General features: G+C 40.0%; 2 protein-coding genes and 1 pseudogene across 4 annotated transcripts; 2 read left to right on the plus strand and 1 right to left on the minus strand.

Annotated features, from left to right (window-relative positions):
* Positions 1–28729: 28729 nt before the first annotated feature.
* On the minus strand, positions 28730–80627 carry Cep126 (centrosomal protein 126). Of its 3 annotated transcripts, none has more exons than XM_052751861.1 (11): positions 80320–80627; positions 75714–75833; positions 65273–65418; positions 60305–60401; positions 51357–51555; positions 47938–50056; positions 41275–41387; positions 38286–38358; positions 33616–33822; positions 31264–31328; positions 28730–29223 (listed from the first exon to the last, which is right to left on the minus strand). In XM_052751861.1, exons 1-11 carry the CDS (start codon positions 80430–80432, stop codon positions 29161–29163), a joined length of 3315 nt encoding a protein of 1104 aa, XP_052607821.1. In that variant the 5' UTR covers positions 80433–80627; the 3' UTR covers positions 28730–29160. The 3 variants fall into 3 exon arrangements, with proteins under 3 accessions (XP_052607821.1, XP_052607812.1, XP_052607828.1); XM_052751852.1 differs by having other exon boundaries at positions 38274–38358; XM_052751868.1 differs by lacking the exons at positions 60305–60401; positions 65273–65418; positions 75714–75833; positions 80320–80627 and adding an exon at positions 52934–53047 and having other exon boundaries at positions 38274–38358.
* A 9706-nt stretch (positions 80628–90333) lies between these two features.
* Angptl5 (angiopoietin like 5) lies at positions 90334–107309 on the plus strand. Its single transcript, XM_052726806.1, is given in 9 exon segments — positions 90334–90379; positions 90382–90425; positions 92023–92167; positions 94929–95032; positions 95797–95890; positions 98697–98797; positions 100355–100475; positions 102565–102750; positions 106576–107309. Coding segments are annotated over 9 exon segments (1161 nt in total). The 3' UTR covers positions 106896–107309.
* A 26223-nt stretch (positions 107310–133532) lies between these two features.
* Positions 133533–140100, plus strand: LOC128102899 (prostaglandin E synthase 3-like; annotated as a pseudogene).
* Positions 140101–144179: the final 4079 nt, after the last annotated feature.

Genomic DNA, 144179 nt, shown 5'->3' on the forward strand with positions numbered 1-144179 from the left:
CTGAAGGCAGGAGCTGATTTGAAGGCCATAGAGGGATGCTGCTTACTGACTTGCTCTCCATGGCTTACGGAAGAGGCTGTTTTGAAACAGGGTCTTGTTTATGTAGCCCTGGCTGGCCTTGAAGTCACAATGTAGCTCAGGCTAGCATCAGACTTGGGACAATCCTCTTGTCTTGACCTCTCAGATTGCTGGAATTATAGGCATGAAGCACAATGCCAGGCTCCTTTTCTGCCCTTATATGGGTTTTTGGGTATGGCATGGTGTGAGATACATTTTGAAGGGCAGGTGATGCGGTCCTGAAATCCCATCACTTGGGAATTGAAGGCAAAAGGATCACTGAGATATCCAGGTTAGTGGGATCTATACAGGAAGTGAAGTCCAGCCAGGGCCACTTAGAGTGAGACCCCTTTTCAAACAGCAACAAAAGGCTGGGAGTGGTGGCCCATGCCTGTGATACCAGTGCTTAGAAGGTAAAGGCAGGAGGATTAGAAGTTCAAGGTTATGTTTGGGTGCTCAGAGAACTGGGGGCATGCTTGAGACCCCATGACACCTTGCCTTTAGACAAAAGCCAAAATAAATAACAGTTTATATGTTTAACTTACAAAATACATTTAACTTTTAATAAATTATATGTATATATATATATATATATATATATATTTTTTTTTTTTTTTGAGACTCACTGTGTAGCCCTGGCTAGCCTGAAACTTGCTCTGTAGACTAGGCTGACCTCAAACTCACAGAGATCTGCCTGTCAATGCCTCCTCCCAAGTTCTGGGATTAAAAGCATGCATCACTATGCCCAGCTAAATTGTGTATTTTTATAGTTAAAATTTTGTCATCATAGTGTTTGTATATTTATGTGTATCCACAGCATGCATATGGAGGTCAGAGGACGACTTTATGAAGTCAGTTCTCTCCTTCAGAGATTAAACTCAGGTGTCCAGGCTTGTTCAGCAGAGGCCTTTACCTCTGAGCCATCTCCTGGCCCAGACTTTTAAATTTTTCATATTAACTCTGTAAGTAATGCTTTAAGTATAAATTACTTTATAGGCCTCATAGTGAAATCACTGATTTTAGGGTTCAGCCTAAAAATCTGCCTGCCTCTCTACCTGACTGATTGTGATGGTGACCCAACAGTTTTTAAGTTGGTTTACTCATGAGAGCTGTGTGTGTGTGTGTGCGTGCATGCTTTCTGATAGAGCTTGGTGTCTGCCACAGCATGAGCTGAACATCCACATTCTTGTCCATTAGGTTTTATTTAGTGCAGCAGCAGCAGCCCGTTCGCGATGGAATGCATCTTCGGGTAAAGGTTGGGGCTGAACCTCACTGTTTTCAGTTTCTGGAAGAGAAATTTCCTGGGAGGAGTCAGGGCCCCTGGAAGAGGTAAACAAGCAGGGACTGGAACCTGTCTCTTCCATGACAGCAATGCTGGCTGGCTTTCACGTTAGTTTTACGTTTGGTAGGGCTGTCAAGCAAAGCAGCTCCTTCAACTTCCTACTGGGTATAACAGTGTATGGTGGCCTTTGTTTGGTTTCTATAAAAATTAGATTAAATTGCAGAACCCAGCTTTTGGTTTACATTTGTTTTACATAGTTTACAAAATGATATAAAGCAAGGTACCCAATTTCCTAATTATATAAATTTTCAGCACTTAAGAGGGGCCTGGGCCAGGGGTGTGTGGCTAAGGCAGGGCAAGGGCCTATACCATTGTCCTAGATGCAGAAGACAGCTTAAGACCCAAGCCGGGGGTCTAGCCTCAGCGAAACTGGCCAGTGGAAGTAAGGGTTTAATGGGAGAGAAAGTGACTTTTAAAAAACATTATTTATTTTGCGAGAGGGAGGAGGGAAGGGAGAGCTATCGAGCTTGTGATGAGTGAAAGTCAGAGGGCAACTTTAGGAAATCAGTTCTCTCCTTCACCATGTGGGAGTCAGGGTTGGCAGCAAGGGCCTTTGCCTGCCCAGGTGACTTTTCTTTTCTCCTTTGAGGCAGGGTCTCTTGTCTCCCAGGCTAGCCTGGGATTCAGTTGTGTAGTAGCTGAGGATGTTTGAGTTTCTGATCCTCCATCCACACCCTGAGTCCTGAGGTTATAGGAGCAAGCCTGCTTGCTAAGTTTTATATGGTCCTAGGGATTGGTCATTTGTACACGCTAGTTGAACTACCCGCTAAGTACTAAGCCACATCCCATCCCAGGCCATAATTTGTTTAGAGTTTTTTGTTTGTTTGTTTTGTTTTTTGAGACAGGATGTCATGTCTCTCAGGGTGGTCTTGAATTCACAATTAAACTCGGGATCTTCCTGCTCTACCTCTTAAGTGTTGGGGTTACAGGTATGGGTACCATACCCAGTGAGAAGGTGACTCTTCCTGCTCTACCTCTCAAGTGTTGGGGTTACAGGTATGGGTACCATACCCAGTGAGAAGGTGACTCTTCCTACTCTACCTCTCAAGTGTTGGGGTTACAGATATGGGTACCATACCCGTGAGAAGGTGACTCTTGGTCGTTACGCTTTCATCATGGATAAATTTATAAATCTGTAGTTAATCCAGGAATTCTTTGGGAGTGCCCAGGGGAAAGCATTCCAGCTAGCTTTGTCTTGCTGTCAATACTCAGCTAATACTCAAAGATCAGTACCTCGATCAGCTATCACTAGAGAAGCTTCCTCCTTCAGCAGATGGAACAAATACAGAGATCCATAGTCAGACGTTATGCAGACAGTGAGAGACCTTGGAACACTCAGCTCTAAGTGGGATGTCCCCATCAAATCCCTCCCCTCAGAGCTCAGGGAATGCTGCAGAAGAGGAGGCAGAAAGAGTGTAAGAGCCAGAGGGGATGGAGGACACCAAGGAAACAAGGTCATCTAAATCAATGGAATAGACTCACGTATGAACTCACAGAGACTGAGGCAGCATGCACAGGCCTGCACCAGTGAGGTCCTAGAGCTGAAAGGAGAAGTGGACACACTCCCCCATCCCTAACCCAGATGCAATTGATAACCACTTGCAAATGAAAATTTAGTTTCCTCCAAGTAGTCTGGAGAAACAGACTACTCTAAGAGAAGGCTGCATGCCCAGCAGTAGATGGTCAGTGGAATATGAACTCAATGACGTCTTCGGAGGTTCCTTGTATCATAATGTCCTGTCAGAGCTCTTCCTTTTTTAAAATAAAAAAAAATTAATCATATATATAATAAATTTTAAAAAAATTTAAATATTAAAAATATATTTTATATTATAAATTTAAAATATATCTGTGGTGGTATTATGTTCCCCAAAATATTGTGTACCTTAATAAACTTATCTGGGGTTAGAGAACAGACAGCCACTAGATACAGAGGCTAGAAAATGGTGGCACTCACGCCTTTAATCCTAGCATTCCAGAGACAGAAATCCCTCTGGATCTCTGTGAGTTCAAGGCCGCATTGGAAACAGCCAGGCACGGTGACTCACGCCTTTAATCCCAGAAAGCAGCCTTTAATCCCAGGGAGTGGTGGTAGAAAGCAGAAAGATATATAAGGCGTGAGGACCAGAAACTAGAAGCATTTGCCTAGTTAGGCATTTTGGCTGGTTAAGCATTCAGGCTTCTAGCAGCAGTTCAGCTGAGAGCCATTGGGATGAGGACACAGAGGCCTCCAGTCTGAGGAGAAGAGACCAGTTGAGGATCCGGCGAGGTGAGATAGCTGTGGCTTGTTCTGTCTCTCTGATCTTCCAGTGTTCACCCCAATAACTGGCCTCGGGTCTGATTTTATTAATAAGACTCTCTAAGATTCATGCTACATATATCCTTTCTGTTTACCCATAGGTCCTTTGCATATATGTCGTGGCTTTCAGTTGAGTGTTTTGTGGGATTCCTGAGTGTGTGAACAAGAGGGTCTCTGTTTCTGTGCCCACTCTTGGGCTTTATTCTTCTGTTTGTTTTGTCCAATTTCAATATATTAGTTTTTGTTTTATCTTATTATCTTATCTATCTTATATTATTACCACTCCATAGACACCTGTTTGTTTTTTACTGAGATACAGAAAGTGGGGGGAGGTGGGGAAGAACTGGGAGGAGCAGAGGGAGGGGAACCATAAGTTGGATATATTATGTGAGGAAATAAATCATTTTCAATAAAAGGAAAAAAAGAAAAAGAAAAAGAAACCTCAGCCAACTGACCGAGAACAGGGTGACTTGGGCTCTTGTTGGTTGTGATTTCAGAGCAAGTGGTTCCAAGGCTTGGAACTGTCGATGAGGCCTGTGGTGGAGTGAGCTATTTACCATCTCATCCAGGAAGCAGAAAATGGAGACCTGGGTTCCACAACCCACTTTGAGGGCAGGCCTCCCAGGGCCTATGTACTTCCTGTTGAACCCTGCTTCTTAAAGGGTCTCAACTACCCAACAGTGCCAACCCTGGGGACTGAGCATTTAAACACGTAGAGGACAGTCATTAGAGCCAGATCAATACCAATTAGCTGGTTTACAATGTCTGGTTTAGTGTTTTTTTGTTTGTTTTTTGGTTTTGTTTTTTGTTTTTGTTTGCTCTGACAAGGTCTCATGTAGCCCAGGCTTGCCTTGAATTCATTGTATAAGTGAGGATGACCTTCAATTCCTGATCCTCCTGCCTCCACCTCCTGAGTGCTGGGCTTACAAACACAAACCACCAAACCTGGTGCATGCTGTGCTGGCTAGACAAGCGCTGCACCAACTAAGCCAGACCCCCAGCGCTGGACCACAGTGTTGTGGGTTGAGCTGACTTTGGTTAGAGCCCCATCACGTCAGCACTGACAAGTACCCCTACCACCTTTTTCACCCTCTAAAACACCAGGTGTTGTTTTCTTACTTGGAACTGTGGCCACACTCTGGTGCTCAGGTGGCAGCTGTTCCCTAGGGCCTCTTGTATGGTGATATTTATCGAGCTTCCCAGTCACGGAGGTGCAGCTGCTTCAGGCCACAGGTGTCTTTTCCATTTGTGTTCAACGTCACGTCACTGCCGGGCAGGTTGGGAGAAGCCAACCAGACAAGTCTCTTTGCAGATCCCAGATAACAAATTCTTGAGATTTTTAAATGATTATATATATATTTCCAGAAAGGGAAGGGCCTTTGCTGATGTGTTTGAGAGACTGTTATGCTTTGAAATATTTGAAATGGTTTTGCCAAACAAGCCCATGTGGGTCCTAGAGGCAGTCACGCGTGTTTGCTCATCCTTTTGGCTATAGAATCAATAGCGTTTTCAGGTCTATGCATTTCCTAGCCCCTAGCTCACTGTCAATGTCACTTTAAATCCTTGTTGTGGCGAAGATGCTAAGGCATATAAAGCTGTACTTGGAGTTTTATTGCTGGTTTCCTTGTCTGTCGCTTCCCTGTCCCCTTCTGTCCACACAGATTTCTTAAGATTCTTGGGTGTATCTGGGCTCCTATGACCTAAATAAATCCATTGCCTCTAATTCAGCCAGCTAAGCAGGATGGTATGTTTTGAGGATTCATGAGTTGATGCATGGGGCACACTTAGACCAGTCTCAGCACACAGTAGGCACTCAAATGCTAGTCATTTTATTATTTGTACAGAAACTTCATGTGCTGGGCTGTGATTAGCTGCAGAGTGGTCTTCTAAAAGCTGAAAAGACAGAAAGGAACTGGCACATACATGATAGTGGGAGTAATCACTTAAACAAATATTTGGGGGCTTGGGTGTGGCTCATTGTTTGAGTACAGTATATGTTTAGCAGGCATGAGGCCATGATTTAAGTCCCCAGAACATTCTCCTGCTCTCAAAACAAATAAACATCAACAGCAGCCCAAACCATCTGATCATGCACTGTTGTGTTTCTGTTTATTTGTTGGTTTGTTTTTTGAGATAGGATCTTGCTATGTAGCCCAGACTGGCTTTGAACTCATGGCAATTCCCCTGCCTCAGTATCCTGAGTGATGGGATAATAGGAATGAACTTTCACAGCCAGCTGGCCCATATATTAGAATCCTGAAATTATGCCAGGACAGTAGTCCTCTGGCCTCTGCCTACCTCTTCACCCCATCTAGAGTCACACACTGTTTCGCTTGTTCTCTAAACTCTGATAACACTGACTCCTTTCATTTCCCGGCCCGAGAGCTCTGGGGTAGAGACTTTCCTTCTGTTTTGGCTCAGTGATGGAGTCTGAGCACTTAAGATGTCTGGCATAGAGGAGCAGCACATGGACTTGTGGGATGAATGCAGGATTAGTATTTGCTCTCTGGCTTGAGCCGCCACATGCCCTGTTTTCACTGTGCTGATGTCTGTTTCTGTCTCTGGCCTGAATATATCACTTCTGTAGAGACTCATTCCCTGATACCCTCCTTTGAACACACTGTCCTGCACATGCCCCTCTGCCATCAAGAACAGTAAAGTAGAACCTGGGGCTAGAGAGTGAGGTTTCCCAGTCCGCACTCTCTTCCTTGTGCCTGTGGGTTGGGATGTAAGCTGCTCTAGTGCCATGCCTGTTGGCTTGCTGCCATGCTTCCACAATGATGATCATGGACTCACCCTCTGAAACTGAGTCCCCAAAACCATTTTTTTTAAGTTGCCTTGATCATGGGGGTCTCTTCACAGTAATAGAAAAATAACTAAGAAACCATCCATAGGCTAATTTTTAAAATCTGGGACTTCCACCTCTCATCTACAACGCCTTCTTAGCATGGGACATTGGTGTGTAGCCAGCACTTGCTTTCATGTGGTCAACATTAACTGTCTCCCTCTTGTTTCTCCACCGCTTTTCCAGTTCTCCATGTGCTCTGCAGTTTGAGTCCAAAATACAGGAAATAGGGGAGCCTGGGCTGTGCAGCAGGACCACGTCTCAAAACCAAACCAAAACACCCCAAAAGCTAGCATAGCATGGCTCACACTTATCATCCTAGTACTCAGGAGACAGAGGCAGGAGACTGATGTGCATTCAGTCTGGGCTACAGGAGGAGATTGGCCTCAAATACAATAATACAACAACAAAAAGCTGGGTGTGGTGTCCCAAACCTGTAATTATGGCATTTGGGAGGCAGAGGCAAGAGGATTACCACAAGTTTAAGGCCAGCCTGATCTACATAGGGAATGCTAGGCCAACCAGAGCTACCCAGCAATAAGCTGTCTCCATAAATGTATCTATATGGCTGATGAGATAGCTTAGCAGGTTCCTGATGCCCTGATAACCATACATGTCCACACTCAGGCACACAAAACAAAAATGTAACTTAAAGAAATTAAGTAAGTACATAAAACAAAACAAAATACCCTAGATTCCTATTTTTCTTTGTGCAATTTCTATAAACGGTTTCTAGAATATTCCTAGTCTGTGCCCTTTCCTGTCAGGTGTTTCCCACTTGGAGGACGAGCTCCTAACTGAGCTCTCATTCTGCATTGATTTCATCGTCATCCCTCTGCTCAGAGCAGGTGTATACACTTGTTAAAAGATCTTGCCACTGTTTAAAATCCCCCACAGGATCAGAGAAGTAAGCTATCTGAAATAGGACACATGATTAGAATAGATTGATCACTGAAGATGTAAAATGGTTGGGAGCGCCACATCAGTGATCACTGTCATCAGACCTTAAACCACAAAGCCACACCAGATCTTGTTGCTCCCTTGTTTTACACTGTCCAGTGAATACTAGATGCTAGTGTCTAAAAGAAAGTTGAGTGGCTTAGTGGTTTGAATGGATACTCCCCCTAGAGGATAAATGGAAGAAAACAGCACAAAAGAGAGCTAACACCTTCAGTCACCAGGGAAATGCCAATTAAAACAAAATTGCATCATTACTCTGCTTACCACCTGTCCAGCCTTCTATCATTTCTCACCTGGACTACAAATCTACATTGTATCTCTTCTTTTTGTTTTCTTTTGGGAAATATTTTGTTATACAGTGTGTGTGTGTGTGTGTGTGTGTGTGTGTGTGTGTGTGTGTGTGTGTGTGTGTATGTGCGCACACTTACATGTGGAGGTCAGAGGACAACTGTGGGAATTGGTTTCCCTTGTGCTGAATGGGTCCTAGGGATCGAACTCAGGTCAGGCTTGGTGGCAAGTGCCGTCATCAGCTGAGCAATACTCTCACTACCACCACCACCACCACTATTAGGGCCCAGGCTTACCTTGAATTCTCAGCAATCCCCCTGCCTCAGCCTCCTGAGTGCTGGCATTTCTCTCCTACTTTTGTTTTATTATAATCAGTTCTCCTTATTACAGGTACATGACTTTGTTTAAAGGAGCTTGTCACATCTCTGCTCAAAGTGTCTTACTGGACCATAGATTTTTTTTTTTCTGGAGCTGAGGACAGAGCCCAAGGCCCTTGCCCTTGCAAGGCAAGTGCTCTACCACTGAGCTAAATCCCCAACCCTGGACCATAGATTTAAATGTAAGTGGTAGGCAGTTCAATTGCAAAAAGATTGCTTTTTTGAACAAATGGAATGATTAAATGTGAATAAATATAGATAATTTTTAATCATACTGTGTCATACACAAAACCAAAATGTACTAGACTTAGATGCAAAATCTAAAATCATGAAACTTTTGTAAAAAAAAATGGGAGAAAAATCTTCATTGAGTTAGCAAAGTTTCTTGGGTAAGGCCCCACTCTGTGAACTATATGAAGAGAAAAGTTGCTCATGTGGACGCAATGAAAAGCTAACACTGTTTTCTTCAGAAGACACTATCCAATGACTGATACTGAATGACCTTGGTGGGCAGTTTTCTTCCCAACTGCTCCAAACTGAAAGCACTATCAGTGTGTGTGTGTATGCACGGGTGTTAGTGTGGAGGCCACGGGTTGAGCTGCGTTTCTTCCTCAACTATGCTCCACTGTGCGTGTATATTAAGGCAGGGTCTCTCATCTGACCCAGGTGAGTCTGGGCATCCAGCTTGTTCTGGAAACCCCATTTCTGCCTTCAGTTCTGGGATTAGAGGCGGATCATCGCAGCTACTTGGCGTGTGTGTGCCTCTTCACCTCCTGCTTCCTCTTCATCTGGCTGGTGACCCTGCCCCTCTCATTCCCAGCCTTCTCTCAGTTTTGCTCTCCTGCCTAACTTCTTCTTGCCTAGCTATTGGCCAGCCAGCTCTTTATTAACAATGACAGCAACACATCTTCACAGTGTACAAAAGGATTATTCCACAGTATTTCCCCCTTTTTGTCTAATTAAAAAAGGTTTTAACTTTAACATAGTAAAATTATATACAACAAAAACAGTTATCAAGTAAGAATTACAGTTACAATGTAATTTTGGGGCATCCATCTTTGGCCTATAGGCCTAGTATATCTGGCAGACATTTCTGAGAAGCAAGGAACTTTGAAGGACTGTCCTACCTTGTCTTGGTAAAGTTTGGCAGTTGCTTTTTTTTGTATCCTACTGGTCCAGTTTGGATAGAGTACTGTCAGCAGTTGAAGCAAGGGCAGTTTTTGCCCAAATGACTAGCTTTTGCCACAAAGAAAGTAAACCCCACAGGGAGGTTCTTTGATGCCCATCATCTTCTCTGAGTAGATGGGTGCTGTCAGGAGCAGACATGTCTCACTGTCATGAAAAGCCTCAGGTTATTAAACATCTTAAATGCCGTATTATGTAGGTCTTTGAAGTGTTTGAAGACCATCTATCTTTCCAAATATATGTTTAACCTTGAAAATGTACCTAATACGACTATAAATTTATCATAGATGGCTATTAATCTGTATTTTTAATTATAAGTTACATTTTAAAATGAGCTGCATAGGGGTGGGGAGGGGTGAGGGAGGGCAAGAAATGGGGGGTGAGAACATGGGAAATGGGAGGGTTGAGCTGGAATGGAGATGGATGAAGACTTTATGGGAGTGGGAAGAGGCAGGTGCCAGGGAGGCTCTCAGGAATCCACAGGGATGACCCCACCTTGGACTGCTGGCAGTGATCTAAGGGGTACCTGGACTGGTCTACTCTGGTGACTGGTCTAGTGAATACCCTAACTGTCATCATAGAGCCTTTATCCAGTGACTGATGGAGGCGGATGCAGGGATCTGCAGCCGAGTGCCAGACTAAGCTCTGGGAATCCAGTTGATGGCAGAGAGGAGGGATTCTGTGGGCAGGGGACATTGAGATCACGATGGGAAGACGTGTAGAGACAACCAGCCATACTAGTGGAGACCCATGAACTGTGGACTAGTGGCTGTGGAGCCCCCATGGGACTGGATTAGGCCCTCTGGATACGGGAGACAGTTGTTTAGCCTGAACTGTTTGGGGGACACCTGGGCAAGGTGGGGGGATTGGGATCTGTCCCTGGTGCATGGGCAGGCTTTTGGGAGCCTGGTGTCTTTGGTGTGGCAGCTTGTGCAACCTTGGTGCAGCAGGGAGGGGCTTGGACCTGCCTTGGCTCCATGTGCTGGGCTCTGCTGACTCCCCAGGGGAGATCTTGATTTTGAGGATGTGGGGATGGGGAGTGGCTTGGGAGGGAGGGCTGGGGGGTGGGAGGAGGGAGGAGGTGGGATCTGTGGGTGGTATGTAGGGTGAGTAGAAAATTTCTTAATTTAAAAAAAAATGAGATGCATAAACACAATACCCCTAAACAAGAGTAGAAACATATAACAAAATTAACTTCAAGTGTGTATCACTAAACCAAAATCCATACCAATGAAAAATATTTTGAGATTAATAGTTGTTTTTTTGATTAAAATAGATTCCATAATAAAGCCTTTTATTTCATCATTTCTATATTAGATCCCCATTTTTTCCTTTAGAAAGATCTTTGAATTTAACTCCTTTGTTTAGTCTTTTCCTTGACTATGACCAATTATAGTTTATAACCAACCCCCATCCCAAATGATGACAAATACCTATAACCCATCTTTTGGGAATATGGGCATTGTTTTTTCTAGAGTGCTTCCTGTTGTCTGGGAGTGCTGACATCTTTGGGGGACCCTGAAAAAATTCAGGATAATGGTTAAGTCCTGGCTGGAGTAGTCTGTGAGGCTGGACCATCTCAGCCAGCAGCCTCGAAGCTGTTCTGGATGGAGAACTCTGAGGAAATTGTAGCAGAAGCATTTTAAGATGCTGGATCACCTGGGCCATTTGTTTTCATTGGTGTTTGGACCCTTGTTCTGAAAATATATAAACTTTTAAAGGAAATATACATATCTGCATTAATATAAGTATAGACTGTGTGTTGTACTAAAGCCAGTCAAAAATGAGTTTTTCATTTTATGTTTGAGCAGGTAAAATATACATAATGTATCTTGTAGTTTTTTTAGGTTTATTTGTTTGTCTGTAGCCAGGATTTTCAGAGGGGTCTTCCTCGATCAAAACTTAATCTTTATCAACCTTAAATCAATTCACAGCCTTCCATTTCCTGTGGGAACAAAAGCACAACCTCTTCCCCAAAGCAACATATCTTTTGACTTCCATTGTGAAGTCATGACATTTTAAAAATATACATTGGTTTAATGCAGCAACTTTACAATCCAGTGTCTCTCAGCAGCTATTGTTTATTCATCAGCATTCAAAAACTTCAAAGACAACACAATAACATACAGGATCCAGACTCCTGTGTATTTCCCATCTTTACATGACTTCTCTCTTTTATATTACTTTCTTTCTTTCTTTCTTTCTTTTTTTTTTTTGGAGACAGGGTTTCTCTGTGTAGCTTTGCGCCTTTCCTGGGACTCACTTGGTAGTCCAGGCTGGCCTCGAACTCACAGAGATCCGCCTGGCTCTGCCTTCCGAGTGCTGGGATTAAAGGTGTGTGCCACCACTGCCCGGCTTACTTTATTTCTTATTAAAGGACTTTTTTAAACTACTTTTTTTCTATGACTGTCTATATCCTTTCTCCTTTCCTTCTCAAGCCTATTTACATCTTTAAACACACTGTAACCTGTTTAGAGGTTTCTTTTGTCTGGGTCTGTCTTTATTGAGCATCTGTAGTGTTCTTTGATTGCATGAGACGAATCTTGAATTGCTATGTCAGCTGCTGGCATGGTCAGCTTAGTGCATAGTGCTAGTGCATGGTGGCTGGTGGTTGGCTCCATCCTGCACATAGCTGCTGGGAGATGAATCTCTGTATTGGGGCTGGCATGAGACTGTGAGACTAGGAAGCCATGTTAGGCTCCATTTTTGTATATTTGGAAACTTTTCTTAAGCTTTCTCAGGTTTTATGTGGATATACATGGCCAGATTTGTGGCACCATTTGTAGGTAGGTGTAGCTGGAAGTTTCTCCAGTCCCACCCGGCTCTGAGGTCTGGATGAATCTCTCTCATCCTTGGTCCCACAGCCCATAAAATAATTACTCAGAGGCTTAATATTAATTACAAACTGTATGGCCTATAGCTCAAGCTTCTTGCTAGTTAGCTCTTATAATTTAACTCAACCCATTTCTATTAATCTATGTATCACCATGTGTTCTGTGGCTTTACCTGTGTCCCATTACATGTTGCTGTTTGGATGGTGGGCTGCTGTCTTCCGACTCCACCCTTCTCTCTTTATCTCTACTTGGATTTCCTGCCTTCCTCTAAGCTGTATTGTCATAGGCCAAAGCTGCTTTATTTATTAGCCAATGGGAGCAACACATATATTCACAGCATACAGAAAGACATCCCACAGCAGGTGGGGTTTTTCTTTGTGACTGCCAGCTCCCCAATAAACAACATGGAGACTTATTATTAATTATAAATACTCAGCTGATAGCTTAGGCTTGTTATTAGCTAGCTCTTACAACTTAAATTAACCCATATTTCTTATCTACACTCTACCATGTGGTGATACCTTTTTTCAGGATGCATGTTCATCTCCTGCTTCCTCTGCATTTGACTGGTGACTCCGCCCCTCTTCTTCCCAGTCATTCTCTCAGTTTGGATCTCCTGCCAACCCTCTTCTTGCCTAGCTATTGGTCAGTCAGCTCTTTATTAACAATGACAGCAACACATCTTCACAGTGTACAGAAGGACTATTCCACAGCAGCCCACTGAGACATCTTAGCCCTCCTCCTGGCTCACTTATTTGGCTAGGCTGGCTTCTAGTCAATGCAGGACTTCCTGTCTCTGCTTTCCCAGTGTTGGGTACTGGGGATTCAAATTCAGGTTCTCCTGTTTGTAAGACAAGCACCCTATGAACTGAGTGTACTAGCTAGTTTTATGTCAGCTTGACACAAGCTAGAGTCATCTGAGAGAAGGGATCCTCAATAAAGAAAATGCCTCCATAAGATTGGGCTGTATGCAAGCCTGTGGGGCAATTTCTTAATTAGTGATTCATGGGGAAGGGACCAGCCCATTGTGGGTGGGGTCATCCTGGGCTAGTAGTCCTGATTCTATAAAAAAAACAGGCTGAGCAAGCCATGGAGGTCAAGCCAGTAAGCAGCACCCCTCCATGGCCTCTGCCTCTGCCTCTGCTACTGCCTCCAGGTTCCTGTATTGTTTGGGTTCCTGTCCTGCTTCCTCAGATGATGAGCAGAGATATGGAAGTGTAAGGCAAATAAACCCTTTTCTCCTCTTGAATGAAAAAAAGAAATAAAAAGGAAAGGACATGGCTACTCCTAGGTATGGTAGAAGAAAAAAATTTATTATAGATATGTGGGAGAACATAGCCAGAGGCAGGGACATCTGGTAGTGTCCAGGGCAGATAAGGACTCTGAGCCAAGTAAGGAGGCAGGGGTGAGGTGGGGTGGGTGGGAGTTTGGGAGTGGTGCGTTGACTACACCAGACACAGCAGCCAGGAGGCCCAAATCAAGTAGACATATAGCTAAAACGGTTGGATCATATAGGGAAAGGCAGCTGGGGGAAGAGCAATCCAGCCTCTGGGCTGGAGAGTTCAGAGTAGGGGGTGGGGTATGCTAGCCAGGAGGGTCCTGTTAACAGATAGGGACTGAGGGGTGCAGGGGGAACCTGGTGGCCATTGTCCACTGTGATATGTTGGATAGGCACCTCACCTGTTTGTCCCTGGTTTGAAACCTAAGACTCCCCAAGTTGTTTTGATCATGGTGTTTCATTATAGCAATAGAAACCCAAATAAGACACTGTGCTCTCTCCCCAGCTCTCCCGAGGACTTTTTATTTAAGTTCTATCCCACTCAACATTTTCATCAATGAACTTGTATGAAATTGAAGAAGATTTGCCTATGGAACAATACAAAAAGCAGTTTGCTCTTTGATTGTAGAATGTTCCCCAGGGGTCCATGTGCTAAAGATTTATTCACTAGCTTGGTGCTTCTGGGAGGAGGGAGGACCTTTAGGAAGTGGTGAAGTGGGAAGCCTTCCAGTTAGTTACTGGGAGCATGTTCCAACTCCCCTGTTCCTTTCTTTCAGACCCTGGCCACGAGATGCATGGCTTTGTTGTGTGCTGCTCATCTGCCACCAGAGGCTTCATGCCACGTGTGTCTGCAGACACGACCCGATACCTCCAAACTGTGAGCCACAGTGAACGGCATCTAACACAGGGAAGCAGTGAACCAGAGCAGTTCAGGAGCAAATACTGGGGAAATTATTCATTTATAGACAGACCCTCATGTAGCACAAGCTGGCTTCAAACTCATTATGTAGCTGAGGGTGGCCTTGAATTTATGGTCCTCCTGCCTCCCCCTCTCTAGTGCTGGCATTACTGCCTTGTGCCATCATATCCAATTCTGTTTGGTGTTGGGGACTGAGCATAAGGTCTGTGTTTACTAGCCAAGTCTTCTGCTAACCAAGCCCCAGGCCAGGAAAGTGCTTTAAATGCTGAATGTTGGGGCTGGAGAGACAGCTCTGTGACTAAGAGCATTGCTGCTCTTGCAGAGGACCCAGATTCATTTAGTTCCCAGCACCCACATGATGGCTCACAACTACCTGTTACTCCAGTTCCAGGGGATCTAACAGCCATTTCTGGCCTCTATGGGTAGTAGGCATCCACGTGGTATATACACACATATGCAGACAAAACACTCATACACATAAAAGTAAAATAATTTAAATGTTGATTGTTTTCCACAGTAATTCATCCTTGTGAGACCTCGAGTGCAGAACAGACTCTTGAAGGAGTGAACACATTCAAGACTTTTATGTTAACTCAACAAGAATTAATACAAGAACTTCACAGCTCCCAAACTAGCTCACCTCCATTCTTGCACAGTTTGCTCCTCAGGCACGAATTCCCTGGCCACCACCACCACCATTACACTGCAGAGCACAGGAACACCAAAATCAAAAGAACAGGAACTGAACTTTCAGAAGCCAGTGTGAACTCTAAATTAAAAGATCGAGAAGTAGATATTACTGTCATCATTAGGAAGTGAAACTAACAATGCAAAACCCAGAGAGACCAGCCGTCTCTGCTGTCAGAGTGTCCCTCTGCTGTGGAGGGTCTTTTCTTCTTTATGCCTGCTGTGAGCAAGTATTTCCTCACCCCCAACAAACACCTTTCTTTAATGGCTGATTCTGTTGGCTGCTGTCTGTGGTGTCTGAGATTTCTCTGCTGCCATCTCTTGTACTCCAGACTCTTCCGGCCTTTTAATTCTTTAACTGGAAGAGAACAATCTCAAGCAAGATCCCTGGACTGTGTCATTTCAGAGGCTCTTCTTGGGTTTCTTCTGAAGATGGTATCAATTTGGGATCTTGTCTTGGGATTTCTTTTGAGGACCACTGACTCATGGAGATGCTACTCATATGATAAGCTGCAGAGATGCATACCATCACCAAATGGCTGTCTTATGCTCTGGATCACTGTCATCACTTAAGTTTTATTGTGGCTCCTTAGAGAGACTCTCCTCTGAGGCATGCTGACTGCTGCCTCTCTATCAGTTCAAAGCAGTCAAGACCTCAGGGCAGTTAGGGTGACCTCTGAGAGGGCAGAAGGAAAGACTAGGAGTTCAACAGACTCCCTGGTAGACAGACAGGGAAGAGGCCTTGGCTAAGTAAATGACAAATTTCCAAACACACAAAAACCAAAACCATTACAAGTAATGATCTGAATCTGAACTTACTTTTTATTTCGCTTGAATAAAGTGCTTAAGTTAAAAATCCAGAGTTGAATAGACACAGTTCTTTTCCCGGTTGATCCAATGGGAAATTGTTAGGTTCTGGGCAAGTCTTGAAGTGACTGCAGATACACAGGTCTGCTTTCAACTCCAGGCACCCTTCCAAATTCATTAAGATCTGAACCGATGCCGGCATCACAGAGAACGCCGCGCTTCTCTGCTTGGCATTCCATGAGCCATCTCAGATAAGTAAAGCTAGATATGAATGTGAGGTTGAGGGCGTATTTTCAGCCTTCCAAATGAAGTAAAGAAAAAACAGTGTGGGAGCGATAGAGCAGTTACAGTGTGCACACCCTAGGGCTAGTGAGTCCCACAAAGAGGAAAGTGTTTGTCGCACAAGCCTGAGCTCATTTGCTGGAGCTCACGTAAAGGTGGAAGGAGAGAATGAACTCAACAAATTGTCCTCTGACCTCCACAATGGTGTTGAGGAAAATGTAGGCCAACACACACACACACCATACACACACTACATACACAGAGACACACACACAGACATACACACTACATACTACATACACAGACACACACATACAGACATACACACATACACACACTTTATACACATACAGACACACAGACCCATACACACAGACAGACACACACATACATATACACACACTATATATACAGAGACACACAGATACACATATCCATATTCTAAATAAACAGAAAGGGGTAACAAAACCCCCCAGAAATAGACTGTATAATGCTCTATTAACTTTGAATTTTCTCAATGCCAATGAGAAAGGAACAATAGTTGCAGAGAGACATTGGATAATAGAAAAAACTACAGAATTAAATCAGCCTATATACTTTAAGGATGTACTGACCTCAGAATGGAAACCAGGATATGTGTTACATTGGGGGCGAGGTTTTGCTTTTGTTTCTACAGGAGAAGATAAGCTGTGGACACCATCAAAATTGATAAAGGTTCGATTTGAACAAGAAAGACCTCTTAATTAGAAGAGGTGATAGTTCATCAACCAACATGATCATCCAATTTAAACTAACTTATACCAGTAACACATGCCTTTTCATTTAATCAGATAAAACTTGCTGAAAGAGAACCCCCCCCCCCCCCCAAAATTAGTCTTGGGGAAAGGTTTTTGTTTTTGTCTTTTAGGAGAGTGAAGGCTAAGGAATCTGAAGAACACAGGACAAATGAGACAACTGAAGAAAAAGGACAAATCATCTAAAAAAATGTCCCAAGAAAAAGAGTAAAATGGCCTATTTGTATATCATCTATATAATTTCATAAGTCTTCCTAAATGTTGTTTCTGCTTTTCTCTAAAGACATTTAACACCAATGGTCTTCTAATAGTCCCAGTTCAATCAAAATTTAAAGCTGGCTTTGGAGTTGGAGAATGGCTCTCTCCTTCTTTAAACCCAAGCATGTTGTTGAAAGGAAAATGCAAACTCCCTGTATCATGCCAGAAGAAAGAGCCATCTTCTGGTATGGGACAGGAGAAAAAACAAAAACCAAAAAACAAAAAATTTTAAGGAACTATTCTATTGCTACTAATCTCAATTCTTTGATTTTATTCTGACTCTTTAAACTTTTCTTAAAGTATGAATTTTATATCAAAATTTATAAGATTAATATATATATTTTAAACTTTGTTAAGATATAAATGATCATATAGAGTACTAACTAATTCTAGAAAAAAGGCTTCAATTACCTGCCTATGCATGTCTTTGTGTTTGAGTCTCTATCAGTTTTCCTCAGGAAATCATGGCCAGGCCTAACATCAACTGAAGTCTCCAGGAAGAAGATGGGGCACCACAGCAACAATTCCACGTGGACAATAATAATACCACTAAGCTGACAAATATCATCTACAGATCAGCTTTGGACTACAAACTGCTCAGAGCAATTTTGAGATGGCTACCTGAGATGATCCAGTTTCCCAGACTACTTGAATAAGGACTTGAAATAAGCCCTGAACTTTGGCATTATGCACAGACTGGACAACAAAGGATATAGCTACCTTTCCTAGAATTTGACAATTAACCCAAAATTTTTCTTTTAGAATAAAGATACCTTCGCCCATATCCGGCAGGAAGCAATTTTAAGAACATGACGCCTACATTCCCAAAGAGGTGGTGTGGGGCAGATAGTTTTGGTCTTTTAATGGGTTTTGGGTCTAGGATAATTTTCACTGTTTAGGAGGGTTGGTTACAAGTTGAAGGTAAAGGGCTAGGAAAAGGGCTAAGCAAAGGAGATTAGATTTAAGGTTCTTGCTTTTTAAAAACAATTATATATATATATATATATATATATATATATATATATGATAGAATAGAGGGCAGATTATTGAATCTACTCTGAAAAGTAAAGAGAAGATATAGATACAATATAGATAAAAAGATAGATTATTGAATCTACTTTTAAAAGACAATTACTAGTTTTAAATACTTTACATTGGATTGGATTTTTGTATGTTGTATACAAATTATATATATTGAGATTGATATTGTTAGAAAATGCTATATGTATATTTCTGATCTTGTTCAAGATATTGTACTTATATTGTTCATTTAACAATGTAATGCAATTTGCTGATCCTTGGATGTTATTATTACCAACTATTAGGATATAAAGAAATGAAAGTTAGTAGTTAGACATTACAATCCAACTTGTAGTCATATTAGGTATATTTTCAAGATCGAGCAGATATATTTTAGATAGTCAGGTCATCTTCAAACCCTTCAGAGATCTACAGAATATAACATTTAAAATGTTTTAATAACTTAGAAATTTTTTCTTTTTTTATGACTATGAGACATGTTGGCTCCTGGCAGTACTAATCTACTTCAGAGAAAATATGGGCATTGAAGAAACTGCATATGGAGTTAACTTTCATTGTGGCAGAAGTTAGCCACTGGACAACAAAGTATCCTTGAATTGACTGCTGACAAACAGGACAAAATGGACAGACAGGACACGAAACAAAGGACTACGTATTCTTGCCAAGACAAGTGTGGTCGTGGCTTTAACAAAAAGGTGTCTTCTGAGGCCAGGACAATATGGCACCATCCCTGAAGTGGCCTTTGCAAGCTGGAAAAGGTACAGAGCTCCTTTCTTCGAAGGCAGCTGAACTGGCAGTGGACCGGTGGCTTCTGGTGTGCAGTGGAACAGCAGCTGAAACAATTATTTTCGAAAGAGTAACTAAGCTGACGGAGTCTAACCTCTCAATGGTAGACTGGCATTTAATAAAAGAGATGAAGCCACCCACAAGTGGAGAAGAATGGGATGCCGAGATGAAGCCACACACAAGCCAAGAAGAATGGATAGCTGAATTCAAAAACCATCAACAATTTCCAGAATTTAAAATCCTGAATCATGACATGACACTAGTGGAATTCAGGTGTTTCTGGTACATGGACTGCTCTCACCAAATGTGAGGTCGAACTGTTGGCCTTGTGTACATCCTACTTCACAAATGAGTCTGTCAGATATGCTAAGCCCATAGGCTGATGCCCCAGTGCTGCAGAGAAACCTCGGGTGACTGTCCAGGCAGCTGGCTGTTTCTGTCAACTCACAACGTTTTTGGAAGCCGCTTGCGTGCACTTCCTGTTTTTATTTTTTTAGGTAATATTATTTCCTTCTTAGAGGTCTCTGAGGGAGTTGAAGATTAGATAGTTATAGTTATAGTAAGATTAGATAGTTATAGTTTCCCTTGTTAAGAATTTCAGAAAAGAAACTCACTAAAGAGGGGTAAGTGTATAAATTTGAAAGACATTATAAGATAGTTCTGGTAATATAAGTTAGGATAGAAAGTGAATCAGGTACATTTTGGACTTACCAAAATAGGATAGATAATGAAATTATTTACTCTGAGTTTGTCAAATGCAAATGGACTAGATATTGTTTAGGTATTTATTACTTGTATATATTGTATATAGTTATTATACTTATTGTATATTGTTTTTCTTATATTAGTTATAGCTTTTTTCCTTTTTTCTTTTTATTAGAATAGAACGGAGAAATATGGTGATATTTTATTTGTGCTGAAGTGTGATTTTATTTGTATGTTAATAAATAAAGTTGCCTGGGGATCAGAGCTAAGAGCAAGCCATTTAGCAGAAGTCTGGTGGTGGCGGCACACACCCTTAATCAGATCACATGGCAGGCAGAGTCTCTGCGTGTTCAAGGACACAGCCAAGCGGTGACCCGAACCTTTAATCTCAGTACGAACCATAGAGACCTGGAGGTCTGTATAGACAGTGATGTGGAAGTCATGTGGTTGGGTTTAGAACCAATGAGAAGGCAGAACAGAAAGGCAATAAAAAGACAGGACACAGGAAGAAGTTCTCTCTCAGGGGAAGGACGGCAGCGAGTGGTAAGATAAGGTGGTCTTAGCTCTTGGCTACTGCTCCATCTCTGGGCTTTTAACTCTTTATTTGGCTCTGTGTTTCTTATTTAGTAAGACCATTTAGAATTACATCTACATATATACACACACACATAGAGACACACACTAAAACACAGACACACACACATATACAAACGTACATATACTGCATACATACACATACTACATATGCAGAGACACACACATACATACACACATACATACATACTACATACACAGACAGACAGACAGACAGACAGACAGACACACACACACACACACGAGTGTTTCCAGGAAGAGCATCTTTAGGCTTTGTATCTACAAAAGTTTGTTTTGCTTTGTTTTTGAGAACTGAATGAAAAACTTCCCGAAATGTTTAGAATGGTAAAATAGTATATGCTTAGAGATATGAACTATTATTAATGACCATCTTCATTGTCATCACTGGCACCTGGCACCTGTCATTCCTTATGTGGGCCTCTTCCATGGCTAATCCAGGCCAGCAGCTGGGGTGGAGGTATGGAGACACCATGGCACTTTGAAATGGGAATGTTCCGGTCCAGATCCAGGATAAAGACAATGTCAGATCTACAGAGGACATGAAAATCCTCTTTATTTGTTTAATCAAATATTTTTATTTTTATTTATGTGTATACATGTGTGTCTGTGTGTGAACCTGTGGAGGCAGGAGATGGCACAGACCCTTGGATCTGGAGGTATATGCAGTCCTGAGCCACTCTCCATGGGGGCTGAAAACTGGCTAGAAACTGACCTGAGCTGTCCCTGGAACATGCATGACAGAAGGAGAGAACTGACTCCTGCAAATTGTCTTCTGACCTGTGTGCTGTGGTGGGCTTTCTGTCTCTTACCCCCTCTTCCCCTTTGTTCCCACACACAAGTGGATATATGTAATAAAAATTCTTCTCAAACTGCCTCATGCATCACCTTCTGATTGCCCTTTGTTGACATGAAAGAGTAGTCAGGTTACCTGAAGACTGAGGCCCAAGGACTTTGTGTTGGATCACAATATATAAGCAAATAATGACCTCAGATAGTCATGAAACTGCCGTCCCAGTAAGAGTGGCACAAAGAGAACCCTAGACTGATAAAATCTTTGCAAGTCTGCAACTATATAAGGATGAAGAAATTGGCTTATAAACTGGGGATAGAGAATATATGGCTTAGATCCTGGCCTCCAGCTCTGTTTCAAAATGACTAATTTGGGGCATCTCTTTCATCTGGAAAGACTCAGAAAATGCATGTCAAATAATTTTGTTCAGGATTCAAGGCTCATGTAGAGTTGGAAGCTGAGTGTCTTTGTAGGGAGTGCAGCTAAGGCTATTAGTAGGATTCAGCAGTCCACTAAGACGGCGCTGTGGGTAAAACACTTGAAAGTAAAAGTCTAACAACCAGAGTTCAATTCCTGCACCCAGGGAAGAAGGCAGATGCAGTGGTGTGCATCTATAATCCCAGCACTCCTAGAGTGAGAGGGCAGGTGGAGAGGGTCAGTCAGCTGGGAGCTCCTGGGCTAGCTTGCCTGTGGGGAAGTAGCAGAAGCAACTGGAGGGACCCTGTCTCAGTGGGTAGAAGGTGAGAACCAACTCCTCAAAGTCATCCTTTGACTTTCCCATGAACACCACCATATATGTACACTTGCGTTTTCTCCCCACTCCTCTGTCTGTCTGTCTGTCTGACACACAAAATTTTAAAAATTTAAAAAAAATATTAAAATCTACCGGGGGAAAAAAGAATTCCTTAGTAAAAGTATAGGGTTCAAGTTTCCAAGCACGAGCAAGTACTAGTAAGAGGCATACATGCAACCAGCTTATTTTCCTTTCCTTCCTTCCTCCCTCTCTCCCTCCTTCTTTCCTTTCTTCTTTCATCACTTTCTTCCCTCCCTCTTTTTAATAATTTATGAACATTTATTTATTGAATGTGTGTGCGTGTGTGCCTATGCATGCAGGTGAGTGTGTGAATACCTGCTTGCAGATGCCGAAGCAGAGCATTGGGTCTTCCTCTAGCTCTCTTCATTTTATTACCTTGGGACAGGCTCTCACACTGAACCAAAAACTCACTGCTCTGGCTAGGCTGGCTCACTGGGCTGGCCAATGAGCTCTGAGGATCCACCGGTGCGCCACCCCCCACCCCAACCCCAGTGCTGGGGTTATAGACATGCATAGTCATTTTTGCATGAGTGTTGGGAACTAGAGCTCATCTTCACACTTGCGAAGCAAATGCTCTTACCCACTGAGCCACTTCCTCACACCTGCCCCCTCCTCCCCCATCAGGTTGTGAGCTCCTGAGCTAGCTTCTGACTCCTTAGGTTCTCAAAGCTAAGCTTGGGCTCTGGATGCTTCTGCCTCCAGTGAGGCCTACTACTACATCTATGTGGTTTTTATTTTCTTACAACACTATAAATAAGAAAACGTCAAGATAGAATGCAAACTACTCTCAAGTATTTTCCTTAGGTTGGTAATACAAGCTTTATTAGGGAAACATTGATTGAGGGAATTTTGGATTGAGTTATTTTGATTGAGAAATAACTAGGTATTTCTCTTAAAAATTGCAGAAGATTTAAGATGCTAATAGACATTAAATGAATATTTAAGAAGAAAAAAAATTCAGGTGTTTCATTTGGTAGTTTTGGTACCTATGCTGTAAGAGGAAGTTACAAGAGGTTGAAGAACTGGCTCAGAGTTAAGAACATGTCCCTAGCAATGGCCACATCAGGTGGCTCACAACCACCTGTCACAGCACCAGAGGTTCTGACACTCTCATCCTTCTGGGGATACCTGTACTCATGTGCACAGACACACAACCACTCACATAATTAAGAAAGAAAACCAACTTTACAAAAAGTAAACATCCAAGATGATTTAAAATTGCTCTGACAGACTGTGTCGGAGAAGGTTCTGTGAAGGGCAAAGACTGGGAGGTCTTCCAAGAGGATTAACTTCTTGCTCCATCTGACTTACAACGTTGATTCAAAAATGATTTTAGAAGTAACATCTTCAATAAAATCTGTAATTTCTAGCTGATTCACTGTGGAAATGGACTGGAAAGGACCAAGGCGGCTTTACCCTTGGAAATGAGACTTTGGGCTGGCACTTTGCTTGGGCCTAGGTGCTGGGGGATGTCTTTCTGTGTGCTATGAATATGTGTTGCTCTGATTGGTTGATAAATAAAGCTGCATTGGTCTATGACAAGGCAGCTTAGAGGCAGGCAGGAAATCCAAGCAGATATACGGAAAGAAGAAAGGAGAGGAGAGAAGGGACTCCAGTCACAGCTGAAGGAGAAGCAAGATGTCAGCAGACCGGTAAGGTAAGATAAAAGAGCTAGCTAGCAAGAAGCCTGCCATAGGCCATACAGTTTGTAAATAACATTAAGCCTCTGAGGGATTATTTTATAAGCTACTGCGGGACCGAGGGGCCGGGCAGGACTGGAGAAACTTTCTGGTTACACCTAGGCCTGTTTTGGCTTCCTGGCTGGGCACAACTTCCCTCAACTTGGTGAGAACCTACTTCAAAGCCTTGCTTCAGGTAGTATGCCTGTTTGCAAAGCAATCTGAACAAATAACAGATAGTTTGCATTACGGGAGATCAACTTAGATTTTCCAAGGATTATCATATCTGCTTATCTGCTTGCTAAGACTGTGACTTCAATGGTTTCTTAAAAAAATAAATAAAAAACCCGGGTGCCTGAGCTGACCTACTCTGGTGATCGGATGGCTGAATACCCTAACTGTCATCATAGAACCCTCATCTAGTGACTGATGGAACTAGATGCAGAGATCCACGATGGGGTCCCAGGTGGAGCTCCAGGAGTCTAATCGATGAGAGAGAGGAGGGATTCTATGAGCAAGAGATATCGAGACCATGACTGGAAAGAGTACAGAGACAGCTAGTCAAACTAGTGGAAACACACGAACTGTGGACCAATAGCTGAGGAGCCTCCATGGAACTGGACTAGGCCCTCTGGATAAGTGAGACAGTTGTTTAGCTTGAACTGTTTAGAGAACCCCCAGGCAGTGGGACTGGGACCTGTCCCTAGTGCATGAGCCGGCTTTTTGGAACCTAGTGCCTATGGTGAGAAACTTTGCACAGCCTTGGTGCAGGGAGGAGGGGCTTATACCTGTTTCAACTGAATGTGCCATGCTCTGCTGACTCCCCATGGGAGACCTTGCCTTGGAGGAGGTGGGAATGGGGGGGGTGGGATGGGGGGAGCTGGGGAGTGGGAGGAGGGAGGACAGGGGAATCTGTGACTGATAGGTAGGATGAATGGAAAATTTCTTAATTAAAAAAAAAAGAAATCCCTTTTATTTATTTTTTTTCTCAAGCCTAAGAGAAATATCCTTACTTCACTGTTGAATAAATAGATATTTTTGATAGCTTTAAATTCTAACCTATAGTCTTAAAAAAGCTATTGTTTCTGGTGTTTCTGTGGTTGTTTTGACACAGTCTTGCAGTCCACAGTCTAGGCTGGCCTCTGATTTACTGTGTAGTTCAGGATCCTCCCACTCCAGCATCCAAGTATTGGAATTATAGGTAAGTGCCACCATGCCTGGTTTAATATCTAGCCTTTAAAATTGTATGTTTGTTTAAAAAAACCTCATTATTATTAGCAATTCGTATGTCAAATAGAATGGTGTTTAGCCTCCTGGTTCTTCTGCCTCTACCTCCTGAGTGCTGGAACTACATGTCTGAGCCAGCTTGCCCTGCTCACTCATGTATTGATGATATTTATTTATTTATGATAATTATTTTCGTTTTTCTTCCACTTCTTTCTTTTCTAGTTTCATTTTTTTCTTTGGCCCTACAGATCTCATTGCTGCGGCTTCTCTCTTCTTCATCTTCTTTTTAATTACATCTTTTGTGGTTCTAATTTTTTTGAACAACAGATATATTGAAATGTAATTCAAATACTACAACACTTGTCCATGTAAGTTACATACCTCAATGACTTTTAAAGCATTCACAGACTCTAAATCCTAACGTTTATTGGAGAATGTTTGCATAAACAACTAGAAAGACCATCTCTATTTGCACACATTTCCTGCTTCATGCTCATAGCCCCAGCAATTGCCATCCACTTTCAGATGAAATGTCTTCATGTAATATGTAATAGATGGCCTTTCAGGTCTGACTCCTTTCACTTTCCACAATAATTTAATGATTCATCCACTTTGTTATCAGGTTATTCTTTTTATTTCTATATTCCAGTGTGTAGACAAACCAGATTAAATTTTGTTTACATTTATTTTGTGTGCATATATGTGGAGATCAGAGGACAACCTGTGGATATCAGTTCACTCCTTCCATCATGTGGGTCCTAGGCATGGGATTCAGATTGTCAGGCCTGGGGGCAAGTGCCACTCAGCCATCCTGCTGGCCCATATCTTATTTATGTACTCATTGATTTATAAACTTATGAATTATGTGTTAGCTATGATGATTTAAACCCCATGAATATCTGTATCAACTTTTTCTGTAGATACGTGTTCAATTTTCTTGAGTGTCTACTTTTATTGTTTTAGTTAATATTGTATTGCACTTTATTCTGTTTGAATGTCTGTGTGGGCATGTGTATTATATTGTCAGGTTCAGCAGCAAGAGACCTTACCCACTTAGCAATCCTAAGGCCCTTTTTTTCCTTGTTTGTTTTGAGACAGGATCTCTCGCTGTAGCCCTGGCTATCCTGGAACCCCATCTACAGACCAGGCTGGCCTTGAACTCATAGAGATCTGCCTGCCTTTGCCTCCAGAGTGCTGGGATTAAAGGCATGTGCCACCATCGTCCGGCCTGATGTCCTTCTTTTTAGTTTTTTGAGACAAGATCTCATGTAGCTCAGGCTGGCCTTGTACTCACTGCATAGCTGAATTTGGGTGAATGACCTTCCTGATCCCTAGGCTCCTAAGCACATTCCACCATGACCAGCCATACACGCACAGCACTGTTGGATTGTTGCAGTCTTACTTTGTTTTATTTTGGGACAGGGGCTCACTATATAGCCTTGGCTGTCCTGGAACTACCTCTGTAGACCAGGTTGGCCTCAAACTCTGCCTCCCAAGTGCTAGGATTAAAGGCATGCAACACCACACCCTGCTTTGTTGCAGTTTTATTCAAAACAAAACAAAACAAAAAACAAAACAAAACAAAACAACAAACTTCCAATTGTTCCTAATTTCCGATCAGAATTTTTCTGGTTTTTTTTGTTGTTTTGTTTTTGTTTGTTTTTTTGAGACAGGCTCTAACAAAGAGACTTTAAGCACAATTAAACGAGAAACAAGGATGTCTACTTTCTTCACTCTTATAAATACAGAATGAGTTTTTATTTACGTTTTGGTTTTAGTTGGATCAAACCCATATGCATGCTATTTAAGTATTATTCACAGCTCCAGAATGAATTTGCAATCGCTCTTAGTGTCTGGAAGTTCTCCTCAGTACACTTGATTGAGAGATTTATGAAGTGAGGGCGCAAAGCCAGAAGGAAAGCTAAGGGGAGCTGGAGGGGGGAAGAGAAGGTATGGGAAGTGTGGGGGCCAATATGCTCATGTATACGCTCATGTGAAAATGTCCTCTATAACAATGTACCAGAGTGCCATGTACAATGAATGCACACAAGGAAAAAAGTTAAAAAGATGAAAACTTTTTGTATTCAACCATAAAACCAAACTAAATCCAATTGAACCAAATCTACCAGTGTTGTCTGATAGGAATGTTTATTTTTCTGTCACCCCTAGAGGGCAGTACATTACATTAATACTCAGACAACAGTTTAACAGGGCTTGCCTGACTTACAACTCATGATGGGCACCACATTGCTATATTTACATCTGTTAGACTGTCAATGTATTTTACTTGAGAACTCAGTAGTCGCACATTGCCTTAGGGACATACTGGTGAAGCAGGTTGTTCTATTACTCAGTGAGACGGCTGTGCCACCACAAGGCAGTTACCCGTGGTGGTTCAGCCTGGTTGTCTTTTTTCCACGTGGGTCCCAGAGTAAAACTCAAGTTGCCAGATTTGTGGCAAGTGCCTTTATCTAGTTGGCTCCTTTAACCTATTAGGAGTTAATTTTGTACTGAATTTTTATTCAGGTATAGTATTCTCAGAGACATATTTAGGAGGATTGTAACTCTTAGAAAACTTCAGTTGAGAAGACTGTCCAGTCTCAGGCAATGTTCACAGGAGCATTGTGGAAGAGTCGCCCTAGGGCTGCAGTGTCTGGTCCACGCCTTAGGTTCTCCCCTGTGCCTGCCTGCCTTTGTGCTCATATCGGACTTTTGATTACTAAAGCTCTGTAGTATATTTTGAAGTCACGCTTTATAATTTTTGCTAATTGCTAATGGTTTTTTTTGCTATTTTTACTTTTAGAAGAGTTTCAAACAAATTTTTGAGTTTATTTTTTGTTCTAGGTAGAATGTCATGGGTATTTTGATAGGGGCTGCACTGAACTGTTCAATTCCTGAACACAAGATACCTTTCAAGACAGTTGTGTTCCCTTCCATTGCGTTCATTAATGCCTTTTCATTTTCAACGCAATCTTTTACCTCTTTAGTTGAATGTATCCCTAGCTATTTTATTTATTTTTGATGCCTATTATAATGGGATGTTGCTTCATTTCTGTTTCAGATAAGTTACTAACACCACTAATTTTTTTATATTGTTTGTATCTTACAGTTTTGTTGAGCTTACTATTAGTTCTTTATTTTTTTGGTGGTGCTTGGGTTTCTCTATGTAAGAAAACATCATTAGAAGCTAGATGTGACGGTGCTTGTCTGTAATCCCAGTCAATCTAGTTGGTCTCTCATGACCTTTTAGAACCCTGCACTTTTCCTTCAGGTCATCTCATCCAGTCTTACAGCTGTCTACACTAGGGGCTCACTGACCTTGTCACTGCACTCCAGCCAGTGTGTCCAAGGGAATAATTAGCCAGGTCACCATGGGGATAGCTAATAGGAAAATCAAAATGTAGTAAGTGTTTTTTAAAATACCTACCTTTTGGCTCTCCTATACTCCACCTCAGGATTTCCACCTTCTCATAGCCAACCTGACCACAGTCACCAATGGAATCATCCTTGATTTCTCCTTTCCACTCTGTACTTCATAACCAATGTATCAGAAAATAAGAATTCAAAATATATTCATTATTGCCTGCTTATTACCACTGCCTTTATTAAATAATTCCCAAACGTGAACTCGCTGATTCTTGCCGAAACTTTTCCCTGGGCCCTTCTTAAGCCCATGCTCCTTTCTCTCCACTACAGCATACCAGACACTGGAACAAACTTGGCCCTTACTTTGAATTTTTAAAATGTTGTCAGTTTTATTGGAGACTAATGACCCTTGAGTAAAATGATATTACTAATTACTGAGCGTGCAAGCTAGTAACTCAACCTCCTGGTAACATAAAAAGGCAGAGATCCTGCAAAGTCTTAAACAAATAGCTTTATTATTTATGGGGGATGTTATTAATCATAATCCTCTTGTATACTTGTACAAAAATTTATTAGAATTAGGAATTTCAGAAAACAAAGCTTCACTATCATACCTAATACATAATTTGAATAATAAAATAGCCTCTTTTATTTTTAAATAGAGAAAATTTTTATCCATTAGCATGCTTACTGAAAACAATGAAATATTTCATTCATTAAAAATGTATCAAGAAAATACATAATAAAGTATAATTTGTAGCATAAATATAAGCTAGTAAATTCATCTCCATTACCTACATTATGATTTGCTTTTATAAACATAAAAGTCTAGTATTTTAAATTATTAATAAATGTAGAATACAGAATTTATTTACAGGAGTCTCAAAAATAATGAATCCACTAAGTGGTGACTGTCACAGTTGATCAGTATTTTCTCTGTACTCTGGATCCAGCATCAGGAGAGAGCCTGGCCCTTGGCTGGCTGTTCTGTAAGAGAGTTCAGAGGGTTCTCTTATTGTCAGATCTGCAGATGTTAACAGGTAATTCTCCTTGCAGATTATGGCTTTTTTTTTTTTTTCGAGACAGGGTTTCTCTGTGTAGCTTTGCGCCTTTCCTGGTACTCGCTTTGGAGACCAGGCTGGCCTCGAACTCACAGAGATCCGCCTGCCTCTGCCTCCCGAGTGCTGGGATTAAAGGCGTGCGCCACCACCGCCCGGCGATTATGGCTTTTAAGAAGACTAAATTCAAATAAAAATTCTTAAATGGTTCATATATCAATTTCAACAATGTTATGCCCTGCTCTCTGTAGGGCATTGTATGAACAGTAATAATTCACACTTTCACAGTTTACTATTGGTAACTTGCTTCAAAGAAACGTCCTTAGAGCACGTGTATGGTTGTGGTTGTGGGTGGGCAGGTGTACTTGTCTTATGTGTACTTGGAGGCCAGAGGTTGATGTTAGGCATCTTTTTCTCTTCCCCAACTTACTTTATCATTACTTTTCAGAGACAGGGTCTCTTCACTGAATCTGAAAAGCAATCCTTTGGCTGACTGGCTGGCCAGTGGAGCCCTGAGACTTGCCTGTTTCCACGCCTAAGGGCTGGGCCACAGACTGTCCATCCTGTCTTCACGTGGACTGGGATCTGAACTCAGGGCCTCAGGCTTGTGAGCAACCACTTTACTCACAGAGTCAGCTCTCCAGATCCTGAAGAGCAGCTTTCTAACCCGGGGTGGTGGGATATCCGTATAATCTCAGCACTTGCGAGTGAGAGGCAGGAGGACCAAGAGTTCAAGGCTAACTACATGATGCCGTCTCAAAAAAAAAAAAACAACACAATGCAGAGGAACTGTTATCTGTGTGTAAATGGTCAAGTATAATTCATTCTTTCTCTCTTCCTTCCTTCCTTCCTTCCTTCCTTCCTTCCTTCCTTCCTTTCTTCCTTCCTTCTTTTTTAAACAAAGCACATGTAAGGCCCTAGGAATGTGTAACATATATTTTAGGCCAAAGATAAAGTTGTTTCTTAAAAATTCATTAAATTTATTTTATTTTACGCTGGGTGGTGGTAGTGCATGCCTTTAATCCTAGCACTTGGGAGAGGCAGAAGCTCATATCTCTTTGAACCCTGTCTCAAAAAATCCACTAAGTCAGCATTTGAACCTAATGTAGCTGGATGGTTACCCATCATCAGTGGATTAACACCCACATGATAAAACTGTTTTCATAACTCACTGAAATTATGCTTGGATAAATGCTAATGACTTAAGTATCTGGGTCAGAGATTTGATTTTCTAGGTCATTAATTGACATTTCTCCAAAGATTCTGAAGTTCTTTGAGGAAAAAAACGTACTTAAAATTTGAATTAAACAATATCTCATAATGCATGAATCAAAGTAAAGATACTTAAAATTTTCAAATTTTGAATCTACTACATTCTTATTAGGAAGAAAAATTATCATTGGAAATATTACCAAATTAGGCAATTACAAAACAACGTAGAGAAACAAGTGCTTGCCAACAAGGATGCTCCAAAGCTGTGTGCCTAGGGGTGCAGAGTGAGTGGACGGGCAGTGCAGCCTCCTTCTCTCTCCACTGCCTCTCCTGTCAGACACAGGTCAGGGCAAGCACACTGCAAACACTGCTTCACAGAACAAACAGTACTGAGAGATGCGGACGCTGTCCTGTCAGGATTTCAGAACTGAAGGCACCCAGTCTTTATCCTCTCCCTCAAATCTCCAAAGGTTCTTACACTAAAAAAGATTTATGTATTTTATTCTGTGTGAATGAGTGTTTTGCCTGCACACATGTATGTGCAGCATGTGTGACTGGTTCCCGTGAGGTCAGAAGAGTACATCCGGTCCCCAGGAACTAGAGTGCTGATGATTGTGAACTACCAGCCTGGTCCTTTGCAAAAACAAGGGCTCTGTTCTTAACTGCTGAGCTACCTCTCCAGCTGCCCCCCTAAAGGTTTTGACCTCTAGAAATGCCTACATAAAACAAGCAAAGGAGGAACTTAGCCAACACTTACCAGAAGTGGTATTAACTGTAAAGTATTTTTGATGGATGGGTTTTTGCAAATGGCTTCTTGTACATCTGAAAAATCATACCATGACACAAAAAATAATTAGTTACTTATATAACAAAGAGAATCATTAAAGAATTAATAACAAAATTCTGTTGTGTCAAAATATTCAAAATTGAATATGAGACTCTTTTCCTACTGACCCCAGAAATAGTCCTTATATGTAAATAGGTCCAAAAATGAAAGCAAATTGATTAGGAACAATTATATAAATCTGAAGCTGGTAAGAGGGAATTCCTAGTATCTTGATTTTATAAAACAATCTTCATTCAAATGTCATATTTTCCTTTTGTTTTATTCTTTTTCTTTTGGTGGTTGTGGTAGAATGACAATAATCAGAAGGCAGAGGCAGGCAGATCTCTGAGTTTGAGGCTAGCCTGGTCTACATAGTGAGTTCCAGGCCAGCCAGACAGGCTTCCCCCACTTCCTGTGCTGGGGCTTGAACTCAGGACCCCTTTTACACAAGAGAATTTCTTTCTTTCCTTTTTTTATGTGCACTCGTGTTGTCTGTGTGTGTGTGTGTGTGTGTGTGTGTGTGTGTGTGTGTGTGTGAGGGTGTCGGATATCTTGGAACTGGGGTTACAGACAGTTGTGAGTTGCCATATGGGTGCTGGGACTTGAACCTGGGTCCTCTGGAAGAGCAGCTCTTCACTCTCTGTGTTGGTAGTCTCACTAGATTGGAGAACTTGGCAGCCGTGATCCCACGGCCTCAGGTCCAGGGCTTTGTCGTTTTAGCTCTAGTTTGCTATTTCTCACCTCTGTACTTTTTCTGATTTATATTCTAGGTCATTAACTCTCTCTTCAGATGTCATCATCTGTTGTTTATAAATAATGGGCTGAATTTTAAATTTATTCCTATCTTCCATTCATAGGTCTTGTAATTTTCCAAATATGCTAAGTCATTGTATATTGCATGTTTCCTTACTGGATTTTGAAAGATATTTCTGATTATTTAAAAATATATAAATACAGTTATTTTATAGTTTTTTGTGTCGGTAATTTTATTATATAATATCTTCTTGGGTTCTATTTAGTATGTATTGTGCTTTCTTTTGATTTTTTAATGGATTTTTTTCTTTATGGATTAGTTTTTTATGATTTTTGACAATTCATTTCCCTCAGATCTCATTTATGATAATTCTTTGAAGATTGGAATATAAACCCCATCTCCAAAAGGGATATTAATATACATTTTCTTAATTATTTTGTGGGTATTAGCAGTTTGAGATCATTTTCAATTATGTTCTTTGCTCCAGGCTTTAGAGACCATGCAGGTAGTATGAACATGGGGTGTAACTACAGTGAGGTGCGCCCTAGGCTACGTTTCTATAGCAACAGAGATGTTTCCCCCCTTCCCTCAGCTGCTCAATACTGAAGTTGAAGAAGTGTAAGCTTTGTTTTTTTTTTTTTTTTTTTTTTTTAAAACCTCCCCACTTTTTGTGGTGGAAAGCATAGATCTTTTGATGGTCTACCGTAATGGTGGAGCATCTTTTGTGACACTACTGTGTACTGTTCCCCTTTAATTATCCCACGAATCAAATATCTTCAGCTTCAGAGTTTGCTGTGGCTCTACTCTGATTTCTTTTTGCTGTGGCTCTACTCTGATTTTCCTAGTTAAAAACTATTTTCACTTTTTTTCTTAAAGACAGGATCTTATGTCCCCATCTGGTCTGGGGCTCGACAGGCCACCCAGGCTGGCCCTCAGCCTGCACTGCTGCTCCTGCTGCAGGCACTCATGCGTTGCTATTACAGGCATTGCTTCATGCCCGCATGCACTTAGCTTTGAGCACTCTCTGTGTGTGTATCCAAAGTTGAGGTTTTAAAAATACTTGATAAAGTTATTTTCATGATGGTCAGTATAGATACCTAGTCTATTTATTGTTAAAACACAAGTAATATGTTCATATATTTCTTTTTCTTTTTACATTCTTTTGGTTTTTTTGAGACAGGGTTTCTCTGTGTAGCTCTGGCTGTTCTGAAACTCACTCTGTAGACCAGGCTGGCCTGGAACTCACAGAGATCTGCCTCCTGAGTGCTGGGATTAGAGGCGTGCACCACCACGTCCAGCTTATGTTCATATATTTCTAAAACACAATAGTATATAAATTGGCATCATTAAAAATGATATCTGCATTAATCTGAAATATTAACAATATTCTCAATTTTTAAATGATTTATTAAGGTGATAACCTAGACATATTTTGTATTTTTACTTCAAAGTTTTAAATGAAATAAAGATTTAACGTAAGCTTAAGAACATGTGTTCCTTTCTTACAGAAGCTGCGCTCCCACACTTACAGTACAGCCTCTCATTGAGATGATGGAGGGACTGCAAGACCTTCTGCTCTTCAGCCGACATGGCACAGACGCTGGGTGGCTGGGTCTTACTCAAGGATAGATGTGGTTTCTGTGGCTGCCTGCTGTTTATGGCAGTCAGAGTTTCATCCTCAGGCATTGAAGAATTCACAAGGTTTTCTGCCACCAAGCACTCAGAAGTACCTGAAACTGCAGAAGCGACATTGACTCTTTGGTCACGTTTGTCCTTGGGGTCAGCCCTAATATTGACTTACTGAAATTATGTCTGTGTGTACTCAAGTCACAAACACAAGTCAGCAAACATTCTGTTACTGTATATTGTATTGTTTCATTTACTTTTTTCTTTTTACATTCTTTGGGTTTTTTTGAGACAGGGTTTCTCTGTGTAGCCCTGGCTGCCCTGGAACTCACTCTGTAGACCAGGCTGGCCTTGAACTCAGAGATCTGCCTGCCTCTGCTTCCCAAGTGCTGAGATTAAAGGCCTGCACCACCACATCCTGGCTATTTAAAATTTTCTTAAGTTTTTTTGGGGGGGTTAAAAATTATTTTTAGATTAAAACATAATTATATCATTTTCCTCCTTCTCTTTCTTTCCCCAGTCCATCCCATACTCCCCTACCCCCCATTCAGGGCCTCTTTTTGTTTTTGTTTTGTTTTTGGGTGGGTTTTCAAGACAAGGTTTCTCTGTGTAGCCCTGGCTGTCCTGGAACTTGCTCTGTAGACCAGGCTAGCCTCGAATTCAGAGATTTGCCTGCCTCTGACTCCCGAGTTCTTTTTTTTATTGTTTTACACACACACACACACACACACACACACACACACACACACACACACATACACACACACCACCTGGTAATTAATTTAGTGTTGCATATATATATATATATATATATATATATATATATATATATTTATTTCAGGGCTGACCACTTGGTTCTGGATAGCCAATTAGGGGCTCATCCCCAGGGAAGACTAATTTTTCCCCCTCAGCATTTCTTAGTTACCTGTTTTTTGTTTAGGGGGTGGGACCCCGTGAGATTTTCTTCCTTCCAAGTTACAGCTAATGGTGAGTCTCCATATGAGTGCTGGTAATTGAACCTGGGTCCTCTGAAAGAGCAGCCAGGATTCCTAATCCCTGAGCCATCTCTCCAGCTCAGCGTGCATTTTAATTTTCAGGATTCTCTAAATCTGGCATTTTCCCACCCCCAGTTAAGAAAATATTGGCACACACCTTTAATCCCAGCACTTGGGAGTCAAAGGCAGGCAGATCTCTATGAGTTTGAGGCCATCTTGGTCTACATTGTGAGTTCCAGGATGCCAGAGCTACATAGAAACACTTCAGGAGATAGTTTGCTATAGAAAGATGTTTAATTAGTACATTATTATTCAAAAACAGTAACAACAAACTGGGAATGAACTGAATATGCCTTCGTAAGGAGAGTTCAGGTCTAAGTCACACAAGTACTATAGATGGAGAAACAATACCAATTTTAATCAATATCTACCTATGAATCCAGCCCTACAGAAGGTGCCAGAAGGTAAACTCCAACCTAACGTGGTTAACTATATCCAAGAAAACAGAGGAAATAACCCCAAGCCAGAAAAGTATAAAGAAGGTACACACACACACACACACACACACACACACACACACACACACACACACCAAACAAAAAACAAAAAAACAAACAAAAACATGCATACCACCAACACCAACAAAATAACAGGAGTCAACAATCATTTGGTCATCGATATCTCTCAATATCAATAGTCTCAACTCTCTAATGAAAAGACACAGGCTAACAGAATGCATGCGAAGACAGGATACATCCTTCTGTTACTTCCAAGATGTTGGAAGCACATGTTAACATCAAGGACAGACTTCTGTAAGGCAAAGGACAACATAATTTGGACAAAGCATCAGCCTACAGAATGAGAAAAGATTTCTACCAACTACACATCTGATAGAGGGCTAATATCCAAAATATATAGAGAACCAAAAAAAAAACCCTAAGATATCAAGAAAACAAATAGCTCAATGAAAAAATGGGGTACAGATTTAAACAGAGAATTCTCAAAATAAGAAACTCAAATGGCTGAGAAACACTTAAAGAGATGTCCAGCATCCTTAGTCATCAGGTAAATACAAATCAAAACTACTTTGAGATTTTTTTCTTACACCTGTCAAATGGCTAAGATCAATAATTTAAGTGACAGCCTCATGCTGGTGAGGATGTGGAATAAAGGGAACATTCATACATTGCTGGTTGGAATGCAAAGTTGTATAGCACAATGGAAATCAATGTGGTGGTTCCTCAGGAAGCTGGCAATCTTTCCACCTCAAGATTCAGCTATACCATTCTTGGGCACATACCCAAAGGATGTTTCATCCTCCTTCAGAGACACTTGGCTCAACTATTTTCATTGCTATTAAATTCATAAGAGCCAGAACATGGAAACAACCTAGATGTCCCATAACAGATGAATGGATAAAGAAAATGTGGTATATTTACACAATGGAATATTACTCATCCATTAAAAAATTAAATGATGAAAGCTGCAGGTAAATGGAGGAACTAGAAAAATATCATCTTGAATGAGGTAACCCAGATCCAGAAAGAAAAATATAGTATATATTTGCTTATATGTAGATATTAGATGTTTAGTCAATGATAACCAAACTATAACCACAGATGTTAGGCATAGAGTAAGGAACTGACTGGGGGCAGGGGTAGATCTCCCTAAGAAGGGGAAATAGAATAGATAGCTATAGATAGATGGGGGTGGACTGGAATGGGAGAATCAAGTGGAGAGAGGGAGGGAGTAGGGAGGTGATGGAAGGAATATTTAGGGAGACAGCAAAAATTAAGGGCCATTTGAGGGGTAGTATGGAAATCTAGTACAGTAGTAGCTTTTTAAAATATAAATATATATAAAGGTGATCTAAATGAAATCACCAAACACTGGGGCAGACAGAGCCCCAACTGGGTATCTTTTGTTGCCAATACCATCTTGGTATTGTTAGGGTCTGCAAGAAGTTCCATAAAAGACCACCAGTCATGTATGCAATCAATAAGAGCATTTATTAAAGATTGCCAACATATTGGGGTGGCAAAAGGCGACCCCGAGAAAAGCTCACAGGCTCCTTTTAAGCAGGGTGAGGGGAATTTCAGGATGAGAGATTAGTCTGGGGGCTGATTGGTGGGTTTCAACAAAAAGTTCACAGGATGGGTAGGAGGCTCTAGTGGTTAGGCACTTTCCAGCAGCAGGGCAGGGAGAGCTTTCTTTAGCTGTGGGACACCAGCTGACTGGTTGCCCCTGAGTAGTGGTCTTTCCAAGAACTGCTTGCTCAGCTCCAGCTAGTTCCAGTAAACTGAAACTAAGGCCTGGTCCCTGGCAGGGCTGTTAGAAATCAATCTGTGATGGCTCTGCTCTGGCTTCCCAGCCCTCTCAGCACTGGGTTTTATCTAAATTGAGATGTTGTCCAAAGGTCCCTTGGGAACCCCCAAACAATCCAGGCTATTGGCAAGACTATTGGTTGCTCTCTACAAACTGATACAAGGCCTCATTGATGAAGACAAAACCCACAGGACTCACTGGACGTGGAGAAATTCAAGCGGTGCCTACCTGGAGTTCTCACCTAGTGCTAGTGTCTTTGGTACAGGAAGGTGCTATGCAGACCACCAGAGGAGAAATGTGAACACCAACCCAGCTACAAACCCTTTGATCTACAATACTGTCCTGCATGCAAGAAATGCTAGTGCAATGGTGGCACAAAGCTTGTTGGAGTAACCAAGCAATATCTGATCTGACTTAAGCTAATTGCCCACTGCTTGGGTGACCAAGAACCTGAGACTAGATTACCCAGGGACCCACAGTAAAACCTAATACTACTGTTCTAAAACAAGACAAAACTGTAGCAATGGGATGACTCCCAATGACATTTTGCTATAGTCACAGATCTGTGTCTTGCTCAACCATCACAGAAGCTTCCTCCTGCAGCAGATGGGAACTCACTCTAGAGACCAGGCTGGCTTCAAACTCAGAAATCTGCCTCCCTCTACCTCCAGAGTGCTGGGATTAAAGGTGTGTGCCACTACAGTCTGGTGGAAACAAACTACTCTTAAGGGTAGGCTAGCTGTAGATGGCTAACAACAAATAAACTCAATGATACCTTTGGAGATTCCTTGTCTTACAATATTGTGGCAGGACTTCTGATATTTTCAAAATTATCTTATTATTTTTAATAGATATAGATATATCTCTATATATCTCATTTTAACCTACAGGTCTTTTGCCTATACATTATGGCTTCCAGTGTTTTTTGGGGTTCCTGAGTTTGCAAATGAGAAGGTCTCTATTTGTTGTGCCTTCTCTTGGGCTTTTCCCTTCTGTTTGTTTTGACCTATTCCAATGTGTTAGTTTTTGTTTTATCTTACTATATTGTATTTTGTTACATTTTATTTTATTATTATCCCTTAGACTCTGTTCATTTTCTAATGAGAGACAGAAAGTAGATAGATTCAGATGGGAGAGGAAGTGGGGAGGAACTGGGAGGAGGAGAGGGAGAGGAACTGTAATTAGGATATACTATGTGAAATAAAAATCCATTTACAATAAAAGAAAAAAAAGAAACTTACAGTAAAACGTACCTTCTTCAGTCTTGGGATCTCTTGTAGCTTGTATTGGCTCACTTGCACTTAGTGGGACACTTTGTCCAAAATGCTATAAAAATAGGTTAAATGAGAACATAATTCCACATTTAAAATTCATGATATGGTCACGGTCTTTTCTTTTTTTTAAAGATTTTATTATGTATACAGTGTTCTGTCTGCACATATCCCTGCAGGCCAGAAGAGGGCACCAGATCTCATTACAGATGGTTGTGAGCCACCATGTGGTTGCTGGGAATTGAACTCAGGACCTTTGGAAGAGCAAGCAGTGTTCTTAACCTCTGAGCCATCTCTCCAGCCCTGGTCATGGTCTTTAAAGAACCTTTAACTGTTGCCTGCATTTTTAGTTGTCACTCTTTGTATAACTTGCCTGTCTCTTCTGTTTTGGAGCAGAAATCAAGACCTACTGGAATAAAGCCTTTCATGGGTGGATAAATATTTAAAAATGTCTTATGTCTAATACAAAATTTCAGGTTGCGGTGTTCTCTTGGATAGCAAGAAGAGCAAAGTATGCTGGGTGGCAAGCAACTGTTTGGAATAAAGAACTGTTAAAAATCCCGTCACACTTTACACTTAGACGGCTTTGCAAGCACGAGTCACTACTAGCCCCATTCTGAGTGTGGCTGGTGTTGGGGACAGGAAGTCTCTACAAGCCCCAAGCAGAAGCAGCAGGGATCGGAAGGTGTCATCAGAAAGAGTGCCATTCCACACTACCTGACGGGAACCACCTCCTCTCCCGAACCACCTCCTCTTCCAAGCAGAAGCAGCAGGGATCGGAAGGTGTCATCAGAAAGAGTGCCATTCCACACTACCTGACGGGAACCACCTCCTCTCCTGAACACAGCCTGGTAGAGCTACAGCCTGGTGGGGACTCACACTTAGCACTATCAGCTGCTCTGAAGAGTAACTGACTCGGGCCCTGCCCTGCAAAACACTCCCCACCAATGGCACACTGCCTCCCCGAGCCTTGCTCGAGTCCATTTTACACTTGACACATCTTGGACTGAAAATCTGCTGTAAAACGTCAAGTGTGACTTTTCACTTTTCATCTATCTGTTTTATATTCTTTGCACATAGAGTTGGGCATAAGATGGCATGATAAAACACATTTCCTAAGACATGGTGACAAGGGTCACTACTGTAGCAACTGAATGCTTCATCAGCCCCAAGAATAAAGAACAAAACCAAACAAAATAATATAACAATTTTCAATTTTAAAATTTGATTTTGATCCAGAACACACATGTCGTCTAAGAGTAGCAAGATCTTGTGAGGTGTCTAAGGAGATGTGCAAGTGAAAGACCTGTGAAAGATGAAGCAAAGCTTTCTAGAATGGAGGAAAAGAAAACTTGAAAGACAGTAGTAAAAAGGGAAAAAGCAAGAAGGAATCTCAGAGCACCCAGAACAGTAAAAACAACCGAGAGTCTCTAAGCACGGGCATAGGAAATCTGTTCATTCTTTGTGGTTGTAACAACATGTTACTTCTAAATTTGAGATTATCTTTTTCTTTTCTTTTTTGGTGGGGGGCAGGGTCTCACTATGTAGCTCTGGCTAGCCTGGAACTCATAGAGATCCACTTACCTCTGCCTCCCAAGTGCTGGGATTAAAGGTGTGCAATACACCTCGCAAATCTGATATAGCTTAATACAAGTTTAATAAAAGATAATGAATTCCCTTCATAGATTTTGACATGATTGGTGGGAATAATATGGAAATTCAAAGAGGAACTTACTAGTTATTACTACATTTGTAATCTGGACGATAATTTCATGTTTATTACTAAGCTTTAATAATATACTGATAATGAGACCATAACTTTACAAACATAAACTAAATGGCTTACTTTGCTGGTAAGATTAGATCATGGTTATTATCTATATTAATAACCTTATACTTATAAAAATTAATGCTTCTTGGGATGTGGGTGTGGCTCAGTGTTTACTTTGCATGTAAGAAGCTCTGGGTTTGATTTCCAGAGTTGGGAAGAAGTGTGTGAAATACTTCCTATATGAATGGTTAGACTCTCAACTTCTCCCTCAAAATGTACATTCTTTACAGGGCATCCTAATCCAGTTCTATAAGTGATACTTACAGTGGAAACTCCAAGTAAATGCTTTTTACTTACTCATCTCACTTTGTCAATATTCTAAAATCAATCCCTCTAAAGTGTCATATTAGACTATACTTATTCAGCCCTCATATAATCTCCACATCATTTAAAATTGTTACTGTCCTTTGGCTTTTACTCAAGATCTCTATTGCAAAAGCCATATTAGGTTTTGGTGGACTGTTCTTAAAGACAAAACCATTATATAATTCCAAGTCTCTTATAAAAAGTCCCTAGATGAAAAATGTCTTTTTAAAAAATACTGTACAATACACAACATTAACAACATCCATCCTGTCTTCACTCCCCTTCTTTCATCCTGCCCATTTATTGCAGATTTAAATAACTTTGGGGAATTTTGTTACAAATGACCTTTCTACAGAATTAGCTATAAATAATAAGTTAAAAAATACTTTTTCCAACTTAGAAAAAAAATCCCACATTACATATGTGGGTGTTTTGCCTAAATGTATGTGTGTGTACCACTTGTATGCCTGGTGCCCTTATAGGCCAGAAGGCGGCTCTGGATCTCCTGAGACTGGAGTTACAGATGGTTGTGAACCACTATGTGGGCACTTGGAATTGAACCCGGGTCTTCTGGAAGAGCAGTCAGTGCTCTTAACATCTCTCTAGCTCCAGCAATAATTGCTTAAAGATAGTTGAAAGCCTTCACTAGTCACATGGACTCATTCAAATATAGCAAACAAGTACAATAAGCTACTAGTAAAAGATTCCAGCACTGTATCATGGATGGCTTTGGCTATATTCACACTGATGTTGAGGTACAGCTTATAACAAAAGCATTTGTCTTTCAGACAGCTTTCTACTACTAAAAGAGGGTGTTGCTAAGACAATACTTACCATCATTGGCTCAGTGTATTTCATTCCTACAGATCCAGAGATTTTTCTTTTCTGCTCTAGTAAGTTTCTCCACTTATTTTCAACAACTTGCTTTCTTCTTGTAACAGTAGAATCTTAACAAATGTCAATATAAACAATTGTGAAAGTTGAGTAGGTAAAATGTATCCATTCAAAATTTCAAGCTACTGTCAAACAGTTCAGAAAGTTCTATATATTTCCTCTATTTGGCCAGCAGACCTCTATTAAGTTCTATACATGGTACATTTTCAAGGATGCATTCAACACAGTTTCTGCTATGGAACAGAATATGGGGAATACCAAGAAGACACACAAGACATATTACTGGTGTACAGGAAGAGCATAGTAGGATTCCAATTTACATTATCAAAAAATTAGAAATGGCACCATTATTTGTTAGAGGGGTAATATACTCTATAGTAAATTCAACTATCCTGAAAGAAATCTCCAGGACAAGAGGCTGGCAATGGTACCACCATTCATCTGCACTCTGCGTCTTTTCGCAGTATCCTAGTGTGCCCAGGGAAGTGGATTTATGCTAGTATCTGAGCAAGTTCTCAGATGTGATGTTCTAGCATTTAGGGTAAGCTCTGCATACATGGGTGCTCCTCACATAACCTTCCTATGCCTTTTGTATGGCCACTTAACTAAGACCTCATTCTAACAATGTCAGTCCCCAAAGATGATACAAATAATTGAAGAACAGGTGAGTAAGAGCAAGGCAGAGTGGACACACCCTCATTCCTGTATAGTCTCCTCACCAGTCACGGCACTGCACTGCCACAGTGTCCACTTCAGACTTAGTTTCATAAACTTAGAAATTACAAAAAAATTAGAAGAGTAAATCCTACCTTAAAGGTATGTTTTTCTGTGAAATGTGAGGTAATGATATCATACCAAAGTCCTCATAATTGGTAAGATGGTTGAAAACTATGCATTGAAACATAATCACATTAGAGCAAAAGCATGTTATATAGGTCAAAATCAAATATTTACAATTATTTGAAATATATTGTGATGTTTATGTATGTAAATATACATATGTAATTTGTTGGTCTAGAATTGCTGGGTCATAGAATCTAAATATGCTCTAAATTTTTGTAGATGAGAATTTTTAGTTCATACAAAACTTTACTGATCAATGGTAATGTGTTTAATTTTAGCTACTCTGATGTATGTAGTTGTATCTAAAAGTACATTTGCATGATTATTGTCCATTCGATGGCTTTTATTTATGAAAAGCTTATTCTAGTATTTTGCTTTGTGATTTTGTATGTATATGTGCCTGTTCATATATAGGAGGGTGCAAATGTGTGTGGTAGTGTGCACACACATGTGTACATGTGTGTAGAGGTCAGAGGACACCTCCATAAGGATTAAAAGCATATGATATCACACTCATTGCATTAAACATTTTAAAATTAGATTTACTTAGTTTATTTTCTAGTGAGTGACTGTAGGGAAAAGGGGTCAGCTAAAGAAACCACCCTGACCCTGCAGCCCAGAACCAGTGAAAGAAACACAGCCTGGATCTGGAACCCGAGCCAGTGAAAGAAACACTTTATCCCTGAACCCAGAACCAAAGAAACATGCCTTGACTCTGAAACCAGCGCCAAAGAAACACTCTTTGTCCCTAGAATCAGAGCCAGTGAAAGAAATATACCTTGGCCGTAGAATTAGAGCCAAAAAAAACCCAAAAAAGGCCAGTGAAAGTAACACAGTTTGGCCCTGAAATCAGAGTCATCTCTGCCCCTGAACAATGAAACTAATCAATCCCTGGGCAGGAAACTAACCAATCCATGAATAGAAAATCTTCTCCCTGAAGAAACCCCGCCCCTAAGAAACCCTATATAAACCACCCTGCCTGTTCAGCAGTTGTTCTTTCCCACCCCGATAGAGGCAGCCACTCTGCTGGACTCCTCCTTCCCAAATAAAACTCTTTCTCAAGCCGGGCGGTGGTGGCGCACGCCTTTAATCCCAGCACTTGGGAGGCAGAGGCAGGCGGATCTTTGTGAGTTCGAGGCCAGCCTGGTCTAGAGAGCGAGATCCAGGAAAGGCGCAAAGCTGCACAGAGAAACCCTGTCTCGAAAAACCAAAAAAAAAAAAAAAAACTCTTTCTCAAAAGAGTCTTGGGTGTGAAGATCTTCATTTGCTGGTGCAGAGAAGAACCTTAAGACGTCCCTGAGGGGACTGAGCAGAAAAAACCTTGGAGAGACGTTCCCTTAGGGGACTGAGCAAGGCGGAGTTGAAGAGAAGAACCTTGCTAAGATGTCCCTTAGGGGACTGAGCAAGGTGGAGCAGAAAAAGTAACAACTTTTCACCAGAGCAAGAGGCGATTGCTACATTTCTGCAGGGGTTTCTCCTTTAGCAGAGTGAAGCAAAAGAAGCAACATCTTGGCCTGGAGAAGAAGCAGAGCTGTGCCAGGAAGCCCCCTTAAGTGGGGGCTGAGCAAAGCTCAGCTGTAGCGGCTCTTCAGGAGAGGAGCAGGATTGCTATATCCTGTAAGGAGACTATGCCCCACAACACCAGGTATAGCCTGACTCCCGAGCAGTCAGGATACCTTTCCCTCCAGAGCAGAGCTGTCCCAATGCAGCTCCAGCCACCAGAGCTGTCCTAGCAGCTCAAAGTATAGCCTGACTCCCTGAGCAGTCAGGATACCTTTCTCCCTCAGAGTTGTAACACTTACATGTACCACTTGTGTACTTGGAGGTCAGAAGAAGACACTGAATCCCCTGCGACTTGAGTTCCAGGTGGTTGTGAACGACTATGTGGGTGCTGGGTCCTTTATAAGGTCCTCTATTTTTATTACCATGAGTTCTGGGGACTGAACTCAGGTCTCATGTTTGCAAGTCAAGCTCCTTAGTGAATGTGCTATCTTCCTAGCCCCGTGAGGATCCTTTTGATTGTTACCTGTAGTCTGCAGTTGTTCGATTAAACATCAATATTCTGTGACATTATTTTGTTCATGCAGTTTTTTTTTTTTTTTGAGGGAGACACTCTAGATAATCATGGTGGGATTTGATTCAATCTCTGTGGATACTGGTGTTAGCCCTTTTTGCAGTCTATTAGCCTGTTCTTTATAACTTGTCCTACAAATATTAGATTTGCCTAGCTGAGTCCCATATTAATTTAAATCAATGCTTTGCAATAGACCTCTTTACTCGGTACTGCATCTCTGGCTTAGCCCTCAGGGTATAATTGATGACTCATTCTGCCTATGAGTCTTGATTAGTACAGAGCATTACAAATATCTTTTCCCCTTCAGTGGTGTGTCATTTTAACCTGTTAATTTTCTTGTATGGAAAAAACTCCCATTTTGTTGTATAAGTACCATTCTTAATAGTTTATATTTTACATAGAGTATAAGAAATCTGATTATTCTAAAATGATATTACTTCTAGAGCTTTTTTATTTTTCATATTTAAATCACAATTTATATGGAACTGATTTTTGTATATGAGTGAAGGAAAGGTCACTTTTACTGATGATATATAGTTACCCAACTATGCATTGTTACCTTTGTTTAAAATCAAGCAATTAATTATGTGGGCCTGTATTCTATTATCATTCTGTAGATGCCACACTGTGCTAAGTGTTGTAGATTTAGATAGACTATGTAGAAATGAAAGTTCCAAGACAGGGTTTCTTTGTGTACCCCTGGTTGTCCAGGCTGGCCTTGGATTCACAGAGATCCACCTGCCTCTGCCTCCTGAGTACTGGGATTAAAGGTATGTGCCACCACTGTCTGCTTTAGAAATGAAGTTTTCAACTTTGTTCTTGAGATTGTCTCAGCTATTCTTGGTCTATACATTTAATAATTTAAATATTAGATAGAGTCTGGCAATATTCATAGAGTCTGTTGGAACTTCATGGCCTCAACATGTACACACCTTCTTCTCCACCCAGGTCTTCTTTCATTCACTTCATGGTGTTTTTAGTCTTCTCTATAGCCTATTAAAATCTTTACATTCAATTTTTCTCATAGGCTTATGTTTTTAATGTTACTTAAAAGATGTCATTATTAAAATATCTAGGTCTGTCCCTTTGAAATTCTAAAAGGTTTCCATTATTGTTCTAACTTTGTTTCCACTGCCTATTCCCACTCAGTTCCGGATTTAGTATGGAGTCCTGTCCCGTCCTTGGAGGAAAGCATGCTGTGTTTATCAGCAGCAGGCAACACCACCTTCTCTGGCAATGTCTCTTCCCATCAAGTTTCTTTGGGTTGACATCCCTTTCCCCAGAGGTTTAATTTGACCTTTATTTGAACCCCTTCTAAGTGGGCTTATTCATTATACATTTTTGTTCATTTTCAGATGAGGATAAGCATAATTATTTCACCGTAAAGAATTAGTCTGTGTTTTAGAATATGGTCTCATATAACATGTGTTTCAAGGTATATTATTTCTCTTGCTTTATAACTTCCATTCAAAATCATTTACTTATTTTTCTCAAGATTTTTCTTCCCTTAGTTTCTCTTCATTCTTTAAAAACCTCAGTTCTCTAACCTTCTTAAAACTTAGATTTTTGTAGAGAAGTAGTCAAGAGATTTAGGCTACATTCTTTGCATTCAATTGTCCATCTGCTTATATAGTTTGTATCCATCCAATTCATGAAAAGTCTCGGGGCTGGAGAGATAGCTCATTTATTAAGAGCCTTTGTTGTCACTACAGAGGACGTGAGTTTGCTGGCACTTATGGTAGGTGACTAAAAAGAATCTGATACCCTCTTTTGGCCTCCATAGGTACCCCCACACATGTGGCATAGATATACATAGACCAACTGACAAATAAATAAAAAATAATTAAAAAATTAAGTCAGGTGTGGTTTTATATACCTTTAAATCCTGGCACTCATGAGGCAGAAGCAGGTAGATCTGTGTGAGTTCAAGGACAGCATGGTCTACTTACTGAGCTCCAGGCCAGTCAGTGCTACAGTGAGATTCTGCCTCCAAAACAAAACAAGACAAAACAAAACAAATCTCCCAAGTCTCAAAAAAAACGATGGAGAGTCGGGTTGTCAAGTGTCAGGCCCTGTTGGGAGTGGGAGCACAGTGACGTAGTACACAGAAAATCCCTGCTCTTTAAAAGTGCATGGTCTAATAATCAAAGAGAACACTGAGTATGAATTTGAAAACTCTCTAAGCACATTATTACTTGTTATTACTGTACTGCTCCCCTCCCTCTATCAACAGTCCTTGCTCTTTTTCAGTAGGGAACGGATTGCCACTGGCAGGAAGTTTTATGGCTTCTAGTCCATTTCCTTAAAGGAGGGAAGTGGCTTCACAAGCAGTGAATGACAGGGCCAATGGTATTCAGCGGAGAAGGGAATCTCAAAACTGTTCAAAACAATGGTGTCTACTCTTTTCCTACATGAAAACATAAACACAAGGCTGGCAGAAGCAGAACTGCAGTGTCCTGGAAAGGATGGAGGGCTGCGCACATATTTAAACACTTCTCTCTGTAAACGGCAGGCATTTTGCCCTATTTATGAGCGTGTGTGTGCACCTATGTGGAGTCTGGAGGTCACCTAAAAGGGGTCAGTTCTCTCCAGCCACCATGCGAGTTTCAGGATTGAATTCAGGTTGTCAAGTTTGGCTGAAAGCATCTTTACCTGGCACCTTGACAGCATATAAGAAATTCATGTAAGAATTTTAAAATAAGCCAGATATGGTGACACGTGCCTTTAATGCCAGCACTTGGGAATCAGAGGCAGGAGGACATCAATGGACGTGAGGCTAGTTGGTCTACATAGTGAGTTCTAGGCCAGCCAGAGCTATACTCTATGTCAAACAAAACAAAACAAAACAAACAACTAAGTCGTGACATTTATCTATTTAAATAAACAAGGCTTTTCCCCATGGTGCTCATGTGACAACAGCAATGACGGAACCACACGGGATAAGGATCAGATGTTACTCATTGTCTTCTCTTTTTAAACATCAGGGAGGCGATAGAAAAAACAGAGCTAGCAACAGTTTCCAACTTTTACCGAGTGCAGGTTAGGTAATTCTCTATGGTGGTATTTCATTTGTACTGAAATGTGATTTTAATTGTATGTTAATAAATAAAGTTGCCCGGGGGTCAGAGCTATTAGAGCCATAGCAAGAACATGGCGGTGGTGGCGCACGCCTTTAATCCCAGCACTTGGTAGACAGAGCTAGGTAGATCTCTGTGTGTAAAAAGATACAGCCAGCATTGGAGACACACGCCTTTAATCTCAATCCCAACCATAGAAGACCTGGAAGTCTCTACAGACAGGCAGTGACGAGGAGGTCATGTGTTTGGGTTTACAACCAATGAGAAGGCAGAACAGAAAGACTATAAAGACAAACACACAGGAAGTAGCTCCCTTTCGGAGAGCTCTCTTGGCTGAAGCAGGAAGGGTAAGGCTCTTAGCTCTGACCTCTTGGCTTTCTTCTCTGAATCGGCTCTGTGTTTCTTATTTAATAAGACGGTTGGTTACATCTACAATTCTCTGAAGAACTTCAGCTACTAGAGCAAGTTATAGAATTGAGAGCTAAGTTATCTTCATAAGGCTAAACTATAACTCACTACCTATATAGTATACATTACCATACACAATATGTCACATGACTCTGAAAAGTTGTATATTTTCCCACAAGAAGGTATAAATTCTATCCTCACCAGAAGCCTTCTCATTTTGGCACCCATTGTTCCTTCTTCTCCATGGGAGAATCGATTCTTCTTCGGTATTCCTATGAGTGAACAACTGGTAGCTCTCTTCACAAACAGGACTTCTTTGGGTACAGTATACCGTCCCTTCTTGCTGGAAACCTGTGTGAATGCCATTTGAATAGTTTACTTTTGCTGAGGTTTGGCTCTCTGAAGCGTAAGGAGATGGTAGAGCTGGGGTCACAGCGAGTAGGTCAGAACAAGCATCAGAAAGATTACTTTCTTGAGTCCACTGGTTCAAATGGTACTCTGTTGGAAGCACACATGAATTTAAACAGTTCTGTAGCATGACATTTTGAGAATGTTCAGGTACGGCTAACTGACATGGAGACACTTGCATATTTTTACCACTTTTAATATTTGTCGGTGGTTTAGGTGGAGGATGAGGTATAATTAGTTTACCCTGAGTTTGGGCCAGTGTGTTGGCTTTTCTTGAAGACGGTGGCTGGCTGACAGTGGCTTTTCTGTTCACATGAACAAGGCCTGTCTGGACCTTTGCAGACCCTGTTCTTCTCATTACCTTCGCTCCCCTTGGAGGCTTAGACTTCTGAGTCTTGGCATCAGCAGCATGTGCAGGGGCTTTGTTCTCTTCTCTTCCAAAGGCTGACCATGCTTGCTTAGCAAGGCTATAGCCTGAAGGTACAGAAGATTTCAAAGGCACACAGTCCATTTCATATCCTCCTAAATCAGTCCCATTTTCAGAGCCACAGTCAGCTTTGGCCTTCCCTCCACCAGCAGAAGGTGCAGTACAATCAGGGACGTTTGTGAGGTTGCAGGTGCCACTGCTGGTGTGACAGTGCTGTAGCCACTGTGGAGCCACTCCTGCCCTGTCCCTCACTGGGTGGCTGTCACCTGCACACTTCTCTGTGGCATTACTTTCATCTAGCCACCGCAGCTTTTTAACAGTCTTTGGGGCTCCTGCACCTTTCCCTCTCTGTTTTGTTAACTCAATACTATCTCTAATGGCTTCTGCCTTCTGATGTCTAAACTTAAAACTCTGATTTATAACTAGTGCCTTGAGAGAATCATGATCGTATCTGGATTCTTTCTTTAATATACTCTTGAGCAGCCTCACCCCATTTTGTTCCTGGATGCTGTGCTTCTTGCTGTGCTGGGTAGGCAAGTCACAGTCAGGAGTGATGTTACACAGTGGTGCTGATGGCCCATTGGCTTTTTGTTTTCTATCTTTTGGGTTAGAATTTTGAGGTGCACAGGTGGCCTGAAAATTGTCTGAAAATACAGACAACTTTTCTTTATTACAGCTAAAATAGTTTATCTTTTCACATCTCACATCTGTCATTTCCTCTGCCTTATCAGAACACTGCACGGGATGGATTTCTTTCATGCATGTGCTGTGCTCTGACGAAGGCCCACCCGACGGTGGGTTAGGTGACAAAACTGGTACACACGGAGCAGGAATGGGAGGAGCACTCCTGCCGTCCGGAGTTAACCCAGAGAGCCTCTCTTGGATGGAAGATGAAGCTGCTTCCTGCGTTAGAGATTCTGGAGTAGTCCAGGCTCTATTGACTTGAAATGTTGGGCTCTCGGCCCCCGGCAGCCTCTGCCTGTGGAGTGCTCCATCAGCGGGATCACTCGTCCTCACAGTATTGCTTTCAGAGGTATTTTCTCCTTTTCTATCTAGAGCAACGACGGAAGGACTACAGACAAAGAGCACGGAGTCAGTAGCAGCTCTTGTGGCTCTGTCCACAGTTCTGCTCAAAGTAGGTGGATTCTGTTCTTTATTATTCAAACATTCCCATGAGGGTAGAACGTTAGATTTACTTAAGATATCTGAAAAAGATGTGACAGGCTGAGTACTTCGTGTGTCTAAGTTTGTAAGCCAACTGTTTATATGCTGAGTTTTAGAGAAAGACAGTTTATCTTCATCAAAGCAGTTTAAACGAGCTGATTGAAGATTTGCTGACTTGAGGGGAACAGAGTTCTGCTGGGTCGACGTGGAAGGAGCCATACTAAGTGTTATGTATATTTCTTCATGCTCTCCAGCCTCAAGGCTGTCTATACTTGAGAGAGTTTCAGAATTGGTTATCTGATTAACTTCATCACAAAATTTCTGAGGGGAAAAAAAAAGAACAGTGTTTTACACTGTGGACTCACACTAGTGTTACTGACACATAAAATAATGTGACTATAAACAGTATAGGTATAAGCTACACCCCTGCAGCAGACCTCATGGTAAAGAGAAAGTCAGGAAACCCTAAAAAATGTACTTCCTTTCCTTTCAACTCCCAAAGTAACTGCTCAATTGTTCTAGCTACCATGACAGCTTAGAAATAATTGCTATTCCATTTAGGGTATGGCGTTTCTTCAAGGTTTCATAATACTAAATTAATTCTGAAAAATACTTGTTTATAAATTATATTCTCTTCCTGAAACCTTCATTGGACTGAAAAGAGACTGTTGACAGATGTGTGATGCAGCAGCCATCAGTTACCATTAGCACCATGTGGAGACTGTGCATGATCCTGGGGAGGCTACCTGTGGTCCAATAGGTAATTCTACACACACACCCATACAGGCAGTACCAAGTGAACTCAGTGGGTTTAAAAACGAAGCACATCAAGTTGGGAAGAAAAAGTGGTGGTCAGGAATAGGGGAGGAAATAGAAAGATTAGAGCAAAATACATCATACGCATGCATGAAATTCTCAAAAATTAAGAGACTTTTAAAAAAGAAAATAAAGTTCTGTGAACTTAATGTGAACTGTCAATTGATAGGAATTATATCATTTTTATAAAGGTCTAGAGAAAGGTTTTCAACTATGGTTGTATGTAAGAGACAAAAAGTTTCATAAAAATAAATATGAAAGCCAGGGAGGATCAGAAGTTCAAGGATAGTCTTGGCTACATACTAAGTTTGAGGCCAGCCTGGGCTAAATTAGATCCTGAGTCCAAACAAAATACTGACAAAAATCTATGTCTGGACCCCGCTGGTTCATTTCCACATGAGATCCATGCAGCAGTCTTGTACTGATCTTACGGTTTCTATGGAAGCATGTGGATACAGGTTCAAGAACCAGTGGCTTTAGGGCTTGGAGAGATGGTTCAGTAGCATCTATATGCATCCTAAATTTAGGTTGCTTTTTAAAATATAACCTCTAATAATAATAGTTATATTATTTTATACTTTCAAACAGCTTTTATATTTGTCAGAAAATAACATTCATACAGCCTAAATTTTTTAAAATAAATGCAAAAAGAAGATCAGGAAGAAAAATTAGCATCTGTGACGAAGTTATACTGACTCATACACAGTATTTTTATGGCCTCCTTTTAGCTGTGTGGAGAACACTGGGAAGTAGGACAGAATTTTACTACAAATTAAAACACCAGTAATAGAGTTATAGTTCATACTTGCAAACTGCTTAAATGTTGATTCTCTAGGAGTTTCTGAGTCTCCTCCAGTTTGAGCTGGAACACGTTTTTGTTAGTAGCTAGGTTTGCTATGTTGTTTTCCTTCATTTCTTTATCGCAGTTAATTCTGCTTACAAGATATTTTTGATGTTCGTGATCATTTTTTGACACTGCTGAAGGCAAGGCAGAATCTATAGCTCTGTGAACCAGATAGGAAAAGATTTAGTACAGTAATAAGTTAATTTAGCTGAAATCAACGTATTTCTATAAGCATATAAATGACACAACTGTATACTATGTGCACATGTGTCCAGATAATTACATATAAGGATATTGGAGAAATCTACAGATATATTAGAAGAGAACTTTAAGGCAATGAGTAATAGAATAAAAATGACTGTGAGACCAGAGTGCCAATAAAGAATGAATAAGGGAGGCTTATTCATTCATGATTGTGATGACTATATTCCATTCTTTTATCACTTGGGCAGGAGTAGAAATCCTGTGAATTTGTTGTCAGTTTTCATTTCTCTAGATATATTTTTATATAGATAATAATATTTATTAGCTTTTGTTCTTAGCTGATGTCTTGGCCAGTGGATATTCCTATATCCCTAAGAGAGTTGGCCAAGGTTCACGCAGACAGAAATTAAGACTGTGCTGTGTCAGGGTAGGTATGAATGCCCTCCCTGCATAACTAGCTATGGGAGTGTGGCTCTTACTCAGCAAGAATATAAACCTTTGTTTTCAGTTTGGTTCAGGAATATAATCAGAAATGTAAGCACATTTTTAAAAAAGATTTGTTTATTTAATGTACATTGGGTTTTTTCTGCACATATCTTTGTATGAGTGTGTCAGATCCCCTGGAACTGGAGTCACAGATAGCTGTGAACTGCCATGTGGGTGACGGGAACTGGACCTGGTCCTTTGGAAGAGCAGCCAGTGCTTTTAAACCCTAAACCATCTCTCTAGCCCCATTTAAGCATATTTTTTTATGCCACAAAAAGACTGTCTTCAATGTAGTCTACTTTTAGTGTTTCCAATCAGAACAGTATCTTTTTAAAAATTTTTTACAATGTTGTATTGTCTGGAAACTCAGGACATCTCTTCTATTAGATTTTTGTGCTGTCTGGAAGCTGTTAGCTTGTTATATTTCAACAGATCCAATTCCTTCAAGGATAAGTGGGTGATGAAGGATACAGCTGACTGAGGGGCATTTACTACCAACTCAGTTAAATTATTTCCAATTAGATCAGGATAAAGAAACATTTTAGAAGGTGGCATATTGCCACATGTGACATATAACTATCTCCAATACCCATATATGTCTTTATTTAGACAGACAGAATCATCAAGGTTGGTGATTACTACATTCCTAATTATTCCTTTGTCATCACCAGGAGAGCATGGCTAGTGAGAAGGTATTTAGTACACATTCCTGAACAGTGAGGGTATGTTTCTGTCTATTTTTGTTTTTATACTTTTCTACTCTTACATAGTCCTTCCCCTTTAAGTTACCCTTCCCAAACAAAATAGAACTAAATCTACAAAATGTCTAATAAACTCAATTGATTTACCTTTAAAGTTGTCGTCTCTCAACTTTTTCTTCTCTATTCCTTTCTTCTCTACTCCACTTTCTTCTCTCCTCTTCTCTACTTTCTTCCCCCAGTGAGGAGGATTGAAGGGATGGATAGGAATAAAAGGAGATGGGGAGGTAGAAATCGAGATAGAGTGAAGCATGGGAGGAAAGGAAGAAGAAATCACAAAAGAAGAGGAAGAAGGAGACACTGGAGAGGGGAAAGCTAGATAAGTTGGAGGCAAACATGGAGAAGAGGATGAATGCAAAGAAGAGGGCAAAAGAGGGACAGATGGAACAGGTAGGGGAGGGGAGGTAGAAGAAGAAGGTGAAGGAGAAGAAAGTGTGGATGAAGAGGAAGAAGCTGCTACCAACGGTGAAGAGGGTGTGGAAGCAGAAGGTGATGAAGGCAAAGTAGAGCACGGAGAATGACATGGGGGCGGGTGGGAGAGAAACAAGGCAGGCAGATGGTCTACGAGGGCCTGAGGCTGATCTGACAGTGTTGTGGCTTGGGGAACATATTTCTGAAATGACTGACAAGCATCAAACCTAGCAGAATGCTCAGGCACAGGAGTGATACAAGAGAGGGGTGGGGCTGGTTGAGTTGGATGTCTGGATAAACTGGAAGGTTTCAAAACAGGGAGAGCTTCCAAGGGGGTTGGGGAAACAACCAGTCGAGCTGGAAGGGAACGACGGATAAGGGCAGGCATTAGAGTTGCTGGGGTAGAATGCTGTGCTGCAAGTATATGTTTGGGTCTGAAAGTTTTATAAAACAATCTGTTCTGTGAGTCAGGATCAGGAATGATCGGAGAACTTTGGGATGGATGAGGTGGAAGGACAGGTGGCCCAGATGGAATAGGGGCTGGTAGACTAGGGAAATTGCCAGAAAAGCTAGAAGTAACTGGGGCTGGAGGATGAGGGAGATATCTGATAGGGTAAGACAGTAATGGGGCTGGTAAAAAGGTCTTTGGAAGAGTAGAGGGGACAGATGGAAGAACACAGGTCTGGGGGGTGGGAGAAACAACAGGGTAGCTAGGAAGAATCTGGGGATGATGGGATAGCAATGGGGCCCGTGAAGCAGACAGCTGACCAGGTAAGTAGGGATCAGGATTGGAGATAGCTGGACAGGCAGGAATGGATCTGCATAGGTGGGAAAGTATTTGGACAGGCAAGTAGAAAGAACCTCATTAAGATTTAAAAAGTCTATTACTGGGCTGCCTGTAGGTTTTTGATTGATTTTGATTTTATCCTTTGGGGTCCATGTTTGATCTTCCTTTGGTCAACCAGATTCCCCTCACACTGACTGACTGAAACATGTACACAGATGATTCAAATTCATCTTTCTTCTCTTTTCAAAAGTCTGATGCACAGATATAGGCAGGAAAATCTAGTTTAAACCACTAGTGTGAATAGCGAATGCCGACATCTTGGGGTAGTGGGTGGTTCAGAATTGACTATCTCATCACAAAGACATGGATATTGGAGATAGATATCTCACAAAACTGCTCTGTCAGAGAGTTTAACCAGGAGAGACTATGTCCTCTCCTGCTCTACATCCACCAGAAATGTCAGATCAGCTTTGTGATAAGAACTTGACTGCGATGGAAAGTTGATTATTTTTGATATTATAAAAGTTAATACCTTATTAAGATTTTTATATCTCATTACTTCCTGAAGTGGTTTCTATATTCCTAAAAACCTATTGGCCAATTTTTAATGAGGCTTAAGAATTAGCCTCCACTTTTCTAAATAAATTTTCATTTTAGATTATAACATTAGCATCTTAAAATATTTTTATTTACCATTAGCATTTTCTATGTCAGAGCCACCTCTTGGGCTGAGGCTGTGGCTAATGGTAGAGCCTGCACAGAGGCCTACTCAGTCCCCAGCACAAGTACTCCTGCTATACTCTGTTTCTCTGGAATTGTTTTATGGTATCATTTTATTTCTTAACCTACTTTAGGTTTATATTCCACTGAAATGTATCTGTAACACGACAATAGCTTATTAATCCTCGAATAAACACTTGCATGAAAATTTGTTTTGATAAAACCAATGAATGATCATTAATAATCTAAAATTTCATATTTATATGGCATTTATAGTTTGTAGAATACTTAACATATAATATTTAACACTTAGTTATTTGGGGAGAGAAGTCCAATTTTTTATTAGTTAATCATGGTATCTTCTCTCATAGATTATACATATTTGCTTTTCAAATAAAGACTTATGTTATATATATATGTATACATACATACACATAGCTATCACAAAGTCACAGTCAAAAGTATATTATGAAAACTAGGTATTTTGATACAGAATGCAGGTTATTTCTCACAATGACAATACATAATATTTGTTATTTTAGTACAGATTTACTAAAATGATAACAAATATTTTCCTTCAGAAGAACTGAAGTTATTCTGACAGTTTAACCCTTCAAAGATTTTAAACAACTGCACATTGCTGAAAAATCACCATGCTTTCATTTATTGTACAAAAGAGGTGTTTTTAAAATGGAAAATATCTGATCAGCACAAAGTAATAGTTGATACACAGAAAAAGAAACTGGACAGTGAAGGGTCTCTGTACAAAAACGCTAAGTAGTTTAGAAGTTTTAAAGCCGAAGCTCCCTCGGAGCCCTGCCTGCCTTGGTCAGTATGTACCATCTTTTGTCCAGACAAGCTTTCCTAGAATACTCTAATGTCATACAGCCTTCATGTCTCCAACTTGAGGTTTTTAACACATATTTCTAGCTTGTTTCACTTCATGTGTTGCTTTGCTTATGATTAACTACTTAACTCATTCACTGTAAAAGTAGAAATTTGACCACTGTCTTTAATGGCTTTAGTTTTCCTACTATCTTTTTCTACTTCTCTGATTCCTCCTTTTAGGGCTCACTTCTGAGGCCAGCCTTTTGGAAGTTTTGACTTTGGCCACCCTTTTCTTACTTTACCAGAACTCCTATGGAATCTCGTGTAAGCTGACTGTGATGTTCTCCATATCCGTGTGTCTTTAACAGTTAACGCTGTCCTCTCATCTTTCTTACTGGACTAATTCAGCACGGGGTACCTTTCTAAGTTGCTTCCTTAGGAAGTGGCTCATCTACTGTGATCGCATCGACAGTGGTGCTGTCATTTGCAGGAGGGAGGAACTCAGCAAAGACTAGCTTTCAACTGCTCTGTGGCCTGCCCCAAAAAATGCTCATATCCAAGGGTACTGTCTTGTTACCACATTGCATTCTGACTGTTCGCTTCACTCAAGACCACCACTGACAGACACCAGTCATTGTTCTGTTTTGATCTGTGATGACTGTCACATCTGTATTCATGGCCGAGAACCGAGAAACTGGTTCCTGAATACCCTGCACTCCAAACTTATAACTTACCCTAGCTTCCTTTCAACGACTCTCTCCCTAAACCTGCTGATTCTTCCTTCACAGTCATATTTTTTTCTATTGTGGCAAAATGCTCAACATGAGATCTGCCTTCTTATCCTCATCCTTAAGTTTTGATAAATGGTTTCACTGTCTCACCATCTACTCTCTGACCAAATCCTGTCTCTGAAACCACCCCCGACTCTTCCTCTTCTTCTCTTTTCCTCCTTGGCAGTTGTGAAGAACTCATCAGTTTGTTAACCGGAGGACCAGTTTATCTGATTTTTCCACATTTAGTCTGCCCCTATTCATTTGGCAAAACTTCCAAAACATATTATTGGAAGCTTGCTTCAATTTTTTCATTAACTTTTTCTAGAACATATTACTTAACAGACTCTTCCTGGTTTAATTCTTGGCTTCCTTTGTAACTGTCCTACCGACAACTCTCTTCTCAGTGTACATGTAAGGCAAATTAAACTAATTAAATTGCAGGAAGTGCTTGCCTCTGATGAATATTCTCCTCATTTTTATAGCTTTAGGCCAACTTCTACCCTTAAGAGTGTTTACTCATATCTATGGTGTTTTCCCCTTATTTCTGGAATTCTTCCAACATGTATAGCACTATAGGAAATACATGTATGTGTAAGACCTAGCTATTATACTGAACAAAACTGCAATCTGGTTTGGGAAACAAAAATACTAAGAAAAAAAATCGAGTAACAATAAAATCACAACTTTCATATCTCTTTCTAGTCTTCTTATCTCAACTTTGTTAAAAAAATTTTTAATATTTATAACTGTACTCCCATCTTCTGATTAAAAAAGCTCACATAGAAAATTTAAATATCACCAAATTCTCTTTTAAAATGATATTGTAAAAAACTTGCAAATAAATAAAAGCATTACACATAAAAATTAACCAGACCCAAAGTCTATACAACTTAACAAACTTACATCCAGTTAGAATTTACATTTGAAATGGAAGTTGTGAAGCTTCACATTAAATTTTACATTTTTAGTATTAAATATATTTTATGCACGTATCCACCACCAAACCACAATAATCCATGACAGCATTAGCACTAGAAAAACAATTAGGCTGGGTGGTGGTGGCACATGCCTTTAATCCCAGTCTTGGGAGGCAGAGGCAGGCGGATCCCTGTGAGTTTGAGGCCAGCCTGGGCTACAGAGTGAGTTCCAGGACAGGCTCCAAAGCTACACAGAGAAACCCGGTCTCAAAAAACAAAACAAAACAAAATAAAACAAAACACCCCCAAAAAATTCCCCCCAAAACCCAAAAATAAAAAAAGAAAAACAATTAGTTTTATATCCTCTTTCATGATTCATGGCCATTCCCTGAATTCATTCCTTTCTCATCATCTTAATTATATTTAGCTTTACTAGTTTTCTTTTCTTGTATACTGTACCCACATGTACATTTGTTGACATATGGACATATATTATTGGCTAGATTCCACATACAAGAGAGAACATGTGGTTTATTTCTTTCTGAGATGGTGTGACCTCACTTAATATTGTACACATCCATCCATTTTCCTGCACAGTTTTAATTTCATTTTTCTTTAGAGCTTAGTGTTCCAATATGTATATATACACCAGATTTTCATTATCCATTCATCTGTTGATGGACAGCGGAGCTGATTCCAATTCTTTGTTATTGTGAACAAAGCAATAATAAACAAGGGGTCCAAACATCTCTGTGGTAGAGTATAGAGTTCTCCGGGTATATTCTCAGAAGTGAAATAGCTGGGTTATATAGTAGTTTTATTTTTATTTTTTTGAGAAATCTCCAAACTTTTACTTACCAAATTCTCACATTTACCTTTTGTATTTTAATTTTCTTTATATTATCATACCAAACTCATAATCTATTCTTTTCATGAAATAGTTTTCTTTCCTCCCTTTCTTCCTCTCTCCATTATTCACTGTCTCTTCCCATTATCCACAATTGTCTATAATGATTGTAATGGTATGTTTAAAAAAATGACCTTGCTTGTTTAAAATTCTCTTATAAGCCAGGTGGTGGTGGCACATGCCTTTAATTCCAGCACTGGGGAGACAGAGCCAGGCGATCTCTGTGAGTTCGAGTGGGCTACAGACTGAGATTCAGACAGGCACCAAAACTACACAAAGAAACTCTCTCAAAGCCCCCCCCCAAAAAAAAAATTCTCTTACAAATCTCAGGAGTAAGTTTGTTTTCATTTCTTCTTTTAAAATTATATTTATTCATATGTGTTTCTGTGGGTGTATACATCTATGCCACAGCATGCATGTAGGAGTCAGAGGACAGAGTGCATTAGTTGGTTCTCTCCTTTGACTATGTGGGTCCTGGGGATCAAATTTAGATCATCAGCTTGGTGGCCATCTCGATTGCCCCAAAGTTTATATTTTTTAACATACAGATGCATCTCTCTTTCTAATCTCATATCTAGTTAAGCTTAGTATTTGTATTCTCCGATTCACCCATGCTATTTTGGATGGGTCTCATGTAGCTGAAGCAGGCCCTCAACTCTTGATCTTCTTGATTCCACATCATGAGTTCTGGGATTCCGGGCATGCATCTCCATTTCTGTCTCAAATTATGGGGTCTCTCTTTGTCTCTTGCCTGTCTCTGCCTCTTTTTCCTCTCTCACCTTCTCTCTGTAGAACGAGGGTCAAACCCAGGGTCTGGTGCATGCTCAGTAAGCATGCTACCACTGAACTCTAGCCCCAGCTGACTCTACTCCCTTTACCCCGACTACATCATCAGCACTATCGCTTGCGGACTGTGCGTGTGCTCATCACTCTGTCTGCGGTGCCATTCACCACTTGTCCTGGTAACTCATATGCTCTTCAGAGCTGCTTTAATGAAGTTCTTTAAACCAAGAGTCCAGTTCTTTCCCAGACTCTAAGGAATACTGAAAGGATGAAATGATTTGTTTTTAGGTCTAATCAAGAGAATCACTAACCAGAGGAATTCTAAGAACAGAATAATAGTCTGTATAGGTAAAATCTGAATTATTAATAACTTCCTAAAGGTGAATGTTCTGATTATTACTACTCATCTGATGTAATTCTATGCAACTGTTTTGTGGTGCTGGGGACCAATCCCAGGCCTCACACATGTGAGCTAAGCACTCTTCCACTGAGCTACAACCCAGTCCTGGTGTTTTCCAAAGCATCATTTCATCTTTCTCTATGGTTATACATGAGGATTATACATATGTAGACATGAAATCTTATGGAAGAGCATCAGTGCTCTTAACCACTGAGCCACCTCTCCAGCCCCTGGGGACTGTATTTTTAACAGCCTACTCCATATTGCTTTCCAATGCTTTATCTAGTTCTCTGCATATAGTTACATCAAAAAATATTTGGAAAAAATGGAAAAGACAGACATTGTAGTTTTTATTGAGACCAACAACAAAAAAACTTTGATTGAGGAAAAATCCACTCAAACAACAAAATTACTTTTTAAAACCAAATTTGTATCAATACAATTCAAACAATTTTATCTATTCAGTAAAGACAACAATAAACATCAATATATTAAAATAGATTTTATATTTTTCATAGAAAATTATTCACTATTGGCAATATTTGTATTGTTAGTAATGTAAGTGTAACAGTGTAAGACAGCAAATTACAGTGGACTTAATTCTTAATTAATTTGTAAAAAGAACAAATTCTAAAACAGAGATAAGAAGTAACCAATGAGCCAGGTGGTGGCAGCACACATCTTAATCCCAGCACTTGGGAGGCAGAGAGGCAGGTGGATCTCTATGAGTTTGAGGCCAGCCTGGTCTACAGGGTGAGTTCCAGGACAGCCAGAGCTACACAGAGGAACCATATCTTAAACCTCCCCTACCCCCCCAAAAAGAGAAGTAACCAATGAAAAAGACTACAAATTCAGCAAGCAGAAAGTCATTTAGTTATTATAAATTAAGTGATAACAGTATAATCATATTAATACAGTAATAATAAATTGCTTACCGCCAAGTTGTTGCTGGTCTGTGGGAAAGAGGAATGTTTACTTCTGATTTTAAGTTAGATTCTTGAATTTGTTTAAGGGCCTCTTCTAATGGGGGAACTGGATTGTGAAAAAGTAAAGGAACAGAAAAAAAACCATAAACAATAAAGAATCATTTTATCACCAATGGTTTATTGATATATAATTTAGTTGGCCAATAATATATTTCAAGGTTCTTATATAATATATTTACAATAGAATAAAAATTTAAACTTTGATTTGTAAGTCCTAAAAAAGAAATTGTTATTTTGATAGCTTCATCATCAATTTTATGATAATATTTGAAAAAAGGAAATTTGAAAAATGTGTAGGCTTTTCTTATATATAATCTCTTCTATATCTGATCTCATTGTCTCAAAATTTTATGACAAAAATTTTTACATATTCCTCTGAATAAAATGAAAAAAAAAATCAACTAACTTTGGGCATTTCCTGCTACAGTGCTTATTTTAAGTGCTAATGCCCATCTAGCCACCACACAGGTGCTATTTGAATTTTACAACTAAGGAAGCTAAGGTCTGTGAAGAAGGCAAGCGATGTCCTCATGACCATATGCTACATAGACACTAACCCCACACTGCTCTCTAGACCTTTCATCCATTCTTGGTTTCTGTACACACCCATTTTCAAAGTCTTCCAGTATGTACTTCCAATGTACAATGGTACTCAACATATTCCTTTCCCTTACTTCTAATGTTCCTTTACTGTTGTACAGGTAGAAACACAGCTGTTGAGCTAGCCCGTACCCCTGCACTCTGGGGAGATGACCGTACCCCTCACCATGGGTGAGGGAGGATTTACCCTGATGACTTGGGCATAAGGGAGCTGGCTCTGCCCACCACTCGCCTGAGGGAGGAAGCCCCAGTTGCCTGGACTGACCAGCTCAACAACTCAGACCCACAGCCAGGCCTGGGGTTGGCCCACTCTAACATTTACTCCATGTGGGACCTACTGGAGCTCATGAAGGGATTGGTCCTGTAGAACAATACTCTCAGGATCTCCATGACTTGTGGCAGCTGCAGGATATCCCAGAGGAGTTTCAGTGAGGATCCAGTGATAATGTTATACCAGAAACCAGAGGCCTTGAACAAAACCAATGACTCATTGCAATGATCATTTGCAAGTAAAGCTGATTGGACAAAAGGGTCTACTGTGTGACACACTAAGGCTCCCAATGCCACCAGGACAAATGAGGAGGTGTTGGAAAGGTGGGGAAGATGGGGAAGCAAAGAAGTTTTTTATTGTTTTGTTGTTTTTTGTTTGCTTACTTGTTTTGCTTTGATTTTTTAAAAATAATTTTCTTTTGGTGGGGGATGCTGCAGGGATGGAGTGAGTATATAACTGGAATGGAAGTTGAGCGGAATTGGGGTGCATGATGAAAAATTCCCAAGGATTCGTTAAAGAAATATGTTAAATTAAAAAAAAAAAGAACTCATACTGGAGAGAAACCCTATGAATACAAGCAATGTGATAAAACTTTTGCATGTCACATATCAGCAAAGTCATGAAAGAATTCACATTGGAGAGTAACCTATGCATGTAATAAGTATTATAAAGTCTGCCCATCACCTTAATCTTTATAACCCTGAAAGAATTTATCCAAGAGTAAATCCTGCAGTATGTAATTAATTTGTTAGAGCCTTTGTATATCACAGTGGAATTTGAGGATATTAAAGAACTCATACTGAAGGGAAATCTATGACTATCTGGGATTTGTTCAGATCTTTAGCCAACAAACTTACATTTAATTACACAAAATTATTTATTGTGGAGAAAAAAATCTCACAAGCGTCAATAACAATTCTAGATAATGTAAGGGCAATGAGATTTATTTTTTAAAAAACATTTCCATTGTGTGTGTGTGTGTATGTGTGTGTGTGTGTGTGTGTGTGTGTGTGTGTGTGTGTGTGTGTGTGTGTGTGTAAAATTCGATTATGGGTTTGTAGGCCATGATAGATAGGTTGGGACTGGACGAAAACCTTGTTGGCATTCTTTTGTGCTTCTTCATATGGTGACTGTGTTGAGTTGAAAGAAAATGGCCCCCTTAGGGAGTGACATTATTTGAAGGGGTGGCTTTGTTGGTTTAGGCATGGCCTTGTTGGAGGAAGTATATCGCTGTAGGGATATATAGACTTTGAGGTCTCCTATGCTCAAGCTATATCAAATGTGACACACAGGTGCTTCTGCTGCCTGTTGATCAAGATGCAGAATTCTCCACTCCTCCAGTACCATGTTTGCCTGCACATTGCCATGCCCCTCAGTAAAGATAATGGACTAAATCTCTGAAACTATAAGTCAGCCCCAATTGAATGTTTTCCTTTATAAGGAAAAAAAAAAGAATGCTGCCTCTTGCAGCCTTTGTATATGGAAACATTATGCTCCACTCATCAAATTCTATACATAATTCAAAGCCTGGGGGTAGAGGACATGATTTTCTAGCTCTAACACTTTGTGAAAACCTAACATTAAAAAAAAAAACTTTTACTTTAAAATATTCATGTCACTGTACTTCCCCACTATTCTACTGTCTGTAAATTTTCTCCAAAGGGTTTAAGCAAAGCCAGTATACTATTACACAGGAGTTAGCTCAAACTTGAACTCTAGACACAAGGGAGGATAATGAGGGTGAATATGATAATAATATTATATACATGTATGAAAATATCAAAATAAAATTTATGACATAGAATGAATACATGCTAGTAAAATATTGCCATTTATTAATGTATATTATGTGTGATGCTCTCTGCCAAGTTCCTAAGTCACTGTTCTCCTTACAGCTTTTCTTCTCCTACACTTAGTAATCCTGTCGATTGTGGTATCTGAGTAGATTACCGTTTCTGTCTATATACAGTTACTGCTCAAGTGAGGAACTTTACATCTCTTCCCAGAGCTATTCTCCTCCTAGCCTTTTAACTTCTGTATGTTTCTACTTCCATCCACATTCCAAGTTGTCACTATAATTATCCAAACAGATCTTATTATGAGAGGACTCTCTTAATATTCATTTCCTTTTTTTAGTAACAGAGCTTTTACTGTTAGGAGTAGAAATATATCCAACATTCAGAAAGTTTTCGTTTCCCTTACAAATGGAGCGTAATAGAAAAAAATGACATAAATGGATGCCTCTAAGGAAATGATTTAAGGGGGTTCAGAGCCATAGCCTTACGTCTTCTTTTCTTCTGTCTAGAATACCAATCTTACGGTTGGTGACCTAGCAGCTATCACAGCCATAAGAGTAAAGCTAGAAACCATCTGCAGAAAGTAGTCAGATGAAAGACAGCTGAAGTCTGTACAACTATGGAACCAGCTCTTGACCCCAACCTCAGGACTCCTCCTCCTATCGGAGAAAAGGAAAACCCTCCTATGGAACCAGCTCTTGACCCCAACCTCAGGACTCCTCCTCCTATCGGAGAAAAGGAAAACCCTCCTATGTCTTGGGGTCTTCTGATAGTGTCAGTATTCTCTGAAGCACCTATTCCCCCTAAGACCCCTTACTAACACAGAAATGGCTTGCTTTCCAGTTCAAAAATGCCCTTTTGTATAAAGACGAACTTTCTAGCATGACATATAAAGTTCTTCAGGAGTTAGCCCCACCTTACTTCCAGTTTCAACTTCATATGCTTCTCTTCTTACTCCCTAACTTATGCTTCTGATACACTGAAAGACACAGTTCACTTGTATGAACTGCTCCTTTTGTCTGGGCTATTATTCTTTATTGTTCTCTTTGCCTGGCAAGATACTGATTCAAGAGTCATGCATGTCATTGTTCTAGAAACAACGACCTAGTGTCCTGACACAGGATGATGATATTTCCTGTGTTTTCACAGTAGGTACATATTCTGCGATCACATCCATTATTGTACCAATAATATTGTTTAAATTCTTATCAAAATAAGTTGTGATTTTTAGTGTTAGAGAACAATTACATATCTCTGTAGCTCAGGATAGCTGGGGACAGAGTACCATCCAGTATAGTACATGATGGCTAGGTACAAGATGGCACTGCCAGCTCTTTCTCTTTAGTAACCTTTGATACACTGTTAGTTCTGTCTCGCTATGTAAGGTCTAAAAATGTGGATATGATAGAAAAGCATCAATCACAGTCATATTTAAATTCCCTTTTAATATATGTGCATGTGTATATGCATGCTCACATGTCTGGAATGCAGACACATGAGGGTGTGCATGAAGGCTGCAGGTAGACAGTGGTGTCTGTTTCAATTACTCTCCACTTCATTTATTCAGGCAGGGTCTCTCAATTGAACCGAAAGCTTGCCAAGACTAGCTAGCAACATGTTCCAGGGATCCCCTGTCTGTGCTTCCCAAGTGCTGGAGTACAGGCTGTGGCCACATCTGCCTGACTTTGCATGCTTCTAGGGATGCAGACTCCAGCCCTCATGCTTCACAAGTGCTGTATACATGAAGCCGTCTCCTTGGTCCAATTAAACTTCAATTTGTAATTGGCCACAGGTCTTATATTATTGGATTATAGTACTTTGTAGACATTGTGTTTTGCCAATCTCTCAAATAAGAATTTGGAGTGAACCACAAGTAAAATAGCAGAATGAATGTAACACTAACTTCCTGAACCCAGTTGCTAAATTTTCTTTCTGTTAAGTTACTTAAAAAAAAAAAAAATCGATTTTAAAAAGACAAAACATTGTGAATTAGTGTGAAGCTGAAAGAAACTTGTGAGTGAATAGAGAATTTACCCACAGAGCCAACCAACCCAGTATTTTCCAAAGGAACTTTAACTCGAGTTCCTGTTCTTCATTTGGTTCAAGTGCCTGTCACTCAAACAGCACACCAGGCTGTGGTGGTTTTGGTTTCTACTTTTTTTTTTTAATGTGTAATTTTATTGTTTACTCAATTTAAATGTGATTACAACTTTAAATTTTGTTTCAGAATCGTTCCAGAAATGAAGGTACCTGCTCTCCTTCTCTGAGAGAGAGGAACGTGGGCACGCTGGAATTTTTCAGTAATTTCTTCAAACTTCTGCTTCCTCTGCTGCAGGATGCGCTCTCTAATCTGATACTCTTTTTCTTCTTGTTCTTTGCGTTTCTCTTCGAAAGCTCTAGATTTAAGGTAGAAGGAAACAGGAGAGCTAGACAAGAAGCTGACTGAACCCGAACGATTGGAGAACACCACACTTAGGAAACAACAGTATCTTCTTCATTCTAGAGACAGCACAGTTGTGATTTCTAACAGGCCATTGGCTAGGAACTGAAATATACTTGTAAGATGGTAACTCCAGACCCTCATTTAGATCTTTTTAACTACAGAGCTCTTCAGTGAGGCCCCTTTCTGATCTCTGGCAGCCCTGCCAGAGTCCCAAAGCCCGCTGTGGTGAAAAGCCTTTTCTAAGAGCCATGCTGTTTCTGCTATTTGCTGGTGAAAGAAGCAGTCTTGCAAATTATGGGGAAGTCAAGGAAACGACTTTTTTTTTGGTTTAAAATTGGCTGTCAAATAAGTCTTAACTTTGCTAAAAATACAATTTTTTTTTTTTGAGACAGCGTTTCGCTGTGTAGTGTTGGTGCCTGTCCTGGATCTCGCTCTGTAGACCAGGCTGGCCTCGAACTCACAGAGATCCACCTGTCTCTGCCTCCCGAGTGCTGGGATTAAAGGCGTGTGCCATCACCGCCTGGCTAAAAATACAATTTTTATAAAAATGTTGGTTTTCAGCTTCTTTTGTAAATAGGGAACCCAGAATTCTTCAGTAGACAAAGTTACAAACATCTGCCTGTAATGTCAAGTTTTAAAAGGTATTATTATTATTGTTATGATGATGATGATGTGTGTGGTGGGGTGCATGTGCTATAGTGACTTGTGGAGGTCAGAGGCCAACTTTGTGGCACTGGTTTTTCTCCTTCATCTCTGTGGGGTTCTAGGGGTAAAACTCAGGTGTCAGGCTTACAAGGCAAGCATCTTCACCTACTGAGCCATCTTGCCTGCCCCACATCCTCACTGTTCTTAACTTTCCTCTTTATTTATAATTGCCTCTAGGCACTTTATATTTTCTGTTTTAGTTGTGCTACCTTAAATAGTTAATTTTGTTCTTGTAAAATGTTTGTATTACTCAAGACATATTTGATAAAAAAGAGACTACAGCGCCAGCCTGACATTGGCAGGGAAGCATCCAAGGCACTCCTTGGTCACATGTGAACGTGGTGACAGCTGGATGAACTCTTTTAACTTCTTCCTGTCCTAGGCTACTGTGGACCACTGTTAAAGGCCTGTCTTGTCTACAGAACTGGTCATCGAGAGGGCTACAGCACTGGGGAACAGAGCTTTAGGTTTTCAAGGGGTAGGATGTGTGTGGGGGTAGCACCACAGGAAGGGAAGAGGGCTTTATCTCCCTAAATAACTTAAAGGAACTAGTTTCACAGCTTGATTCAGTACAGTACTGAATTACTAGTCAGAGAGCTTAGGAAAATAAGAAAAAATGCAAGGCATCCATATTGTAAAAGTAAAATTATCTGTTTGCAGGTACATGATCTTATATACAGAAAACTCTAAAAATTCCACATGAAGCCTATACTAATACATGAATCCATTAGATATACAAAACCAACACACAAAATAAAATGCATTTCTATGTACATCATTATATAATGAACAATCCATAAAAGACATTAAGAAAACCTTTTCATTTACAATAGCATGCATGAGTATGCATGTATATTCATGCATGCATGTGCATGCGCATACACATGTACAAGTACATATATATATTTTAGGGATAAACTCAACTAAAAAGCAAAAATGACATATATCAAAAACTACAAAATAAGGCTGGAGAGATGGTTCAGTGGTTAAGAGCATTGGCTGTTCTTCCAGAGGTCCTGAGTTCAATTCCCAGCAACCGCATGGTGGCTCACAACCATCTGCAATGAGATCTGGTGCCCTCTTCTGGCCTGCAGGCATACATGCAGATAGAACACTATACATAATAAAGTCAATTAAAAAAAAAACCACTACAAAATACAGACGAAAGAATTCCAAAGGAAAGATCGTTTATATTTGTGGATTATTGAGAAGTCAGTAGTACTCAAAGCTACTCACAGATTCTATCTGTCCTGTACTATGATTATGTAGTTCCTCTTTAATGAGTCTGGACCTGTCACTCTCCTATAACCAATAGACTGCTACAGCATATGACAGTGGTGCTAATGTGACTTCCCAGGCTACAATGGAGGTTTTGCAGCACTAACTTACTATTTGGGAACACCCAATTTAGGAAATGCCAGGGTGCAAATATTATTATTGATGACCTTGAGATCACCCTGCTGAGATGCAGCCTAGGCAAGCTATAGGGAGAAACAGCTAAAGGCAGAGAACTGCCTGGTTAGCTTCCAGCAATATTAATGAATCAAGCCCTAGCACAAAGCATGTGACTGAAGAAGCATAATGGAGGTCAAGCTCAGCAGGACCTTTAGATCACCACAGATAAAACTTCAGGGGAATCAGAGATGAACTATGAGTACAAGTGCATGAGACTTCCAAGGGAGAATCAACCAGCTGCATCAGGAAACACAGACAATCACCATACACTGTTTTAGGTTATCAAGTTTTAGGGTGGTTGTTATACACCAGCAAATGATCCATATATTAAGTCCAAGCTGAGAGTTTTTAAATCATACAGCTATTATTTACTGGAGTCAGGGATAAATATTTAATACAAATTATTTACTACTTTTATTTCATTTGTTTTTGCTTTTGGAGACAAGTTCTCACTATGTATCCTGACTGGCCTGGAACTCGCTGTGTGACCAGGCTGGCTTAGAACTCAAAGTGATGTACCTGCCTTTGTCTTTTGACAAAGGCCTGGATTAAAGGCATGTGTCACCATGCTTGGTGTTATTTACTTCTTTGTATATTTAAAAATGATAGCTCACACCCATTAGTTCTATGTGGTATCCTGATTAAAACAAACACACACTAATTAGAAAGACACATTTCATTTCTCTCTGGAGACATGATATTTAAGCTAGACAAGAGAGAGTCATGAAAATAACAGAGAAAAAAAGTGCTCTAGCAGAAGTAATGGCAAGCAAATGCTCAGAATTAGGGAAAGGGACAAGACAGACCTCCTCTCTAATATTTAAACTGAGAAAACACAACAAATTTAGTAATAAGGAATGACAGATTCTGAAGCAAACAGGTGGTATCCTCTCTGCTAGAATTATAAAGTTATTCTAATAGCAAAATACCATCCATCTCTATTACTTTATATTGTTCCATAGTGGTCCTGTGCTCTACATTAAAATGTGCCCAGAAAAGAATTTCAAATTTCACTTTCCAAGACTATAGAATATAGTCTATACTAAGCTGTGTCAAATTAAAGCACTGACAGAATGTGGCCAGCAAGCCAATGCCTTTCCTCTCAAGCTCCGTGACATGCCCTAAGACAGAGTCTAAAGGATCAAGTAGAGCAATGTGTACACTACCGTCCTTCCCTTCCTCAGCCAGCAGTTGCAGGGTTTCTTTTATTCGGTGACGTGTCAGGCACTCAGATAAGCAATGGGGATGGAGAAAACAGGCGATGGAAGTGAAGAGTGCTTCCCCACTCTACAGAGTTTAGACTCGGAGAACCACGCTGTCATCCCCATTGCCTTGGGCTTAGCATTTTTCACAGAAGGCACAGTCTACCTTGGTGACTTCTGAAGGATCTGCTCAACTTGTGCAGTTCTGTTTCATGAAATACGGACAACATTTTGGCTCAAGGTGAGCGACCTCATTAGACGACAACCATATGCCAAGCTGTTTGTTTTGCTTTCCCAGGAGTCTACAACTGTGCAGTATCATTTGCTTCTGCTGGAAGTATTCCTAGGAACAAATAATGTGCCATGGTGACAGTTTTCTTTAGCAACATAATAAGCAGTAGCATTAAGAGTACCCAAGGCCCCAAGAGATGGTGTGTGGAATTGGAGAGGTTGCCTTCTGTGATAGCTTTCTTTTTACTGGACAAAAACCTATTTCAGATGGAGGTAGTTACAACCTTCAAACATGATACTTAACTTTTAAAACTCAATCACATTTTGAGGTATTAGAAATTAAAAACTAAGGACAGAGTATCCTTTTGAATTGAAAATGCAATTGGAAGAATTATTTTTCAAGGATAAAATATATCAAATGATGCTAACAGCCTGCAAGAGACAAAGTCAAGAAGATACCCAGAGTTTTCTATATGACAAAGAGGCACATGCTTCACATTATTAGCCCTGTCCTTGTCAAGGTCGAAATTATTTGAAATCCCCGAAATCTATATTGAAATTCCTATTTTTTCAATGGATTATTTTTCACTTGGCAAGAAAAACAAATGAACAAACAAACTGGTGAAGAAAACATCCAAACACAGAATACCCACATTCTGATTATCAGATAGAATTAATAATGTATAGAATACATTATTAAGATAAGTACTGCATTTCTCTAATGGCTGTGATATCAACCAAAATAAGGATGTGACCATCAATTAACTAAAACTCATAACTTTTAATCCTAAAATTAAGATCCTTAAATCTGCTGGGTGTTGGTGGTGCACATCTTTAGTTCCAGCATTCGGAAGGCAGAACCAGGCAGATCTCTGTGAGTTTGAGGCCAGCCTGGTCTACAGATCGAGATCCAGGACCGTCACCAAAACTACACACAGAAACCCTGTCTTGAAACCCCCCCCCCCCCAAAAAAAAATCCTTAAATCCTATTTACATTTATTTTTAGGCTCAGTTCTAACACAAATCTTCTAATAACTAGATCATAATGTATCAGAAATAGCAAAGAAAAAAGGCAATGGCATTCATACACAGAGACATAGGAGGTCAGTGAGGAGTGCGGCTCTGGGCAGGTAAGGCTAGGTAAGCACTGATGCTCACACAGCAGTGAAATCACACAATGAAACCTTCTGAGGACACACTGCTACTGCTAAGGGGTACACAATTATCTGTCTGTCTGTCTGTCTGTCTATCTCCTAACTACCTATCTACCCATTCATCCATGTATTTACTTTACAGAGTCTGAAAGATGAAGAAGAAGAAGTTGATTGGCTAGGAGTTTGGGACCTGAAGAACAATATGATGATAAGTTCTAGAATAAAGAACTTAAAAACTTAACAAAGTCCAAGCAATTAAGTAAAAAAATAACTAAATAAATAAAATCAGAAAATGATCTTACTATACACTTCACAATACAATATCCAATAAATACATGAGAAAATGCTCAATATTATTAGCCATGAGGAGAACACAGGTCAAAGCTGCAATGAAAAGCCATCTTGTCCCACTAGAATAATAAATTATAACAAGTACTGGTAGTGATGTGGAGAAACAAGACCTTTTAATGTTGCTGGCAGGAATAAAAATGAGTATAGCCTATTGACACAGAAAATACAACTCTTACCTCAAAGTGAATAAAAGATAATTAATGTCAGAGCTAAATATATGTGGCCATTGCCTGGCAATGTAGATTTGAGTTACTCCAAATATCATGTTCCAATATGGTAGCAGTTTCATGAAGTTTTCAGAAAAACAGAAAATAATAAATCAAGATACTTTAAAAATATATTGGTAGAAACATCAGTGCTGTGGAATTATCCTTCTGTACACAGTGTGAATATATGTCACTATGACTGGTTTAATAAAAAGCTGACTGGCCAATAGCTGAAAAGGTGGGAAAGCCAAACTGAGAATGATTGGAATGAAGGAGGGTAGAGTCAGAGGAGCCAGCTGCTGAGGAAGCAGGACATGTAAAAAATGAGGTTAACAAGCCATGAGCCATGTGGCAAAACATAGATAAGAAATACAGGTTAATTTAAATATGAGTTAGCTAGTAATAAGCCTGAGCTATTGACCAGGCATTTGCAATTAATATGAAGCTTCTGAGTGATTATTTGAGAGCAGCTGTAGGACAGGAAGACTCCGCCTACACATCAGGTTATATTGCTGCTATTATGCTTAGATTCTATCTAATGACTTCTTAGCTTTTGAGTTAGTGGAAGCTAGAGGTCTGTTTATATATTTTGAAAGGACTTACCAAATAGCCACAGGCTTTTAGGTCAAACATAGAGGAGGGTAATAAATTGTTCTTTAGAGAACTAAGAGTATCTAGGATAATTTGGTTCTGACTCTTCACCTTCACTGAAATTATAATAAAATCCATCAGTCTTGTAGAACGTTTAATGTGGGTGCAGATTAAAAAAAATTTTTTATGGGAATGTCAGTTAACAAATCACTATGAAAACAGTGTGGACGTCTCTCAAATAACTGGAAACACAAATATCCTATGATCCAGTTATTCCATACCTTGCAAAATAGTCAAAAGAAATGAAGTTAGCACAAACCATTTGCATTATCATGTTTATTATAGTACTATTCTCATAAGCCAAGTTCTGGAATCAGCTTAGGTGCCTGTCAGCAGATGAGTGGACAAAGAAAGTATGAGATAAATACACAAAGAAGTATCTTCATATAGAAGGACAAATAAGACCCTGTCATGGAAGTAGAGGATACTCTGCTACACAAATAATCCAGACACAGAAAGTCAAGTAGTGACTTTTCTTTTCCTCATATATGGAAACTTAAAAAAAACAAAACAAAACAAAGGACCTTAAAATGTCAGAGGAAATACCAGGGACTGGGATGTGAGTGGGGGTAGAAGACAGAGTGCAGTGGGCAGAGTAGAAAATGTGACTGGTGGTAGGAGACAGAGTACAGAGGGTGGGATAGACATGACCACTGCAAGCTGCATTCATGTATGGAAAAAAACCCCACAGTGAATAAATCAGTGTGCAAACAGTTAAGGTTAAAAGAATTAGAGAAAAGACATGAAAAGGACAGACAGATGGTAAACAAGCACATGAAGAATACTCTACCCCACTAGTCATTAGGGAGCTGTAGACATAAACTGCAGTGAGAGCTTTCTATACACCTAGAATGGCTAACATAAAAATAGTGACAGCAGCAAACAGTGAGCTACGTAGAAAATCTGGATGGTATACTGCTGCAGGTACAGTGGGCCACTCTGTAAAAAGGCTAGATTTTTTAAAAGGACTAAAGGTGTAGAGATCATGCATATGAGTCAGTAATGTACTCCTTGCCATTCATTCCAGAGAAATAAAAACCTTATGTTCATATGAAAACTATATATGAATGTTTACAGCTTCTATACACAATACCACCACCCTACAACCAGAAATGACTCAGATGTCCATCTTTGGGTAAGTAGCTTGAAAAGAATTCTGTTGCAGCACTCTCTATCTCAGTGGTAGAAGTATGGCAACAAACAAACAAAACCATCACCAAAAACTCCAACCATAATCACCACCACCACCACCACCACCACCACCACCACCAACAACAACTAACTCTCAACGACTTGAACTCAACACATCTCTAGTACATGTGTATGTGGAACACTACCCAGCAATGAAAATGAAGGAACTACTGAGGACTATAATAACCTGGATTAATACCACAGAACTGTTCTGAGAGGGAAAAACATCAGTCCCTAAAAGCTGCATATGACACAATTTTATTTATTTAACAGTGTAAAAATGAACCAAACCAAACCAAGCTAGAAATGAAGAACAAGAGATCATGGAGGTAGAAAGAAAAGGGTGTAACTATGAAAGGGACACGAGTGACTCTCATGGTCATTGGAATGTTGTGTCTTGGCCATGCCAATGGTATTATTCTGTTTTTGATACCACGTTATAATTTTGTAGAACATTGTCATTGGAGGAAACTAGGTCAAAGACATATGGAAAACTCACAATTGCCAATAAAGTGGCAATTACTTCATGAGAAAGTGTTGAGTACATCTTTAAGTACTTTACATCATTGTTATAGGTGAAGACAAGTTGCATTCAGTATTCTTACTTTCCAATTTCTGCATTTTAAATTACTTAAGTTAAAATTGTATTACTTCAATTTTTTAAAAAAAGAGTTGAATTTCAAAAAAGTTGTAAACAGTGGAGAAGTTAGAAAATCTTCAACAGAAGAATTCACCAATGTTATCTGTACACTGCACGTGCATATGAAAAAAACAGTGAATAAATCAGTGTGCAAGCAGTTAATAGTTAAAAGAATTGAAGACATGAAGAGGACAGTAAAGCAGAATAGCTCAAGAACAATACAGTAATATAACAGCACAGGCAATTTCATGCTCGCTATACCCGTAAGTCTAAGGTCCAAGATCAAACTACCTTTATCAGTATATCTAAAACATTAAAATATGAAGTTATTTTAGAAAGATTTACATCAAAATATTACAGTTTTCCTGATCTGTAAGAATTCTGACAATTCTCTTTATGACCTTTATAACTGACTCTTGGCTCCTGACATTATCTGCTCAGTTTTAAACCCATACTCATACTCAACCACTTGCCTAGATAGTGTAACAGCTTTCTGCTCTACTTTTGTTTCAAGTCTGGTTTTTGTTTGTTTGTTTGTTTGTTTTGGTTTTCATCTGCTGCTTCTTTCATAGAATGAACTAAGATATATTTTATTTGATCATGGAACACCTCTAATTTTGCTTCTTTATTATAACCTAAAGATAATTTCTTTATAATCTAGCACAGGGCAAATTCTTCAATTTCTTTAGATTGGTATACATATTATTTCATAAATTGTCTCCTGTCATCTGGAACTTACCTACATCTTTCCACGTATACCTACATATATTTTCTGTCACATTTTCTCACATTAAACTTTCCTTGCATTATTCTAGCTACATACAGTAGGATTCTTTTCATGTTCCTTGGCTAACGTGTGGCTAACTATTCTTCCAGGGACTCTTCCTTGTCCTATAGTCTATGAGATGTTCTACTTCTGTTCTACTTCACAGGGGATTTAACCATAGTATTTATTGACTGTCATCTTTCATTACTGCATTATTAACAATTTGAGGGTAAGAATCATGTCTTTTACTTTTTATCTTCTAGAATATGAAATCTTAGAGATTTTAGTCTACAACATTTTAAACAATTAAAGATAACTTCCAAAGATACTAAAATAATGGCAGGTGTTTTTCTTTTATCTGAAGGGAAAATAATAAATACGAAAAAACCTACAATTCTCTGACTTCAACTTGAGTAGACAGCACAAACTACATAAAAGTCTATAATCATCTTTACTGATAGTTGTCGTGTGCCTTGTACAATCTTCAGGAGACAAAAGGTAACAGAAGAGCAGGAACGTACAAACAAAATAAAAATAAACTTCATTAAATAATTTCAACATTGCTGGACAATGAAAAGATTAAATGCAAGAGGAATATAATGGCAGAAAAAAATTACAGGTAAACAATTTTGTATCCCCCAAATGGGATTTGCAGCACATGCCCAATGATGTAGTTAATAAGCTCCAGGGGTTTTCTACTACCATGGATTACAGGAATATTGGTCAGGCTTTTAATAAAAATTAAAAAAAAATTGGATAACCACTTTGCCTTAAAAAGTTTAATAAAAATTTTAATAATCAGGTGCTGGAAAGATGGCTCAGTAACCCACATGGTGGCCCATAACCATCTGTAAGTTCAGTTCCAGGGACTCTGCCAGCTTCTTCTGGTCTTTGTGAGTGCCAAGCACGTATGTGGTGCACTTACATACATTTGGGCAAACACTCATACACATCTAAAATAAAAATAATTATATTTTTAAAAATTTAAGCCAGTGGTAGTGGTGTACACCTTTAATCCCAGCACTCTGGAGGGAGAGGTGGGCAGATCTCAAACTGTGAGTTAGAGGCCAGCCTAGTTTACAGAGTCAGTTCCAGGACAGCCAGGACTACACAGAGAAACCTTATCTTCAAAACACAAAACAAAACAAATTTAATAATTAAAATCCTAAAAGTGATAAGATGGTTAGATATTTTTGATTTTACTTTCTTCTAGTTTATAGTCTCCACAGACAGCTTTTTTGGCAATGACTTATAAAATTTGACTTAAGGCATTCTATCAGTGTTTATCTTTCCCCTCTTTTCATAACTGAATGGAGGAGGGTAGCACATAAAAATTCTATGAATTGAATAGTAAATCAAAATGAATTTATAGTCTATTTGAAGTTAAACAATTGTTGATCTTTTAATTAATCATGATGTGATACAAAACCAAAAGGTGTTACTACATTTCATAGACATTTTAATAAACATCTCTGTCAGTGTAACAAACTGTTCTGTAACAAGAAAAAACCATGAGAGTCACAATCAATAGCTAGAAAACAGACTTGGTCCTGCGGGTAGAATCAGAAGAATCTTATCGTTTGTTCTATAAATAAACCACCACTGTGACTCGAGTCTAGGAAGCACCTCCAAGGAGAGAAACTGAATTTAGAATGACTTTGAATCTCTGTGCTTCTGAATAAATGCAATGACTTACTTTCTTCTCCGGCTTGACTCCATGAAATATTTACGTGCTCGATTCCGACATATCTTTTGTTGCTGTAGTAGAATCTGGCGCTCTTCTTCTAAATTTTTCTCGAGATGGATTTTCATATCTCTAGTGATGCCATTTAGTTAAGGACAACAGTTTACATCTTTACTGAGTAAGTGTCAAGAATGTCTGACACAATTAGAGCCTCATGGTAATGACAGTATAATGCTTTCATGGGACAACTAATATGTGTACATACTAGTGTTAGTATATGACTAGCAAATTATATATATATATATACCCTTAGACTTTTCCTGAGGGGAAAATAAATTACCTTTAGAAATCATGACCTTAGATAACAAAAATGCATGTTTTTATTCATTATCAGATATTTGGATAGTTACTATTAAGGTATCTTCTTGGGCATATATGTAAGGAATGAAAGATTTTAGTAACAGGAAGTAGATGAGTTAAATGCTTCAACAGATCCTTTAGTCTACAATATGAAATTTTAAAAAAATTTCAATGTTTGTGAATAAAGCTTTTCTCCCCAAAGATCCCTGTAGGTGGCTTATGAAAACACACTGTGACAGCCAGGTGGTGGTGGCGCATACCTTTAATCCCAGCACTCAGGATGCAGAGGAAGGCAGATCTCTGTGAGTTCAAGGCTAGCCTGGTCTGCAAAGTGAGTTCCAGGGCTGTTACACCTCTCTGTGTAACCCTGTCTCAAAAAACAAAAACTAAAACAAAAAATAGAAAGAAAAAAACAAGAAAAGACAAGACACTGGGACACATACGTCACCATCTGCTTATAAAATTTTTCTAGAGGAAATTGAGTACTTTGGTGATCCTAATAATTTGAAGTTTACATATAATTAACCATTCCTTAAGCTGCACTCATATGATTAATTGGCTTTCCCAACTTATTTGGATTTGGACTACTGTCAAATTTATCACAATATTTCTGTATTTTTCATGATTTTGAATTTCAATAAATGGTCAACAAATTACCACTTAACTCAGTGGTTCTCAATCTTCCTAATGCTCTGACTCTTTAATACAGTTCCTCATGTTGTGGTGACCCCAACCATAAAATTATTTTGTTGCTACTTCATAACTGTAATTTTGCTACTGTTACGAATTGTAATGTAAATATCTGATAGTCAGGATATCTGATATGCAACCCCTGTGAAAAGGTTGTTCGACACCCCCAAAGAAATTGTGACCTACAGGCTGAGAACCGCTGACTTAGCTAGTTAGCACCCCATGATGAGATCTGGATATACCTGAGATTACAGCAAAGCTACAAATTATATGGCATGACTACCTGTCTAATGAACAGCTGTTTAAAAGCTTTTTCCAAAAAAGTGAGGTTACTGATGGTAATGTAGACTACAATAAATATATATAATAATGTTATGTTATATATGATTTAATTCAAAACGTGTTAATTTCAGGATCTTACAGTGCTTTGGCATCAAGATTATACAGAAACTGTATATTTCCGAGTAATCATATTTATCTGGACTTTTATAATAGGAGCTTACTTGTTTCAATTGTTTTGTCATTTTACCATCTTCCTCCGCAGGCTAGAATTAAGTGTCTTCATTTTAACTAAAATGTTGTCATTAACACAAACTCAAAGACACACATACAATATTTTTAAAGCTGTCTTCTACAGGATTTGTAAAAATGTTATGAAAGGGAAGAGAATTTGGCTTCAAACAGCACAGAAGCAGGTCTAGCTATATCTTTTCTTCTCTGGTTGAGTCCTTTATTAGGATCAGACCTCAGGAAGATGGTTAGCTTTCCAAGTCAGCAGCAGAGGAAAATACAGTTTTCTTCTTTCAAGAGAACACTGCAGTAGGGACAAGGGTAAGTTACTTTGGGCCAGATGAGAGGGATGGGGGAATGATGCATTGGGTAAGGACAATTTTGCTCAATATGTTTGAGATCTTATTCTCAACATTACATTGTGATAGAAAAATTATATATTCCTAAACTTATTCAGATAATTGACTACATGTAAAATTTGGCTCATACATTAGTGTATACACTACACAGAACATACATAATAATAGTTCAGTATGATCTTGCTTACTCTTTCCATCATTTAAAAAATGATATTGAAGTTTGAAGTTTTTAGATAGATGCTTAAATATTTTTTGTAAGCATCATTGTAACAACTACCCCTAAAAATCTACCCCCAAGATGTAATTTTTATATAGTTAATATTAAAAAAAAAACCCCAAAGACTACTATGGGCATTCACCCCCCACCCCATTTAGTTTTTCTCCAATATGTTATCAACACAAGTGACTGTCTGTCATACAATGCGTTTCCTTGCCAGGCATGATCTATTAAAGCTATACCCTCTTCCTACTGCTTCCAAATACTCTGAATTGCTTAGAGCTTGAACTACATCAGTGTTCTTAAAATTCATCTCCTTGTTCATTCTTGCTTGGTTCAATACTCCTATTACATAAATTATAAAAATGACATGTCATTAATGAAAATAATAGAAGATATAGATGCCTTGTCAATGAGCCATTTTCTTGTATCTGATTTAGAGACAAATTAGGGACAATATACTAAGGTTAGTTCAGTGTATAAGAAGATATAGTGGGTTGGGGATTTAGCTCAGTGGTAGAGCGCTTGCCTAGTAAGCTCAAGGTCCTCAGCTCCGGGGGGGGGGGGGGGAATCCAGCTTTTAAGCCAGGCGGTGGTGGCGCACTCCTTTAATCCCAGCACTTGGGAGGCAGAGGCAGGCGGATCTCTGTGAGTTCGAGGCCAGCCTGGTCTCCAAAGCGAGTTCCAGGAAAGGCGCAAAGCTACACAGAGAAACCCTGTCTCGAAAAACAAAAACAAAAAAAGAAAAAGAAAAGAAGATATAGTGTCAGCAGGGTGGTGGCACAACTACTGTGGGATGTTCTGTATGGCAAATGTGTTGTTAATTAGTCAATAAATAAAACACTGATTGGCCGTTGGCTAGGCAGGAAGTGTAGGTGGGACAAGGAGGAGAATAAAGCTGGGAAGTGGAAGGCTGAGTCAGAGAGACACTGCCAGCTGCCACGATGAGAAACAGCATGTGAAGATACCGGTAAGCCACGAGCCACGTGGCAAGGTATAGATTAATAGAAATGGGTTAATTTAAGCTGTAAGAACAGTTAGCAAGAAGCCTGCCACGGCCATACAGTTTGTAAGCAAAATAAGCCTCTGTGTTTACTTGGTTGGGTTTGAAAGGCTGTGGGACTGGCAGGTGAGAGAGATTTGTCCTGACTGTGGGCCAGGCAGGAAAACTCTACCTACACACAACCTTCAAATTCCAGTATTGGGGAGGCAGAGGCAGGCAGATCTCTGTGAGTTCGAGGCCAGCCTGGTCTACCAATGAGTTCCAGGACAGCCAGAGCTACCAGAGCTACACAGAGAAACTCTGTCTCGGAAAAGAAAAAAAAAAAAAAAAAAAAAAAAAAAAGAAAGAAAGAAAGAAGGAAAGAAAGAAAAAGAAATACAATGCCAAGCATGAGGAGTCAAAATCATAAGACAGTAGTATTTACTTCACATCTCTGAGAAGACAGTTTGTGGCAGCATTAAGACAAAGGACAAGATGACCAGAGCTAGCAGCTGCTATTGCAGGCTGTTATACAGGCGGACAAAGGAAAGACCTAGGGAGGAAGCTTGGGGATGCGCCATCTGAGAGGGTTTCGGCATTAATGGAGCCCCAACACCCATCTTCCTTCCCCGGTCGATTTGCGTCCTTAGAACCCAAGGCAAGGTCTGCAGAAGAGGAGACCCTCAGTGAAAACTGATGATTTGCTGTTAAAATTGTAAGAGTATAAAAAACATTCCAGAAGAAGTTGGGACTTAAGGAGCTAAGGAAATGGCGAGAGGGTGGTGGCAGTGGAAGGAACCCAAGTGAAGACATTCCCTGAGGAAAATGGAGATGACCACATACAACATCATCGTAAGTTCGTTGAGAATACAGAGGCTAAATTCAAATTACCATAACGTTCTTTGGAAGAATAAAAATGCTTTACATACTTTAAAAGCAAAGCTTACTGACATTTCCACTATGTTACCAACATCAAATGGGAGCTCAACTATTTCTTCGGGAAAAATCAGAAATAATCCAGATTGTCAAAGTTTGGGTCCTCTGCTTTTCCTTTCCTGTTTAACAACAGAATGAGCAGAGACAGGAACAAAATGAGAACGTGCTTGGGCTCAGCAGCTGTGGGGGTGGGGTGGGGGTGGGGCAAATACTAAAACAGAGCAGCACCAGATTTCACGCTCCGTGCAATTCCTCTAAGAGACTCGACTGAACACCAAGTGTCTATAAAAGTAAAGAGTATTACACTAAAATTCGAAAAGGCCCATCCCATTCAGGGCCGACGCATTTCAAAATTCACAAAAATGTGACAGCCAAGTCCAAGTACGGATGTGGGAGGACCGGGTGGCAGGGAAGAGGTCACCAAGTAGGAGAACACCGTGAAAAACTTTAGGTCGGGGTGGGGTGGGGTGGCAGTTGCTAAAGCGAATATCCGCACTGAAAATGACTTGCCAGTTTCCATGCCCCTGCGTGCGTCACCGGGAGTGAGGCCGGCGGGAAGGATACAGGTAAGCGCCGGGTCGCGGCCGCCCGCCGCCGTCCCGGGCGCCCAGCGAGTCCGAGGGTCCGGCGCCCAGGCCCGCGCCTGCGCTCTGGGCTCCGGGCCTGCCCGCCAGCATCCTTCACCCCAGCGCCGCCCGCATGGCCGCTCGGCCTCCCTCCTCTCCCGGCGCTGCGGGCCGCGTGTCCCGCCCCGCGTCACGGGCGTCGCGGGCTCGGCCGCGGCAGTCGTGGCTCCGCGGCCCCGGCGATTGTGGCGACGGCAGCTGTGAGGGCGGCGACCTCGCGGGGCGACGGCGGAGGTGGCGGCTGCGACCTCGCCGCAGCCATCTTGACAACCAACCGACGCCGCGTCCTTGGCGACGGAAACCAGGCGGAACGCGGGGCGGGGCCGCGGGCTGGGGGCGGGGCCCAAAGCGGGCTGGGTCCGCTGAGGTCCAACCGTGGAGGCAAGCTGAGCAGCAAGACGAGGTAAACTGAGGGAAGCTGAGGTATGTTGAGGTAATCTAAGGTAAACTAAGGTGAGGTGAGGTTAAATTAGGGTGAGCCGAAGCAAGCTGAGGTAGAATTGGAGTGAACTGAGGCAAGTTAAGGCAAGGTTGAGTGGTGTGGTTGAGTTGTGTAGTAGTAGTTTCACCAAGACTTCTTATTAATTATGAAAGCTTGGCTTATAGCTTAGGCTTATTCCCAGCTAGCTCTTATAACTTAAATTAATCCATTTATAGTAATCTACAGTCTATCATGTGGCATTACCTCTCCTCCATCTCCCCGCCCCCCCAGAGCTGAGGACCGAACCCAGGGCTTTCTGCTTCCAAGCACTCTACCACTGTGCTAAATCCCCAAGCCCACCTCTCTTCCGTCTTGCACCTCCTGTTTGTCTTCACGTCTTACGGACCTAGGTTATCTCCTCCTGCTACCTTTCTGCCTGGAAGTCCCATCTACACCTCCTGCCTAGGTACTGGCTGTTGAGCTGTTTATTAAACCAACTACAGCAATATCTGTTCACACAGTGTACAAATGACCCACAACAGAGTTGGGCAGATGGCAGAGCATTTATTTCTGGGAACCGCAGTTGTGAGAGAGTTCAGCTGAACTATGATTCGGGTCTCCCTTTTTATAGTGTTTTCTTGAGAGTATTAACAGATTAAAGACAGGGCATGGAAAATCCCTAGATATGGACAGATATTACTTGGCAGCTTGGAAATAAGTATTGGTTTGTAATTTGTTAGGTATGGAATCCTGTGTCGAAGTTTTAGGTCGTGAGACTTTCCTCGGTATCTCTCTCTTGAAAATCACTATCTCTTTAAAAAAAAAAAAAAGAAAAGAAAAACAGCCTTGTGAAGTGGAAAATTTCTTTCCCTACTTGCTGTCCTCCATGCCTTGATACTTCTGTACCCCCTCTCTACTGCTCTACTTATAACGACTCCACTTCAAAGAATTTTTCTGGTCCTTGGCTGCCAGATTCTGCAAATGGACCATCACGGCAAAAGTGGCCTGAAAAGAAGTCCAGATTTAGCTTATTAATCTCCTGGGAAGATATGCCAGAAGAGATCATCGTATTGAAATGGTTTCTGTATGGGAAATTAAACAGAGTTTTGAGCCACTAGGTTAATGGCTATGTAAGTGAAAATTTGGAACAAGGCTGGGCCTTTTTGTTGGAGCCCAATGTAAAAGCATGAATTTTGATTGGATTTTAGTTAGTTTTAAATTTTTACTTTATATTTTGTGTGTATAAGAACTCCCAGATTGTTTAGCAGAATGTATAGACCAAAGAAAGATCACTCCCCACTATTCAAATATCTTTGCCTTTGGGAACTTCTAACAATTCAAATAACAAACCTTTTCAACTGAAACTATTTAAAACAGATTTTTCCCCCTTCCAAATGGAGATATACTGATTCAAATTGAAATGCGTTCAGGGGACTGAGTTTTAACTGCAAAGTGCTTAAGTTTCCTTCAATATCATGGCAAGATGACAAAACAAAGCATATAACGCTAACAAAGGAAGGAAAATATGAATGCTAGGACAGTTAGCTATGTTGGCAACTTTTTGAATGTCCTAGCCACAAGCATTGGCCCTGATTCTGTTCCCAATGCTATCATTAGCACTCTGTCTCTCCAGGACTAGTTTGAACCTTAGCAAAGTAGGGCACTGCAAAAGGCAAAGAAAAGTGAGAAATTTGTGGTTGCTATTTGCAATATTTGCATTTTAGCTTTCTGAAATGTTTTGCTTAGACTGTATTATTTAGTATGTGGAAAACCCTAGCCACATTACTGTTGTTTTGCTGGTATATTAATTAATACTAAGAAGAATGATTTTGCATCAGCATGATGTCATCCCGGAATCCTGGCACTTGGAAGATGGGGCCAGGAGGATTAGTAATTCAAGATCATCCTTAGCTGCACAGTTAATCTGACGCTAGCCTGGGCTACTTGAGAGCCTATCTAAAAAACCCACAAAGAAAAAAGCCATAATTTGTTTTCTCAATCCTCTACAAGTGCATGCTCATGTAATTATTCTTCACTTAAGTGTTGCTTTGTAAAGGTAATAAAATATAAAAGAAACATTTAACTTGAGGTTATTATCCATTTTTTAAAACTACAGGCTTGTTGATTTCTAATTCTTTTTTTCTTAAAAATATTAAGCTGGTTTTCCTACATCCTATTTAAGAGATTCAGTCCTAGATTCTAAAGAACAAGGAGTTGAGAGGCAATAAAATGAAAGGTGAAATACTTGGATAATAGATAATTTGAGGATTTTTATAAAGTTTACCTTTTGCAAGGAAAGTGATTGTGAGGTCTCAGAATGGTAAAATGCTTGTAAACACAAGGGGCTGTGTTCAGATCCTCAGCACCCACAGACAGAGCCGGGTGTGGTGTTCTGTAGTCCTAGCACTGGGGAAGTAGAGACAGGCAGATCCTTGCTCACCAGCTAGTCGTGCTGAAATGGCAAGCTTCGGTCTCAATTAGGGACCCTTGTCTCAAAAGCTAAGGTGGAGAGTGCTGGAAGACAGCCCATGTCAACCTCTGACTTCCACAAACATTTGTGTGTACCTGTGGGCATGCACACAGATATACACACATAAAGAATAAAACTAAAACACCAATATTTTGTCATAAAAGACATCCTAATCAAATTTAATGCTTAATTATTTTATATTTCCTAACAATACGACTCATTTATTAAGGATGTGCATCTCTCTCTCTCTCTCTCTCTCTCTCTCTCTCTCTCTCTCTCTCTCTCTCTCCCCCTATCCATCTGTCGCTCACATCACATCTGCTACATGCCAACTACTTTCTAGTTGCTGGGGATTTAGTGGTGAATAAACTTGAGAACAGGCCTGGAGAAATGGCTCAGTGGTGGAGCCCACATACTACACTTGTAGGTGAGAGGGCTGGGGAGCCAGAGCAGAGCCATCACAGGTTTCTAACAGCCCTGCAGGGCACCAGGCCTTAGGTTCGTTTTACTGGAACTAGTTGGAGCTGAGCAAGCAGTTCTGGGAAAGACAACTCAGGGGCAACTAATCAGCAGGCACACCACAGCCTCTTGCTAGCTAAAGATAGCTTTCCCTACCCTGTACCTGGAAGGTCCCTAACCACTAGAGCCTCCCACCCATCAGCCCCCAGACTAACCCAGACTAATCTTTCCTCCACCTATCAGCACCAGATTAATCCCTCCTTCCTGGAATTACCCTAACTCCACTGAAAGGGAGCTTGTGACCTCCCATTGGGGGTCACTATTTGCTACCCCAACCTGTTGGAAATAAACACTCTTGCTAAATTTCATGCGTGACTGTTGGTCTTTCTTGGGGGCTTCTCTCAGATCCTAACAGTAGACAACTAGAGTTTAATTCCCAGCATCCACACCTGGTGGTTTACAACTGCCTGTAAGTCCAGTTCAAGGGAGATCTGATGTGTCTGGTCTCTGCAGGCACCCACACAGACATCCACGTAAGTAAAAAAGTAAAAAAATAAAAAAAAACCTTCAAAATATTGTGGTCTGAAGTTTATATTGAATTCTCTTTCCCAGTGGAATATATTAGGTACCAAAAACTACTTTAGAAAAGTGTAGTTGTGTGGAGAGAGAGAGAGAGAGAGAGAGAGAGAGAGAGAGAGAGAGAGAGAATTGTTGCAGATCTCCTTAAGACCGAGTGCTCAAGAACATCCTCTAAAGAAGGGAAACTGGATCTGAATAAAGGAAAGAGATTATGACTCAGATAGCTGGATGCTGAGTGTAAAAAAATACATAGCCCACATTTGGTGGGGTCTTACAAGGTCCTAATGTAAAGTCAACTTTTAGTGGAGAGAAGGGCATTTGGGAGTTAACGTCACCTAACTTAGAAAGGAGCACTGTCGTTGCTATGGGGAAACTACAGAACAGAGGGTAGGACTAGAAACAAGGAGGAGTAGCCTGAAGGTTGTCACAGGGTGTTGAGGGGAGGTTGGCAAGGGACAGGTTTATGATTGCAGTGACAGAGATGACAAGAGCTTAAAATCTGAACCTGTAGCCAGTAAGGTGTGTAGATGGATGGTTGTAGCAAGTGCGAGGAAAAAGTCATATATGACCTTCAGGACATGAGTAATGGCTTAGCAGGTAAAGTCACTGGCTACCACATCTGATGACCTGAATGGAAGGCACATTGTGGCAGGTGAGAACCGGGTCCTGAAACTTGTCTTTTGGCCTCCACAGGTTTGCAAGGGTGCTGTGGGATATCTTTTTTTTTTTTTTTTTTTTTTTTTTGGTTTTTCGAGACAGGGTTTCTCTGTGTAGCTTTGCGCCTTTCCTGGAACTCGCTTTGGAGACCAGGCTGGCCTCGAACTCACAGAGATCCTCCTGGCTCTGCCTCCCGAGTGCTGGGATTAAAGGCGTGTGCCACCACCACCCGGCGGGATATCTTTTTGCATGCCGTGAATATGTGTTGCTATGATTGGTTGATAAATAAAGCTGCATTGGCCTATGGCAAGGCAGCTTAGAGGCAGGTGGGAAATCCAAGGAGAGAGACAGAAGAAGGACGAAGTGAAGAAACACCAGCTGCTGCCGAAGGAGCAGCAAGATGCCAGCGGAATGGTAATGTCATGACCATGTGCCAACTTATAGATGACTAGAAATGGGCTAAGTTATAAGAGTCAGCCAGCAAGAAGCTGAAGCCATAGGCCATACAATTGGTAATTATTATTAAGCCTCTGAGTGATTATTTTATAAGCAGCTGAGGGACTGCAGGGCTGGGTGGTACTGGAGAAACGAGGGCTACACAAGGGCATGTTACATGGGTACATGCACACACTGATGGTGTTGTTAGTTGTTTTTTACTCTCTTGGGGGCCTGCCACCCAGCTCCTAAAGAAATCACACATGGACCTTTACCTTTCTCTATTTCTGTATACTTTTCATTATTTCTTACTTTGAGGCTGACTGTGTGGCTGGGTAGATGGCCCCTGATGTCCTCCTCCTTCTCTGGCAGCTTCCTCATCCCAGATTTCTCCTATCTATCCTCTCTGCCTGCCAGCCCTGACTACTTCTCTCTTCCTGCCTTACTATTGGCCATTCAACTCTTTATTAGACCATCAGGTGTTTTAGACAGGTACAGTATCACAGTGTTAAACAGAGTTAAGCAAATGCAACATAAACAAAAGTAACACACCTGAAAATGATATTTACAACCCACTGATATAAAAAATTAAAATGACCTTCCAATTGGAATAATGAGCACTGTGATTTACTAAAATGAGAAAGAATGGTAGGAGTGGGGTGGGCCTTTTCAGCCCCATCCATGCTGGAATGCTGAGCAGATTGATCCTTTGGGAGCTGCCCCAGCTGCTGCAGAGGGAAATCAGGAAGGGTTAAAGAAAGAAACAAGAGGCTTCAACTTCATTAACACTACCTCATAACTCAATAATGCTCTACTTACAAAAGAAACTAAAAGCCATTTTATTGTTATAAAATGATCTCAGTGGAATCTGTACTAATTAATAGGAAAACTTGAGACAAATTAAATTTAGTAGGGTTTATTGAACAAAGAGTAATTATTGAATCAGGCAACCCTCAGAATCAGGAACAATTCAGAGAGCTCCAGCCATATAGCCACAGGTTTTTATATGTTCCACACAGAAACAAAATAGAGAAATCTGACTGGGCACAACCAGGCAGTTTTAAAACAAGTTAAAAAACTAAAGATTTATTTTATGTGTAGAAGTATTTTGCTTGCACACCATGTTTGGGGTAGTAAGAGAGCATTGGATCACCTAGAATTGGAGTTATGCTTGGTCGTGAGTCCCCACATGGGTTCTGGGAACCAAAATCAGATCCTCTGTAAGAACAAGTGCTTTTAACTGCTGAGCCACCTCTCCAGTCCTAGCTAGGTATTTGTTATATTGCTCATGGTTTAATCTGTTGGATATCTGCTATTGGCTGAAGCTCAGCTGTTTATGTTGAGCTGAAACATAGGCATTCATTACCAAAAATATACTCTTAGGGTAGGTTATGGTATTTCTAATAGAGGAATTCTCAGAGTATGAGTCAGCCTCACCAAGGACTCCTGCTTATTTAATCTAACAGCGGTTACAAACTTGCAGGTCATGTGGCAGCCTGGGATGGGCAAGTCTTTGTGCTTTCACTTTGATCTTGTCTGAAAATATTTTTTTTCCTGTTTTCTGCAGAAGTACTTTCTTGTACAAATGAGTTTCCTGAGTTTATCTCTGGGAAAGCTGTGAAAGAACAAAGTATTTTAAGTTCTATCTGATTTAGAATGCTGAAGATAGTTTCTTCTTCATTCAATTTCGTAATAATTTAGCTAGAAGCTTAAAATTAAAAGTACATACTCATCTATTAATGTATTATTGAGGTCATTCATATTGTCAATAGTGTTGGAACTGCATATAGATGAAGTGAAATAATAAAAAAGTGACACTACGTTGTATTTGATTGCTTGTTGCTTCTAACATAGTGTGTTAAGTGTGGGTATATTTTACCTAATTTAATCCACTCAAAGTTCTATACAAGAGGTAACTGAGCTATGGCAATATTGGAGAAACTTCTCCAAGGTTCATGAGTAAGAGAATGGTGAAATCAAGATACAAACCAGGCAGTCCACACTTGCACCCTCTTCTGTTGCTTTGCTGGTGAACCCCTGAGAAAGTAGTTTCAGTAAATAATAGATAAAAGTGTTTGGGTTTCCAGTTGGCAGTGAGGAAGTAAAGGCAAAAAAGAGGTGATAAGTTTAAGATATTTCTTTATTAAGTAAATATTTGTGCGCCAATTGTGGACAATGGCTCTGCTTTGACTCGGAAAGGAGGTGGAGAAGATCATATTTTGAATGAAAAGCCAGGCCCAAGGGCACTTTACTTCATTTCTTTATTTTTGAAATTAGTGAAGTCTTAAGCATGTTTCTAGAATGAAAAGAAGCCATTGTAAAGGAAAAATTTAAGACTCAAATTAGATATGGATCTTTCAGAAAATGATCTTTTTTAATTTAAAAATATTTTAAATTCATTCTTTGACTCAATTTCACATATGTATACAATATATCTTGATCAGATTAACTCCCAGTTTACCAATCCCATTCCTTCTGTGTTCTCTCAACATGTGGGAACTTTCACATCCTTGAAAAAAATAACCCCAAGCTCAATTATTGCTCTCTCCATGAACATGGATAATTTCCCTGCAGCAATATATCTGAAGAAAAATGACTCCCCTTTCTCAGAAATCATAATTGCCCGTATGCCACCTTAGCTATAGGTGGATTCTGATGGGCCCCTCCCTTGTCCATGCTGATGTTTTTGACTGGCTGTGAATTCACGGGTGCAGCGACCATGTTCTGTTCATAGGACAGCAATCCACAACATCCTTCCCCATCCTCTGGCTCTTACCACACGTTCTGCTCCCTGTGCTGTGCTGTTCTCTGAGCCTTGGGAGTGTTGATATAGATGTCCCATTTAAAGCTGAGCACATAACAGTCACTTAGTCTCAGCACTTTGGACAGGTATGAGTTTCTCCATTGACTACTGCTCACTGCAAGAAGCTTCTCTGACCAAAGTTGAGAACAGCACTAATCTTTGGCTATACACATAAATATTTTGAAGGCAGTTTGACAGGTCCACTTAGCAAAACAAAGGTAGGAGCTCCCCCTGCCCCAGATATGGGCTTTTCCACCAGGTTTACAGCACCAAGTGTGGATGCTCTGTGGAGCAGGCCTGCAATCCGACTCTGTACCAGTCAAGTCACGGTTGTACCTGTGGACACATCTTGCCTGGAAGGTCAGTGTTGCAGCATGCAGGGTGACCACTGGGTAAGTGAAGACCTTTCTGCCCCAGTGGGGTGCATAGCACCTTTCGGTACTAAGAAGTCTAGCCAGTAGGGGAGACATTTCCAGGTCAATTCCAACTTGAGTTTTCTGTGCCTTATAGCCAAGTGTGTTTATCAACAGGATTTTATCATCTAGTTTTGATAAGAAACAAAGAGCAACAGCACTAACCTACATTGTTTTGGTGGCTTCTGGGGCTACCATGACTAGCATTGAGATTTTCATTTAGTAACCTATGTCTTCTGGGTGAAACATTTATCCACCTGTTGAAGGTAGCTTTGTTCAAACTCCCCTGTTTTAAAAATGTTTTTCTTTTCAACTGGCTTACAAATTAGTGGGTTTCCAAAACCTTTTTCATATATCCTTAATTTTGGTTAACTCACTACTACCTCCCTACCCCTCCTCCCGCCACTCCCACCCCAACTTAAGCCTTTAACCCCACGATTCCCCTTCTCTGCTTTGATATCACACGTGTTCTCTGTTTCATTCTGTGTTTTCTTTCCCTCTTCCGGATTATGGGTCCTTTGTAGCTTCCTGACCTCTACAGACACACAAATTAAACACACAATTCTAACAGTTGGACCCACACATGAGAGAGAATGTGCAGCTTTTGTCTTTCAGGGCTCGGGTTGCCTGATTAGTATAATGTATTCTAGTTCCATCTATCTTTCTGTAAAGTTTATTCTTTTAAAATGATATAGAATTTCACTGTATATCTGTACCACATTTTCATTACCTGTTTATCAGGTGATGGACATCTCAGCCAATTCCATTTCCTAGCTATTATGAATATAGCAATAGTGATCATAGATGTGCATACATCTCTGTAGTAGGATGTGGAGTCTTTTGAATATATTCCCAGAGGGTCACAAGGCAGTTTCCAGAAAATGACCATTTTCAGTAAATAACAGTTCAGGATTTTTGAAATTTTACTAATGTAGTTGTAAAATACACCAATCAATTGGCACCAGAAATGTGGTACTTACCTGGTTAATATGACCTTTGATGATTAAATCTGGCTAAAACACTTTTTTAAAAGTTTATCAACTTTGGATGTCCATGTTGAATGAATCTCAATACTCAAAGATCATGTCAACCTACTGGTGGTCCTGCTCTGCCAGCTGTCTCTACTTCATATTTTTATGAAAGCCATTTTACAGTTAAAAATTTTAATTTTATGTGTATGGGTGTTTTGCCTGCATGTATGAATGTATGTCTGTGTGCCATATGTTTACTTGCTGCCCAAGGAGGCCAGAAGAGGGTATTAGATTCCCTGGAGCATCATGTGGGTGATGAGATCAAACCCGGTCCTGTAGAGGACCAGTCAGTGCTCTTAACCACTGAGCAACTTCTCTACTCCATTTTACAATTTTCTGAGCTAAAAACCAGTTCATAAGAATTAGATGTCTTTATAAAACACATGGGTTTGTGCTGTAGGTAGAAGCAATGGGAAAGATGTGTGTCAATTGAGGTGTGAGTGTTGCCAGGAGCTGCCTTGTTTTTCACTGAAGGGTGTTGTTTCAGATGAGGGCACGGAGCTGGTAAGTACTGGCGTGTATTTGTGCTGTACACTTTCTAGAAAGGGCATGGAAGCTAGTAAGTAACACGTGTGTTTGTGCTGAACAACTTCCAGAAATTTTTAACGGATGACTCTATGCACCGTTCTTTCCACAGAGAGCTGATATCTGAAGAAGTACTTTCATTAGTTCAAGAAAAATGTGATGTATCTATGCCAAGCCTCACTCTTGTTCTTCAATGTATGTATTTTCATTGTGGAGAAGCTATACAAGGTGGCTGTGTTCATCATTCTATGGTAAGAATTTTAGCAATATTATTTTAGCTAAGAAAGCCATTTTAGCTTTCATGACGTATTAGAAGCTTGAAAATATAAATTATACAACAAATATAATTTATGTAACAATTAAAATATGTTTCAAGAAGTTGAGACTTCTTAAATGTTACATCTTAAGATAAAAACTATAAATCTAAGATCAACTTTTAAAGAAAGTTCTCAATTGTTTAAAGATATTTTAATTCTCAGCTTTCCTATTACATTTGATAATGAAACATCTGATGGGTAATAAAAATTACTTTTAAAAATGCAAGTTAGTCTTTAAACCATGACATTCCAATAAAGGCCTGTAGGTGGTTAATTAGGATGCAAGAATATCTTATCTAAAACAATATCAGAGCGACAGCTAGCATGGGGTATGCAATGTTATGAATAGCTGAGGATTTGAATGCCCATATATTTAAGTGTTGGTTTAAATTTTTAAATGTTAAAAATGTATCACTATATCAAAACCAAATGCCAAGATTCTGTGGTTGAAACAAGAAAAAAATTCCAAGACAGCTGCACAGATCCTAATGATTTAGTTCTTTAGCACCGCTTACTGAAGTTTAAGAGCCTTACTGAAAAAAGGATATCTGTAACACTTTTAAATAACATCAAGTATGTCAGTTGTTATAGAGGTGTAGAGAAAAAGCAAGAAATTTAAAGTAGTCTGAGTAACAAAGTACAAGGTCTTTCAAGGGCAAATATCTTTGTAATAAAATTAGTTTTATACCAGTCTTTCAGAGTCTAGAAAATGGAACAAACTTGTCATAGCTTTCAGGAGGACTGTGAAATAGACAACTTTAGTCCAAGACTGTTTTTTTTTGTTTGTTTTTTTTTTTTTTTTTTTTTTTTTTGGTTTTTCGAGACAGGGTTTCTCTGTGTAGCTTTGCGCCTCTCCTGGAACTCACTTGGTAGCCCAGACTGGCCTCGAACTCACAGAGATCCGCCTGGCTCTGCCTCCCGAGTGCTGGGATTAAAGGCGTGCGCCACCACCGCCCGGCTGTTATCATCCTTTTAATGATATCTGTTACTGATTTTTGCAAATCAAAATCCCATAATTCAAAATTTTATTAATGATAACATTAAAATCTATGAGCAGTTATCTTTTCAATTCTTTAATTATTTTATATAAAAGCAAATCTTCCTACACATTTTTTTCCCTATAATTTTAAAGAGTTGGTGGCAGAAAGTTTATTTGACTAGAGGTATTGGGGATATGTCCGAGGAATTTCCTCAGTCCTTTTCACGGTATCCTTATGTCCTGTTACGTGCGAGTTTGCAGAGAGGAAAGATGAAGTCCATGGGATCACAGGAGGGGAAGCAGATCTCAAGCAGCTTTGTCTGGAGTCTGAGAAGAAAGGAGACGATGCAAGTACTGAATTATCATGAACTACTGACCAAAAGGAAACTGCACCCCCAGGTTTGTCTGTGGGAATTTAAACTAACTAGTTCAGCATATGTTTTAAGTGATCATCTTGAAGTTCCAGTCCATTTTCTGTAGTCTTCTTACTGTGTATAAAGTCTGACAGCATATTTTCATGCATTTTTCTCATTTCTGTTTTACAACTTGAAGGATTCTCTAGTAGGTAACAGTGTGGCAGATAAAACTAATCTCAAAGATGAAAATCAAAGTAACCCTGCTGTGTACAAGGAAGACTGTAAAGAGTCACATGATGCTAAGACCAAAGTAACTCAAGAAGAAAAACATTTTATATGCAGTAAGTATTAAAAATTACCACAATGATAATGAAATCAAACTTTGACACAGAAAAATATCCTTCATTTTATATGGATTATTTTATATATACCTTATCACCCAAGGCCAGATGCTGTCTGTGTTTGACACTTAATAAGTATGTGCTTAATAGATATTTGTTAAGTCAACGCAATCTTTCTTCTAGGGAGTCCAGTGATATCTATAGACCATAGAAAGAAGGGCAATCCAGAGGGCTCTGGTAATACAAATGCATTAATTTATGAGGGGCTGTTTTATTTCCTGGTTCAGTGCACTGGAAATTTCACCTTAGTCCCTCTCCCAGGGTATTTCTAAAATCAAACACATTGTTACTGAAAACTACAATAACTAATGCAATAAATACAATACAAATCTAGTCATTTAATGTAGGAAAGGATCACAGTTAGAGTTTTAGTCTCAGTGTAAGAGTGATTTAGTCACAGTACAGTAATTCCTGTTAGTTATTATAGACATGGGGTGCATGTAAAGAACGGCAGCCTGGGGTGAGTGGAGCTGATGACTTGACCCAGGTCCTCTGGGCTAGTCATTTACAGGTTAGAGTGCAAAAAACTGACTTAAATCTGCTTAATTTCTGTGTAACATTGCTGTGGATATTGCTCTGTATAAATAAAATGCTGATTGGCCAGTAGCCAGGCAGGAAGTATAGGCGGGACAAGCAGAGAAGAGAATTGTGGGAACAGGAAGACTGAGGAGGAGACGCCAGCCTGCCGTTCAGGAAACAGCATGTAAAGGCAACAGGAAAAGCCATGGAACACATGGCGACATATAGGTTAACAGAAATGGGCTGGGTTTAAATGTAAGAGCTAGTCAGTGATAGGCCTGAGCTAATGGCTCAGCAGTTTAATTAATATAAGCTTCTGAGTGATTATTTTTTATAAGCAGTTGCAGGGTCCGTGGGGCTGGGCAGGACCGGAGAAAACTTCGACTACATAACATAAGTGTCCCAAGCTCCAATCTGTGGATTCGTTTTGGTCCCATTAAGACAGATGTATAAATTCAGAGAAAAAACTAAGAAAAAGTGAGAGACTGAAAATAAAAATGAGAGACGAAGATGGATGAAATAGACTCAAAACTGTTAGAAATTATTAATGTCATTTTACTGCTAGGGTGAAATAAACTTAGAGATAAGTACCATTTTAAAAGGTATTCATGAAATAACATGTGGATCTTTTTTGCTGAAGAGGATGAATGTCATTGTCATAGGTAAAACTTTCTCAATCTGAGAAGCAGAGGTAGTTGATATTATTTTGAAATATTTTATTTTAATTTTATGTGTGTGAATGTTTTGTCTGCATGCATGTATGTATGTACACCACATGTATGCAGTGCCTGAGGAGGCCAGCAGCTGTTGGATCTCTTAGAACTGGAATTACAACTGGCTATGAACCGCTGTGTCAGAACCAGAGCTGAGTTCTCTGCAATAGAAGCCAGTGCCTTTAATTATTGAGTCATTTCTCCAGCCCTGAGGATTTTTTTTTTTTTGGTGTTAAAAATATTAGAGATCAGGCTGGAGAGATGGCTCAGCGGTTAAGAACACTGACTGCTCTTCCAGAGGTCCTGAGCTCAATTCCCAGCAACCACATGGTGGCTCACAACCATCTGTAATGAGATCTGGTGCCCTCTTCTGGCCTGCAGGGACACATGCAGGCAGAATACTGTATACATAATAAATAAATAAACATTAAAAAAAAATTAGAGATGATGAGACATGATGGCAATATGATCTCAAATGCCTTAAGGGAAAGTATGTTTAATGTTTGTGCAGCCTTTTTAAAAATAAGGAATATCGAATATTTTCTATGAAGTCAAACGGAAATGTATTGTATAAGTTCAGCCAGAAACTAACAAACTGGACTTGGTGTGTGTGTGTGTTCCCACATAGGGTACATGTATGAAGGTTAGAGGACACTTTCCAGGGGTCAGTTCTTTCCTTCCACCATGTGGGTCTCAGGAATTGAACTCAGGTTTTCAAGCTTGGTGGCAGATGCCTTACCCACTGAGCTATTTTGGTGGCCTCCAAAGCTTTGGTTAAGATTTATTATGTGTATGCATGCTAGTGACTTGGTTTTAAATTATACAGTATTAGACAAAATAAAACAAAGATGTATTTTTTAAATTAACTGGCTAAGAAGGCTGACACAGGTCACATGTATGTAATCCTAGCATTTGAGAATTTGAGAGATGGAGGCAGGAGGATCAGGAAGGGGTTAAAAGCCAGCCTGAGCTACATGGGACCCTGCCCCCCACTTCCTATACTTCTTGCCTCTAAACTTCTTATCTCATAAAGTGAGAGTAGGCATTAAGAATGTTGTTTGTTAGGCCGGGCGGTGGTGGCGCACGCCTTTAATCCCAGCACTCGGAAGGCAGAGCCAGGCGGATCTCTGTGAGTTCGAGGCCAGCCTGGGCTACCAAGTGAATCCCAGGAAAGGAGCAAAGCTACACAGAGAAACCCTGTCTCGAAAAACCAAAAAAAAAGAAGAATGTTGTTTCTTAATTAAATAAATCATTTGAGGGAATCTATATCATCAGGGATCATAATTTCATTAAGAATGTTGAAACAATTGTTTTTTGGCCAATCCCATTTTAAATAAATATATACTAACTAAAACATATAGTTATGAGCTCAGATAAATTGAGATACTTTTCTTTATTCCAAATCATGTGAAATTATTCTTTTCACTGTAATTGTTTTATAAAAGAATGTCATTTTCTTTCTGATTAAGGAAACTTGAAAAATTCTATTGTTTCTTATACAAGAAGTACCAAAAAACTACTGAGAAATATAATGGATGAGCAGCAAGCATCTCTGGGTTATTTATCTAGCCAGGTATAGAATTCTTTTGGCATTTCATTGCATTGCATGTGCACATTGGCACAGCTGGCTGGAAGCACAGTCATTTGATTCCATGTATTGATGTTTAATACCTACGAGGTGAGAAGCATTGTAACACAGAGCAATCAAGCAGGCCTTTGTTCAAGGGGGATGCAGCTTGGTGACAAGAGAACAAGCATGGAAAAATAGAAATAATCAGAATACTGTCAGAATGACATGGGAAGTCTCTCAGGAGAGAGAGCCTGTGAGCTGAGCAGTGAGAGATGAGTGAATGCTTTAAATGTCACAAAGCTGGTAAAGAAGGGACAGCATTCCCTTTGGGGGGTTCTTAGGAGTTGATACAGGGTGGGAGGGCTGGTGAGGTTGGGAATGAGTAAGGAAACCTGACTAAAGGAATCAGAAATTAAAGCTCGCTACACTACTGGCCACTGAAGTATGTGAGCAAGGAACTGTCTTCACCCCTTAACAGCTGGTGTGGAGGATGAAGAGGGCAGAGCAAAGGGAGGCGGAGAGGACGGCAGCGGTGCTGTGGGACAGTGAGAGCAGAGCGCAGGCGCAGACGGCACTGGGCGATGGCAGACAGGACTAGCTCCTAGGAGGTGCTGCTGGGTGGCACAATCACTACTTAGGCCTTTGTTGTGTTAGAACAGAAAGAATCCAGCCTAGAAGAGAAGGCATGCTTTTGGTTCAGAGAGGCTTAGAGATAGCGTTTATATAATTTAGCTAAGTACAACCTTGCCTCGTTTGTCTGTGTTTAGGTTAATGAGCTCATGAATCGAATTCTCCTTTTGACTACTGAGGTTTTCAGCAAACAGCTGGATCCCTTTCCTGCCAGGCCCGTTCAGTCACATGGTGAGAGTACTGGTATTTCAGCCTCTTCACAGTTCTGTTTTATTACTCAAAGTTTCTGGACAGCCCGGTGCACTGAAGTTTTAGAACGCACTGTTCAATGTTTCCTAACAGTCTGGATGGAGGACTAGTACCTGCTATTAGGCCAATTACACAATGTGCCCTTTCTAAGCTGAAGGACTTTTCTACTGTTTGAAAGCCATAGCTGTAAAATAATATTAGGGATCTGTTGAACATTGAGTAACCTTAGGTGCCGTATTCTGAGCACCCCGCCCTGGCATTTTATTAATAATTACTTTTCACACAGAAGAAAAGCTCCAGAGTCCCTCCCACCTGTGAAAAGTGTTTTGTTTTTTTTTTTAGATGTTTCAAAGTGGGATATAACACTTTAAAGGAAAAAGAAATTTAATACAGAAAAAAATACAAAGTTGACTTTTTTGCACTAAAATGTAACATTTATTTCTACATGTTTGTGCTTCTAAGAAAGTGCTGTGTAAATCTTACAAATACGAATTCATATAAAAATTCTAAGCAAATAAATATTACTGAGGCTCAAGTATGTGATCCTAAGTGTTTCTCAGAAGGGGGAGGGAACAGACAGGAACCGAACATCTCCTTGTTTCTTTATGAGGACAGGCTCTGTCCTGTGCTACTTTAAAGGACTTATTCCGTCACTACCTCAGTGGCAGTGCAAACTGTAGCAGAGCATGAAATCCAGTGTCAGGTTGCTCCTAACCTCCAAGCTGCTCGTTCCTTGGTATTAGTTTCCTCATCAGTAAGTTGAAATCCTTACCTGCCTTTCCTCACTGTGGTCTCCAATACCAGACAAAAAGCGACTCACAGAAGGCAAGGTTCATTTGGCTCACAGTTTGAACATCTGCTGCATCACTGCGGGGAGGCGTGGCAGCAGGAATGTGAGGTAGCTGGCCACTCTATCTGCTTTCAGGAAGCAGAGAGAGAGAGAGAGAGAGAGAGAGAGAGAGAGAGAGACAGAGACAGAGACAGAGACAGAGACAGAGACAGAGACAGAGACAGAGAGAAAGAGAGTGCTGGGGCTCACCTCGCTTTCTCCCTTTTATTCATTCTGGCACCCCAGTCCTTGAACAGGGTGCCACCCACATTCAAGTCACATCTTCCCTTCTCAGTCCAACCTTTCTGGAGACCTTCTCATGTGCACCACCACAGGTGTTTGTCTGAGGTGATTCTAAAGCCAGACAAGTTGGCCGGGAATCATCAAAAGTTCTGAAACACCCTGTGATGCACAGTAAGATCAGCACAGACTTGCTCTAATACCCTCAGATCAGGTGATGAACACACAACCCAAGAGACTAACAAGTTCGCTGACATCTATGGAAAGGCAATGGCAAAGTACATGCTCTGCTGTAGGTCAGGCCTCCCCTGTGGCTTCTCCACACCTCTGAGCATAGCTCCATTGTAGGAATGCCTCTTCACATCTCACCGGGCAAACCAGAAGCAAAGGGAAGGTGACAACTTTTTATACCTAGTTTTTTTGTTGCGTTGTTTTCTACAGATTAACGTGTGGTAAGCTGTGTGCTAAATGCTTGCCTTTTAAACCTCCAGTAAAACACTATGACACAGTAGTGTCATCATTCCTATGTTAGGTAAACATTCTAAGGCTTCCAGTGGTTAATCAATGGTTCCTGGCTAAGAAGTAAAAGTAATCACCTGAGGAAGTGATGCTCTGAAACTTGTTTTCGGACGTGGTGTTTGTGACTGAACCCAGAGCTGCATGCATGGTGGTCAAGTGATCTATCAGAAAGTTACCCCACCACCCCCAATAAGGATCTTATTAAGTTGCTCAGGCTGCTTTGAACTATGTAGTCAGGACAAGCTTTCCTGCCTCAGTTTCCCGAGTCATTGGGATCACAGGGTTGGAGTTATTTAATCACACTTATAACATGTACACTAGAATACCTTAAAATAGAATGTAATACTCCTTGGCATATTGGTATTACATACATATATTTACAATCCTCTGTGGAACTGAATGCTTTGGAGTTGGGGGGGGGGGCTACAGCTTTAACATTTGTAGATAGAGCACACACTGGCCTCGCTTAGTTTCTTGTTAGTGAAGAAAGTGATTTCTTCTTCCCTCCTGGTTATTGGTATTGGTAACGTCAACACACTAGAGTCTGAAATTTGGAATAAAGTAGTCAAGGATATGTTAATCACAGTTAACCTACTTATTCCTTAAGTTTTCTCCTCGCTAACCATCCTTTATATATTAAAGATAAACTTGGGTTCACTTAGATTCCTTGGAAAAGAGAATGCATAATTATACAATAAGTCTCCCAAATGAGATTTTAAAGATTTATTTTATTTTTATTTATGTGTGTGTGTGTGAGCCTGTGTGAGTTCATGTGCACCACATGCATGCAGGGGACTAGAGAGTGTTGGATCCCCTGGAATTGAAGTTACAGACTGTTGTGAGCCCCTATCTGGGTGCTAGGAACATAACCTGGGTCCTCTGCAAGAGTAGTTGGGCTCTTAATTGTTAATCCATCACTCCAACCCCACAATATGAGAACTTTAAACAATAACCAGTCACTAAAAGGGTATTATTTGTGAGGGGTTTCTGCAGCCCAAATTCTTTAATTCCTGTTCTTTCATATGTTTTCTCCTGAATTCTAAAATTGTGGTAATTTTTCATTTGTAAGAAGTTAAAGGCATGGTATCACTAATGGAAGCTGTAACAACAATTTCAGACAGCATTGTCAATTCTCTGCTATTAACTGACTGTCTTAGGTACAATTGAACGTTCACTAAATGACTCATTTTATTTTCCTAGGTTTGGATTGCACTCATAATAAAGATTCAATTGGCTCTGCCACCAAAACCTCTAGTGGTTTATATATAATCTTTCCAGAGGGATCTAGCTACCCATTTGAGGTAAGGTTTTCCCTTATTATACAGAATAAAGTAAACATCAAGCTAACTTTGTTAATATTTAAATTATAAATATTTTAATATTTACTTTTAAAATATTTTTGTCTTGAAAATTTTAAATAGATTAGCAAAATTTGCAGTTTAAAAAGTTTGGTTTCCTTGACATCTTATGCTCAGACCATGAATTTCAGTGTCCTAGTGTCCATAGTTACTCCTTTTAAAGGAAATCCAGTTGTTGCAAGGCTTTATGTTACCGTTGTGGGGGCAGAACTGTACAATATAAATCCTTGCTTCAATTAGTCAATGGAGACTTGATAACAATGATGTGCTGTGACGTGGGGCTTACAAAAGAACTTTTACTGTGCTTCCATCTTATAACTGCATTTTCTTCTGATGATACATTATTTTACAGTGTGAGAATTTGTTTCAAAAATTAAAAAAGAAATTAATAAAAAAGGCCTTTTACTTAGGCATAAGGAAGATTGATAAACTGATCCATGCTTAATGTGAATTATAAGAATTATGCTTTGTCTATCCTTAGTACTTGTCTGCTTGTATTTCTAGTAGGTACCTACTGCACACAATGCTTATGGACAGAAAAGACATGTGTGTATATACATATTTTTTTCTGGGTACTTTCTCAGTGTCTAAAAGATTTATGATCTTTAGAGTTTATCAATAGTCTATATTGTACAATAACAACCTTTCTTTGTAAGTAGATGCAGAGTTTCTGTTCTTAGAATTTTTACCATAATTCCTCTTGAAATTTATTGACAAGATGTCAAAAAATTAGGACTTAGGTGGGAAATAATTTAGAAAGTACCTGAGTCTCTTTGCCTACACATTCAGAACTGGATCTGAACAGTGGTGGAAGGGAGGCTTCTAACTTTTCCAAGAGCGGGTTGCATAATTACCTCTTCTGTGGAAAGAGCTGCTGCCTGAGCTTCCTCCACATTGCCTTTTTTCCTGTATCTGTGTGGGAAGTCTCTGGTAGAGTGGATTACTTTGATTTCTTCCCTGTTGTTTCTATGGGCCCCAGGCAGGTGCATGTCACAGTTTCAGCAGAGGCCCCTGTGAGCACTTGCTGGGTGGGCACAGTTCATGCTTTTGGTCTTGAAATGTCAGTCTGAACACCGATTTGTGCGAGGAAGAGAAACCAGGCAGACAACATATTTAACACTAAAAAAACAAAAAACCAAAAAAACCCCCAGCATTATAATTCAGAGAACAAAGTCATTTGTAAAGCAATCCACCTCTGCCATAGCATGTCAGCACTGTTATTCCTGAACTGAAAAAAAAAAATGTTTAGAGTTGAGGAATTATATGATAACCTAAAATAATACAAACAGTTATGTCTTTTTTAAAAAGTCACTCACACAAGGCTGCAGTTAGGTTAATTATGAGTTTGCCTAAGCAGTAGTATTTCCAGAGAGTTAAAATATGAATGAATTCATGGGAATAAAAACTTTCTTGTGTTTATTTTTCTATAGGATGAGTTCTATAATGTCAAACAATGAAAACAATGTTGTATTATTTTGGCATATTCTGGGCCCATTTTAGGTAATTTGCGACATGGATTACAGAGGAGGAGGATGGACAGTGATTCAGAAAAGGATGGATGGGACAGTTGACTTCCGGAGGCCGTGGTGTGATTACCTGGATGGATTTGGAGACCTTTTAGGTCAAATGTTATGTGTTGATGTTTTGTATTGGTGAAATTATTAAGGCCACTCCATGTAGTTAAAAGGGAGGTTTATAACATAAGTTATGTAATAATTTTATAAAACTATGATGTACATTACTGTTTTCTAAATAAGTTAAGGCATAACTTAGAAATGAAGGGATAGGTAGGTTGTAGGGTCTGGGGAAGATGTTGCGAAGTCCAGCTGTGTTCTCTGGAGAACTCTGCTCGGTCTACCTCTAGCGTCCAGGGTCCAGGAACCAAGAGAGGGCAGCGCATCTGGATCTCGGGTCTTCAGGGCGCTCTCTTGGCCCCACCTTGTAGGCGTGACAGTTACCGAAGCCTCAATGAGGGTTGGAACTTCCAGATCAAAGCTGGAATGGCTACCCACTACAGCTTTGCCTTTTCTCCTTCTTTCTGGTGTGTTATTTCTCAACTGTATCAGCATTAGTCAAATCTTCAGTAAGAGTGGTAAATCTACGTGAATATAAAAATATGATTTAAATTCTATTTTTTATATGCCAAATTATTTTTAAAAATGTTTTCAGTTAAGTCCTAGAAATCTGGGCTGGAGACATGTCTTAGCAAATAAGAGTCCTGGCTCCTCAAGAGGACCTGGGTTCAACTCCCAGCTCCCACATGGCAGGTCACACTGTCTGTAACTCCTGTTACATGGGATCCAGAATCTTCTTCTGGCTTCATGAGCCCAGGTACACACAAGGTGCACAGACACACATGTGTGCAAAACACCGATAAACACATATTTTAAAAAAAGATCTACAACTTTTTAGAGATGAATTGAAATGTGATTTGAGTGAAAATTCTCAGTTGGGTATTTGTTATCTGTACCCAGTAGCTTTGATAAGTGCTTCCCAATTGTTTGTGGAATGAGGAAAGAAAAAAAAAGGAGGCAGGATTGTCATAGACTTAAAATACAGTGAGATGTAGATAGAACCAAGGCATATGACCATTAAAGTCAAACCATTTAAATTGAATGCAATTTTATAAAACTATGATGTACATTACTATTTTCTAAATTTCAAGAGTGTTTTAACTAAGAAGATCTAGAGGCAGACACTGTTTTTTCAAACTAAGACTGTTTTATATTTAGTACAATTAAAATACATTGGGGATTTAATAAAATTTGCTGTTAGCTCTTAAATATGAGGTTGGAGTAAAACTGAAAGAAACTGAAGACAAGTAGAGACCATGTTACTAACAGCTCCATAGGAGCCCATCCTACAAGGTGTCCATGTTTTCTTGTACTTGTTCTTTTCAGTTCTAACAGGGTGGTAGCTAAAATATCCATGGAAAAGAACTTAATATCTTAGTCATAGCTTTCTGAGTTTTGATAGTCTGTCTCATTATCTTCTAACTCTCTGAAATTTTATACCCTGTAATTTCATAATTTAAGTAGGCTTTATCTCAGGAATGTCTGCATTTACTATAATCCATTATGGATATGGGGAAGTAGAAGGCCAGTGGCTAAAATGTGCATGCAAGAACACTGTCTGAATTAGGGAGTTCTGTTAATATAATCCACAGTTGTCTTAGAAATATTGACTCTAAATCTGGGGAAGCTTCAGTGTGGCCACGTTTTGTTTCCACTTAGGTAAATGGCAAGCTGCTTTTAAACAAAGAAATATTTATTTATAAGGACTTTCCAAGGTAGAAAAAGCAGTTTTAACCGAGTGCTTTCAGAAAGTGTTTCTTAAGGAGCAGGTGATTTGAGATTAAAACTCCTACATTTACTGGGTCATTTCATTTGTTAGTTGCTGTGAGATTTGAACACGTTTTCTGTTGACATGCCATAAAGGTAAAACTTGACTTTTTATTTAGTCTTTAAATTCACTTTTAAGTTGAATTTGGGGAGATAAAAATGAAACAGTTTGATTCTGTTCAGTCTAGTGAATTAACAAAATACGTAAGTTAGGTAACAGCCGGCAGCTGAGTTGAGCCAAGCCATCTAGTGTCCTGGTTATTGATGAGTCCTCTCAGGTATGGAAAAGCTGAATAGCATCAACCTTCACTAATAAAAGCTTGTTCTCATTTGAACTAAACCTATTAAAACAAAGCACTTCTTTTACAGGAGAATTTTGGCTAGGACTGAAAAAGATTTTTTACATAATAAACCAAAAAGATTCTAGTTTTATGCTTCATGTGGCCTTGGAATCCGAAGATGACACCTTGGCTTATGCTCCATATGAGAATATTTGGCTAGAGGATGAAACACAATCTTTTAAAATACACTTAGGATGATATTCAGGAAGTGCTGGTAAGTTTTTAATTACTAAAATGACATAAAAATTGAGGTATCACTTGCCTAGTGTTACATAGAAATAAGGCAGGACATATGATGATGGCATATAGCTGATGACGATAGATTAGAGAACAATATGCAAGTCTGAAAGTCTGTGGTGCCCACCTTGCTTAATGACCTTGGAGTGTTTGTGTCCTTTAAAGCAGTTTACTGAGACCCTGGTGGTCTTGTGGGCAGAGGCCCCGAGGCAGGCTGGGTAAGCAGCATTCCTATTTTCAGGCTCAGGGAGTAACAGCTTTCCAACTTTGTCAGTGAAGAAACCTGAAAGAGAAGGTGTCTGGTCCAAGACCTGTGGCTCACACCTCTTCCATCCAATCCTAGTCCACAAAGACACCCAAACAAGTTTTTTACTCTCCCTTGATGCAGTCCCCAAAATTTAACTCATCAGGACTTCAGAATACTTGATGATGACTTTGTATTTTGGAGCTGAATTTTAAAGACATTTGAGTGAAGAAATACTAAATCCTGTTCCCCTGTTTTTTTCCTGATGGTGTACTTGTTGGTTATATATATTAGTGTTAGAAGTTAACAATGAATGCTCTGTATATCTTGACTGTCAACTAATGTTGGCACAGAGGGAAACATAAAAAACACTGAAAACAGAAGACTGATAGAACTTTAGCTTTAAAGAGAATGTGAGAATGATTGCAACCAGGAGACTTTTGTGGGAGGATGGATAGGTTCCAAAATGAGGCGAACATTAAAGCTTCTCGGAAATAAATATTCCTGCAGAATCTAGTTCAGTCACTTCAGGCCAGGAGGATATGCCGGCATCCTGAGAACTGCAGACTCAGACTTGGAAGAAAGGACGGGTTTTTGGCAAGTGACTGTTGGCAAATGGGGCAGCTTGTATCACAGCATAGACAAGGAGATAGATGGCCGGCAGAGGGGCTGCTTGGTGTGGCTGGATTCATGGCATATTAGTGGGGTTGGTCTTGAGACATTAGGTGAAAGTTGAAAATCAAGTACAGATAGCTATGGGAAAGCTTAAAGGGTTTTATATAAAGTTTTCAGTGTTTACTTCCAAAGTGCAAAGAATTGCTCAACATGGAGCATGCCATGTCAGGAAGCTTATGTGGAGATCTCTAAAAGATGATTATGCTTTTGTTAGAGGATGTTTTATTTTCATTATAGAGCTCTTAAAGTTCCATGGCCATTAAGTAGCTTTTAACTGTTGATCAAGTTATACAGTTAAATTAAGAAAAGGAAAAGGTATAATGTAGATAGATATGCAGATAAAATGTGATCAGATACAAATTTGACATTGAGCTTGATTCAGAAATATAAATATGAAACTTGAACATTTGAGCAGGACCATTGTTTCATAAGAAGTAGAAAAGGGCTAGGGAGATGCTCAGTCAGTGAAGTGTCCACTTCACAGGCACAAAGGCCTGAGTTCAGATTCCCAGAACCCACAGAAAAACTGTGTATTACAGTGCAAGCCTTGGAGCATTAGGGACAGGCAGATCCTTGAAGCCCATTGATTAGCTGGCCTAGCCTAACAAATGAGTCAGAAAATAAAAGATGGACAATGATCAAGGAAAGAGACATTGGGCCTACACACACACACACACACACACACACACACACACACACACACACACACACACACACACACCCCAGATATTTCTGATAGTAAAACTTGAGAGAAACTTCTGTGGTCTCTCAGAGAAAGCAGCATTGTAGCTTTGTCTTTCAGGTGACTAAAATACCTAACAGAGACAACTTAAGGGAAGAGTGCTTATTGTGACTGACAGTCCTGGAGCTATTTCAGGGAGGTTGTGGTGGAGAGCAGTTCACATCTGATGGCTCAGTAGAGAACGGTAGAGACAAGACGTAGCGCTAAGGTTGTTGCCAGTGACCCACTTCTACCCGTGCCTCCCTGTTGTCATTTCACTATCGCTCAGTAATGCCTCTGTGTGATGGCTCCATCAAGGAAGCCACCCACTCACTCATGACGTCAGAGTCCTTTTGATATGACTCTCCAGAAATGCATCCCAGGCCCATCCAGAGGTGTGCTTTGTCAATCTTCTATCTAAAGATGATGAAGGTTAGTGGTCAATCAGTTAAGTTCTGAGAGCCATGCTTATAGCAAATGTGGTGGGTATATTCTAATGGAATTTACACAGGAATCATTTGTGTGTGTGTGTGTGTGTGTGTGCGTGTGCGTGTGCGTGTGCGAGTGCGCGCGCGCGTTTAAAAAGAGTGACTCAGTGTAATCCATTGAGAAGTCATCTGGTGTAGATTTTTCTGATGTTGAACTTTGTCAGTGGAGACTGTTCATGTCATGGTCATGGAATTTAGGCACTGCTCCCTAGATGAATTGCAGATTTTTAAAAATTGCATTTTATTGATTTATTTTGCATGTGTGTGTGGGTACATGCATGCCACAGTACATGTGTTTAGGTCAGAGAACAACTTAGGGAGTCAGTTCTCTCCTTCCATTATGTGAGTTCTGGAAATTGAATCCAGGCCATCAGGCTTGGTAGCAAGTGTTTTTACCCTTTGAGTCATTTTTCTGACCACACTGGGTGAACTTTGAAGGTACCGCAGAGCACGGATGATGAAAATTATGTTGCATTCGCAGATACACACTTCAGTCTGTGTGTGTCTTTGTGTGTCACTATGCAGAGTCAGGGACTTCACTAGCCAGTGGAGCTGGGCTTATGGTAGATCACACTAATGAAGTTCTTAAGGCTCCCCAAAATATTTACCTCAAGAGATCCCAAACGTTCAGAAGCATAATGAACAATACAGGTTTGGGCTTCCTAGATACTTCCCATAGCTTCTCTTTTAGCTGAACATATTAGTCAAAAATTCATGTAGGTATGAATCCACTAAGAATCTTTTAACTTCATGGAATAAAAACAAAATGTAGTTCCTGAGCCTGCAGTTTAAGTTTTAGCTAGATTATTTTGGCCAAGAAAGTTAGTCCTTGAAGGATCTGGTGAAAATCAGGCATGCTAGTCATACAGTGTTCAGAATAAGTTCTTTAAAAATGATCAGTCTACACAGAATGTCAAGAACCATGAAAGCACAACTCCACAGTACATCGGAAATTGTCATGAGTGCATTAGGCATGTTACAGGACACTACATCCGTGTTTGAAAACAATGGTGCAATTGCGAATCTGATATCGTTGAGGGCAAATGCTTCACCTGCATCCATAATTGTCTTCCTAAAGTAGAAACCTACCATGGCGGTGGTGCTGAAGAGTCGGCTCACTGGTTAAGAGTATTTGCCATTCTTTCAGTAGACCAGCTTCAAAGCCCAGCACTCACATGGGGCTCACAACTGTCTGGTATTCCAGTTCCAGGGGATCCAACACTCTGGCCTCTGTGAGCACTCCATGCATGTGGTTCACAGACACGTATGCAGGCCAACCAATTATACACATAAAATAAAAAATAAAAAGAATGTTAAAAACTCATTATGTAACAAAAAGAAAACATACAGTGTGTAAGTTATTTTCTTTTTTAAAAAAAATTATCAGTCACCATGCAGATCACCTTCAAGTATGACAGACACATGCACCATAATCTGATTTTGTTTGTCTAGCCAAGTTCCCATGCTGGTTGGTCTGTCCATTTAAAGACATATGCCAATTCTTCACAAGGTTTTGGCACATTGTGTGAGAGAGATTTTAAGAGGACAAATAGTAGAAAAATTGTTGATATCTGTTTCTAGATGCAGCATTTCTGTATAACTGGATGGTAATAGTTGAGTGAAATAATAAAAATTCTCTGAATCACCTTTTTGAAAATAATCCATTTTATGCAGGTGATGCATTCCAGGGCTTCAGAAAAGATGATAACCAGAATGCAATGCCTTTCAGCACCTCAGATGTTGATAATGATGGATGCCACCCTGCTTGCCTGGTCAATAATCAGTCAGTGAAGAGCTGTAGTCACCTCCATAACAACACTGGCTGGTGGTTCAACCAGTGTGGCCTCACGAACTTGAATGGTGTCCATCATGTTCCTGGAAAATTGCATGCAACTGGCATTCAGTGGGGTACATGGACCAAAAACAACTCAGTTGTCAGGATTAAATCTGTTTCAATGAAGATTAGAAGAACTTACAACCCATATTTTAAGTAATCTTATTTTAAATTGCAGCACAATTTCCATAGTTACTTTTGAAAACATACTAAATTTTTTTTACATCGTTTCTTATTTAGAGTTTAGTATTAGCTAAAAATTGAATATAGATGGCATGTTAGTGTTATGGGTTTAATTAGTAAACCCATTTTGTAGCACTTATAAAAGCAATCATGGCATATCATGGTATGTTTTCTGTTGACTATATTAACATTATGTGATTGCTTGCAAGATGCATAGTGTTTTTAAAGGAACTTGCCTTCTGTTTGAGCATGTAAACCATAGTAAGTTGTTAGAAAAACTGAGGAGAGAATCTTAATTACTTCTATATCTGTATGCTTACTTACATAATTTACAGATAATTTCTTCGGAAGACAGTTACAAGAAGCAACATATGTGGGTTGATACATTAACACCACAGGGTTAAAAAATTTTACCGAGTGATACCATAATATTTTAAAACTGGTAAGAATTTGCTGCTAAAATAAAATCTTGCATATTTTATTATGAATAATAATTTTGTTTTTATTTGTAGTATATTTACTATACAAATGCCCTGATTAGTTGCATTCTAGAATACTTGTATTTTAAATATTTTTAATTATAATTTTTAATGTTTGTTTTTTTAAAGTTTTACTTGGTTACTCAGCCATGCCTAGAACTCACTATATGGCCCATACTATCTTGGAAGTCACCATGTAGTTTAGGCTGGCCTGGGACTCGTTGGCAATCCTATTTCAACCTCTTGAGTGCTAGGATTGTAGGTATGAGTCACCACACCTAGATCTTGTCTCCTTTTGAACCAAGTGATGTGAACTCTAAGTGAAGTACATGGTGAGCATGAGTCAGTGGTCTAGATGTGCTTGGGAGAAATCCTGTTTTCTCCATGTTTTCTAAGTTGGAAGGAGATGAATGGTAAAGATACCGTGAAGAAGATGGCAGGGAACATTCTGGGCCAGGTATCAGTCAGTCATTGATGAATGAGATGTGGGGAAAGTAGAAAAGACATCTTAACAAAGGGCAAACTATTCTTTCCATATGATGAATCACAATACAAGAGCTTCCTTATAAAGTAGGCACATGTCAAGAATAGCCATTGACATAATATGACAGGTCAATAAACAAATTTGTGTCAATTATCACAAAGTTTATACTTATTTTGTTAGTATTTACCCAGTATTTGCACATAAGCTGATAAATGAGATCATTTATACCTTTGTAATATAAATTGATACAATCTTGCTGAGCGAGTAGTCGGGGAAACAGTTTATCTATCTCAACTTTATGTATCATATCCGTACACATGGTTATGAATATTTGACCAGAGATGACCTTTAGTGTGTCCTAGGTATCTGGCACTGTGACCGTGCCATGCACGGACCTCTAAGGAAGAGTCCTGTGGTGTTAGGGTGATGAAGGCAGTTAAACTATGTGAAGAAGCACAGTGAAATCACATATGTGTTAGATCTGGAAGTCAAACACAGGTCTTGGCATTCTTGTCCTTTTCACTGAAATGCTGGTGAGGAGGGTGATGTGGAGTCTCACATATGTCTGGTTCTGTCCTAGTATGCTTCCCAACACACTGTGGTATCTTGCGTCAAATGTTCTTCTGTATAAAGAACAAATTGATCCTTATGTCAATTCTGAAACAACTTTTAAAAGATGTTCTAAAGGAGGAGTTTACAAAAGGCATGTGGTGATGTAACAGTGATTGGATCAGCTTGAACCAGGCTTGCTATTGGTGTTCACAGTGGCTCACTATCTGAGGAATGAAGTGAGAGGGTCGTGGGACCTGTGCTTCATATACAAGTAGGCACACCTCAGAAATTATGCAGAAGTAGAAATGAGAAAAATTGATAATATCACAAAATGTAAAAGGCTACTTTTATTTTAGTGTAGTGATGTTTTCAGTAAATGCTGAATTTAAGAAATCAAATATTTGTTATGTGTCACTAAGGAATTTAATGCACTAAACAGCTGTGAAGAGACTTGAGGCATTTAATTTTCCACAAATGCTGAAACATTTTTATTCAGTGAGGCTAGGCTTCTGAAATGGTAATAAATGGCATAATAAAAACTTTAAGGTTATATAAATTTTTTAAACACAATTTGAAAACATTTAATCTTAAATAATATTGTAAATTCATATTTGTATGTACATGCTATTACAAAAAGTGTAGACAATCCACAGACAGCTCAAAATAATACCCACCATAGATTAAATAACACCAGGGAGAATCAGAGTAACTGACAGCCTGGGAGTTCCGCACTTTATCAGTCTTCTACTATACACATATGCATGCGAACACTAGACCTACTTACTATTGTCCAGACAGGCCCAAGTTTAGAAGTGTGAATGGTTAAAATCAGGAGTTAGCAAAGTAGGGCCCATAGGTCAATCATGCACCATCATTTTGGTCAATAAACTTTCACTGGAATGCAAGCACAGCCACTCTTTTCTGTCTGCATCTTCTTTCATGCTACAAGAACAGAGTTGAAGAACTTCCATTGAAACTGTGTGCATTATAAAGGGGTACCATCATCTATGTGCATTTTAAAGGGGTACCATCATCTATATACATTATAAAGGGGTACCATCATCTATATGCAATATGAAGGGGGTCCCATCAATCTATATGCATTATAAAGGGGTACTATCATCTATATGCATTATAAAGTGAGTATCATCATCTATATGCATTATAAAGGGGTACTATCATCTATATGTAATATAAAGGGAGTATTATCATAACAATTTCATAACAATGAAGAATTAGGCAAATCTTGGATTAGATATAAGATGAGGAACTGAGAGGATTCATCAGAGTTTAAGCTCACTAGGCAAGGAAGATCTCTATACCGCTATATATGGATATATAGTTGGATCATGATAGAGAATCACAGATTAAGCTAAAAAGGACTTGTTAATCTCAGGCCAGATATCAAGTCTTACTCCACAGCAAAGTTCCTCTTGCCCAATTCTTCTTTTTTTTTTTCTTCAAGACAAGGAGTCCATCTCTTCACTGAGAATGGTACATCATACACTTAGCTCGTGAGGCAAATAACAGACATTCAAGACTCTTTTCAAGATTGGTTGCTATGACTTCGTGGTATCTTTGGAAAGGCTTGCCTGCAACTAAGATCCAATAGGTTATTTTAGAGAGTTGCCTGTGGCTTTCTAGAAGATATTCCTGGATACCAGCAAATGGCTTCATCAGGATGTTTTGTATATCAGATTCCCTCCAAGTGTCAATAAAATTGGCTTCAACTTCTTAGCCATTAAAAACAATAGCCACGACTCAAGTAGGCAGTCTACACAGTTTATGCATGTACAAATAAGGATAAGCTTCTCTGAATGCTACTGAACTCTATGACTTGGATCTGTTGTAATCTGGGTCTAAGAGGCTCAGGCTGGTGAGCACAGATAGGAAGCCCTGATAGTGTATTGCTACAGCACAGAACTGGTTCTGAAGAGTCAGAACTGTTTATATTGGCACCTCCCTAACCTTGACCTCTCCTTTCCCCATCTTGTTAATGTCTTCAAAAGGAAGTTTCACCCCTGAAAGAGAAATGTTTATATGGGTCTATTTCTATTGATTCTTGAGAAGTTTCACATGACTCCTTTGTCTTCAGCTAAAAGTTTTAGAACTCCCAGTTCCTCAGTTTTCCTTATAAGTGACTCTTGGCTGATGATCCCCTTTGATGATTCCTTATGTGGATGCTCACTTCAGTCTTCCACAGAGAGAATACCCAGCTTTAGTCATAAAACAGATGTGATGTAAATGGAAAAGCTGTCCATGGCTATCATTATTTAAATTTATAAACAATGGCATTTGTGTTTGAGGGTAACTCATCAATCCTTCTTTGCAGAATAGACAGCCATGGTCCTTGGAGACGTAAAGAGGAAAACAGCACAAGGCTTGGACGCATGCAAGCAAGGCTGGAAAGAAGAGCGGAAGAGAGTGAACCTGAGGTATGGTAGTCAATATTTCTGTGAGTACCATATATGTATTTTAACCTGAAGTTCTTGACCTGATACATCTGGAGTCTTGAAGACTTCCTATCAGATTTTAAGGACAGTAAGCTTTTCACTCTGGATGAGTGGAAGGTGTTTGACAAAGCTACATGAAATTCCCGCTTTAGTACTGCTATTATGAGACAGATACCATTAGGACCCATGTTCTTTGCTTGCAATGTTTTGGATGGTGCATGGGGAAGGAGGTTCATGGCAAAGGGTCCACTATTTCTCAGCAGATTCAAAGAATGCACTACCTCACTGATGGGTTCTCATGACCCGTCCTTATTATAAACTCCTGAGTTAGCCTCACAGCTCTAAAATATCTAGATCTGGAACATTCATCAGATCTGTTCTCTCCAAGTCCCTGTGTCACTAAGGTGTGGCTTGTTGGTGGCATCTTTTCACCCACTTCTTCCAGGGGACAGACTGAGGCCTGTTCCCTGAGCTGAAGAGGGCTGGTGGAAACAGTCTTGTGACTGCCAATCTCAAAGGCTCTGGACTAACGAAGACTGGCACAGCTCCTTAGAACTCAGACTGTTTCTTCCATGGTGCCGCTCAGATATCTTGAGGTATTCTGCTGAGAGTTTCACAACCAGAACACCAGCTGTGCCTCTGACTATTTGCTCTGACGGTGGGTTTGTATGTTCTGGGCAGTTTGGTTTTCAGGACACAAGCTACATATGGTTTGCCCAAGTGTACAACATTCTAGTCTTTTTTCCTTGCACCTAAAGCCATCAGCCAGACCTATTCCTCTGCCTAGTGATAATTCAAAGAATCCCATGGGATTCATTTATACTCCAGCCCCACAAACCCCAGGCTTTATTCTGTGCTTTTTTGGGTTTAAGTTCAGACATCTCATCTTGAATAGTTTTGAGACTGACAAAAGCAATGTGGAATTTTTCTTTAGCAGCTTAGATTCATTAAAAAAATCCCTAATCTCTATTTGAACTTGTTAGCTATTAATTAGTATTGTTGTACTTGAGTTTTTGTTTTGAGTCATTATTCCATCACATTTGGTATTCTTGGATTCACAACTATCCTACATGTTCTACTTGTATGTTAAGGGCCAAGGCACATATCAACTTGATTTGTGAGCTCAGGTTCCTGTTCTGGCTAGGCTGAAGTACGAGTGGGGTTTGTTCAAGTTGAGCTTTTCTTACAACCAAGATTCTTTTTTTTTTTTTTTTTTTTGGTTTTTTTTTTTTTTATTAATTTATTTTGCAATACAATTCAGTTCTACATATCAGCCACGGATTCCCTTGTTCTCCCCCCTCCCGTCCCCCTCACCTTCCCCCCAACCCCCCCCATTCCCATCTCCTCCAGGGCAAAGCCTTCCCCACAGACTGAGGTCAACCTGGTAGACTCAGTCCAGGTAGGTCTAGTCCCCTCCTCCCAGGCCGAGCCAAACAATCCTGCATAGGCCCCAGGTTTCAAACAGCCAACTCATGCAATGAGCACAAGATCTGGTCCCACTGCCTGGATGCCTCCCAAACAGATCAAGCCAATCAACTGTCTCATCCATTCAGAGGGCCTGATCCAGTGTGGACCCCTCAGCCATTGGTTCATAGTTCATGTGTTTCCATTCTTTTGGCTATTTGTCCCTGTGCTTTATCCAACCTTGGTCTCAACAATTCTCGCTCATATAAACCCTCCTCATTCTCGCTAATTGGACTCCCAGAGATCCACCCGGGGCCTAGTCATGGATCTCTGCATCCATGACTCAAATGGACTTAATCGATATCTACAGAACATTCCATCCTAACAAAAAAGAATATACCTTCTTCTCAGCACCCCATGGAACCTTCTCTAAAATTGACCACATACTTGGCCACAAAACAAATCTAAACAGATACAAAACAATTGGAATAACCTCCTGTGTTCTATCAGACCACCATGGTCTAAAGTTGGATTTCAACAACAACAAAAACTACAGAAAACCTGCAATCTCATGGAAACTGAATAATACCCAACTGAATCACCAATGGGTTAAGGAAGAAATAAAGAAAGAAATTAAAGACTTCCTAGAGATCAATGAAAATGAAGACACCACATATCCAAATTTATGGGACACTATGAAATCAAATGGACTTAGTATCAGAGAAATTGTCTTCTTTTTTATTTTTAGTTTTGGTCTTTGGAGACAGAGTTTCTCTCTTTAACAGCCTTGGCTGTACTAGAACTAGCTCTGTAGATCAGGCTAGCCTTAAATGTACAGAGATCTGCCTACTTCTTCCTCCCAAGTGCTGGGATTACAGGCGTGCACCACCACTGCCTGGCTAAATTGTCTTCTTGAAGAAACAAACTGCTCAATGGCCTTGGTAAAGCAGTTTACAAACAGCCATAAACTGTAATCCCAGTTCTCAGAAGGCTGCGGCATGAAGAGTGCCATGAGTTCAAGGTTATCCTGGCTATATATTGAGTTCTAGGCCAGTCCAGGTTAGAGAGTGAGACCCTGTCTCAAAAAATAAAATAAAATAAAATAAAAAGCCCAAACCAAACCAATAAAAAACCAAACTCCCCCTTTAAAAACAAAAAATGTAATTATAGCATAGTTGGTTCTCTGAGAAACAGTAGAAAAAGTACTTTCGGGAGGGCTATGCAAGTATGGACTGTGGTATACAGTTGCTCAGGGTCTAGACTCCTGGTCTAGACCAGCACTCCTTAAATTTATTGTACTCATGACCCCTTTTAGTCTGAGAAATTTTTACATTATCAGTATTCAAATTAAAAATGTACTGATAATAAATCATAAAGAATTTTATTTTGAAACATTTATTCAGCATACATATAATTTTGTAATTTATTATAGAAAAGTGACTTTGAATACTAATGAGATGATGTGCTCTTTATTCTTACATAGAGAATCAAATCTTGGCTGAATATTTGTAGAGTATCTTCAAATATTCTCAGAGATGATCAATTTTTTGGTTTCATAATCATCGAACTCAAGAATGCTGCTATACATAAATACACAATACAAAACGGCAGTGGTATGTTTAGAGGCATTTCAGAAATTGTTGGAAATTCTGTCCTAATCCCATTCCAGAATTCATTCAGTGACCATGTATGGAACTCAAGCCAGCATCTCAAACAGCAATTTTAAAAATCAAGCATTTCAATACAGTAAAATCAAAGATATATTGACTAGATACTTACATGATGAGAAGTGATAATAGAAAAATAAAAAAGTCTTTGTTTTCTTAATTGAACCATTCTGCATCTGCAAGAGCAGAAAACATCACATAGTTCATGGTGTACACAGCATGAGTGTTGCATCTGAGTGTTGGTTTGTGCAGTGTGGTGCTCTGAACCAAGGCTGCAAATGCAACGCAGGTGAGTGCTAGCCAGAAACATCCTGAATTCATTATTAATTTGATTTTGAAATAATTTTTGTTGCACACTCAGAAACCTTCTATTGCCACATTTTTTGCTATCTTTAATTCATTTATGTGGCCTCCACATTGATTGGTGACACAGAGTTTAAGAAGTTGGGGTCTAAATGATGCAGGGTGAGCTAGTACGCTAGAGTAAACTGTGAATATTTAGGATAGGAAGGTTCTGGGTCTCCATTGCTTCCAGGTTCTTGTCAAGAACTTCTTCCTCAATGTAGACTTCTGCTGTGGAATGGTCTGTATGTCAAATGTGTTGCTGATTGGTCAATGAATAAATCACTGATTGGCAGTGGCCAGGCAGGAAGTATAGGCAGGACTAACAGAGAGGAGAATGGGAGAAACAAGAAGCTGGGTGGAGGAGACACTGCCAGTCGCCATGAGGACAAGAAAGATGTAAAGTACCGGTAAGCCACAAGCCACGTGGCAAGGTATAGATTAATAGAAATGGATTAATTTAAGCTGTAAGAACAGTTAGCAAGAAGCCTGCCACGGCCATACAGTTTGTAACCAATATAAGTCTCTGTGTTTACTTGGTTGGGTCTGAATGGCTGTGGGACTGGCGGGTGTCAGAGATTTGTCCTGACTGTGGGCCAGGCAGGAAAAATCAAGCTACAAATGGCGTCCAACGTGGTGACAAGAGTTTCCACCTAAAACCTGACAAAAAAGATTCTAAAACGGAGCTAAAAACAGTTCCTAGTTGTCTCTTTCAAGTTAGCGGCAGCCTGCCGGTTTGAGCTACTGGCAGGTTCCTAGCGTGCGTGCATGGTCGACCTGCAGTATGGTGGGAATGAGGCTTCTGCAAGTGACACATTAAGCTGCATGGTGGATTTAGCCTTTTCTAGTACAAAACAAAAAAAAGAGGTTTCTGGGCTACACGCTGCTTGGATAAAAGCATAGACCCACGATTGCTCCCAGAGCTGGCGAAAAACTACAGTACCGCCACCATGTTGGGAAGCTGAGGTGGGCGGAGCCAGCAGCCACAGCTGCTGCAGCTTAAAGCAATAGATTCACAATAAGACAGATTCAGATGTAATAGTTTAAAATGTGTGTAAAATATACATAGGCTTGAAAGAGACAAAAAAGGTGATATATACAATATAGAAACAAATACATAGTTTTAAAAAATAAAGTCTTTAAAGAGACAGTAAAATTAATATAAAAAATAAGCCATGTAAAGATAAATATTACACAGAAAATCTGGATTGTGTTGTCTTTGGGATTCTTAACTACAGAGAGATATTTGATTGTAAAGGAAACTGAGTTAAACCAATATGCATATTTTAAAGGTAACTTGACTTCAAAATTTGGATATAAGGATATGGTACTTTGGAAAGGAGACTCTGCTTTTATTTCCACAGAAAGCCAGAGGCTATGGATTTGTTCCAGATTAAGACACATCAGGTTTGACCAGCCAAGACCACCTAAAAGGTCTCCGATGACACCATGGCCCAGATGATCCAACATCCAGAACCGTTTCAAGGCAACTGGCTCAGATGATACAGCCTCACGGACTACTCCATGATCCTAAAATTTTCTTTGTTTCCCCAGAAGATACAGCGCCCCCCTCCAACAGGAAGTAGTAAGAGAAGCTACGCCCAAATTCCCAAATATACCAAGCTGACTTTGGAGATATATAATGGTTAAAACCTTCCTTTTTTTTAAAAAAAAAAAAGGAGAAGTGCTGTGGAATGGTCTGTATGTCAAATGTGTTGCTGATTGGTCAATGAATAAATCACTGATTGGCAGTGGCCAGGCAGGAAGTATAGGCAGGACTAACAGAGAGGAGAATGGGAGAAACAAGAAGCTGGGTGGAGGAGACACTGCCAGTTGCCATGAGGACAAGAAAGATGTAAAGTACCGGTAAGCCACAAGCCACGTGGCAAGGTATAGATTAATAGAAATGGATTAATTTAAGCTGTAAGAACAGTTAACAAAAAGCCTGCCACGGCCATACAGTTTGTAACCAATATAAGTCTCTGTGTTTATTTGGTTGGGTCTGAATGGCTGTGGGACTGGCGGGTGTCAGAGATTTGTCCTGACTGTGGGCCAGGCAGGAAAAATCAAGCTACAGACTTCTTTCCCCACAACTCTTGCAGCTTGTCTGAGGAAATCACTCATCTTACTTCTCTGGATTGGACCACCAACTAGTTTTGGTTTGACTGTGGGCAACTTTCTCCCCATAGGAACTTATCTTTTGTATTCATAAAATTACTTTTAAGTTAGTGTGCAAAGTAATGATCTTCATTATGGCACTTCACACACACACACACACACACACACACACACACACACACACACACACATGCATGCATGCACACTCACGCAGAGAGCTAGATTCTACCTGTGAGAAAAAATATGTAGTATTTGTCTTTCTAAGTCTGTCTTATTCCCTTAACATGATGGTCTCCAATTCTATCCATTGTCTTGCAAAAGTCATGCCTTCATTTTTCTTTATGGCTGAACAATTCCATCATGCATGTGTAGTACATTTTCTTTATCCATTCATCTGTTGATGGAATCTGGGCTGCTTCTGTTTTTTAGCCATTGTGTTGGCATCTCTTTTCATGAAAAACTTCTGGGAATTTTGGCATGACCCAGAAATGGAATCACACTGTGCTTGTGTTTACTCACAGAGGTTTGAGAGTCTTGCTGGAATAGGACTTCTGTATTGGTGAAATTATTAAGGCCACTCCACGTAGTTAAAGGGAAATTTATTTAATGGCATAAATTACAAATTAAGGGATAGGTAGGTCGCGGAGTCTGGGGAAGGTGTATCACAGTCCAGTGGTGTTCTCTGGAGCTCTGCTTGGTCTACCTCCACTATCCAGGGTCCCGCAACAGAGAGAGCGCCCGCCGATCCAGATCTCTGGTCCCCAGGCACCTCCCTTGGCCCCGCCTTGTAGGTGTGACAGTTGCCGAAGTCTCAATGGGGGTTGGAACTTCCAGATCAAAGCTGGAATGGCTACCCACTACACTTTTGAACCTGCTGCTCATTTATCTGTTGTGGAAAGGGGTTGCAGTGTGGAATACATTACTCATTAAACAAGCATATGAGGTTGGATAACTGAAAAACTTAGAAAGCCCCACAGAGTGTATTCACTAAAACCAAATGATATAACACAGCAGGAGCATGAGAGGCCCTAGAAACTTCCAAGCACATATTCTACTCTCCTTGATTTGTGCAAAGAGATTAAATAAGATTAAAAACAATTACAACAACAACAAACAACAAACAATAAGACTCAACATTATGAGACAAAGAACCTTTAAAGATGCCACTGAGTTTGATTTCTGTTGGCCATCCAATGCTGGGTGTGCAGCCTACACTTAAGAGTAGTTTGTTTCCCCAGTGAGACTCCCTTGGAGAAAACTAAATTTTCATTTGCAAGTGATTATCACTGGGAGGTAGGTTGTATTAGTTAGGGTTCTCTAGAGTCACAGAACTTAATGGAATGAATCTCTCTATATATAAAAAGGGAATTTATTGGAATGACTTACAGGCTAGCTGTGAATGGAAACCCTAAGAATCTAGTAGTTGCTCGGCTCCACAAGGCTGGGTGTCTCAGCTGGTCTTCTATATTCATTGGAATCCTGAAGAAGTAGGCTCCAATGCTATTAAAGGAATGGATGTGCTAGCAAGGCAAAGGCAAGGGCAAGCAGGCAAAGAGTAAGAGTTTCTTTCTTCCATGTCCTTATATAGGTTTCCAGAGAAGGTGTGGCCCTGATTAAAGGTGTGTCTTCCTGCCTCAAAGTCTTGATCAAGCTGGGCAGTGCATGGGTGGTGCATGCTTTTGATCTCAGCACTTGGAAGGCAGAGGCAGGCAGATCTTTGGGAGTTTGAGGCCAGCCTGGTCTACAGAACAAATTCCAGGACTGCCAAGCCTTCACCGAGAAACTCTGTCTCAAACTGCCCTTCTTGTCTTCCCCCTCCAACACCCCCCACCCCCCCCTGCAAAAAACAAACAAACAAGAGACCTGGATCAAAAGCCTGTGTCTTCCCTCCTCAAAGGTCTGGACTAGAAGGGGATTCACCTGCTAAAATCCAAGCAGAAAATCTCTCACACATGTACCCTCCATTTCTGGATTGTAGTTCATTCCATGTATAGTTAAGCTGACAACCGAGAATAGCCATCACATCTGTTGTGGATTAGAGATCAGGGCATGTGTCCACTTCTCCTTTCACGTCTATGACTCCATCTGGTTAAGACCTGTGCAAACCTTGTGCATGTGGCTTCCATCTCTGTGAGGTCATATGTGCATTAGTCCTGTGGTGTTTAGAAAGCTTTGTTTCCTTGGTGTATTCCATCCCTTCTGGCTCTTTTACTCTTTTCTCCTCTTTTTCTACAAGGTTGCCTGAGCCCTGAGGGGAGAGATTTGGTAGAGACATTTGGTTTAGGGCTGAGTGTTCCAAGGTCTCTCTCTCTGCATATTGTCTGGTTTGGATCTTTGTATTTCTTCCCATCTACTGTAGGAGGAAACTTCCCTGATGATAACTGAGCAAGACATTGTTCTATAAGTATAGCAGAATGTCATTAGGAGTCATTGTATTGCAATGTTCTTTTTAGTACAATAGCAGTTGTGTTTGGTTTTGCCCTAGGTCTCTGTGATATCTGTTGCTGGATATCTAACAGCTCCCTTGGTGGAGGGAGTGAGAAGGTGCTGTGTCAACAACACAGACACCAGGAGTCAGAAGAAAGGCAAACAGTAGACTCATTTATTCAATAATGGGGAAGGCCTTATATACCTCCTCCTAGCACCCAGGCTGTGTCCCAATCTGGTGACATTGTGTGGTTGTCCCTCATTGGCTGGGCATGATCAGGAGCTCTCACAGGGATCTGGTGACATTGCATGGTCACCCCTCATTAGCTAGGTATGATCAGGACCTCTGACAAAGCCTGTTTCTAGACCCTCAGGCAGACTCCGAATGATCAGGAACTCTGACAGCCCCCATTGCTAGGCCCTCAGACAGACTCCAGGTTGACTCATAAGGAAGTACATTGTGTGCGTGCTTTGGCAACTAGTTTGAGTCAATTTCCTCGACCCTATTGGCCTGTCCTACTACAGATATCTAGTCCCAGGTTTTTGGTCACTAAAGCAGTGTCAGATATGGGTTCCATGTTGTGGAGTAGGCCTTAAGTGAAATGTGGTTGGTTAATCCCACAAGCTTTGTGCCACCATTGCACTAGCGTATCTTGCATCTGGTTTAATGTTGAGGTCTTTGATCCATTTGGAGTTGAGTTTTGTGCAGGGTGATAAAGAAGGATCTATCTGGATTCTTCTACATGCAGCCATTCAGTGTGACCAGTACCATTTGCTGAAGCTGCTTTTTCCTAATGTATACCTCTTTCTTCTTTATAAAAACAGCAGATGTCCACAGGTATGTGGATTTATGTCTGGGTCTTCAAATTGATTCCATTGATCAACAAGTCTGTTTTCTGTGCCAATAGTATGTGATTTTTATTACTACAGCTCTGCAGTTCAACTTAAAATCTGGGATAGTGATACCTCCAGAAATTCTTTTATTATGCTGGATTGTTTTAGCTATCCTGTTTTATTTTTATACGAAACTGAAAATTGTGCTTTCGAGATCTATGAAGAATTGTATTGAAATTTTGATAGGGATTGCATTGAATCTGTAGATTGCTTTTGATAGTATGGCCATTTTTATTATATCAGTCCTACCAATCCATGAGCATGTAAGATCTTTCCATCTTCTGACACTTTCTTCAATTTCTTTCTTCAATGACTTGAAGTTTTTATCAAACAAGTCTTTCACATGCTTTGTTAGAGTTACCCCAAGATATTTTTATATCATTTGAGTCTATTTTGAAAGGTGTTATTTTCCTGGTTCATTTCTTAATCTGTTTGCCATTTGTATATGAGAAGACTACTGATTTTTGTAAGTTAGTTTTGTGTCTAGTTACTTTGCTGAAGTGTTTATCAGCTGTTGGAATTTCCTGGAGGAATTTTCAGGGTCACTTACATATACTATCATATCTGTAAATCAAGACACTTCACTTATTCCCTTCCTATTTTATCTCCTTCATCTCCTTCAGTTGTCTTATTGCTTAACTAAGACTTCAAGTACTATATTGAATAAATATTGAGAGAATGAACAACCTTGTCTTATTCCTAATTTTAGTGGAATTGCTTTGAGTTTCTCTCCACTTAAGTTAATGTTGGTATAGGCTAACTATAAACTGTCTTTATTATGTTAAGGTATGTCCCTTGTATCCCTAATGTCTCTAGGTCTTTTATCATGAAGAGTTGTTGTATTTTGTCAAAGGTCTTTTCTGCATCAAGTGAGATGATCTTGTTCTTTTTGTCTTTCAGTTTGTTTATGTGTTTAATTACATTGATCAGTTTAGGTATATTGAGACATCCTTGCATTTCTGGGATGAAGCCTACTTGATCATGGTGGAGGATCTTTTTGATGTATTCTTGGGTTCAATTTGCAATTTTGATTAAGAATTTTTGCACCTATGTTCATAATTGGTCTATAACTTTCCTTCTTTGTTGGGTTTTTATGTGGTTTTGGTATCAGAGTAATAATGTCCTCATGAAATGAATCTTGGAATATTCCTTCTCTTTCTACTTTGTTGATAATTTGAGGAGTATTGGCAGTAACTCTTCTTTGAAAGTCTGGTAGAATGCTGCACTAAGCCATCTGGCCCTGGGCCTAATTAGGAGACTTCTAGTTATTTCTTCTATTTCACTAGGGGTTATAGGCAGTTTAAGTTGTTCATCTGATCTTGATTTAACCTTGGTAAATTGTATATATTGAGAAAATTATTATTCATTTTTTAATTGTCCAGTTTGGTTGAGTATAGGTTTTTAAAGTATGTCCTTGTGATTCTCTTGATTTCCTCAGTGTCAGTTGTTATGTCCCCCTTTTCATTTTCATTTTTAAAATTTGGATCTTCTCTCATCTCCTTTTAGTTAGTTTGGATAAGGGTTTGTCAATCTTTTTGATTTTTTTCAAAGAGCCAAGCGTTTGCTTCATTGATTCTTTGTATTTTTTGTTTAGTTTTTACTTTATTGATTTTAGCCCCGAGTCTCATTATTTCTTACAGTCTACTGCTTTTGGGATTTCTTATTTTTGTTCTAAAGCTTTTAGCTATGCTTTTAAGTTACTAGTATGAAATCTCTCCATTATTGAAAATAGGCACTTAGTGCTATGAACTTGCCTCTTTGAACTACCTATATTGTGTTCCACAAGTTTGGGTATGTTGTGTGTTTATTTTTATTCAGTTCTAGAAGGTCTTTTATTTCTGTCAAGACCCATTTTTCATTAAGTAGGGAATTGTTCCATTCCCATGAGTTTGTAAGCTTTCTGTTGTTTCTGTTTTAATCTGTGGTGGTCAAATAGGACACAGGGTGTTATTTAAATTTTTGTGTATTTGTTGAGACTTGCTTTGTGTCTGAGTATGTGGTCAATTTTGGAGAAAGTTCCATGAGGTGCTAAGAAGAAGGTATACTCTTTAGTGTTATGGTGAAGTGTTCTGTAAATATTTGTTAAATCCATTTGGTTTATAACATCTGTTAGCTCCAATATTTTTCTGTTTAGTTTTTGTCTAGATGACCTGTCTGATGGTGAGAGTAGGGTATTGAAGTCTCCCACTATCAGTGTATGAGGGTCGACGTGTGATTTAAGCTGTAGTAGTGTTTCTTCTATGAACTTGGGTGCCTTTGTGTTTGGGGGATAGATGTTAAGAATTGCAACATTCTTTTGGTAGATTTTTTTCTGAGTATGTAGTGTTTTATTTTTGGTTTGAAGTCTATTTTGTCACATATTAAAATGGATATGTAGCTTGATTTTTAGGTCTATTTGCTTAGAATATCTTTTTCCATCATTTTGCCCTGAGGTGATGTCTGTTCTCAATGTTAAGTTGTATTTCTTGGATGCAGCAGAAGGATGAATCCTGTTTTCACATGCATTGTTAGTTTATGTCTTTTTATTGGAGAATTGAGACCATTGATGTTGAGAGTAGAAGTGAGCAATGTTTGTTAATTCCCGTTATTTTGTTGTCGTTATTTGTATGTGTGTGTGTGTGTGTGTGTGTGTGTGTGTGTGTGTGTGTGTGTGTGTGTGTTTCCCCTCTTGATTTGCTGGTCCAGGATTTTTTCCCCTGTGTTTTTCTATTTAGGTTGGAGTTTTTCTTCTCTCCATTAGACTTCTGTAGGACTGCATTAGTAGATAGATACTGCTTAAATTTGGTTTAATCATGGAAAAATCTAATTTTCTCCATTTATTGTTATTGAAAGTTTTTCTGGGTATAGTAGTCTGGGCTGGCATCTATGGTCTCTTACAGTCTGTAGCACATCTATCCAGGCCCTTCTGGATTTTAAAGTCTCCATTGAGAAGGTGAGTGTAATTCTAATAGGTCTGCCTTTATATGTTACTTTGTCTTTCTCTCTTACAGAGTTTAATATTCTTTTTGCTGTTGTTGTTGTACTGTAAATTTAGTGTTTTGAATATTACGAGGTGAGGGGACTTTCATTTCTGGTCCAATCTATTTGTTGTTCTGTAAGCTTCTTGTACCTTTATAGGCATTTCTTTCTTTAGGTTAGGAAGATTTTCTTCTATGATTTTGTTCATTATATTTTCTGGGTCTTTTAGCTGGTTCTTTTCCTTCCTCTATTCCTATTATTCTTAGGTTTGGTCTTTTCTTAGTTTTCTAGATTTCCTGGATGTTTTGTGTCAGGAATGTTTTAGATTTAATATTTTCCTTGACCAAGGCATCCATTTCTTCTATTGTGTCTTCAATATCTCTTCCATCTTTTGTATTCTGTTGGTGAAGCTTGCCTCTGAGATTCCTGTTTGAATTCCTAAATTTTTCATTTCCAAATTTCCCTCAGTTTGGGATTTCTTCATTGATTCTATTTCTAGTTTCAAGTCTTGAGCAGTTTTTATTCATTTCCTTCCCCTGTTTGATTCTGTTCTCATGGATTTCTTTATGAGATTCATTCATATCCTTTTAGAGGACTTCTGACATATTCATAAAGACGATGTCTTTGTCACATGCTTCATCTCATCCTACTGTGGTGGGATGCTGGCCTCTAGTGGAGACATATTGTCTTGACTATATTGTCTTGAAGGTGTTGATATTTGGTCTTGTCTTTGTTGGGTAAGTGTTTTGTTCCTTGCTTCCTGTTGCCCTGTCTGGTCCTCAGGGGAGTGTGGTGGCTGTGTGTTGCTTTACAGGGAATTCCTATGGGATCTTGCTAGGTGTGTCCACTGGGAGTTCTGGGTAAAAGGTGTTTCTAGGTATTGGGAGCTGACACTTAGGAATGGGAATAGGGTTTGAGAGAGTACACTGGAGGTATGAAAGCATGATCCAGCATGATCTGCCTAGTCTCCTGGGGACAGGAATAGATTGTGAGGAGTGGTCACAATGGTTGTTCTGTTACAGAGTTGACCATGAAAATGGGGGATTGGATTTTCAGGAGATTTTGAAGATCTGCAGTTAGCTTACCTGCTTCCTTGGCTGATGTTGTAATTGATGTCTTTTACCTAGCAGAATGTTTTGAAAGGACATTTGTGCTGTATCATTGCAGTATAAATCAGTACTTTATTCCCCCTTTAAAATGAATTAAAACTAGCATTACTGAGATGTAATTCACTCACCATACAATTTGCTCACGTATAAATGATAAATCAGTGGCTATTTAGTATAGTTGCAGAATTATACAACACCACAATGATTAATTCAAGGGAAGTTTAATCCTTTTTGGGTTTCTTGGGTTTATTGGTTAATGATTTATATCAGTTTTGGGTCATTATGTCTTTGGATAATTTTTATGATTCGTCTTTCTTCTCTTCATTGGATTTCCATTATACATGATGTCCTGGTTAGATTTTTTTCATTCTTTCTTTTTAGTCAACTTGAAACAAACTGAAATCATCAGGATGAGGAACCTCAGTTGAGAGACTCCCTCTATCAGATTGTCTGTAGGCAAGGCTGTAGTGCATTTTCTTAATAATTGATTGATGTGAGTGGTCCATCCAGTGTGTGTGTGTGTGTGTGTGTGTGTGTGTGTGTGTGTGTGTGTGTGTGTATGTGTGTGTATGTGTGTACACCCCTGGGTAGGTGCTCCTGGTGTGTTTAAGGAAGCAAACTGAATAAGCCACAGGGAGCAAGCTAGTAAGCAGCACTCCCCCATAGCTTCTAGGTTTATGCCTTGATTTTCTACTCTGGTTTCCCTCAATGATTAACTGTTATATGGAACTGTAAGGTGAAATAAATCCTTTCCTTCCCAAGTTGCTTTTGGTCATGATGTTTCATCACAGCAACAGACACCATAACTAAGGCATGGGTTGTGATGCTTTGATGATGTCCTTCAGGTCAGTGAGGCACTGTTCATTTTCTTTTCGTACCCATACTGGATAGCCTCAGTCGACTGGACTTAGTTTGCTGACTCTTCATTTTGTCTGCCTAATCTGCTCTGGACTTACTGTAGTGCACCTTTCACTTCAGTTCCTAGATGCGGTGGTTTGAATAAGAGTGCCCCCCATAGGCTCATCTATTTGAATGCTTAGTCACCAGGGAGTGGAACTCTTTGAAAGGATTGGAAGGATTAGGAAGACTATCACTGTGGGTAGGCTTTGAGGTGTCAAAAACCCAAGGCAGACTCAGTCTTTCTTTTTCTCAGCCTGTGGATCGGGATGTGTGTCGCTCTCAGATACTGCTCCAGGGCCATGTGTGCTGCCATGCTCCCACCATGGTGGACTAAACCTCCAAAACTACAAGCAAGCCCCAAATCAAATGTTTTTTCTTTTTTTCTAAATAAGAGTTGGTCATGATGTCTCTTCACAGCTATAGAACACTGACTAAGACAGAAATTGGTAGCACAGAGCTGCGTATTGCTAGGATAGGTCTAACCATCCTGCTTGTTGGTTGAGACTGGCTTAGGAAAGCAGTTGAATGCTATAAGCAGGGCTTAATGGACCTTAGCAGTAGGGGTATGGAAGACAGTGGTGCTGAGGGCAATGTAAATTATTAAAGCCTGGTTCAAGAGGTTTCAGAGGGAAAGAATATTAGTAAGTTGCCTAGAAACCATTCTTGTGATATTTTGGCAAAGAATGTGGTTGCTTTCTGCCATTGTATGAAGAATCTGCCTGAGGCTAAATTGAAGAGTTTTGGATTAATGGCTTGGCAGAGGAGATTTCAAGACATCCTAGTATTAACTATGTCATGTGGATGTTAATAATCACTTATATACAGATCTGTAACGAAAAGAAGCATACTGGACAAAGAGAAATACAAGATGTACAGTTTGAAGTGAAAAGGAGCACCAGGAAAAGTGATTGAGCTAAGTCAAGTGTTCAAGTAGATAAAAGAAAAGCCTGATTCTAAATGGGATAGAGGGAGTGGTGACTTCAGGGTAAGACTCCAACCAGTTAAGTTTCCGATTTATAAAAAGAAATTAAAAGAAAGCCTAAACAGGCATATGTCATGGCTGTGCCTGCATGGAGACCCAGAGAGGCCATTGTGTGAAGCTGTGAAGGTGAAGGTATTTATGAAGGTATTTATGACTCTAGATGTTGGGGAGGACAGAACTGTGGGTACCTGCCCAGGAGATCTGCTAATAATGGGTGGAACCAGCCCAAGAGAGAAGTGTGTTGCAGTCAACAAAGTTGAAAGGAATTGGAGACCTGAAGAGACCTTTGACATCACACATGGAGATGCAGAACTTGGAGTTTGGCCTGCTGGTTTTCAGTCTTGCTTTTGCCCAGTATTTCCTCACTATGCTGCCTTTTCTCCCTTTTGGGATGGTAATGTTTATTCTGTGCCATTGTATGTTGTAAGTATGCAATCTACTTTTTGATTTTATAGAGGACTACAGTTAAGAGATGACACAATCTCAGAAGAGACTTTGAACTTTAGACTTTTAAATAAGTTTGGGATGTTATAGCCTAAGGGGCTTTTAAAGTTTGACTGAATACACTTTGCATTATGATATAGCTAAAGCCTGTGGGGGTCAGAGAGTAGAATGTGGTGGTTTGAAATAGAGTGCCCCCCATAGTCTCATATATTTGAATGCTTAGTCATTAGGGAGTGGAACTTTTCAAAAGGATTAGAAGGATTAGGAGCTATGGCTTTGTCAGAAGTATGTCAGTGTGGGTGAATTTTTAGGTATCACACTCTCATGCCAGGCCTCTCTCTCTGTCTCTGCCTACAGATTAGAATGTAGCAGGGCTGGAGAGATGGCTCAGTGGTTAGGAGAACTGGCTGCTCTTCCATAGGTCCTAAGTTCAATTCCCAGCAACCACCTGGTGGCTCACAACCATCCATAATGAGATCTGGTGCCCTCTTCTGACCTGCAAGTATAAATGTAGGCAGAATACTGTCTGTCACCATGCACAAAACTTAAGTCCAAGTGGACCAAAGACCTCAACATAAATCCAGTTACTCTAAACCTGATAGAAGAGAAAGTAGGAAGTATCTTGAACTCATTGGCACTGGAGATCACTTCCTAAATATAACACCAGTAGCACAGACACTGAGAGCAACAATTACTAAATGGACCTCCTGAAACTGAGAAGCTTTTGTAGGGCAAAGGACACGGTCAATAAGACAAAATGACAGCCTGCAGAATGGGAAAAGATCTTCACTAACCCCACATCTGACAGAGGGCTGATATCCAGAATATATAAAGAACTCAAGAAATTAAACACCAAAATACCCAACGGTCCAATTAAAAAATGGGCTCTAGAGTTAAACAGAGAATTCTCAACAGAAGAAGCTCAAATGGCTGAAAGACATTTAAGGAATTGCTCAACATCCTTAATCATCAGGGAAATACAAATAAAAACAACTCTGAGATACCAACTTACACCCACCAGAATGGCTAAGATCAAAAACACCAAAGACAGCTTATGTTGGAGAGGATGTGGAGTAAGGGGAACACTCCTACACTGTTGGTGGGAATGCAAACTTGTACAGCCACTTTGGAAATCAATATGGCACTTTCTTAGAAAATTGGGAATCAATCTCCCTCAAGACCCAGCTATAACACTCTTGGGCATATACCCAAGGAATGCTCAATCATACCACAAGGACACATGCTCAGCTATGTTCATAGAAGCATTATTTGTAATAGCCAGAGCCTGGAAACAACCTAGATGCCCTTCAACTGAAGGATGGATAAAGAAAATGTGGTACATATATACAGTGGAGTACTACTCAGCAGAGAAAAACAATGACATCATTAGGTTTGCAGGCAAATGGATGGAACTAGAAGATATCATCCTGAGTGAGGTAACCCAGACTCAGAAAGACAAACATGGTATGTACTCACTCATAAGTGGATACTAGATGTAAAGCAAAGGATAACCAGACTGCAACTCACAACTCCAGGGAGGCTATCTAGTAAAGAGGGCCCTAAGAAAGACACAGGGATTTACCAGTGAAAGAGAAATGGATGAGATCTACATGAGCAAACTGGGGGTGAGGGTGGGTAATGGAGGGCAAGGGTCGGGGGAAAGTGAGCTTAGGGGAGTGGGAGGTCCCAGCTGGATCAGGAACAGAGTGGGAGAACAAGGAAAGAGACACCATGATAAATGAAGACCCCATGGGAATAGGAAGAAGCAGAGTGGTAGAGAGGTCCCCAGAAATTCACAAAGATACCTCCACTATAGACTACTGGCAATGGTCGAGAGAGTGCCTGAACTAACTTACTCTGGTGATCGGATGGCCGAACACCCTAACTGTCATGATAGAACTGTCATTCAGTGACTGGTGGAAGCAGATGCAGAGATCCACGGCTAAGCCCCAGGTGGAGCTCCAGGAGTCCAAGCATCGGAGAGAGAGGAGGGGTTATATGAGCAAGAGAAATCGAGACCATGATTGGAAAAAGCACAGGGACAAACAGCCAAACTAGCAGAAACACATGAACTATGAACCAATACCTGAGGAGCCCCCATGGAACTGGATCAGGCCTTCTGGATAAGTGAGACAGTTGATGAGCTTGAACTGTTTAGGAGGCCCCCAGGCAGTGGGACCGGTTCCTGTCCTTGGTGCATGAGCTGGCTTTTTGGAGCCTAGTGCCTATGCTGAGACACTTTGCTCAGCCTTGGTGTAGGGAGGAGGGGACTGGACCTGCCTGAGCTGAATCTACCGGGCTAGGCTGACTCCCCAGGGGAGTCCTTGCCTTGGAGGAGGTAGGAATGGGGGGTGGATTGGGGGGGAAGGCTGGGGGTGGGAGGAGGGAGGATAGGGGAATCCATGGCAGATATGTAAAATTAAATTAATTATAAAATAAAAATATTTATTAAAAAAAGAAGAAAGCATGTAGCTCTCAGCTTCTGCTCCCTGCCGTGCATGCTGCCATGTTCCCTGCTTCCTGGACCAAACCTCTGACACTGTGAGAAAGCCCCCAGTCAAATGCTTTTCAAAGTAAGAGTTGCCTTGGTCATGCTGTCTCTTCAGAGCAGTGACTAAGACACTATATTTTAACATTCTATAATGAATGTATAACTATAAATATAAATGTATGCAGTTAAATAACTTCTTAGTCTGGGGAATACAGGCTTGTGAGTAGAGTTCTTGCTTGGCATTCACAAAATCATGAGTTTTTGTTCCCAGCACTATATAAACTGGATGTGGTGGTGCTTGCCTGTAATCTCAGCACTCCAAAAGTAGAGGCATGAGGATTAGAGTTCAAGGTCATCTTTGACGTAATAGTGAGTTTGAGACCCACCTATGATACTTAAGACCCTGCTGCAACAAACAAAACAAAGAAAATGAAACAATAATAACAAAAACCTCCATGTTCTTTATTGATATTCTCTATTTGGTGGATGCCATCCTCAGACTTACTTTAAGTACACTGTCTTTTTCATAGGACCTGTAGGTCTTACACCATGGGTCTCCTTAGTTTCTTGAGTATGTTTAAGTAGCCAACTTAAAACTTTTGTCTCCCAAAGTTCATTATCTGACTTTTATAGGGACAATTTCTATTCTCTTTCTCTCTGTCTCTCTCATCTCTGTTTCTCTTCCCCTTTCCCCTTCTGTGGTATGTGTGTGTGTGTGTGTGTGTGTGTGTGTGTGTGTGTGTGTGTGTGTGTGTGTGTTTGTGTGTCTTTATATTCTGAGCATGCTCTATGTTTTCTTCTTCCTTGAACATGCCTCATACTTTTTTGTTGTTGAAAATTAGGTAGTTTAAGTAATTTGGCAGTCTAGAATTTACCTCCCACCCCCAGTCCCCAGGGTTTATTTTGGGTTGATTTTTGCTTAGTGAATTTTTGGAACTCCTTTTCTAAAGTCCTTGTTCTTTTTTTATGTGTGACCTCTGAAATGTCTACTTGTTTACCTTAGTGGCTGGCTAAATGATTAGTTGGATTTCCTTTTATGTCTGGTTTCAGTGTCTTTCAGGCTTTGCCAAAAGGCTCTTTGTGTATTTGAAGGCATATCACTGACAGGCAGCTGTGTAGTTGACAACCCTGCCTTAATCTTTACTTCTTGTTTGTGCAGAACCTCAATATCAGATGAAGGTGAGAGTTTAGGACCCTCTCATGTCTGTCTTAAGCATGTGCACAGCTGTATACATGCCCATGACTATATAGGTAAGTAGTTGTCTTGGTTGTTAACTCTATTTGGAATCAACTAAAAGGCAAGGCCATGGGATGGGAACATTAGTGATCATGTTGTTTGAAAGGTTCATCCTAAATGTGGACACACCTTCTGGCGGCAGATCAGATGAAAGAACATGGAAAACGATACCTTTGGTTTTGTCTGTTTGCCTTCACTCTCACTGGTGGATTCATCTGTGCTGTCCTGTGAAGGCACTCTTTCACTGATATTATAACCCCCTGCTTCAGGATTCCAACAAAGACTTCAGCAGCTCTTCAGGAACCTTCTAGGCGTTTGGCACCAGATTGAGACTGTTGAGACAGCTAGCTTTGTGGAATGAGCAACTACTGGATTCTTGGCCTTTATGTTATGGGTCAGCCTACCAGACTATCTACTACTACCAGACTACCCAGACCAATCACATAAACCAATCTAATAAATCCCATTTTAGTAATATTCATCTATCAGTTTGTCTCCTCTAGAAAACCTTGATGTGGCCTTCTAGATTCCCAAGAAGATGTCTCAGCTCTTCAAAGTCCCTATAGGCATCTTATTCTTCAGATTTCCTTTTTAGGCATTTGGACATTTCCTTTTTAGGCATTGTCCCAACTGTCATCTGCTGCTTCAGACAGCTGAAGTGCAACACAATTGCTCCACTTGTTTTCAGCTGACATCTAGGTTGCTGGTTGCTGATGGTGCTTCACAGTTGAACAGCTTCCAAGTAGGGTCAAATAAACTGGTAGGCGACTTCTTGTAGAGAACCACTAAGCAGACAGCACAATGACACACTCTGAGGATATGCTTAGAGCTCCCCTCCCTCCCTGTCTACCTTCTCAGTATATGCGGTAAAAGCTACAGTTCTCGCTGTCTAACGAGACTATCTATTGAGCCATCTTGCTGGACCACAACTGCATTTTTATTTCTTGCCTTGCTGGAAAAGTGCTGAGTGTGGCAGAAGATGTGCTCTGTACTCTTTCACATCCTTTGTCTGTTTGGGGCACTGATGTAGATTCGATCTTTAAATACCCAAGGCTCACTCCTCTAGCAATTTATATCATTTGGAGAAATGCTAGATGAGGATACAAAAGTACTGGCCTTCCAAATGATGGCCTTCCTTCTTCCAAATTAAGGCTCATGATGAACTAGGCTCTGTGATACTCCTGGGCACAGACAGAAACTCCTGCTGTAGGAATCCTTAGCGGATCTCGAGCACTGGTTATAGTTACAGAGATTGTAGACCCCAGGCATGGTGGCAAACTGCTCTCCAAATCTTTCTAAGAGCTAGCTAGAAAGGACTTTTATTGTAATAACTACAACTTTATAAGTTTTCATTATAATTTAAAAATGTGTGTATTATGGTCCATGGGCATATGTAGAAATAATACCAAATTGCTATCAAGGGAAATAGCAGCTTAGAAGGAAATGGATTAAAAGCCATGGGTAGAGAAGGATAATTCCTGATTAAGTGTTAGCCAATTTGTAGTAATTTTGTATTCTGTTCTGGAATATGTTGTCCACTATATTTAAAGTTGCATCCATCCCACCCCAAGAAAAGAAATACGACTTGTACAAATTCTCTCTAATGCCTGAAACATCTAGACCCCAAATTTCATATTTTTCTTTCTTTTTGAATGGACTCAGAAGACTGAGAATACCAAAGCAATTCTTTTAGAGTTTGCCCGTTGCTTTAGGGAGGGTCTCAGTACATGAGCATGTCACCTTTACTATTGTTGTTGTATTCTAAAAATGGCAGAAAGGAGTCAAACCATACAATAGGGCCCATGTGGAAGCTTTATTGAGGGGAGGGGAGAGAAGAGGCAGAGAAGGGGGCAGAGACCAGTCCCTGGGGATAATAGTGAAGAAAGAGAAAGAGAAAGAGATGAGAGGTGGGCAAGGCCCATCTTTTATAAGGAAATGTAGTGACTATGTATAGGGAGTGCTCTTAGTGGCTGCAGCTCAGAGTATACCCTATCAGGACCCTAAGGGCAGGCTAGTACAGATGCGTACATGCTGACATCCCTCCCTTTTGTTTACTATAAAATGGTGAGAGTTAGAACGGGGTAGCAGGTGAGGCGGGGATGAGGGTGCTGTGTTCTCGAGACAGTTTCCTGCTGGCCTGGGGATGTCGATCATCTTTTAGGGACCTGAGAATTCCCAGACTTTTAAACTGCTTCCAAAATCAGGATTAGAGTTGTTTGTAATGGAATGTGGGCCTGTTATGGAGTGGCTGGTGTTATATAGGATGTTTGGGTTCTAGCAGAGAAGGAGAGTGTGTGTGTGTGTGTGTGTGTGTGTGTGTGTGTGTGTGTGTGTGTGTGTGTGTGTGTGTGTGTTAGATTTCAAACCAGGGACAAAATGGCTGAGGTGTCTATAATCCAACCATTTTGGTTACCTGGTTCCCCCTTGTCTATTCTCTTTGTGCCTCCTGGTGGCTGCACCTAGTTCCCCTCTCTGCCCTCTCCCTTCTCTTCCTCCTCCTCACATGACTCAGGGTCATATCAACTCAGGACTCTCCCAGATGTCCCTGCCTCTGTCTCTGCTCTCCCTTTTATCTACAATAAATTTTCTCCTCCATTTTACCTAGGAGCAGTCATGTCCTTTTATTTATTTATTTATTTTTTCCATTCAGTGTGATTAGCAGAAAAGATGAGTGTGGTAATATATTGTGTATCAAATAAAGCTTGCCTGCTCACAGAGTAAGCAACTAGATTAAACATAGAGGCTAGGCAGGGGTGGCACACACCTTTAATCCTTACACTCAGGAGGCAGAGATCTGTCTGGATTTCTGTGAGTTTAAAGCCACCCTGGACTAAATGAGATTTATTCAGTCTAGGAGAAAAACAAAGCCAGGCAGTGGTGGCACACACCTTTAATACTAGTACTTGGAAGTCATACACCATTAATCCCAGTACTAGGAAGGAAGTGAAATGGCTGGGCAGAGAAAAGCATGTAAGGTGTGAGGAGACAGGAACTAGAGCCTTTTTGGCTGAGGACACAGGGCATTCAGTCAGAGGATTTGTGGAGTTAGCAAGGTGAGAAGTAGCTGTGGCTTGTTTCCTCTGACCTTTCAGCATTTAGCCCAATACTGGCTCTGGGTTTTTATTATAAGACCAGTAAGGATTTGTGCAACAGATGAGGGCTGTGTAGCACTTTTGTAAGAGTCAAATCCTGAGGTAAGTATGCTTCCTTTCAAGGAACACAACTGACAGAATAGCTTTGGTAGGAACTTGGGATGTGTTGGGAATGAGGTTCAGATATCAGTAATCCCAGAGACAACAGTAGCCCAAAAGATCACGATATCAGTACCTGGACTATTGTTGGAGGTCATGTAGTAGGCTGTGACTTCAAGTTTAGAAGAAGAGCTCAAGAGATGGGGCTGCTAACCACCCCTCACACTCACACATGCTCATTCTCTGTCCCCGTGCTCCTTCTCCTACACTTTCCTCTTCTCCTGGACTGAGGGAGCCACTTTCCACGCAGTGCATTCTGGGCATCCAGGTTGAGCTCGTGACTGCTGTTGCCTTAGGGCAGCAAGAAGAGGCCTTGACTGGGCAGAAGAAGACTGGGCAGAAGATATTGGAGAGGAGTTGACTCACCTGCTGCTGCCAGTGAGACCTACCAACCCATTCACCTGCCCCCTGCCCCATTTACCATGCAGCCTGCTTCTGCAAAGTGGTACAAAAGAAGGGACCATGTAGTCATTGAATTTTGTGTTGAAGACAGTAAAGATGTTAACATAAATTTTGAAAAATTGAAACTTATTTTCAGTTGTCTTGGAGGAAGTGATCATTTTAAGCATTTAAATGAAATTGATCTTTTTCATTGTATTGATCCAAATGATTCCAAGAATAAAATAATAGGCAGGTCAATTTTATGTTGTTTGTGGACAGGAGAATCTGACCAATCATGGCCTAGGTTAACAAAGGAGAGGGTAAAGCTTAATTGGCTTAGTGTGGACTTCATTTTGTTGGTATCCATAGCTTTTCTTGTCATGAAGAAACAAAAGCAAAACCCCTTCCCCAACATAGTTTGGTTATCCTGGTTTCCATTCTGAGGTCAACACATCTTTGAAGTAAACAGGTTGGTTTAGCTCAGGAGTTTTTTCTGTTGTCCAATGTCTCTCTGCAGCTGTTCCTTTCTCATCAGCATTGAGAAAATTCAAGGTTAATAAAGCATTATGCAATCTATTTCCAGGGGTCATTGTTACCTCTTTCTGTTTATTTAGCATATCCTTTAAATTTCAATTAGATCTTTCTATGACTACTTGGCCTGTGGGATTGTGGTATTCCTGTAATATGCTTTATATTGTAATATGCAAAAATACTGTCTCATTTTATTTGAGACATATGCTGGGGCATTGTCAGTCTTAATTTGTACAGGTATTACCATGATGTCCATAACTTCTAATAGGTGTGTAATCACAGAATCAGACTATTCAGAATTCATAAGAGTTGCCCATTGAAATCCTGAATAGGTGTCAATGGTATGGCTATTTTAATCTTCCAAATTCTGCAAAATGAAACACATTCATCCACCAAATTTCATTTCCCTGTATACCTTTAGGATTGCTTCCTGCAGGTAATGAAGTTTGTTTATAGAAGGAACAAGTAGGACATTTTTTTTACAGTTTCCTTGGCTGTTGCCAAGTGATGGAAAAGTCCCTTTTCAAACCTTTGCTATTTACATAGTGTTTCTTATGAAATTCTGAGGCTTCTAGCACATTATTTATTAATAATTGATCAATCTCATCATTATCTTGTGCTAGAGAACCTGATGTGTTTTTTATATATGTGATGTTCTCTATTTCTGATGATTTCCTGTAATTGTATAAATAGTGAAGTTACTTCTGTTTTATCAGAAATAAATTCAACAGTTTCAATATGTAAACCAACTTTCTCTGCATATTGAGAGTCAGTGACTATATTGAGGGGTTCTGTGAAGTCCATTAGTACCATAAAAATGGCATACAGTTGTGTCTTTTGTACAAAAATAGTAGGGGATTTGAACCACTTTACTTAAGTTTCCTGATTTATATCCTACCTTTCCTGATTTATTTGCATCAGTATATAATGGGGGGACTATAGAGATTAGTTTTTGCCATACAGTGTGAGGAAGGACCCATTCAGTTCTTTTCATGAATTCTATTCTCTTGCTTTGGGGATAACAATTGTTAATCTCTCCCAAAAAGTTACTGCAGGCTCTTTGCCAGTATTAATTATATTTCCATAAAGAGGAAATTTCCTCATTAGTTAAAGGTACTACAATTTCTGCTGGGTCCATTCCTGTCAACTGATGAAGTCTTAAATTTCCTTTTAGTATCAAATCAGAGATCTTTTCTAATTAAGTCTTTAACTTCTTACTCAGTTTACATGGTAGAAATATCCATTCCAATATAATATCTTCCCTCTGCATGAAAATCTCTGTGGGGAATTGTCTAGAAGGGAATATGACCAGAATGCAGTTAAGTTCTGGATTCACATGATCCACATGTACTTCTCATATTTTCTTTTCTACTAGAGCCAATTCCTTCTCAGCTTCAGTTGGTAATTCTCTTGGACTATTTAAGTCCTTGTCCCCTTTTAAGGTGTTAGCCAAATTTACTAGTTCATCTTTAGGTATTCCAATGATAGCCTGTAAGTTGGAAATGCTTCCTAACAATTTTTTTTCAAAATCATTAAGACTCTGCAATTGATCTCACCTGAGTTGTACCTTTTGGGGTCTAAGTTTTTGGAGATCTATCTTATATCCTAAGTAATTAATAGAATTTCATCTTTATATCTTTTCAGAAGCAATTTGTAGTCCCCAGTGAGGTAAAACTTGCTTTACTTCTTTTAACATGCTTTCTAAGGTACCTAACTTTGCATCAGCTAATAAGATTTTACCCATATAATGATAAATTATAGATTATGGAAAATTTCTCAGAATTATTTCCAATGGTTTTTGCATGAAATATTGGTGCAGGGTAGGACTATTTAACATTCCCTGTGGGAGGATCTTCCATTGATATCTCTTGACTGGCTGGGAATTGTTATAACTAGGTACTGTGAAGGCAATTTTTTTCTCTATTCTTTTCTTGTAGAGCTATGGTAAAGAAACAGTCTTTTAAGTCAATAACTATAATAGGCCATTCTTTGGGTAACAGAGAGGGAAAGAGCATCCCATTCTGTAGGGAGCTCTTAGGCTGAATTACTTTATTAATGGCTCTCAGATCTGTCAGCATTCTCCATTTACCAGATTTCTTTTTAATAACAAATACAAGAGAATTCCAAGGGCTGGTAGATTCTTCAGTGTGTTGAGCATTAAATTGCTCCTGAACCAGCTGTTCTAATGCTTATAAATTCTTTTATGTCATAGGCCATTGTCCAACCCAGAGAGGTTTATCAGTTAGCCATTTTAAAGGTAGGGCCCTTGGTACTTCTGAAAGTTCAATGACAGTTGTGCTCTGTTTATGTACAGCCTGAATGGTTGGGGGCTGTTTTTTTATAGTATCAAATAATATTCCCAGAAACAGAATTGGTCTGTATTCCACTTCTGAGATTGTACGAATTTTAATCTGGGTATTCCACTGCTGTAACAGATTTTGGCCCCAAAGATTCACCACTACAATTGCCACATACGGCTTCAGCCTTCCTCTCTGTCCTTCTGGCTCTATACATTCAACCCATCTCAAACTTTGTTTTACCTGAGATAGGGTTCCAATCCCTAGAAATTGGACATCTACATCTTGAAGAGGCCAATTCTGATGCCATGATTTTGGTGTAATTATTGTCATATTCACACATGTGTCTACCAGGCCTTCCAGAACAATGCCATTAATTCATACTCTAAGCTTTGGTCTTTGTTCATTTATGGAAGTCTGCCAAAATATTTTTGATCCATCTATCAGAGCTGTTCTATCATCCAGTGCAGTATCATTCTTTACATTAGACACTGAGTTATTTAATTGTCCTGGCGAGGAATTTCTTCCAGAGTGGCTGGTAATGTATGGACCCTGTTCAATTTGGGGACCTACAAGAGGCCCCCTAAGGTGTTTTCTGCTGGTAAAGGGTTGCTTTGTATGTCTATTGTTGATCTGCATTTATTGGTCCAATGCTGACCTTTGTTACATCTTCTACATAATCCAAATGGTTGGGGTCTCCTGTTTGGGTTATTTATAGAAGAAGCATTCATTTTATGAGCACCCTTTGTACAATTTCTTCTTATATGACCTGGTGTACCACAGTTAAAACATTTGGTACCTTGAGGCCTCCTTCCACCTTTGGAAATTGACTCTCCTTTCCAAGCCTCATTGCCATAGTTAAGAGACTCAACACCATTTGTATATTGAATCCATTCCTTCAAAGGTGCTGACCTGGTCTTTAAAGGTGTATGTATTTTTTGCATTCTGTATTAGCATTATTAAAACCAAAGATTGAGTTCATACTTGTCTTAATCCTTGTCTGATACTGCCTTGTTTATAGCTTTGGCCAGTTCTTATAAAAACAAAGCCAGTAAATGGTTCTTTTGGTCATTGGAAAACCTTCACATATAGCTCAGTTGTTTTTCTTGGTTCTGGAATTTCCCCCCAAGCATTTAAAACTGCTATATGGCATAGGGATAATGCATGCTCATCAAAGGTAGCATGTACATTTATATCAGCAAAACAGCCCTCACCAAGAATTTGATCTTGGGAGATCTCAAAACCTCTGATCTTACTTTGTTGTTCAAGAATTTTAGCCTCTTCTCTCAACCAACTTTTCAATTGTAACTGCTGGATGTATTCTAAGACAGCTGAGATTAGCTGATTTCAATCATCTGGTATTATTCTATTTGTAGAAGATCATGTATTTAACATCTGTTTTACATATGTTGAATGTATACCATAGGTGACCACAGCTTTCTTAATGTTTTTTAAATCTCTCATTTAAATAGGTTGCCAGAAGTATTGCATATATGCCTCAGGATGTTTATCATCTGCTGGCTTCTCACAGATGGTGACAGAACAAGCCATTTTATAAGAGTCACCTGGTAACATTACAACTTGTATGGCTTTGCTCTTCTGCTTATTAGTTTCTTTGTTATCTTTACTGAGAGACTCTTCCAGAGCTTGAAATTGATTAATTACCACCTTTTGCAGCGTTTGAACCTTCTCTGTTGTAAAGGATTCTAGAGATTTCATAGAATCATACAATTTTATGTGTTCATCTGAAACATATAATTCCATAGACTTTATTCTATCACTTAGTGATGATCTTTCCTCCTTATAAATTATCTGAATTGCATTAATATTGCTCTGAAGCGTTATTGTTTCATCCATCAAGTATTCATATTTATTTTCAATAGAATTAAATCTGGTTGTCCACTTATTATTAATGAACTGAAGTTCTTGTGGTAAGTTAGCAGATTCCAAAGAAAGAATCAATTTTTCAAAATCCTCACTACTACTCTGCAAAGCCTGAAGTTCTTGTGGTGAATTAGCAGTTTCCATAGAAAGAATCCTTCTATTTAAGTCTTCATTACTACTTTGTAAAGCCTCTATGTCTCATTAATGTTTCATTTTTGCTGTTATATTAAGCCAATTTTTAATGATATGATGTGACTCACTATGCTAATTGCTATTATAGTGAACATTGTATACATCCCATGAAGACTGTATATGTTCTGTAAAATTTCATTCATAGTGCAAACAAAAATGTTTTTAAATTTCTGATATATGATATTGTCTGCCATTTTTTGAGAAATATTCAAAACTTTTACAGAAAAATTTTATTAATTAATTTATTTATTAGCCAGTTTAAGGTGCAAATTTATTGAGTAAATTTACCTTAGATGAAATCCTTGAGAGCCGGTGTCCCAGTTCTCATGATGGTTTTTGGTTGTAGGTATAACACTAATGCAGGTCCTGACGCGTTTTCTGAAGACCTTGACTTGTATTGGGCTAAACAGCTACCGAACAAGTTTAACAAATAAGTAGCTGCCTCTTGGTGGAGATGCTGTGGAGCCAACTATGCACGTATAGGATGGGGGATGCAGACGTGGGGGGAAGCAGCCATGGGCAGCAACACGGACTGGACTCAGCAGGGGTGGGTGGGCACCTAAGGTGTGGCGGTGAAGGCTGCACAGTGGGGAAGCTGTGCAGGGCTGCCACGGAGATGTGCTAGCTCACTGTCACACTCGCATGCACTCTCCCACACACTCTCCCTAGCACCCGCATGCATTCTCCCTAGTTGCAGCACTAGGCATAAGCAGTGTTAAAGGATAAGCAGTATTAAAAGATGCAGCAGCATAAACTGGCAACTCTGGGTGCCATTCTGGGTACTCAGTGGTGTTTCCGGACCGGTGGGGGCGCGCGGTTTGAAAGCAGAGATCTGAGCTACTGCTAGTTCCCGGCAGATTGTGCTGACTGGTCACCGAGTCTGTGGGCGGGATCCATGGAAGCTATCTGCGTGGGTAAAGGGCTGCAGATGGCTCACTCATGCTCCCATGTAGGGGTACCAGGTAAAATGAGAAATGAATGGAGTCTATTTAATGAACAAAGAAATTTATTAGGGTGTAACTCACTATAGCATGGGAGATTTATCGTAGTGTCTGGGAAAGTCAAGCTATGTCCCACATTGATCTTCTGCCTGGTCCAAGCTCTGCCTGGTCAGTCTCAGCATCCAAACCACGAGGGAGCCAAGAGAGCATCATACATGCATCCCAGGTCTAAAGGGTCCTGAGTGGCCATGTCCCAAGGGTATGTACTTGAAGGTCATAGGCAGGTGTAGCAGTCACCTGCTGCCTCTCTTGAGGTGGTGCTTCAAGGTCATAGGTAGACCAGCTACCCACTATAGATATTAATGCAAATTTTGAAAAATCCAAACTTACTTTCAGTTGTTTTGGAGGAAGTGATAATTTTAGGCATTTAAATAAAATAGACCTTTTTCACTGTATTGATCCAAATGATTCCAAGCATAAAAGAACGGATAGATTAATTTTACGTTGTTTGTGGACAGGAGAATCTGGCCAGTCGTGGCCTAGGTTAACAAAGGAGAGGGCAAAGCTTAATTGGCTAAGTGTGGACTTCACCCGTTGGAAAGACTGGGAGGATGATTCAGAGGAAGACATGTCCAATTTTGACTGTTTCTCTGAGATGATGGATCACATGGGTGGTGATGGGGATGCAGATTTACCAGAAGTAGATGGAGCAGATGATGATTCAAAAGACAGTGATGATGAAAAAAATGCCAGATCTGGAGTAAGGAATGTTGTCATCGCCTGGATTTTGTGAAAGTGAAATAACTTCTGCAAGATTTAATAATTGAGAAAATTCCTGAGTCGGCAGCACTAAAGGCAGGTGGTGTATTTGCCTCCTTTAACCCATTTTTTAACCTGTTTTTTTTTAAGGCTTCATTGAGGGTTGATAATGTATCATTGTATGGGGCAATTTAAGTCAGCTAAGGCAATATCCTTATGCATGAACATTTCCCAGGGTTCCATGAAGCAGTTGAGATCCTAGGCAACTGACACAGCAGCTCTGATGAATAAATACACGTTACCTAAGTCTTCTTTCTACAACAGAAGCTCTTACATGTTAGGAAGCTCTCAGTTTAGGGAAGAGAACGAGTTTTAGATCCTAGACCATGGACTTGAAGGGGCTGAGACAAATTGGCTGATATCTTAACCTGATACCCTGCCATTCCTCCAGTGTACCTTCAGAATTATTCCACTAAAGTTTATTTTTCAAAAAATGTACTTTACATTATTGTATGTGACCACTTGTCAGTGGTGAGGTGTATTTTAGCTAAAACTAGTGAATGCCCTGATTTAGATGGTTCTTGAAGCCTATGCATTTGGTATTGTTTGGCCCTTAAGCTCTTACATTTGTTAGCATGGAGGACAAAGAAAGCTGTACATTGTTGCTTGAGAGTCTGTGCACTTTAGACCAGATTTGTATTTGCACTGTCAGTATGAGTGGAAAATGTTAATCCACTATTGGATTTTTATCTCCTGTTTTGATTTCACCTTATGCCTTGGCTGGAAAACCTCAATTTACGTTCATGACAGTGGGAATGCTTTAAGATGTCTACATTCTTTCTAATAAACTGTTGGAAGAAGAGCTGTGGCTATCTTTTCACACTGTTGCCTTCATGTCATTATTATAACATTTCTGTAATGAATTGGTTCTATGAGTTAAATTTAAGATTTTATTCCTGAATCTTTTCTCTGATTGCAAAACAACTGGTTTACAACTCATAGTTTCCACCTGATAGATTTTTTTTTTATTAATTTATTTTGCAATACAATTCAGTTCTACATATCAGCCACGGATTCCCTTGTTCTCCCCCCTCCCGTCCCCCTCACCTTCCCCCCAACCCCCCCCCCCCATTCCCATCTCCTCCAGGGCAAAGCCTTCCCCACAGACTGAGGTCAACTATCCCAGCTGGATCAACAACAGAGAGGGAGAACAAGAAATAGGAGACCATGGTAAATAAAGATTTTTTTTTAAAGCGAGGAAGAGACATGATTTGGTTACAAGGGGTTATTTGGAAAAGAATGCTGGGAAGCACTGGCAAAGGAATATGGAGGCAGGTAACAGGAGGAGAAGCAAAGGAGGAATAACAGAAGGAGGAGAAGACAGGGTGCGGTGCTCTGCGAACAGCTGTGTCTCCATTCCTCTGGGAAGCTCTGCAAGGGAGTGAAGAAATGACCACCTCAGAGTATTCCCAACCAAAGGTTTCCATGAGGCTTTGGCTGATGTCTGCTCCATGGTGTAGTAAACCTCTCCTCATTGTGCCAAGTGAGCCTGGTGCCCAGAGGAAGCCCCCAGACATAGACTGGTTTGCTGTTAGGCTTTCATATACAAGGTAAAAAGGGGGCCTTGCCACTTGTATGAGCTTAAAACACTTAACGTCTTCTTATCCTGTGACTAAATGAGAAAATTTACTGCGATGTGCTGTGAATTCTTAAATGAAATCCCTCAAGGTTTTAGAGATGTAGTAATGATATAGATGAATTTTTAACACAGTCAGAAAGCTAATGGCATATTTATTTATTTTGTTCCTACATTAGCCTTTACTCTGCAGGTCCTATTGTGCAGATTCTGTCAATCACTTAGGACTATTCCAGTGAAACACAGAGGGACTGGTGAAGGAGCCTCATCTTCTCACTATCTAACAATCCCTGAAGGGTTGGGTCAGCTCTCTTTCTCTTATGACAATTTAGCCTTGAACATCTCAGTACTTTTATTATGGAATGCTTGTAATAGAAACAAGTCACACAGTACTATATGGTTCAACTACTGTGATCTTAGGTATCTCATGTTCCAATAATAATAACAGAGACAAAGGTCATAATTTCATAAAGGAGAGCAGAGTACAGAAGCATGTGAGCCATAGGGCAGTGAAATCTTGTGAGAAGAGGTCATTTGACTTCCACACCTTCCACCAGCATTCTGATCTTCAGAGAACCTCCCCTGTTGTACTTCACAGATGCGTGTCTTTTCTGTCACAATGAAGAAAGCATGCATCATCTATCTTCTAGTAGTGTATAGCTGAAGATAGAAGTCACCTGATATCACCATCTGATTCCAGTGGGACAAACCACTCCCATTATTTCTATCTTGTAAGATACTTGGTTGACAAGGAAATTCTTTGTATCAAGACTCTACAAGATCCAGGAAAGTGACCTCAGCTGCTTGGGCTTTTACTGTTGAATCCATAATGTAATTACACCCATTACCAAAAAGAGCTTGCACCAAGATTTGGTCCATTCTGGGTTCACAGTCTGATGTTTTCTGACCTAATCTCTCACACCCACCCCATATTTAAACTTTAAATAGCAATTAAAGTTTCCTGCTATTGTTTTGTTGGATGAATTTTCCCTTTTTAAATCTAAGCCCAGACTTTCCTCTACTGCCACTTTGTGGTAGATCTATATATGTGTCACGCTTCATTTTTTTTTTTAAAGTAAAAACAATCATACTAGATTCAGGGTACCTTCACTTTCTTATTTCTTGGATTTTATTCATTTCTGTGTATTTGTTTCCATGGGTCTGAATGTTTGCTTGTGTAGGTATGTGTGCACATGTATGCATGTGTATATGTGTGTGGAAGAGAGGGCATCTTTAGCTGCCTGTTGGTTGTAGATATCATTTATCTTGTTTTCTGAGAGAGGCTCTCTCATTGGTCCAATGTTGCCCAATTAAGCTAGGCTGGCTAGAAATCAAGTACCAGGGATCTGGCACCAGGCCAATCTCTGCCTTCCCAGCACTGGGACCACAACTGTGCGCCACCACACTGAGCTTTTTACATTCATTCTGGAGATTGAACTCAGATTCTTCTGTTTGAACAGTGAAGACGTAACTAACTGAGCTATCACCCAACCAGGTAGATATTTTATACGGGGAAATTAACTGGCTGTGTGAATCTGTAGTCCCACACTCCTATGGTGATATGGGAGGTGGAGTCAGAATTTCCTAGATGCTCATGGAGCAACTAGCCTGGAGTGCACAAACAGCCCAGCAGGAATAAGAAGAGCGTCCTTGCCTCAAAAACAAGGTAGAAGAAGAGAACTGATTCCTGAAAGTTGTCTTCTGACCTACAAATGCACATGTGCACACATGCACACACACAACCCACAGCAATAATAAATAAAAACATTAAAAAAAGAAAACCATAGTTTATGAAAACATTTCTTAGCTCACTGCCTATTGAGGTTTTGTCTCTATTAAATTTATGTTAATTACCTGTAAATTTTGTATCAACCAACATTTATGCATTTGTTTTTTGAACATATATCTAAAAACCGGCCATAGTCACCAGCATGTTACCATGCTTCAGTTCTGAGGTTAGTAAGTAATTTATAGCATTTCACTGGAGCCACAGAAGGTGGAGCAGTCTAGCATAGTGCAGCTGTGTTGATACTCATGCTAGAAGCATCTTGTCAGCCATCTTGGGGAGATTCTCCATGTTCAGAAGTTGGGACATGTATTGAATTCTGTTTCTTAGGCATGGGATCCTAACCACCCTCAGAGGGGTAGAGTATCACATTTTTATAAATATAAGCAACTAACTTCCTTCCTAATATTTCTTCTATGTACATATATATGCATAAAACTAAACATTTATGTACATACATATATAAAATTAATTTTTGTGTCTGCCTCTTTTTTTCTAGTTTAAACCAGTTGTTTTTATGTGAGTGCTGTAGCTGTGAGACTCTCCAAAGCTGAGTTTTCCTGCCTTAGTCTTCAATGCCTTCACAAAAGAATAACCTCTATCCCCTTATGGAGCTTCCTTACAGAATCCTAGTACAGGCATTTTCTCAAAGTCCATTTTGT

This window comes from Peromyscus californicus, unplaced genomic scaffold (genome assembly GCF_007827085.1).
Source record: "Peromyscus californicus insignis strain IS unplaced genomic scaffold, ASM782708v3 Scaffold_11__1_contigs__length_118956290, whole genome shotgun sequence".
Classification (NCBI taxonomy): domain Eukaryota; kingdom Metazoa; phylum Chordata; class Mammalia; order Rodentia; family Cricetidae; genus Peromyscus; species Peromyscus californicus.

What these genes read in the sequence shown, in the direction of transcription:
- Cep126 (XM_052751852.1), bottom strand. Translation starts at nt 80,432, where the DNA reads ATGCTGGCGGGCAGGCCCGGAGCCCAGAGCGCAGGCGCGGGCCTGGGC. An exon ending in GAGTCAAGCCGGAGAAGAAA is followed by an intron (nt 65,419 to 75,713) that starts GTAAGTCATTGC and finishes CCTTAAATCTAG; the next exon opens with AGCTTTCGAAGAGAAACGCA. An exon ending in TACAGTTAATACCACTTCTG is followed by an intron (nt 29,224 to 31,263) that starts GTAAGTGTTGGC and finishes ACTCTCTTACAG; the next exon opens with AACAGCCAGCCAAGGGCCAG.